Source organism: Trifolium pratense, linkage group LG6, assembly GCF_020283565.1.
Source record: "Trifolium pratense cultivar HEN17-A07 linkage group LG6, ARS_RC_1.1, whole genome shotgun sequence".
Classification (NCBI taxonomy): domain Eukaryota; kingdom Viridiplantae; phylum Streptophyta; class Magnoliopsida; order Fabales; family Fabaceae; genus Trifolium; species Trifolium pratense.
The window spans coordinates 29,491,950-29,614,636 of NC_060064.1; the positions used below are offsets into that span (position 1 = coordinate 29,491,950).

The 122,687-nt window shown below is 31.7% G+C and overlaps 14 protein-coding genes, 1 non-coding gene and 1 pseudogene across 20 annotated transcripts; 7 read left to right on the top strand and 9 right to left on the bottom strand.

Annotated features, from left to right (window-relative positions):
- Positions 1–904: 904 nt before the first annotated feature.
- On the bottom strand, positions 905–976 carry TRNAT-UGU. Its single transcript has one exon. It is a non-coding gene; the product is annotated as a tRNA-Thr (tRNA).
- Positions 977–1,362: 386 nt separating this feature from the next.
- Positions 1,363–5,240, bottom strand: LOC123891704 (protein SIEVE ELEMENT OCCLUSION B). The gene is made up of 7 exons (XM_045941609.1): positions 4,951–5,240; positions 4,260–4,364; positions 3,698–4,146; positions 3,418–3,524; positions 3,045–3,187; positions 2,464–2,955; positions 1,363–2,232 (listed from the first exon to the last, which is right to left on the bottom strand). The coding sequence occupies exons 1-7, from the start codon at positions 5,164–5,166 to the stop codon at positions 1,549–1,551; spliced, it is 2,196 nt and encodes a 731-aa protein (XP_045797565.1). The 5' UTR covers positions 5,167–5,240; the 3' UTR covers positions 1,363–1,548.
- Positions 5,241–11,778: 6,538 nt separating this feature from the next.
- LOC123889864 lies at positions 11,779–20,412 on the top strand. 3 transcript variants are annotated; one of them, XM_045939375.1, is made up of 8 exons: positions 11,779–12,057; positions 17,287–17,633; positions 18,008–18,208; positions 18,379–18,468; positions 18,592–18,650; positions 19,212–19,362; positions 19,785–19,862; positions 19,958–20,412. In XM_045939375.1, the coding sequence occupies exons 2-8, from the start codon at positions 17,316–17,318 to the stop codon at positions 19,961–19,963; spliced, it is 903 nt and encodes a 300-aa protein (XP_045795331.1). In that variant the 5' UTR covers positions 11,779–12,057; positions 17,287–17,315; the 3' UTR covers positions 19,964–20,412. The 3 variants fall into 3 exon arrangements, with proteins under 3 accessions (XP_045795331.1, XP_045795329.1, XP_045795330.1); XM_045939373.1 differs by having other exon boundaries at positions 19,785–20,412; XM_045939374.1 differs by lacking the exon at positions 11,779–12,057 and adding an exon at positions 15,006–16,284 and having other exon boundaries at positions 19,785–20,412.
- A 446-nt stretch (positions 20,413–20,858) lies between these two features.
- LOC123893039 lies at positions 20,859–22,717 on the bottom strand. Its single transcript, XM_045942960.1, has 2 exons — positions 22,118–22,717; positions 20,859–21,338 (listed from the first exon to the last, which is right to left on the bottom strand). The coding sequence occupies exons 1-2, from the start codon at positions 22,613–22,615 to the stop codon at positions 21,021–21,023; spliced, it is 816 nt and encodes a 271-aa protein (XP_045798916.1). The 5' UTR covers positions 22,616–22,717; the 3' UTR covers positions 20,859–21,020.
- Positions 22,718–27,188: 4,471 nt separating this feature from the next.
- On the bottom strand, positions 27,189–32,068 carry LOC123891557 (proteasome subunit beta type-7-B). The gene is made up of 9 exons (XM_045941433.1): positions 31,869–32,068; positions 30,446–30,616; positions 29,903–30,044; positions 29,671–29,767; positions 29,521–29,590; positions 29,318–29,422; positions 28,293–28,391; positions 28,115–28,202; positions 27,189–27,406 (listed from the first exon to the last, which is right to left on the bottom strand). Exons 2-9 carry the CDS (start codon positions 30,584–30,586, stop codon positions 27,333–27,335), a joined length of 816 nt encoding a protein of 271 aa, XP_045797389.1. The 5' UTR covers positions 30,587–30,616; positions 31,869–32,068; the 3' UTR covers positions 27,189–27,332.
- A 6,524-nt stretch (positions 32,069–38,592) lies between these two features.
- LOC123893165 (cytochrome P450 724B1) lies at positions 38,593–42,666 on the bottom strand. Its single transcript, XM_045943090.1, has 8 exons — positions 42,519–42,666; positions 40,913–41,240; positions 40,154–40,306; positions 39,831–40,055; positions 39,501–39,605; positions 39,365–39,388; positions 38,847–38,954; positions 38,593–38,718 (listed from the first exon to the last, which is right to left on the bottom strand). The coding sequence occupies exons 1-8, from the start codon at positions 42,611–42,613 to the stop codon at positions 38,593–38,595; spliced, it is 1,164 nt and encodes a 387-aa protein (XP_045799046.1). The 5' UTR covers positions 42,614–42,666.
- A 7,350-nt stretch (positions 42,667–50,016) lies between these two features.
- On the bottom strand, positions 50,017–50,876 carry LOC123891613. Its single transcript, XM_045941518.1, has one exon. It carries the CDS (start codon positions 50,643–50,645, stop codon positions 50,280–50,282), a length of 366 nt encoding a protein of 121 aa, XP_045797474.1. The 5' UTR covers positions 50,646–50,876; the 3' UTR covers positions 50,017–50,279.
- Positions 50,877–52,183: 1,307 nt separating this feature from the next.
- Positions 52,184–57,008, bottom strand: LOC123891614 (E3 ubiquitin-protein ligase RGLG2-like). The gene is made up of 10 exons (XM_045941519.1): positions 55,656–57,008; positions 55,471–55,555; positions 55,238–55,378; positions 55,029–55,142; positions 54,843–54,940; positions 54,670–54,749; positions 54,346–54,451; positions 53,958–54,239; positions 52,706–52,762; positions 52,184–52,434 (listed from the first exon to the last, which is right to left on the bottom strand). The coding sequence occupies exons 1-10, from the start codon at positions 55,941–55,943 to the stop codon at positions 52,354–52,356; spliced, it is 1,332 nt and encodes a 443-aa protein (XP_045797475.1). The 5' UTR covers positions 55,944–57,008; the 3' UTR covers positions 52,184–52,353.
- A 5,187-nt stretch (positions 57,009–62,195) lies between these two features.
- LOC123892758 (surfeit locus protein 2-like) lies at positions 62,196–65,818 on the top strand. Its single transcript, XM_045942618.1, has 5 exons — positions 62,196–62,547; positions 62,631–62,728; positions 64,118–64,444; positions 65,267–65,315; positions 65,447–65,818. Exons 1-5 carry the CDS (start codon positions 62,306–62,308, stop codon positions 65,532–65,534), a joined length of 804 nt encoding a protein of 267 aa, XP_045798574.1. The 5' UTR covers positions 62,196–62,305; the 3' UTR covers positions 65,535–65,818.
- A 1,847-nt stretch (positions 65,819–67,665) lies between these two features.
- LOC123893263 (probable 2-isopropylmalate synthase) lies at positions 67,666–71,373 on the top strand. The gene is made up of 10 exons (XM_045943194.1): positions 67,666–68,377; positions 68,856–69,069; positions 69,586–69,666; positions 69,780–69,872; positions 69,974–70,060; positions 70,129–70,229; positions 70,562–70,595; positions 70,676–70,750; positions 70,854–70,938; positions 71,034–71,373. Exons 1-9 carry the CDS (start codon positions 67,833–67,835, stop codon positions 70,929–70,931), a joined length of 1,308 nt encoding a protein of 435 aa, XP_045799150.1. The 5' UTR covers positions 67,666–67,832; the 3' UTR covers positions 70,932–70,938; positions 71,034–71,373.
- Positions 71,374–72,122: 749 nt separating this feature from the next.
- On the bottom strand, positions 72,123–76,117 carry LOC123892557 (cysteine-rich receptor-like protein kinase 42). Its single transcript, XM_045942368.1, has 6 exons — positions 75,170–76,117; positions 74,238–74,351; positions 73,793–74,143; positions 73,119–73,353; positions 72,903–73,047; positions 72,123–72,609 (listed from the first exon to the last, which is right to left on the bottom strand). Exons 1-6 carry the CDS (start codon positions 75,924–75,926, stop codon positions 72,250–72,252), a joined length of 1,962 nt encoding a protein of 653 aa, XP_045798324.1. The 5' UTR covers positions 75,927–76,117; the 3' UTR covers positions 72,123–72,249.
- Positions 76,118–87,240: 11,123 nt separating this feature from the next.
- Positions 87,241–90,809, top strand: LOC123892499 (GDSL esterase/lipase At5g14450-like). The gene is made up of 5 exons (XM_045942295.1): positions 87,241–87,607; positions 88,334–88,540; positions 88,655–88,827; positions 89,518–89,806; positions 90,535–90,809. Exons 1-5 carry the CDS (start codon positions 87,367–87,369, stop codon positions 90,783–90,785), a joined length of 1,161 nt encoding a protein of 386 aa, XP_045798251.1. The 5' UTR covers positions 87,241–87,366; the 3' UTR covers positions 90,786–90,809.
- Positions 90,810–92,712: 1,903 nt separating this feature from the next.
- Positions 92,713–97,388, top strand: LOC123892497 (GDSL esterase/lipase At5g14450-like). Of its 2 annotated transcripts, XM_045942293.1 has the most exons (6): positions 92,713–92,867; positions 92,898–93,091; positions 94,286–94,492; positions 94,587–94,759; positions 96,238–96,526; positions 96,844–97,388. In XM_045942293.1, exons 1-6 carry the CDS (start codon positions 92,818–92,820, stop codon positions 97,092–97,094), a joined length of 1,164 nt encoding a protein of 387 aa, XP_045798249.1. In that variant the 5' UTR covers positions 92,713–92,817; the 3' UTR covers positions 97,095–97,388. The 2 variants fall into 2 exon arrangements, with proteins under 2 accessions (XP_045798249.1, XP_045798248.1); XM_045942292.1 differs by having other exon boundaries at positions 92,713–93,091.
- A 1,196-nt stretch (positions 97,389–98,584) lies between these two features.
- On the top strand, positions 98,585–101,698 carry LOC123891191 (GDSL esterase/lipase At5g14450-like). Its single transcript, XM_045941034.1, has 5 exons — positions 98,585–98,978; positions 99,628–99,837; positions 99,955–100,127; positions 100,665–100,938; positions 101,112–101,698. Exons 1-5 carry the CDS (start codon positions 98,666–98,668, stop codon positions 101,357–101,359), a joined length of 1,218 nt encoding a protein of 405 aa, XP_045796990.1. The 5' UTR covers positions 98,585–98,665; the 3' UTR covers positions 101,360–101,698.
- A 1,303-nt stretch (positions 101,699–103,001) lies between these two features.
- LOC123892073 lies at positions 103,002–104,204 on the top strand (annotated as a pseudogene).
- A 1,164-nt stretch (positions 104,205–105,368) lies between these two features.
- On the bottom strand, positions 105,369–113,517 carry LOC123891625 (SAGA-associated factor 29 homolog A). Of its 3 annotated transcripts, none has more exons than XM_045941533.1 (9): positions 113,026–113,517; positions 111,596–111,689; positions 111,331–111,407; positions 109,405–109,514; positions 108,868–108,953; positions 107,549–107,602; positions 106,568–106,721; positions 106,375–106,388; positions 105,369–105,906 (listed from the first exon to the last, which is right to left on the bottom strand). In XM_045941533.1, the coding sequence occupies exons 1-9, from the start codon at positions 113,150–113,152 to the stop codon at positions 105,804–105,806; spliced, it is 819 nt and encodes a 272-aa protein (XP_045797489.1). In that variant the 5' UTR covers positions 113,153–113,517; the 3' UTR covers positions 105,369–105,803. The 3 variants fall into 3 exon arrangements, with proteins under 3 accessions (XP_045797489.1, XP_045797490.1, XP_045797488.1); XM_045941534.1 differs by having other exon boundaries at positions 109,405–109,511; positions 113,026–113,364; XM_045941532.1 differs by having other exon boundaries at positions 109,405–109,535; positions 113,026–113,363.
- Positions 113,518–122,687: the final 9,170 nt, after the last annotated feature.

A 122,687-nucleotide genomic window follows, 5' to 3' on the forward strand; every position in this document is an offset into this window, starting at 1 on the left:
TCCACACCTTCATTTGTAAAGGGATCTGGATCTGACTTATAAAATTCCCAGGGTTGTTGGGATTAAACCAAGTGTAATCACACCATTTAATCAATAATACAACCCCCTTTTGAGTTTTACCAGAACAATATCCATGAATTTCTTTAAAATAATTTGTAAAATATCCATTTCCTGAACCCCTTTTCCAGTACAATTATGTTCTAAATGAAGGGATCTGGATCTGACTTATAAAATTCCCAGGGTTGTTGGGATTAAACCAAGTGTAATCACACCATTTAATCAATAATACAACCCCCTTTTGAGTTTTACCAGAACAATATCCATGAATTTCTTTAAAATAATTTGTAAAATATCCATTTCCTGAACCCCTTTTCTAGTACAATTATGTTCTAAATGAAGGTTTTGGAACTCTTTGAAGTTTGAACTATGCAAGCCAAAAAGGAAGGAATCATCTTTACTGATTGAAGGGCAAAAAAGAAACAAAAAGAAGACTTAGCGGCCTATAAATAGTTCCACACCTTCATTTGTAAAGGGATCTGGATCTGACTTATAAAAGGAACCTTAGCTTGGAGAAGAAGACTTAGCGGCCTATAAATAGTTCCACACCTTCATTTGTAAAGGGATCTGGATCTGACTTATAAAATTCCCAGGGTTGTTGGGATTAAACCAAGTGTAATCACACCATTTAATCAATAATACAACCCCCTTTTGAGTTTTACCAGAACAATATCCATGAATTTCTTTAAAATAATTTGTAAAATATCCATTTCCTGAACCCCTTTTCCAGTACAATTATGTTCTAAATGAAGGTTTTGGAACTCTTTGAAGTTTGAACTATGCAAGCCAAAAAGGAAGGAATCATCTTTACTGATTGAAGGGCAAAAAAGAAACAAAAAGAATAATCTGCCCCCATGCAGGATCGAACTACAGACCTCCAGTTTACAAGACTGGCGCTCTACCACTGAGCTATAGGGGCAGATGTTGTTTGATTTCAATATACTTTATTTGTACTTTAACACTAAAGAATTTTGACAACATCTAAGAGAGTAAATTTTGGTTTTTATTTATTTATTTATCTAAATATTCAGTCTCACTAATTTAGACCTTGAAAATTTAGACATTTTTGTCTCACGCATCAATTAGGACATTTAATCACTCTCATCTATTTTCTTAAATATCATTGTAGCACTGACACTTCTGATCGAAGACGTGTCTGGTGTTTGACACGTGTCAGTATCTGACACCTATATAATACTGACACACGTGATTAAATGAATGAATCTTATTGATGTCAACGTGTCCGTATCAGTGTTGTGTCCGTGTGTCCGGTTTTCATTTCTGTTTTCGTGCTTCATAGTTCTTGTATTGTGAATCAAGTAACTTTATTGATCATCCAATGTACTACAGCTCATACAACAAGACCTTTGGACAAATTTATTACATGATCCATGATTAAAACAAACACACAAACATTAAAAACTTTGCAATAAACTGCATAGAACCATGAACAACAAAACCAAAATAATTAATAAAACAACAAATGATCAATTAGTTAGTAGTAGTACTAGGAGGAATAACACTGCTAACAAAAAAATCCTCATCAACATTATCATCATGGCAGCACTGAAAAGTAGTTAGCACATGCATATTCCGGCGACACTCGGGGCAAGTGAGTCTATCAGGTATCCTCCCCATTGAATGTGAGAACTCAAATCTACAACAAGGATTTGCAACTGAATGAAGTTTCCCATAATGTTCCTTAAAAGCTGTTTCAAACCCATCCTTTTCAGCATGTTCTTTCCACATAAGATCATACTCAGACAAAGTTTGTAAACCAGTTGCAGCATGTCCATTCACTACAATCTGTGACCCTCTTGCTAGAACAATCCATCCGCCTTGTTTATCATAGCTAAGAAGCTTCTTGATTTCTTGCATAACGATATCATTTTCATCGACTTGTTTCAGTTGGATTTTGGAGAATAGCATACTTTGGAGACGTGTCCAGAAGAACCATATCATGCTTTGTTCTGACCAGCTGTGAGTGTAGAGATTTTCGCGGATTATGGTGTCAGATACTCTTTGTACTTGATCTCGCTTGTTGCTTTTTCCTACGTATACCATCTCCAGCGGTGTCTTTGTCACCTGTGCTACTTTTCGGGCTTCTTTCACAAATCTCCTTATCCAATCGGGGTCATCTCCTCCGTATAAGAAAATGTATTTTCCTTCCTTAATCTGTGGAATCAAAATTTAAAATATTGATTAGTTTCAAAATAGTATATGTAATAGGGGAATTTATTGCCTGCAATCATAACGCAGTTGCATATCGTCTATGTTTCGAATTTGCATTTTGGACTATCTTGCAAAGTCTAAACAATCATTGACCAGACTTTATTTATCTCCTGACCGAACTTTGGATTACCAGGCCACTTAGGAAATGGATGGTTACGAGTATTAGAAGCTTACCCAATTCAATATTTCCGAGTCAATGCCATCCACAAGCAATTCAAGTCTCCAAGTCTCATCCTTCCAAAGAGTTTCTTCTTTATAACTTGTAAAAGGAAAAGCAGCACTTCCCCAAATCCACATCATGTGAATAGCATTAGGGCAAGCAACCCTCCCTAGAGGATCCAAAACCACAAGAATCGGCTTATTCTTGTATTTCCATTCACTCTGTATGAACCAAACCACTGCCTTGCTTATCAGTGAAGGATGATACACTGAATACCAAGGCATACTCTCTCTTAGATGCTCAAATTGGATTTGCTTTTGGTCTGTCCATTCAGAAGTTTGATCCACAATCGGGATCCAAACTAGTTCATATCGGTTTTCCTGTCTCGGTGCATGTGCCTTTGATTCGTTATAGATTTGTTCGAGTATTAGAAGCTCGTCGGTCGAGAACTCTAGGCCTGAAAATAGAAGTAGCACATTCTTCCTTCTCAGTGCCTCAAGACTAGCCTGTTTGTTTGCATTAATTAATCATATATTAGTATTAGTATCAACTAGTAATGCATCATTTAGGTATTATTAGTGTTAGAAAAGCAAACCCTTTTCTTCGTAACACCATCGTATAGAGGCAAAATGTCATCATGTGAATAAATTAAAGCCTTGATGATCTTCATGTTGTCAGTGTGTGGTGTCGAAAATAAATCGCGTAACATTCCATAAGCTTCAGCATCCATCTTTTTCTCTGCATTCATTGACCATCTTAAATTAGAACATTGCTTAGATGGATGAATCGACGAGCGATAAGCATGATTAGCTTTTAAATTAGATTATGTTGACAATCGCGCATGATTCAATTGCCATATATGAATCTCATCACTTCTCATGCATGAACTATATGTATGTGCGCCCGCTGCGCGCACGTGTGCAGATGTAAGTACAGTTCCAATTGAACATAAAATTTAAGTGGCCTACCAATGTGTTTGTGGCAGCTATCCAGTTGCTTTCTGAGATGTTCGACTATACTTCTGAGCTTGAAAGCCAATGTTGAAAGCTCCCAAGCATCATTCGAGGTGAAGATCCTGAAACCATATTGATCATCTGTCATATTAAACTATGCTATTTAGCAGCTAGGTATAATGAATGATACTTGTAACTTTGTTTATAAGACCATAACAAAATTTAAAATCCTTATCTTTAGTCTAAAGGTGTGTAACAAACATAAAAATATTGAGAAATGACCGGAAAAACATACTCGTAACCAAGTGTAGTGAGGCTTGTAATCTGAGCTGCACAAGCGACAATACTTCTAATACACCAGTAGGAAGCTATTGGTATATGATTATAAGCACTTGTGTAGGCTGATACATCTTGTGCAATGTATTGAGTTGGCAGATCATTGAACTCTATAACACACTTGGTGACCTCCAATATGACATTTACTAGTTCATTAAGCGTATCAAATCGTGGTTTTAGCGAGCTCGAATGCTCCATGATGCCAGGTAACTGCTTAAGAATTGCCATTGATTTTGCAAGTTGGTTTGTGTCGTGAATATGAGCAAGAAGCCAAAATTCACCATAGTTAAGAGCAAATGCAGCTAAGGCTAGGACTAACTTAACATCCCATTTGTAGATTGTAAGCATCTCAAATATTGAAACTGTTGTTGAGTGTGCATCTACACCAGAAAGAATCTTGTAGGATATCTGAAATTTCATGTTGCCTTTGTATAGTTAATTTGTTATATTGATGAAAAAACATAAATGCAGATGATGTTCTAGCAACAAAAATTTTAATCGTTTACGCAATTTTTTATCACCTCGCAAGAAATTCGATCAATCTTAACAGACAAAGCCTCCAGCATGTTTGTGTAGGCAGGAAGGTGATTTCTGTCTTCAACTTGTTCAACATGTGAAAGTTCACCCTGAAAGAAACTACAAGTTAATCACATGATATATGAAATGATATATGAAAATCACATACAAATATGGACATGCATTAAATAGAGAGTAAATCAACAATTTAGTCCTTAAAATTATACGGGTCAGTAAATTTAGTCTCTCAAATTTACGTAAATGATAAGGATCAGCCAAACCACAACTCTATACCACTTGTTGGGGAGTCCGAGGGAGTGTTAGGAGAAATAACTAGTCAATGCTTCAGGACCACAAGAAAGGGGGACGCCACATCTCTACCCAAAATCTTTAGCCATTAAGGGCCCGTTTGGATTGACTCATTTTGAGCTTATGCGAAACAGCTTATACCAATAAATAAGCTTTTATGTATTATTATAAGCTTGTCAAGATAGTTTATGGAGGAAAAAAATAGCTTATGAAGACAACTTAATTATGTATTAACATAAAAACATATTTATTTGCATAAGCTATTTTTTATAAGGCATTAGGTCCATAAGCGATGTGGGACTTAATCAGTCACACATGAAATCCAACAGATAGCAAACTATACTTAAAAATTAAAGTTACTATAATATTTAGCCATTAGAATCATACCATTGAAGCATGTTCAGAACTTCTGAGGGTGGAAAGTCTAAGAATATCTTCAACAATCTGAAGAAGTGGCTTAACATCATAATCAAGTCCCTCAGGATTATGATCTGATACTATTTTTTTCACCAAAATGCTATCATCAGATATTGCATTTGCTGGCATCATTTTTCCACCTTTCATTAGTTGTTGCATAGCACCTAACTTGCCAATACTAGTCATTTTGATTAACAAAAGGAAAAACAAAAAGAAAGTGAAGAATGTTAATGATGGTGAAGTTCTATTTTCAAATGGAATGTGATAGGTGTACATATAATAGCTAGAAAGGAATAAAGTTTAACTGAATCAACTTCCTTTCTTTCACCATAATTAAGTTCTTGGAATATTAAGTGGAAGAAAGTTACAAGCTTCTATTTTCTATATTTTAATTTCTTCACTTTAGTATGTACCAAATCTAATCAACAACTCTTGCAGGGACAAAACAATAAAGTTGCAATATAGATTATCAAATTATGCTGCAAGGCTTTTGGATTTTAAATTGTTCTGATCTCATGTCCACGACATTATTTTTCTAAAATATTGTCCGTTTTGAGTTTTGTAAGTCTTCATGATTTTGTCTTTAGTTAAAAGACACTTCTCAAGATAAGTGTAGGTATTTATAAACTATACTTAGGCCCAAGGTTTTAAATTGCGGTCCGCATCCGCAATTGCGGCCGCAGTATTGCTGATGCATTAGTCACCGCAATTGCGGTGTGAACCGCATCGTAACCGCATCACAACCGCATCGGAAGCGGCATCAGATGTTTTCGGCGATATTCGTTCAAATTTTCTCACCAAAAAATAAAATTTATGAACTTCAATCCTAATTTGTGTCAAATTAATGAAAAAACTTACTTTTAACAATCTCTCAACCGTGTATTTTTAAATACATTCAAATTATTGTTTATGGAATAAACAAAGACTATGCAATGATGTATAAATAATTTAGTTACATAGTAGTTTCATTTTATATAGCTTGTGAAATTTCAAAATGATTCACACCGCAACAACCACATTGCGCGTTGTAGCAACCGCAATGACCGCATTCGCAACAACCGCATCCGCGACCGCAATTTAAAACCTTGCTTAGGCCCTAGCCTCCGCTTTCGAGCAAATGTGAGATTTTTTGGTGTTAAAGGGTTTGTTAGTCCTTGTACATGACTAATGACCTCGACTACCATGTAGCGCCAATGTTCCAATTTCAAGTTTGCTGCACTGTTTTTTTTAAAGTATTGTCCGCTTTAGATATTCTGCGTAAACTCTCACGGTTTGTCCTTAATTAAAAGATGTCTCTGTGGTTACTAGAGTATGGGTGTTTAGCCTTGATTTACAAGCAATGTAAAACTTTTTTTTTTGTGACAAAATCTTGTCTACCTGCTTTCTTACATTTTTTTACAAGCTTCATTGTTCACAAAATGAGGGACAAGTGTAATATTCAATTCGCGGTAATATACAGGAATTGTGTTGAAGATTGTGTGATAATACTTTTTTTACTTGCAACTTCAGTTTAGAATATTTATGCCATAATCTAAAATAGAAAGGACAAAAAGATCACGCTTGCACTTTTAATAAAATATGAATATTAATCCCCATATTATGGATGTTTATGGGTTTATGGTGTTCCGTTTAATCTAGTGACTTAAATCAATTCAACCTGAACTTTAATCAAATTTAAATTTTTTTTAACAGCAAATATATTATTAATAATAATTAGATCTTCGCACAAGACGGACAGAAATCAGTAAGAGAAACTACAAAATAAAAGCGTAGTATATATTAATCGAATTTGAACTAACCCATTCAAACTTAAAATATAGTTTGGTAACAAGTTTTTTATTCTAATTAAACCAATAAAGTTAGAAACTCAATCTGTTTTAAAAAATATTAAAATATTAAATTTGCATTATATTTGAAGTGACATTTAATGTAAATTCAAGTGTTTAACTTTTAAATAGTAAAATATATTCTAAATTTTGAAATTTTCATAAAATAAAATATATCTTTATGGTAAATTCTACGAGTAATTTGAAAGTGGTCTAATACTTAAAAAATATTTAAAATTCTAGCGATGACATACATCATTGTTTGAAATAGTTAACGAGCATCTTCATTTTTACAAATGTGAGAGGTGTGTAATTCAAGCTTCTTGCAAGGGAGGAAATTGTAATTTACTCTAAAAATTTACTAGAGTTTGGATTTTAAAATTTTTAGAAACTAAATCATCCCAAAAATTGTTGTAGAATAGAATCTATACTTGTCTCAAGAAAAAAAATTATGACCAAAAAATATTTAAAGCTTGTTTAATCTTTTATTTTTATTTTTTTGGTAGAAAAGAGATACAACAAAAAAATATATACAATTAGTTAGTTTAGGGTTTTTTTTTTTTGTTTTTAGCCTTCTACCATTCATTCATTGTTACCTTGTGAACTCTACTCTTCCTTCAAACCTGTCAGAACGGCACTCAAATGTTGCCTGTCTTCCTCCCTGATGAACTTATCACTGAAGTTTTATCATTACTTCCGGTAAGATCTCTGATGCGACTTAAGTGCATATGTAAATCATGGAAAACCCTAATCTCCGACGATCCCACATTCGTCAACCTACACCTTAAGCAGTCTGCAAGAAACAAGCACGTGGCAATATTCTCAAACACAAACAATCATAAGTTAAGGGTAGTTTCACATGTCCCCATGCATCGTTTATTGGAGAATACATCCCTCACCATCGCCAACGACCCTTACTTCGACGAACATGGATACATCTGTCCCGTTGGTTCCTACAATGGATTGCTCTGCTTATTGACCTTTAATAATGCAGAGTACTGGTTTTAAGTAAAGAGACATATCTTCAATTGCTTCCCCCTCGGGGCTTTTATAAAGTGCCGGTTGTTCGGCCAAATCTTTTTGTGTTGATGGACTCCCTTTGCTTTTCTCATGATTTCAATGGAAAGGATTTAATTATATGGCAGATGAAACAATTTGGAGTTCAAGAGTCATGGATTCAATTCCTCAAAATTAGTTATCACACTCTTCGAATTGTTTATAATGTTCGTTTGCAATCAACCTTGTTCCCATTATATCTTTCTGGGAATGGCGATACATTGATATTGACGTCGAATGTAGGTGATCAAGCAATTCTCTATAATTTGAGAGATAATACGGTAGAAAAAACTCGAATTACCAATAAAGTAACGTTGTTTCTTTCCAAGGATTATGTTGAAAGCTTGGTTTCAACTTGTTTAAAGTAAGTTTCTTTTTGATGATTAACAATTTATGCCAACATTGTCTTGTTGATCTTCGGGGGGAACACAATAATAGTTTGCTAATTATGTTGTTTTTGCTGCATTTTGAAAAGTGGAGGAAAGTATTTGATAAGATGAATATGGTTACACCAACAGATTATGAATCAAGTTTTGCCATACAAATTTGAAGTTTGCCTTGGAGAAGTTTGCATACAGTTTTTTGTTTCTACTAAAGTTTTGGTGTTATATACTATTTATTCTATTATATTTTCATAAATTTTGTTGTGTTTTGAACTTTTGTTTTGAAAAATTTAAAAATGCTTAGTTATATCTAATTGTTCATGTCACTATCTAATGATATTTAGCCCTTGACGTACGAATGATCTTTAGCCCTTGACGTACGAATGATCTTTGAATGTGAATCTAGGCTGAAAACAGGCTTTGATTCAATTCAAAACAATCCTTGATTTGAATCATTCTCTTAAATAACAAAATGTTGGTTTTTATGCATTTGATTTGAATTTATTAATAAGATGAAGATTGATTATAATCTAGAGAGTTGGACACGTCTTTGATTTGAAACAAACTGAAAGAAAAACAGAATTTAGTGTAAAATGGATCAATTGATTCATGCAAAAGTCAAAGACATTTTATATGAATGTATTGTCCTGTATGTTTTTTCCCTTACGCAAATTCTTCTAAGTTGAAGTCTTTCAAACTTAGGTCTAGTTCATATCTTCCCTTTGTAGGTAGCCCTTCAAGTTGTGACACAATGTTTCTTGTCCAGTGTCCTCACAGTCTATGAAATTATCCAATAAGATGCTTGAAACGTCTCCTAAATTCTGAACCGTTTCAATCTTTAGGGCATAGCCTCTTCAAACTAGACTTTACAACTCAAAGAAGATTAGTGGTGTTTATATAATGAACTGATAATGACTTGATTTGCAAAACATATATAAACTAATTTGCTCTCCTTAATAAGGTTTAGTTGTAAAGTTTCTACTTCCTGGGTGTATTTTCAGTTATTATATGCAAAATTTTATAAGGAATTTGAAAATCAGCTAGATTTCAAAATATATATAGTTCAATAACGTATTTGAAAGATAAAGGACAAGCGCGTAAAATACTCACAAAAATTCAAATTCAAACAGCAAGTCAAGATTAGAGCGAACAATTTTTGACGGTTTTTAAATGACAGTTGTCCTACACAACTATACATGCCTTATATATATGCACCGGCGATCACTCCTCGTTAGTCGTAGGCATCACATTCCCGCTAGTTTCTGCCTAGTTCGTCCTCGAACCACATCGTACCTGGAGAGGTCTAATGTGATACCATTTGTAACATTCCAGTCTGCGTTAAGAATTGTTGATTGTCCTCACAAATCAACACGTGTTTTTTCAGTGTGCTTTGTACTAAAAAAGCACACTTTCTATGAACTTCCCAGAAAGTCACTCTTCTCTCATTGTCTATACATATGCCTTGTGCACCGGTTATCACTTTCGCCCTCGTTAGTCGTAGGCCTCACACACACGTCGTCACTACCCAAGCACGAGATAGGGATGCCAGTTTGATCTGTAAATGGGGATTTCCGTAGAGATTGCCCCATTCAGGGACCCGAAGACAGAGAATTTTTCACCAAATAAGGTTTAGGGGTGGGTTGGGATTTTATCCCTCACCCCGCAGAGTCTCTGTACCCGAACACTTTATTAAAATAGCATTCATATGTGTATATTTAAGTAAAGTACTTTATATGTCATATTTATTTATATTTTCACACAATTTGTGCATAAATTTATTTTTATGTGATATTTATTATTGTCACAAGTCACAAGACCCACAATAATATTGTCTTAATTTTTTATTTGTTTTAAGATTTAACTATTTTTGACAACTATAACCTTGATTAAAAATAATTAAAATTTAATAATTTTTTAATGTTGATGGATCCCCGCGGGAACTGTGGGAATCTACGGGGATGGAGATTGAGGTAGAATACTCTACAAAGTGGAGAATGGGAACATGGATGGAGATTATTTTAAATGGTGGAAAATTGTGTGGTAAAGTATTCTCCGCTCATTCCCCGCCCTGTTGACATTCATAGACGACATTGTTATGTTATATGACAAAACTTTCCTTGATAACGAATGTGTGTATAAGTACACACAAAAAAAAGTGTGTCTAATTACTTATTTGTTCTTATATCTATATTGAACACACATCATAAATTGCATGTGTCACCTTTGTATAGTCCAATATTATGTTTCTTGATCCCATAATATAATTAGTAACAAATAATATCTCACATTGATTTAGTTCGGTGTGGCCACACATCTTGCAGTCGTATTCTATCACGAGGACTACATATGAGGGGAAAAATTTCATCTAGGTCACTCTCGTCCCTCATTATGATTTGTGGATCGGAGTAGCCATTAACCAACTTTATAGTCATCCTCTTACGGGCAATAACGTTTGAACGACAACTGAACACTCAACTCCACATCTAGGGTCCATATAATGGCTTCATATTGAATAATGTTATACACCATTATCATTGAGAATATCTAATGACACTTACATAACAAATTATGTAGTATTCTCATGGTGGGTCAATAAAGTCTCTATATTTTACTATTCTCGTTTTAATAAATATGATCTAACCTCTCAAATCGTCAAAACAACTGTTGATATATTTTTTTTGATAGCTCTAAACTGTTGATTTTTATCGGTTATATAATAAGTTTTTGTTCGCTTTTTCCAATTTTCTAACCAGTTCAATTGCATAACGAATTATAAATAATGCTGAGATGACATTGCCATGTAGGATTATAAATAATAATTTATTTTTAAAATGGGATTATATTATATTTTAAAATGTTTTTCTTTTATTAAAATTATGAAAAACCCAGAAAATTAATGTGTTCATCATCATCTCCATACATTCTCATCATCTTCATATGTTCATCGTCATCCTTAACCCAAAATTAATTTCTTCTCAAATACATCTACAAATAGTATCAACAGAAGAAGAATTTTTCGTTTGGGACAAGAAATTGAAGAGGATGTCATCATTGGGTACATGAAATAGATATGAGTTTGTTTAACTCGTTTCTATCGTATGGATTTTATTAAATAGATATGGGTACATGAGAGATCTTATTCTATCATGAAAATGATGTCACCAATGATGGAATGAATTTGGAAGATCTGAGTACATGAAACATATCTGGGTAAAGAGAGAGTTGGATCTCTTATTAATATATCTGAATTACTTTTGAAGATGAACATTCTTACATTTTTATTTTTTTTTATTTTTAAAAATTAAGATTTTTATATAAAATATTTTTGCAAAAAAAAAAAAAATAGAAGAAAAAAAAGACATGATTGTACATGTTTTAAAGATAAATGACTTATATATTACAAATAAAAAATAAATAATCAAAGTGTTACAAATAAAAAAGATAAAGAACGATGTAATTTTAAAAAAAAAAAAAAATTGGACTTTTAGTTTAAGCCCAATTCATTTTTTTCTTTTAAATTGAGGTCAAACCTTTCTCTTTTACCAAAAATAAACAAACATCCATTTTAAGTGCAACAAAAACTTGAAACCCTAAGAGATAATACACAAAACTCACCTTCTCCCACAACCAAATTGCCCCCGCCGCCTCAACTCAACCGCCAAAGAAAGCGCAGAATCGATAGAAAGTTAACAAAGTCAAGGGGCGCGATTATGCGTTTCCGGTGCCATTTCCGGTAAGATCGCCGTTCTTGCCATAGGCAACACACACCAACGATCTATTTGGGTCGCAGCTGTTCAGATCTACACTTCCTGGTACGTACATGCAATATCTCTAGTTTTTTTCTTTTTCTCTTATTCATCTCCTTTTGATTTTATTTTGAATTTTTTTTAATGGATTTGGATCTCTTCTTTATGGAATTGGTGTGTGGAACGGTTTAGATTGTGTAATTTGAACGTTTGGGTTTCAACTACTTGTCGACCTTATTTGGGAGAAAGAATGATGGGAAAGGAGAGAGTGGTGAAGTGAAAATAATGGAGAAAGAGGAGACAAATTGAGAGAGAATTACGTGAGAGATTATTGAGAGAAAGAATGTTGGGAAAAGAGGAAGAAGTGAAGGAAGAAAAATGGTGAAAAAGGAGTGAGAGAATTAGACGTGAGAGAGTAATTAATTTTATGGAGAGTAGAGATTTTTAGGAGATACAATTGTATTAAGCAAACAAAGCAAAAGTCAACCAAAAAAATTTGGCCTTAAATATAAACAAAAGTTATCAAAGTCAAGTTTAATGCTATTATTCCAAAAGTACTCTTATAAATTGTTGAGTTCCGATGCAAATTTAAGGTCATTTTAGGAATTGTAATGCAAATTTAAGGCCATTTTAGGAATTGTAATGGAAATTTTACATGAAATCAAGACAAAAAAAAAAGTAACTTCTTAATTAGTGTGCAAATTCCTTACATCGCGCCACCAAATCTCTTTATTCATAAGAGATAGATACTAAAGTTTCTTTTACTAAATCTATCTCTCTTATCATGAAAGAGAAAATGAGATTGAAAAATAAGTGTTAGGCTTAAATGTATACTCTTGTCGGTCCTTAATATAAGAGAAACTTTATTTTTCAGATTCATTGAGAAATTAATGTATCTAGTCCATATTATAGATTAGATGCATTAAAGATCAACCTTGAAATTTTTCAAATGTAAAAGATCAAATTGAAACCTAAAATAATAGTAAGGGTTTAATGGACCAAATATACAATTAAGTTTAAATCTTTCTATGCTGGGTCCATATAATTAACCAACTAGGCATAATTAGGGAATTTCCATATGTTCATTGCTTAAGGTTGGGTTTAATTCATCTTTACAAAATCAACTTGTAAGGTGATGAATGACATTCTTTAAAAAATATAGTCATACTTTATCTTTAGTTAGTGCGGCGGGATTTGATTTTTTCAATACATCCCCTCACGCCCAGGTCTATTGGGCTTCGTGCATGGATATAAATGTTGGGTGACTCAAGATGATAACTCTTATATCATATTAGAATTGAAAATTGTAAAGTTATTGATTGATAATATACAACCATTAATATGTTTTATATATGCTACTCTAACCTAATGGGCCGAGTACAGATTACTAATAAAAGATTACTCATAATAATAGAATATTTTCTATTTATTTATAACACTCTCACTCAAGCTGGTGAATAAATATTAATCTCAAATTCTTTGACTAAGTGTTGCCTTAACATTTGTTGCTCATCTTCATCATCATCTCTTACAATAATGTCGTCCACATACAACAATAACAATGTGACTCCTTGTGACTCAGAGTGTTTGACAAATAGAGTATGGTCTCTTCGTCTTTGTTTGAAGGCTAAACTTGCCATAACTTCGGTGAATCTTCCAAACCAAGCTCGCAGTGATTGCTTTACTCATATAAAGCTTTTTTTTAACTTGCACACGCTGTTGGCGGCAATATCTACACGATATCCAGTGGGTACATCCATGTAGATCTCTTCTTCAAGTTCTCCATCAAGAAAGACATTTTTTACATCAAATTGCTCCAAGTACCAATTGTAATTAGTTGCTAAAGATAATATCACGTTGACAATATTCATTTTTGCAACTGGAGTAAATGTCTCTGAATAATCTATTCCATAAGTCTGAATGAACCCTTTAGCTACCAATCTTGCCTTGTACCTCTCAATAGATCCATCAGCCTTATGATGTTAATAGCATCGCTATAGCTGCATAGCGTAGCGGCAGACCCCTCCCTGCTATGCTACAGGTTCGCTTTCTGCTATTTAGAGAAGCAGAAATAGTGGCCGCTATTTGCTGCTGAATAGCGTTTTCGTAGCGGATCCATGGCGGAATCTGGCCGCTATTGCCTTTTGGGGGGAAAATTGATGAGAACCTTAAAGCTCTGTTTGGATTGATGAAATATAATGGAATGGAGCAGAGCGGAATAGAGTGGAATGAAATGGAGCGGAATGAAATAAATCTTTCATGCCATTGTTTGGATATTTTAAAAAGGAGAGGAACAAAATTGAAGGTAAGTGGTGGTATGGGATGAAATTCATTCCATCCTATTCCGTTCAATTCCATGATTATTTTTCAAATCCAAACAATGGAACATTATTCATTTCCATTCCATCTCATTCCATCTATCCAAATATAACCTAATTTTTGGCAATAAATCATAAAGTTAGGGGTATTTTAGGCTTTTTTGCACCCCTTTGGTGCCCTAAGTTCTCATATCCCTAAGTTCTCATATCACATGATTACTTTTCTTTGTCGGTCGTTTCTTCTTTCAATGTTTTTCAAATACTTCAATGCTCTTCTCCTCTTCTCCTTCAACGCTCGCTTTGAAAGTATGCTTTTACATAGTTTTTTTTGGATACAAAAGGGGGCCTAAGCCCGCTTTTACATAGTTTTAGAATTTGTCATTAATATTGTAAAAAAAAAAAAAAGAATTTGTCATTAATGGCTTGCCAGTTTGTTTACTTTTAGAACTTGCTTATGCTTTACTTTGATGGGATGTCATTTTGAGTACTTCTAGAACTTAATGGAATGTTATTTAGTCTTTTATTTAGAACCTATTTTGATGTTAAATGACAATATTTAGTATAATTATTAAGTATGAAAGTTTCTTTAATTTCGTGTATTTTCTATATTTTAGTATTTATGTAGTTGGAATTTATGTTTAATTTGTACATGGATTTTTGGTCTTCACAATAGCGGCCATCCCGCTACCCGTTATACCGCTATAGCATTTTTTGGGGTCGGCGCTACGCGATGCTATCTGAGATTAAAATGAATATGTATACTCATTTGCACCCTACGAGTTTCTTTCCATTTGGCAGAGAAACCAATTCCCAAGTATTGTTCTTATCAAGTGCTTGCATTTTCCAATCCATGGCATGTGAGGAAGGCTTTGAGTATGTGATAACTGTTCTTTGGATGTCAACGGGGCGGAGAATGAGCGGGGAGTACTTTACCATGAAATTCCCCACCATTTAAAAAGATCTCCATCCCCGTCCCCATTCCCGCTTCGAAGAGTATTCTACCTGTATCCCCACCCCACAATTACTGTGGGGATTCATCAACATTAAAAAATTATCAAATTCTTATTATTTTCAATTTGTAAAAAAAGTTTAATCTTAAAACAAATAAAAAAATAAGGCAATATTGTGAGTCTTGTTAGTTATGATAATAATAAATATCACAAAAAAATAAATTTATGCATATATTGTATGAAAATATAAATAAATGTGACATATAAAGTACTTAATAGAGTGTTTGGGGATGGAGTCTTCACGGGGCGGGGGATAAAATTTCATCACCATCCCCAAACCTCCTTCGGGGAAACTTTTTCCTCCATCCCCATCTTTGCGGGGGAAAATTCCCCATCTTCGGGTCCCCAAACAGGACAATCTCCATTCGGATCCCTATTTACATAACAAATTAACATCCCTAAAGTGTTGGTGCAGGTTCTAGTATCTTTCTTATGGGCAATTGGGAGAGGTGAATCTTTAGAGTGTATTGGTGTTATTTCTCTGGATTTTGGTTTTTATGTTTTATCAGGTTGGATTATGGTTCCCTTTGTAAGGTTGAGCTAGGTTTTGGTACTTGAGCACGAGAAAATTCAAAAATTTAATCACTAGAGTTTGAAGGGTCGAGGAAAGTTACCTCATGTAATGTTGAATCGGACTCATGGATATGAGTAGATTCAGGAATGGTCTTCTTTTTCCTTGTGTATACTGAATTCTTCCCACACCTTACATCAACACCAACACCAACATTTCCATCTTTTTTAGAATCAATTTCTTGTTGCTAGGACAAGGTGAATATGTGGAAAAGTGTGTGGGTATGGGTGTCATGTGGTCAGTGGCTCCAGAATCGAGTATCCAATATTGGTTATAAGGTTTATCTGAAGCATTAAATCCAAAAGAAAATTGAGACTTACCAAGAGAAAGTGGAAACAGAAACATACCTGAATATGCAAGAGAAGAAGTAACTGTTGTTGGTGTCTCCAATTCAGTAAGAAAATATTTCAACCTCTTTATTTCATCATGGTTGAGTGGGAACAAATCCTTGTTTGACATATTGACTAATGCCATGTGACTGTTAATAAGGAGAACACAAATAGCAATCCAACTCCAAATTCGTGTGTCTGTTTATTGAAACTGCAATGCAGTGGGAAAAAAATCTGAACAGTGATTTTGTTACTATTTGCTGAAATTGCAATGAAGGTAGTAGGAAATTTTATTGCAATGAAGGCAGAAGGAACAAATACGCATAAAGGCAGCTACGGTTTTTTATTGATAATATACAACCACTAATATGTTTTATATAGGCTAGTGGGCTGAGTGGGCTGAATACAGATTACTAATAAAAGATTACTCATAATAATAGAATATTTACTGTTTATTTGCAAAATGTTATGAAGACCCAACTCTCAATTATAAAATGGTATCGGAGCCTCTCCAAGGGCCACCCGCTATCGGTTCACCCACCATTTATATCCACGCACGCACCAAGCCCAATAGTGCTTGGCATGAGGGGGTGCGTTAAGAAGCCCCAACTCTAAATACCACAATTTTGAATATTAAGAATATTTGTCTTGTCTTGTGTTTCAAAAAAAAAAAAAGAATATTTGTCTTGGACAACTTTACAAACTTATTATGTAACTGGTAAAAACATAAAGTCCTTCCCAATTGCTTGTTCCATAGAATTAACTAACTAGGCAATAATTAGGGAATTTTCATATTTCTATTGCTTGAAAGTTATGTCCTTTTGCAAGTTTTCCATGTCCACCCAGACTTAAGGTGGGTGGCCGATGTTCAAAATGGAAAATATTTTTGCCAAAGTATGTTAATTTATGTGAATATTCCTTGTAACAATTGATTGGATTAACTTTTCTTTTCTCCATCCGTATTTAATTTAGTTTCCTCTTTGATGGGTTTTTGAATCCCTTTCATCAAGCATATATTATTTATGTCTTTGTTCATTTCCCTTTTATTGTGTCCTGTGTTTATGCAGTTAGTACTTGTTTTGCTTCAAAATTCGCCATGTCAAATTTCCCTAGGAGTTTGGTTGCTTCTGATAAATATGAAAGAGTTGGACCAGATTTCTTTGGCTATTATTCATCTGAAGTAGTAAATCTATTGTCACGAGATGAGGATGATTTGCCTGTCGCAACCCAATTATCCGAGCTACCACGAAATAAATGTGGCGTGAGAGGAAATAATTTTGTTAATCACAATTATAATTGTTCCGGGCCATTGTTTAGTAATGGTGTTGGAGCTGGGCTATCAGACATTGAGAAGGACAGATTAAAATCATTGCTCAGACAGAGTGCTGTTACTCTTTCATCAGAAGTTGATGAGGTATGTCATGCATCTTGATCCTGTTGGTTATTAAATGTTGAAATTGTCAGCATGGTAAGTGATAACTACATTTGACATTATGCAAATCATGTGATATTGATGAAGAAGCTTATAACACATGGCCACCTATGCCCCTCTCAGATTTAGATCCCTATGTCTTGAGCACAAAAAAAGTACATGCCATTGATGGAGGATTGAATTTATGCAATTATTGCATGTCAATGTTTGATTTCTAATAAATCAATTATAATGCCTTTTTCATTCAAGTTTATGTCTGTGCTTAGGTGCTTCAATCGGCACACGACATACTTTGCTGTCTTGAGGAGTTAATTTATGGAATTTAGACATGTTGCTGACTGTAAACACAAAATCAGGTGGTGGACCCTGTTTTCACAATGTACCATTTGAAATCCGGGCTAAGAAGTAAAACACAATCCTTGAATCTTGCTAATACGGAATCTGATGATGTACGGCAAGTTCCTTGTAAAAAGCAAAAGGTGTCTTCACCATCTCCTTCAGCTAGGCCAGGCCTTCTTGCAGAAACTAATGATGCCAATCCCCAAAGCAGTAGGAAGGTATACTTTTGATTTAATTTGATTTTATATCTCCTTTGTTTTGATAAAGTAAACACAAAATCATGTTGTGGTTGTGATTCTAATCTAAGTTACAAACAATGTGCATGAAAATGTGCCTAAAATGGCAACAAAATTATTTTAATTCTTCATCCCTTTTTCATAATTTTTAGGTGAGGGGCGATCTTCAGTTCCTATTGGAGAATGATAGTGTGGAGGTTGAAGAGATGGTGAAGAAATATTCTGATGAACTTGATGGAACAGTAATTTTCTTAAACTTCTCCATTCAAAGCTATGATTATCATATTTAATGCATTTCTTTGTTTTACTTGATATATATGAAATTATGTGTGTATCTCTAATTGGCGTTAATGTTTTTCTTGTAGCTAGGGTATATGGAACAACAACTTGAGATGCTTCTTGATGCAGTGATGTCGAAGTGCAGGTATGGTGTTATACTTTTAAGTGGATATAGGCTATTGACGATGTAATGAATTGTTTTCGTTAAAGATATAAGATGTACATTTATAGATAGGTCAATTTATATGGATCAGTATGAGTTGCACAAACTCAAGACCCTGATATAACTTAATGATTAAGATATAAGCTAGAATTAACTGTTTGTTTGAAGTTGAAATTACAAGGATTGTGCTCGCTGATCCAAGGTAAAGTTGCCATCTTCAGCATTTATCTTGGTTGAGATCTTGAAACTTGGAACTACAAGTAGTTTTGTTAGCATATCTGATAAATGATCCCCAACTGTGGCGGTGGGTTGACTGTAAGGTCTAAAGTCTAAACGTCGTAGCTCACCCGACACTAAATTCAGTGCTTTTGGTGGTTGTTGTGTTGGAGACCCAAACTTAAGCCTAAAAAGATTTTCTAGCCTATGTATGATGTTAATCTTTTTTCTCTTTCAAGCTTTTGTTGTCACAGGCAAAGTGTTTTATGTAATAACATGGGATCCTTATTTTGTTTAACATTCTGAGTTTTTGACGTCTATTTACAGGTCAATGACTCTTATTGAGAAACAGCAGCTACAGAGATTAATTCAGAAGCTACCTGCGGGAAATCTTAACCGCGTTGTGGAGATAATTTGTCGCAGTAGGCCAGTACAAGACCAAAGTTGTGACAAAATCTTGGTTGATTTGGAAAAAGAGGTAATACCTTAATTAGGGGCTGAACGTGATTAGTATTTTTATAATTGTTGACTAATTTGATTTGATAATCCATCCCATATTATTTTTTTCCGCAAAATTATCCTATTTGATGTCAGTTTACAATATCAACAAAACAAAAGTATAAATTTTTTTTTTACTACACCCTTAACCATTATAACATTATTAATATCTATTTGTCATATTATTGTAAATTTGTAATTAGTAGTACGATAGAATAAAAAATAATTTTGGAAAGTATACAATATTTTTTTATATAATCTATGGTACTAATTGTATTTCTTAAGTTGTATGTCAATACTTTAAACAACTTATAATATATGGTACTGATTGAGGCATGTCAATTTATTAGCATTATAAACTTCATTATTAACATTATAAGATATGATGCCGATTTTCTGCAGGACAATGCTACACTGTGGAGACTGTATTACTATGTTGAAGCTGTTGAGAAAGCTAAAAGTCTTTCTTGTTGTGAAGAGGCCTAGTTTCAATGGAAGTCATTAAACACCCTAGAACTCACCGATATTTTTCATATCTTCCTAACTGAAAGAGTTGCAGATTTTGTTGTGAAGAGGCCTAGTTTCAATGGAAGTCATTAAACACCCTGGAACTCACCGATATTTTGCATATCTTCCTAACTGAAAGAGTTGCAGTTGCAGATTCTAAAAGTGATGGCCTATATACAATTTGTGATAGCAGGGAGATGAATATCTACGCAATCAGGAGAATTATGCCCCCACGAAACTGTAAATTTTGTATGATCTTAGATTGTTTAGGAAAGTTGATGGTTGTTAGATGTACATTTTCTGTATGCTTTTTCTTCATTTCAAGTTTGAGACTTGCAAATGAAACATAGCTATTCAAAATTCTGAGCGTTAGAGTTACACTAATAGCTTATATGAAAATATAAAAAGATTGATGGATTGGTGAGGTTGCAGCAGGCAAAATGTTATCAAAGATTAAAAAAATAAGTTATTTTCTTTATTCTTAAAATCAAGTATGAAATATGAGTTTTGCTTTCTTTCTCTATAAGCAAATCTCAAGCTTAATTTAAGCACCTATTCACCTTGATATTTTGTGCTTACCTCTTTAATGTTCAGATGAATGGCCATGTCCATGGTGAAAGTCTGGTGCACAAGCTACGAATACTACTATAACGAATACGAATTTTATAAAATCCACCGTTGAATTGAATATTGTATAAATCATCTATAAATTTTTTAAAAAAAAATTGAAAATCATTTGATATGTTATTGAGACCCATTAAGATTAACGGTATTCAATAATCTATCAAATGATTTTCAATTTTTTTAAAATTTTATGGATGATCTATATGATATAAATTTTCGATACTAGGGTGGATTTTGTAAAATTCGTATTTGTTATCATAATATTGATGACTTGTGCACCATGAAAAACTTGTTGGCGTTAGACAAAGCCTCGAATGAATACTATACATTGGGGGAGAGGCAATGTTTGATGCCGCTTCACATGCAGCATATCAACCAAATATCCATTTCTATAACCACTTTGCTTAAGCTAGAATGTAATCTTAATTTAAATTCTTATGAACATAATTAGAAATTCTTATGAACATAATGAGTAAATACAACAATTTTTTGCAACAGGTTTCCGATTCAATCATCATGTATTGGTTTAAAATTCCTGTAAGCAATTACTGCATAAAAGGGATCTGATCCTGAAAACAATCCAAAGAGCTTCATGATCGAACCAAGTGGTGACTTGTCATCATTATTAGTTCCTGGAAGCTTTCTTACTACCTCTGCCTCTGTGAAACCTTCCACTGATTGGAAGTACTGAACCACAAGTTGAACTCTACTGTAAGCTGTTCCTTCCCTCCATGCACTTATAGCTTTCTCATAAAACATTCTGTTGCTAAAACTCACTATGAACACCCCTCCTGGTTTTAACAACCTAAACACCTCTGCAAACACCTGATAATTTTCACTTCATTAATATTAATCGATTATAAATTCTTGTCAAAGGTTCAAAGTACATTAATTAAGGCCACGACATCAAAGTTTTTTATGTCTCTGACTATACAACACAACTATGGTTGAGACCATTTGAGTATTTGACCATAAATCCCTGCAATCAGGGGCTGCCCTGAGCAAGGGCAACACGACCCTTCGCACAGGGCCTCAAAATTTTCGGTTTGTTAGATATTTCTAAAATATTTATTGTAAATGTTTAAGTATTAGTTAACTGTGAAAAGTAATGTAATCTAGCTAATAGCTTAGAGGTTATTTTTGGGAAATGATGTGTGTGATTGTTGCGGGTTCAAGTCCGACCATTGCATCGTCCGGGGCCCCTAAATGTGTTGGGACGGCCCTGCCTGCAATATAAAGAATCGCAATGCGACCTCAATTTTGATTAACTGTTTGAAATTTCTTAAATCGTTTTTGTAACGTACCAAAACCTAGAACAGGTGAAGTTGTGACTTTAGATTGACTATTGATAAGGTCATGAAATATATAAACACACTAAAAATTTAGTATTTAACAACTGATTTAGTGATCGAATTATTTCAGTCTCCACAATGACCGAATTTAATTGATCTCTAAATCAGTTGTTAAATGTGTCTGTGTGACCGATTTATGAAATGTCTCTATACCACTAGTTGCGAATGTTAGTGACCGATTTATTTACTAATTCGACATTCCCAGCCTCTAAATGGATCATCATATGACAAAAAAAATTTGGTATGTGTTACCTTTTCTGGTTGTTGGAGATACTGCACACTAACTGTACACAAAACAGCATCAAAAGAACAACTCTCAAATTCAAACTGTTGATCTTTATTAAGATCCTTAATCAAAAAATAATCCAACCTTGGATTCTTTGCAAGCTCTTGTGCATTCATCCCATGACCAACTACTCTTTTGTATTTAACATCACTTGGTAGATGGCTAATCCAAGAACTCATAAGATCAAAAATCTCATTGTCAGGTTTCAACCTTTCTCTATAAAGATTTGTTAGTGTTGAAATGAATCCATCATCAACATGTGTTACAAGACGTGGATATGAATAAAAATCATTATCTTGGTACATGTTTAGTTTTGTTCTACCTTCTTGTGTTAGAACAAAACGTTTAATTTTTCCTACTGAAGAAGATTGTTGATTGGTTTGGTTGTTTTCATTTAATGTGTTAAGTATTTTGGTTGGTGTTTTGAAATGAGGTTTATAGATTGGTTGTAGATTGGTTTGCATTGTTTGAGTTTGGAGTAAGCTATTTTGAATAATGAATTAACTTGAATCAATCAAAGATAAAAATCTAATTTGTATATCATGTGCATCAATTCTTGGAGATAAGCAATCAATGGCTGTGAGAGCATATAGAAGTTTACTAGTATTTTGTGGCTCAAATTAGAACAACTTGTGCCTTAATGTTTTGATAATTTCTCAATCTGCCTCTCTATAGTATTAGTATCTTATCAGTTATCATAAAGACACTTCTAATAGTGTGTTTAATCTAAAATATATTATGAGAAGTATAATTTTGAGAGCATATTTTAACATATTTGAACAATATGGAGGGTTGAATTGAAAAATGATATATGATTTGTTAACGAATGCAATGGTCGATCGATTCATAAATTGCGACTCTCCTCATTTTTACAGCTAAGACAATGACATGATTGTCGTCGATTCAACACGAGTTACATCTTTATTTATGTTGTTTTAATGAAATTGGTAACGGCCTATGATAAAACTTGTTTGGAGTCAAGATATTAGTCATTTATTCAACTACCTCATTACATTCTTTGTTATATATACTTCCTTCACAATATTTTACTATATATTATCTTCTTGTGCCAACCACAATCCAATGAGATTTGAAAAACTGCATTAAAATAAAGTGGAACGTAGTGCATATAATTTGCAAATGCATTTAGAACTTCATTATCAATATTATGACTTGTACATTTTTTTTTTTTTTTATGACTTGTACATTTATTCTTACATTTTTAGATAAAAAAATAACTTCCTATTCCTTTATTTTATGCTCCACTTTAGAAGTAATGAATAGGTGAATGGTTTGCAAATACAATATGTGTCAAAATATGACTATAATTATTTTGTCTGTATTTTGAGAGGTCACTTGGTTGATGATTTCACTCTTCAATCTCTACTCGGCATGAGACTTGACACCAAAAGAAATTAACTCTTTTGGGTGTCAAAACATACATTTTATAAGCATGTGAATCTAGTTCAGCAGAAATTTCTCCCGAACTCAATGATTGTGTTGAGTGCTGCAAATATCATTACAAATAATCAAAACAATATGATATGAATATAAATTATTATGTACAATAAAGAGAATCATAAATCGAACTAAATATATTACCTCCCATAAATCTCTTGCATCAACTATAGTTCCTGGTGCTAACCCTATGTCAGACCAAGATGCAGTTACTGTGGCATTTGATGAACTTCTATTCCATAAGATCACTGCTACTTTGTTATTATTAAGAGGACCCACACCTGTCACCATATATATAAATTTTTATTAAGAAGTCACGTGCAATAACTATGACCTGTGAAGCATGAATACTCCTAAAATGGTGATACGGCAAAAACGTATCGGCGGTTGAAAAATCTTTTAAAATATTTCAATTAATTCTCTCACTTAATGAAAATAGTGAAAACAGTGGACACATAAAGTAAATCTCCAAAACATAATGATAGTAATTCACTTCAAAAATAAGAATATCACCTCCAAATTATTGTTGCTTTTCACTTGAACTCCAAGTTTATCTGCATTACCACAAGAAGCCTATGAGTTTTAAAGAATTTTTATTTAAGAAAAAACTCAATGCACTAAGCTTTTAATAAATCCTCCATGTTGTTGGTAATATCATTTTGAGTAAAATAGCAAATGGAATATAATCTGTGTAAAATCAAGAATCATCGTAACTAATTCAACTTACCATTCACACATAAAGAAGAAGATTGGTCTTCCAGAGTTTAACAAGGCTTCACTCATTGGTGGGTATCTGTTTTCACAAAATGTATGGATACTGAATAATAAACATGTATACATCTATATATATACCTGTATCTCGGATTAAACTTTCATTGATATCACAACCAAAATGATTCCAACTATTCCATCTGATCATCAAAATATAAAAAATGATACATTTTTCCAAAGTGGATATTGAATAAAAGATAGATGAGAATGAGAAAATGTAAAGATCATTAAAGAGGTTAGCTTACCCCATGGGGGGTGTATGACCAAGTCCATTTTCTAAAATATAACTTTTAGGGGGGTGTATTGGATTAAGATTTCACAAGACAATTTTAGCAAAAAAATTTTTGAAGATTTTAAAAGACTTTGTGAGATTGTATTGATTTTATGAGATTTTAGAAGACTTTTTTGAATGACTTTTTCAATTAAGATTCTTAACACAAGAATTTGTGAGACTTTATGACACAGACTTTTGAGATTTTGAAGTACTTTATAGACTTTTAAGATTTAAATGAGTCAATAAATTCGATATAAATTCCTTCTAAAATAATAATGAATCAATCAATGAAAATTAATCATTCCTTAAAAAAATCAACAATCATTAATATAATAAAAAAAACAATGAATAAAATTCTACCCAAAAAAAAAATCAATGAATAAACAAAAAAACAATTAAAAAAAAAATGACGAACAAGGTTCTGTTGCTGTTGTTGAAACATGTTGTTGTTGTATATATTTTCAATGTCTATATCCTATAATGAATCGTGACACTCTATGTTGTTGAAACATGTTGTATATATTTTCAATGTCTATATCCTATAATGAATCGTGACACTCTATGGTAGCAGGACAACCATGAAGAGGAAACGTGATAGAGAGATAGGGAGAAAATATAAGCGATTATAAAAAACATGAGATAATCAGGAAACATGAAATAGAAACATGAGGAAAAGTGAAAGAAATAAAAAAAAAAATGAGAATCCATCAAAATCTCATGATATGAGGAAAGACTTTTTGTAGCTCAAAATTCACTAAAAAGTCCATTAAAATCCTATTTTTTAAACAATCCATCGAAATTATAATACTTTTGAATACCACAAGACTTTTTGTAAGTTGTAAAGAGTCTTGATTGAATACCACTAGACTTTTTTAAAGTCTTTTAAAATCCTAATTGAATACAATTAGACTTTTTTAAAGTCTTTTAAAATCCTAATTGAATACCACAGGATTTTGTCATCATAAAAAAGTCTTTTAAAATCCATTGAAATCCTAATTGAATACACCCCCCTTAATCTTCTTTTGTGGAGTGAACATATTGGTTTTGTTGTTCCCTAATAAACGAGCAGCAGTAGATGATGGAATATTACTTGCAATATTCAAAAGTAACACAAAGATGCAAAAGGCAAGTATTAGACTATTATTGTATTTGATTAGCAATTATTGTATTTGATTAGTCATGATTGTATAGAAAGATAGTATGAAAACTCTCTATGTATATAACCCAACACAAAGCAATGAAAAGGCAAGGCCAATATTAATAATAGTCTAATAGCAAGCACCACCATCTTAGCCATTGCTAATTAATTAATTATAATATGCACTTTCTATATATGAAGCTAAGGAGGATGGATGGATGGATGGTGAGTATTTCATAACCATAGTGCTATATATATATATATATATATATATACTTCATAATTGATCAAAGATTCATGCAATTTGATGATTGCTGACATGAGTGAGTTGGCTGAAATAGAACAAGTAGAAAAAGAAGGTTAAAATAGATGAGGTGGAAAATATATATTATAATTAAATAAATTGAGGCATCGCAATGGTAGTACCAAACTTTGCAAAATAAAATATTTGTCACGCTATAGAAGTATCTGCTAAAAATTGATTTACAAGTCCATATTTCCGTTATTTTGTTTTCTTTAGCTTTTAGAGCTTAAAACAATTTATTTAATTCTTTTTAAAAACAAATTGAAGGGGAAGGGTGATGTTTATAATTTTTAAAATATGCCTAAAAAAATATTCAAAAATTTGAAGGGTTAATTAAATGCATTTTCTCTTCTTCTTTTTTTGTTTGCAATGAGCTGAGGATCGAACTCAGACCTATAACGTACTATTCAAACCCCTCACCACTATACCAAACCTAGTGGTTTAAATATATTTTCTCTTTCTTAATAAAGTAAGGGTAAAAATGACTTAACTTATTAATTTTTATGATTTCTTAAAAATGACCTATATGCATCATTCTGTTGTTGTAAATTCACATTTCAAAACAATATGGGAGATTTCTTTTCTTGTAGTATGGCATGATTTTCCTTTCTAACTAACAATGATTCATCCAAAGATGCTATCAAATATGACCGTATAAAAATGTAGAAATGTATGTAACACTTTTTGTAATTTTTTCAATAAATATTAGATTTCTTGCGTTTTTTAATATAATACATCTGCTATTCTGAGACACTTGAATTCGCGATTTCTCACTTTTCAGCACTTAGTGTGTTTAAGTTTTGCCACTAAGCTCTTTGAATCCAAAAACATTAATGTAAAATCCACAATTTTCTTTCTGTTTTTTTCCTGATTCTAATAATTTTTCTCATCACATACAGTAAATATCATTGGTTTAGGAGAGACTATTGTAGATAAAAGTATAGGAGAGGATCAAATCAAATTACTACAACCCCAAATCAAACCCAAGCTGAGACAATTCAATGACCGGTCGGTTTTAATTAACTTGGTTTTATGTTATCTTAAGCATTCATAACCAAAACTAGAAATGAGATGACACAGAAAACTTCCAAATGATGAAACTTGTGGTTCATTACTTGCAATATTCCAAATAAATAAAAACCATTTTAGGTTCAATAAAAACAAGATTCTAAAAGTACAATTACAGTATCACAAACATTGCACTAATCAATCAAGTTTCAGAGTCGACCAGTTTTGTTACTCTTCCATAGCATCTCCTTCAATTACTTCAACCTTCTCCTTCAAAGGAATAATTTTTGTTGAAAGAACCTCTGTTACAGATATAAACATAAAATATTAGATATTATTATATCAACTATTTCAAAAGGAATGCACTCCATATGTTTAATCAGCAGCAAGAAAAAGGGGGCAGAATAGATAAAGATGCAGAAGAGCCAGACTATCAATTTATGATTAACTTCTCGAAGTCTCGGTAGAATTCTTTCTTTTTTTTTGTCTAGTAGCCTTGTGGATAGAATTTCACCTTTTAAGGTGAATAAGTGGGTGTACCGGGTTCGAACCCTGGTCCCTGCATATTACATGCAGTATCCCTACTAACTGAGCTATACTAACGGGGACCGGTAGAATTCTATTTTGTTTAAATAATGTCATGCATATATATATCATCTAAGCTAAACTATTTAAGTCTCATCAACATATGGTTAAGTTCAATTAGCCTCCTTGTGCTTCAAATTAATCCTCAAAAAACAAAATATAAGGAACATGGAATAGCCTCCTTGTACATCAGAAGGCATAAACTGGAATAGCAAAACTAGGATAGCATTGCAGTTTTCATAGCAGATTGATCAAAATCCGCTATGCTATAACGCAGCTATTTGGAAAAAACCAGGTACCACAAGGAACAGGTATAATGCCGCACATTATATTCCCGCTCAATTAGTTAGAGACTGTTATTAACAACTGTCTCTGTAACATGTGATGGCAGTCTCAAGTGTAATTAAGCAAAATACGCTACATACCAGTCTTTTTGGAGAAGGTAAAGCCTTTTGGATTGACAAAAGTACGAGGATTTGGCGTGAGGTGATTCCTTAGATATTCCTTATTACCCTGTGCAGCATTAATGAAGAATTAGTACATAACTTAGATGAATATGCATCCTCTCAAACAACTTGTAGGATTCGACATCAAGGAACTCACCTTGGTTATCACACAAACATCAACATTGCTTCCACTTCCCAAGTCATTAAATATACCAGCACAAATTGCCTCAACAACTAACTTGACTCCTTGTTCCCTCTGCACGAGATCAAAAATGTTTATAGCAAATTAAAATTTCTATTGAATTGCAAAGTTAAGACATGATTGAAGTTACAAACACCATCAGAGCATCAATTACAACAATATTAGTGTATTCCCTCCAGAATAGATTAAAAGCAAAACTAACTAATTACACAGATTAAGAATGTTGTTAGTTAAGTTCATTTAATTTTCTTGAATTCATATAAAAAAATGTAATACATTTTTTAAACTACCCTTAATGGTATTTATTGTAGCGGATTCTCACATTTCACTTGTCTTGAATTATCTGAAGCGAAATTTTGGAATAATGACATTAAATAGGTCTAGTTAAAATTTGCTTATATTTAAGTCCAACAAAGTAAATGTAAATAGCTAGACACTGAATGGAAATTACTTTCATTTCATCCTATTAAAAAGTAGTAGTTTAAGAAGTTTTAACTTTTAAGGGTGTCCCTTCCACATTTGTCTACAACAATAATAAAACTGTCAAGGAGAATATGGAAATCTCCACTAATTTTATCTTCTGTTTAGATTGGATTCGCTTTTGGTTTGGGATATGGTCTATAGTATTTTGTTTACGTTACTAGGAAATTTAGTTGTTTATGACCATAAAAATGGTTACTAAAGCATGGTAGAAAATACATTAGGGACGCGTGCCTTAATCAACACTATCAACTTCAATAGAAAGTTTAATGACCACTAATTTTGTATGTAATTGTGTGTATGGTTTTAGGTTTGGTTGTTGCAGTTATATTTAATTGGATATGAACACCCTAACCGGAAGTACAACGGAGGTTTTGAATTGGACGGTAGCTCTTTGTTGTTTTTTATCTGTGCAGCATACTGTGGGTGTTGTCTACTTATTTTAATTAAGAGCAAGACTGAAGCAGGCATGATATATTAGCCTTAACATATTTACTTACAGTCAAGTTTTCCTGGTACTTAGACTCAAAAACAGACATTGCAGCAAGTGAACCAGATCCCATCGTAGCAAATGGAAGGGTGTCAGTTGACCCATGTGGATAGATCTGCAAAACATGAACTCAAATGGTTATAAGATATCCAACTATATGCATACAAACAATAAACTTTAAATATTAAAGAAAAGATTAAACAGTGAACTAACAGTGTGTAAATGCGGTCCAGTGATGTCAACTCCACCGAGAACTAATGCAGCTGAGACATGACCTTGGTAACTGCACATATTTTAAATAGTCAGAATCAGTGGTCAATACAAGGAGCAAAATCACTCAAAACAGAAGTTCTGAAACTCTACTTGAAAAGATGTCTCTTAAGAAGAGTCAGTGCCGTTACAACTCTTGATTCACGGCCAGTATGGTAGCGATGTAGTTGCAGTTGTGAGCTAACCATATCTGTAATAAATAAGAATCTCAGTTTCAATGGTTTTACTATATTAACAAGATGAAACCTAAAGACTAACCGTATGCAAAATTTCATAAGGAATGAAATAAAAAAGTGCAACAAGATATATGCATTATTAAAGATACCTGTTACAGCCTCTGTATCAGCAGCAGTGCCTGCTCCACAACAATATATGTTGGGTGCCATATAATGAATTTTCTCACAATTTTTATCAGCGACAATGGGTCCTTCGGTTGCCCTGGTATCTGCTCCAAGAATGATACCATCCTGAGGAAAATTTACCAGTGCAAAACGTCAACATTAAAAAACTAGACAAAATAAACATTAATACAAGGTTACAATAAAGCATGTGAATGAGTGATAGTTCCATGGACATTCATGAAGAGCATAGTTGCCAAACAGCACATCTTTGTATTAATTGACCATTTCATAAGAAAGAAATCAGTAAATAGAGGAACTCAGTCCCAAATTTCTCCTTCATATATTTCAAAATCTATCCTTCATATATTTCAAAATAAAAATTTAACAAGTTGCTATATGGTAAGACATTTTTAGCATCAACAAGAAAATTTGTCAGAAAGAGAGACAGAGATGTCCTACTTCACAGATAGTAATCGAGTCTAAAAAAGGTTGTTGTGGAAGACTTTCAAGTTTCAACATATTCTCACCTTGAAAACTAAACCAACAATAGTGGTTCCAGTCTTCAAATAAGTAGGGGCTTTAAGACCCTTCTTTTCGAGCATATCATTTCTTCTACAGAGATCAAAACTGAATCCACCCTTAGGAGGAACATCCAACGACTTAGTCATACTAGAAATTTGAACGACCTTGGAAACGAACTGAGACCAAAAAGATAATAATTGTTAGTAAAATTCAACACATATATCTTCTTCAAAAAAAAATAATTCAACACATAAAAAAAGCAGCACCAAACAACAAAAAGAATTGAACTTATTTTCAAATGGCAAACTTCAAACTATTCTCAGATGCTTCACAATCATTGTGCAGTACATAAATTAGCATAAAATTGATTCAGCACAATTATAGTAAAACAGAATCACATATTAGTAACATTAAGCAATCATAAAGTCGAAAAAAATTTATTTATTTTTTTTAAAAAAACTTAATAAAAAACAAGTTAACCAACAAAAATAACACATGTCCCTATAACCACTTATCAGATTATCGAAACTCTTACATTACATGATAAAATATTGGCTTAATTGCATATTTGGTCCTTATGTTTATTTTAGGTTTCAATTTGGTCCCTTATGTTTAAAAAGTTTCAATTTGGTCCTTTTAGTCAAATTTTTGTTCAAAATCATCTAAGTGGCTAATGAATTTGCGTACACGGACCACTTAGGAAGGTACTATGTGAAAGTTTTAGAAGAAATTAACTCAAAATTTAACAAAAAGTTAGAAAAAATTAACTCAAAATTTAACGAAAAGGACCAACTTGAAACTTTGAAACTTTTTAAACATAAGGGACCAAATTGAAACCTAAAATAAACAACATAAAGGGACTAAATATGCAATTAAGCATAAAATATTCTTTCAAATCTTTTAACAACATCAAGCATCAGGCTTGTCAACATAACCACAATCTAATAGAAAAAAAAGTTATCTTAACAAACAAAAATACATCAATACATCAAAATTAAATTAAAAATTAAGTAAGCATATAAGATAATCAATCCTTTACAATCTGGCAAATCCAGAATCCACGATTCAGTCAAAACATAAACTAATATTAAGTCTTACTTAAGCACTTAGGGTTTAACAAATACATAAACGCTACATCAAATGTGGGAGTCTTAACATAAAAGCACTTAACAACACAATTCCATAGCAGATTCTGAATCAACTAACTAACTAAGTACCCACAGATCCTACATAAACAAATGTCAAAATCATGACTGAAATATTCAATCATCGATTAAACAATCTATCAATTAATCAATTAAAAAGAAGAAGAAGAAACGGTGGAAACGCGGATTCGGGAAAAAGTTAGGGTTTGGGATCTGAAAAATTCAGACGGTGGAAAAGCTGAAATCGGAGAGAGAGAGACAGAGAGAGAGAGAGAGGGCTCACCGGAGGAGGAAGATGGAGATTGAGCTCGGTCGGAGTGATGCTAATTGGAGATTGGAGTTAAAGGGTTTTCGTATTTCTCAAGACTAAACAACAGAAATCGATTTATATATATTTAAGGTATTTATGTTTTCGTATTTCTTTCTTATTTCTCAAGACTAAAGAACAGAAAAAAAAATTATATTTAGTCAAAAAAAAAAATCAATACTATATATTCCATCCACTCGCATTTATAAGCAAACTTAACTTCATTTTTTTTTTACATTAAAAAATAGATATATGTAGTCGATGATATAGATTACATACATTCTTGTATAAAAAAAATCAAAAAGTATAAATTATTTTATGTCATATGTTGACTTCAATTTTATTTTCAATTTTTTTTATTTTCTAAATAATAATTATTTTTTATTCAAAAAATAATAATTTAATTTTTCGTTCGAAAAAAAATTATTATTATTCAATTTGATATAATTTTTTATATATATTTTTTCAATCAAATATTCTTCTTATTTCTATTTAGTATCTATTTATCAAAACATATTCATCTTGTTTCCCGACTCTTCTTCAGATCTGTTGAGGTCTGCAGGTATCGGTGTTTTCGAATTTGCATATGCTGCGACATAGGTTTTGAGGATGGTTTTATTTCTATTTCAATCCTTCGTGATTGAACTCAGATTGTATGGCTCGAAAGAGTTTGGACGCTTGTTGTGGTTTTTGCAGGGGGCTGTTGGTACGTGAATCGATTTGTGTTGACAGTCGATTCACTCGCCGCTCTAAGGTGTGAAGGCTTACACAACACTTTGTTTTTGCTATCTGGTTTCGCGCCCGTACGCGGGTTCGCTGGGTGGTGCATGTGGTGTGTGCGCCTTTGCTTTAGTTTTACTTAAACCATTTTTGTTGTGTTTACATGATTTGTACGTCAGTTTGGGTTGATTATGTGGTTTGATTGAGTTTGGTTAATGTCCCCCCGATATTTTGTATTTCCTTTTGTTTTATTTTAATCTATATAGGGTGTTGTAGTGGTTTACCATTTGTACACCTTTTGCTTAAAAAAATAAAAAATTATCACAACACTTTTTTTCTTTGGTCTAGTGGTTCGAATTTCACATTTTAAGATGAATAAGTAAGAGTACAGTTCGAATCTCGATTCTGCATATTAAGTGCAATGTCCTACCAACTGAATTATGTTCACGAGACTACTATAACACTTTCTACTAAATATTTTACTTCATTTTCAGATTAATTTATAACTATTTTTTGGTATACTTATTAAACTATAATTTAATTTTATCATAATTTATTTCATTAAATTAAATTCGTTTTCCATTTTCTCAAATTCAATACTTTTGTAGTTTTCACTTTGATATTATTTATTTTCTACTTTTTCTATATATTTTATTCATTGCTTTTTAGGTTTCATGTAGCATAAATATATTAAATCCTTTTCTTTTTGGTTTTTTTGTTACTTCTTCATTTTTTAACGTCATATTTCAAAAAAAATAAAATAACGCAAGTATATTATTTATTTTTATGTAATCAAACAAGTTTAATGCATTTTATTAATTATCAAAAGTTCAATACATCAAGTTTTTTTTTTAAAAATACGATATCCGGACTTAGGACCGACTAATTTAATGGACCAATCTCACCACCCACTTGCGAAAATTGCTTTTTTCGCCCCCCATGTTCCTCTTAAACCCCCCAAAAATCCCAAAATAACCTTGAATTTGGGGGGTTTAGGAAGCTATGGATCTTAGGATCCGAAATATATTATGTTTGGTTCGTAGGATCCGAAACAAGCCAATTATAGATGGGAACACGTTTGGGGGGGGGGGGGGGGGGGTGAAAATTGTGCTTATACGTTGGTTTGGAGTCTACAATCCAAAACCAATTATGTTTGGATTCTGCGAACCGAAATGGTCACGAAAATCACAGGTTTGGATCCTGCGAACCGAAATGGTCAAGAAAATCACAGGTTTGGATCCTGCGAACCGAAATGGTCACTAAAATTACAGCTTTGGAGTGTACAGTCCAAAATCAAGTTTTCTGCAGAAATTTTTTACAGTTTTACAGGCCAACATTATGCATGTTCGGAATTTGCTCTTTTGCACTAAATTAAAAGTTAAAAATAACCATTGTCATTACATACGATAACTTCAAACATAATCAAATAAATCACAACTTCAAACTCTAAAACGTAAATTACAACTTCAAACTTAAAAACAATTCAAGCAAAATGAGTTCGTCTTCATTTGGCTTCATTATTATAGCCTCTTTTTTGCACCATTCGATCATCTCATCTCGGACCTTATACTTTTCACACTTAAAAAAAATAAGGGTAAATGATCATTTACCCCCCTGCAAAATAAGCAAATTTTCGTTTACCCCCCTACGCAGATTTTTTTTCTGTTTACCCCCCTGCAAAAAATAGATTCCCTCATTTTGCCCCCTAGGTGTACAGCAGGACATGTGACTGTGCAAATCTGCTGACGTGGCTTGTACACGTGGAAAAAATCATTTATATTTATTTTTTAAATTCCATGTCACATAATTTTTTTTTTTTTAAAAAAAATCCTACAAAAAAAAAAACGAATTTTTTTTTCCCAAAATTTAAAATAAAATTTCCTACAAATAATTTTTTTCCTACAAAATAAAAAAAAATAAAAGATTTCGTACAAAAATAACTTTTTTTGCATAAATAAAAAATTAAATTTTCTTATTTTGTCCCCAAAATAAAGAATTTAACGATTTATTTTCAAATATCTTTTAATTAAAAAAAATAGAATCTTTATTTTTGTCTGCGTAATTTAGTGCTGCAGATATAGTACAAGCTAAGGTTGCTGCACAATTTAATATCACATAAGAATTGAAGCATAATTTTGCTTAATTTTTTTTGCTGCATAATTTAATATCACATATAATTTTGGTAGAAGAGGAAAACACAAATAAAACTTCCTCTTCTATTTTTTTTTTTAATTCAAAGAGATTAACAAAAAAAATAAAGTTTTGTTTTTAAAAATTAAAGATTATGTTTTTTTTTAATTTAAAGAGATTTGAAAATAAATCTTTAAAATATTTAATTTGGAAATAAACTTTATTTCGGAGTAAATCTTTATTTTGGGAGTAAAATAAGAAAATTCGTTTTTTTATTTTGGGAGGAATTTTTTTTTTTTAAATTCGTTTGTAGGAAAACAAATATAATTTTTAAAATTTTGTAGGAAAAAAAATTATTTGTAGGAATTTTTTTTTAATTTTGGGAAAAGAAAATAAGAAAATTGGTTTTTTTATTTTGTAGGAAAAAATTTTTGTTTTTTATAAAAAAAAAATATCTGACGTGGAATTTTTTAAAAAAATATAAATGATTTTTTCCATGTGTACAAGCCACGTCAGCAGATTTGCACAGTCACATGTCCTGCTGTATAGCCAGGGGGCAAAATGAGAGAATTTATTTTTTGCAGGGGGGTAAACAGAAAAAAAATCTGCGTAGGGGGGTAAACGAAAATTTGCTTATTTTGCAGGGGGGTAAATGATCATTTACCCAAAAAATAATTGGCAGTGTTAACCAAAATATTTGCGGGTTCAACTACATTAGGTTGTGCAATGTCGGGTTCATCGATGTTCGGTTTCATTTCAAACGGAGGTTCGGCCATCACAAACCCTACCTATCACAATAAATTTCAAAAATTTTAAAAGCTGTCCAGTTTGGCATGTGGGATCCGAAATGAGTTCGGATTGTATGAGCCAAACGCGACTGCGATCATAAAACCATGAAAATTGAAAAAATGAACAGTTTAAAGTGCTTATTACCTCTTGTATGACTCCGATTGAGTATTGCGCCCCTCTTTGAGTGAATAAACGTTGCTTTCAAGTCTCTGATACGCCAAAAAAATCGCCCTAGCTCCAAAGCTCCCAATTGAGTGTCCAAGTGGTTATGAAAGTGCAACTTCTGAAATATAGGCTATATAGACTCTATTCGGATCCTACACACCGAATATGAGCGTTTCCAGTTGGTAGAATCCGAAATGATGCAAAATTTTAAAAATCAAAGCATTTCGGATTGTACAGTCCAAAATCAAGTTTTCCTGGGCAAATCATCAACAATGCACAAGTCAGGCATAGCCAGCCAATGGCTTGTTTAAACTGGTTTCGGATTGTATGGTCCATATCAAACAAGTTTCGGCTTCCATACTCCAAAACTGTTAAAAATAAGGATGTTCGGATTGTACAGTCCAAACCCAGGTTTTCCAGGGCAAAACATCACGTACAAGGCAGGCATAACCAGCCAATTGCTTGTTTAAACTAATTTCGGATTGTATGGACCATAACAAACAAATTTCGGATTCTAGAGTCCAAACGCATTTATAGGGTCAAAATGGTCACTTTGGGGGGCCTTGGAGGAAACAATGGGGGGGAAAAAAGCAATTTTCCCCACTTGCCCACTTGCGAGGGCCCATTTAAAGCAGTTTTTTGCTTTATATGGACTCACTCACCGAAATTGGCAACAGAGAGAGTTGAACATGAGACCTTGAGAGGAGCATACTCCAAGGACTCAAGCCAACACTAGTAGGCCAACCCGAGTGAGTTTTAATACATGAAGAAATTATCTCAAATCTTTGAAAACTAGTGTAAGAGTTGGCCTTCCTAGCTAAAGTTTGAGCAACTAATTAAATTCATTTGTCTCTTAATAGACTTAATTTCAAAGTTTACACGTGATAACATAACAAAAATAATATCATTAACGATTGAAAGAAACTCTGAATTGTCTCGCCGCTTTGTATACGGATTGCTTCAACCAGCACTTGAGAGTCGCTTTCGAATTGGACTCGTTCAAAACATTAATGCTTAGCTTCATTCATGGCTTGTAATAATGCACATGTTTCACCCTCCTCCGTTGCCACTGCTTGAATGCAACAGTAAACTCACCAGAGCTATTACTGAAACAAACACCCATTGTTGTCCTTCCGAGTCGACAAAACACGTTGCATCTACATTGCATTTTAACCATTTTATACGAGGCTTTTTTTTTCTTCCACCGATTGGTGCTTAAAAGCAAGACATAATGATCATCGGTACTACTCATCTTATGAGTAGCAAAACACTCATTCCAAGGTAGCGTTTCATAAGATGAGTAGTACTGATGATCATTACGAGTGTTCCATATAATCCAAAATAGCGTAGCAACTCTATCTACAGTAGCATAAACACTCTATCAGTCGCACTACGTTGCTGAAACGCTACATAAGTCATAAACCATGATAGATGATAATTCGGATACTTGCTAGCTAGACCGAGCAGAAACGCATGTGAAAAAGTGTGTACATCTTCTTCTACGTCCTCTTCACATAACATATACTGAATATTGTTGAGAATAATGCCTAAATATCTTTTTGCGGATTTTAGATTTAAATATATTTTAGATTTATATTTAAAATAAAATAATATTAGAATTTATGATTTAGATTTCTGAATATTTAAGATTTGTCTACAATTTATAGGATTAGTTTATTATTTAAAATATATGATTTCTTTTTATGTAGCTCTATATATAAAGTCATATAGTTATGAATAATATATTGGAAAGAAAATAAAAAATATGAGAGTATTTTTCATATAACAATACATTTTATTCTTCTTGTAAACACAAAAATATATCCATTAAATTCCACAATACAAAAAACACAAAAAATCATATCAAATATCACAATCCACATTACGTTCCCACAAGCGAAACCTCATTAGAAGACATCCCCTACGTAATAACCAAAGAAGATAACCTGCATTATGTGGAACATTTATTTTCCATATTTCTTTCAAACTCTCTATATATCTCTTTATCTCACATAAAAGTGTCTTACGGTTACTAAGAAGTTTAATCATTCATTTAGAAATGGTTGGTTAATTTTAAAGGATAAAATTAAAAAGAAAATAGATTATAACAAAAAAGGAATTTCACCTTTATATATTGTTATAGATTATAAAAATCAAATGACATTTTATTTCTTTATTGTCATGATACATTCGGTTAATAATTATGTACACTATATAATAAATGCCAAAAATTAATCAACAATGTTTAATTTTTAGCCACTAAGTTTAGTTTAGTAGTGAATGATTTGAGTAGTATGCATGAAATCCTAAGTTCGATTCTCATTGTCAATATTGTAAGAAAAATAAAATAAGGGTGTTTAATCTTGATCTAACGACCGAAGTTGTGCCGAATACATTACTTCATTGACTGCCAATGATCCAATTTCAAACAGTAGTAGTATCTATGGGTTCAAGATCCAATAACAGCCCTCCTGTGAATTCCACATAAGGGAAAGCAATTGGGTGGTCGTTTGCCTTCATTTTCCACCTGTTGCAAGATAATGATCAAGTAGTGTAAACTTGTAATAATAATATTTTGACTATATGATCAAATTATTTGGATTTGGATTTTTTTGCGTGCAATTGTGTAGTCATTGATTTTGACGATATGATCAAATTATTGATTTCTAACTGTCTGATGGTCCATAATAAATAAATATTATGATTTTGTAAAAATGTGAAGTTTCAGTCAAATAAATTTAAACTATTTGATCAAGATTGAACGGTCGAAAAATCTTAACTATACGACTGCATCCAGTCAACGACCAGTTAACTCATCCAATGAGTGACTAGCTGACTGACCGCACCGAATTCATATACATAACTAATAACTGATATTGTAATATGTTAGGTACTCCTACCTATAATTAAGGACAAGATGATGAAGGAAGAATGCTATCTCCACTTTAGCTAGATCAGCCCCAGGACAAAAACGTGGACCACCACCAAATGGTGCAACTTTCTGGCTTGTTGAATTGTCCTCCTAATACAGACAATAGAGACAAATATTATTGAATTTAATCAATCTGCATATTAATACTATTAATCAACAAAAAAATGCTACATGAAACTTTATGCTAGAGTTTGCATAATGCATGCATTGCAACATACATTCCATCGAAAGGGATTGAACTCCAAAGGATTTTCAAAACGGTTGGGATCCAAATGTGGTGCTGACAATACAGGAAAAACCTTCCACCCTGCTGGTATTACAATCCCTACAAAAATTTCAATAGTGTGAGAGAGTCTTACATAGATCCTTAATTAGTATTAAGAAGCAAAGTATTCAAAGATATATACCAGACACGACACTGATATTTATCTATTAATATTGGTATTGAAACGCAAAATATAAAAAATAAATGTTTTTTTGACACATACACGATGTATTTATACGTTTTCCGAGTTTTAAATTGTTTTTAAAATTTTCTCTTCTTAGATGCTTGTTTTCTTATTTGGGGATCAATGTCCGTACTAAGTAATATATGGTGTACGTCGAGATATAGTGTCAGGAATTGTGCGTACAAATAACACATAATATTAAAATAAAAAAAACTATAAATCTTCATGATACCTTTGAATTTGATATCTTGAACAGCTTTCCTATGAAGATATTTGACAACATTCCCACATCTCATAGCTTCATAAATAACCTAATGTCAATGTCAACGATATTATTGATACCACACGTGAGAAAGAACAAAATCATGAGGAAAGCAAAAATAATATTCCTACATGCTACTTAATTGGTTCATAGTTTCCTACATTTTGAGTGAACTCCATTTGTTTATAGTCTTCCCAATTCAATAGCTCTCCTTCCATTTTACTTTTCCTTATCACTTCATGCTCTTCCTGCAAGATATGTAAGAGTAGGTCAATTTAGTTTCTCAAATTTGCAAAATATCAATCGAGTCCCTTAAACTGAAAAAATTTCAATCAATTTAATTAATATTTTTTATGGCGTTAACCTTCTAATTTCTAGAAGAAGGAGTGCTGGTAAGTGGTAATTCAGAGTTCGGCTAGACTGATTCATGATATATATAGGTTGGTATTCCCAAAAACTAATTAATTACCTTACCTTTAATGTTCCAAAGCATTAGGGGCTCCATCAAGGAAATAGACAATCATAGAGAGAAGTTTTGAGGTTGTCTCATATCCTCCAAACAAAAGGTCCAAAACAATGCCAATCCTCTCTTCATCACATAAATTCTGTTTTGATAAAATCAAATTCAAGAGGTCTCCACCTTCCACCACATTATCAACTTTACTACGCCTCTCTATGATAATATCTTTGATAATAGATGAGAGTCTTATTCTAGCCTAATATATATTCAAACCAAAAATAGTTAAGTTTCATATTAGAATAAAAAAATACTTAATTAACAATTTTATACATAGGTATTACTATTAATTAGTACCTTCACAGCTTTGAAATATGTAGTCCCTGGAATATTTAATGGCAATGAAATGAAGCCCTTTATATAATTCTCAAAATTCTCCAAAATCTTTGAGGCTATGGGCTCATCAGGATTGATATTCAGAAGGTGCGTCAGCATAACATTGATGGAAAACTGATCATTTAGAACCAAAAAAAATAATTCAGTTAGTAAAGCATATATTATAATAATATTGGGTTCATCTACGTGTTGACCATACAATCCTATACCAACTTTGTAATATACTCTTAGATTGATCCATAATTTCATGAATATTTTAAAAAGATAAAATTTTACTTAAATTAGTCTTTCAGAAATATGTTATTGAGAATAAGTGGATAAACTTAAGAACCAAATTGATAACAAATGGTAAAATATAGCGACTTAAATTGATAGCAAGTGGTTAAATATAGAGACCAACTTGACAGTTTAATAGAGTCAGAGACCTATTTAATAGTGCATTACAGAATCAAAGATCAATTTCTAGAGGTCTACACTGGGTTTGAATTTCCCGTTGTTACAGCATGTCCTGCTGTAATAGATTGGGACTGTTCAATCAACAATCTATAGTTGAGATTATTTATACTTAATTTTATTATATCTAATTTAAATCGTCCTATATATAATTAACGGCTGAGATATACTACAACGGCAAACAGTGCGTAGATGATCCAAATCCGTCTATATTAGATGCATGTATACCCTATAAAAATATATATAGATAGTTTGAGTGTACCATACCCTCTTAGCTTCTTTATAGAATGCAACTTGTGTACAGTTTGAACCCCATGAGTTAATCCTTGAGAGAACAAGCATTTCAACAGAGTGAATGAAGTTGGATTCACATTTTGATGCACTAACAAAACTTATAACTGTGCTTCTTAGCTTCTTGTGATGTTCCCCTTTGTTTAGAAGCAGAGAGAATTTCCCTAAGATCTTGTGCATTACTTTAGGGTAATCAACAGGGAATAGTTTCCCTTCATTTTGAAGAATAAACATGTTGAGCTCAAAGTCACATGAAACTATGGTAGGATAGCCAAATAGATGCGACTTGAAAACTCTTCCATACCTGCATAACAATGATTGTTTACTCATTTATACATGCATGTATCTGTATATATATATATATCCACATTGTTTCACAATTAACAATGTGTGTTTTTTATTCTTACTTTTATACTTTGTACACAACTATAGAAACTAATTTTTTTTATCTTATGAAACTCAAATAAATGACAAATTTTTAATAAGTATTTTAACGTTACTGAATTTCAAAATTCAAAATTTCAAAATTTAATTAAAGTCTTCAAGTGAACTTAAAGACTTTAATTAAATTAGAAGAGATATATGTTATCTTATCTAAATATTCTTGTATCGTACATGTTGGTTTTGAGGTAATAAAAATTGTTTTTTATTCAAAGAATTAAGTTGTGTTAGAAAAGAAAAGTCATTATGTTGGCCCCAAGAAAAGAAAAATTGTTTTTTTTTTTGTTTCAAAGAATCTATTTATTTTGTAAAATAGATTTTAGTTGAAATGACTTGAATGTAAAGTTTTTTTTTTCTTGCGTGTTAAAACTCCAATTCATAGAGGAAGGACCTCTAGTAATACGGAGTTTAATCGTAAGGTACGTAAAGTCTGACTAAAAAGATTACCGAGAAATTAAACTCAGGTTCTCTCGAGCAATTTGTGCTTAATGAATCATTAAGCTACTTAAGCCTTACGACTTTGTTGAACGTAAAGTTATTTATTTTTTAATATGTTTATTTATACAAAAAATGAGATCAACAATAAATTTAAGTGTAAAAGTCACATTTCCAATCAAAAGTTAGAATGAGTTCTAGAGTAGAGACAAACTCAAAGACATAAAAATGTACAAAAGAATAATAACTATTTTTTTTTTTGGTTACAAAAAAGAATAATAACTATTAGGTATCTTAAATCAATTTTAAGATATCTATTGGAATTGTATTTTCTGTGAATGTGTTGTGTGTCTAATGAGACCACACTTAGTCTTTATTTATAATCAAATGGCATATACACAATAAGGTAATATAATCAATACAATAAATACTATGTACTCAAAAAAAAAAAAAAATACAAATCAATACTAATTGATTCTTAACAATATCAAAAGTGAAATCAAACTTATGCTATTTGAGATGCAATTTGAGACTTCAAGAGGCTCACATGACATCAATTCTCCCCAATATCAAAGAGACTATGGCAAATTCACAATTTGAATAATAAGACCTTGCATGGTTTTGAGGATGGTTACAATATTAGAGAAACAAAAATTACCATAAAATAATAGAAGAAGGTGAAGGTAGAAAATACTACAAATATTACCTAGAACAACGTTCTTGTAAGAAGCTTCCTAAAGAGTTTGATTCATGAGGCTTGAGGAAATTAAGAGTCTCTCCAAGGAATGGCCACCACCCCATACTTCCATGAGGCAATTTGTGTGAGGAACCTTTGTTTTCAAGATATTTAACAACATAAGCAATTGCAAAGATTGAGAAGAAAGTTAAAATGATGGACAAAAGATCAACCATTGTTGCAATATATTATAGATCTCTTTCAAAATATTTGAACTTATCATGTTCTAAGCAATATATAAAGATGTCCTAAACAATTTATTTAATTATGTTGTGTAGTCATAAAACCTAATAAAAAAAAAAACGTATTTAGTCATAATAATTCACAATATATTCTTTTTTCGTTACAAAATATTCTAGCATGGAGATATGCACTAATGTTCATGTCAGCATGTTTTTTCAATTTTTATTTGCCCTGTTTGTATCTCGTTACTCTTTTATTATATATTTATATAATTTGATGTTTTTCCGATTTGCTATTATGTATGTTTAACATGAGTTATCATCTTTACATAGGTTAAAGAAAATGTGAACATTCCGATACACATTAAAAAGAATTAAAAAAATTATTTGAATTAAAAAAAAAAACTTTTCAAATTCAACAATTCAAATAAAAAAGTCAAAATCCATCGAAGATATTCAAATAAATATAACTTCAAATAAAGTTCAAATACATCATTAAGAAAATCTTACAATTTTAGTTAATAATTCATATCAAATTCTTGACTTTGACTTACTTTTTATTAGTAATTTTTAAATTAGAAAATTTCATGATTTTTTTTTTAACGTGAATGAATCAAAGGAACATGATTTTGTGTGTGCATAGTGATAGTGAGATCAGGGACGGATTCAGAAACTTATTGCACGGGGGGCCAGAAATAAGAACAATTATTTTGAGCCTTAAACATATTTTTTGTTAGTCATTTTGATTTTTAAATTTATCTTTTCTTTGTTAGTTTGGTTCTCAAATATGTTTTATGTTAGTCAGTTTGTCCAAAAATTACTAATAATAGACATATTTGAGAATATTTTGTAATTTCAATACACTTTATTTTTTTATTTATTTTTTTTAAAAAAAAAGAGGAGTAGCAAAGGGCTACTACCTCAAAATATATACATAAAAGATGAGGAAAGAGTTACAAAAAAAAAGGAGGGGGACTAGGCCAAAAACCTCCCTAACCATGTACAACCCTAAAAAAGGGTTTACCAAGTCTATCACAATTAAAACTTTCCTTAATTTGATGAGGAAGCTCACACCATACAGTAAGCCTGTTTAAAGATAAGCCCAAATTTGCTAAACCATCAGCACACTGATTCCCCTCCCTAAAATTATGAGAAACAATGATATTCATGCGCCTAGAAGCTACCATGCAATTGTACCAACGACTTCTTAAAGGCCACGACACCATATTAGGAGACTTGTAGGACATTACCACAAGCATAGAATCTGTCTCAATCCATAAGTTATTCCATCCTTTATTTAACAATTAATATTTCATATATTTAAAGACTGATATATTTTATGTTAGTCATTTATTTTTACCATAGTATAATTCATAATACTAAACTAAAATGTTATAGATAGATAATTGAGACATAATAATATATATATTATATACATATATGAGGGGGAGAAAATATAAAGGAAAAAAATATAAACTGATAAAGAGAAGTAAACATTGGAAATGGATGACAAAAAGCAAAGTAGAAATTGAGGGGAAAAAAAAAACACATTCGGTATAACACCTCCAAAGATAAATGAGATAAAATGTTTTTTTTTTTTTGACAAAGTGAGATAAAATGTTAGGAGAGGAAATAAAAGAAAAGAGGAGACGATCAATTTGAGATAAAACACAGTATTAGAATTTTTTATCACTCATTTTTTTCTTCTTGTGATTGACATCAATGAAGTACGGATATGATAAGAATATCGGATATGATACATATTCAATAACAATGATATGTCAATTATTAAAAAATATAGGATATAATACATTTAAAATACTTATATTAAAATTAAAATTGTATATATTACTTCTTTTTTTTTACTCAAAATTAGATATTACTTAAAATAAAATGAAAATTGCAAACCATTGTCTCTGTATCCTCTTATCCTCTATATAGAGCAAGTCTTCCATGATCACGTAACCATATAAACATACTGACATGATTTTTTTGATTATTTATGAAATAATTAAAAGAATAAAATGGTTGGTTGAAGCTCAAGATTGATTGGCAGTATCCTAGAATTCGCGGAAACAAACATGTAGGTTAGTTAAGCAAGAAAATCCTATTGGGAAAAAGTAAATTTTGTGAGTGTGCATGATTATATAAAAATAATTCCCTCTATATATGCACTCTTCGTAGATGAAATTAAATTTGCGTCACAATCTTGAAAATTCATGATAATATTATGGGTTTGTCTAACATACGCAATATTGCACATGTTAACAGGCACCAATGGATTAACACACCAATCCAAATAAGAATAGATACATTGTCCATCTGCCCGACCGATAAACCAAAACCAACAAATAAACTTAATTTGATCTATCAACTGAGTATAGTCCGGTAAGGCGCCTCTAAACAAAATATTGTTACGAAACTTCCAAATGCACCAAGTTGTAGTGATTCAAATCAAGTGTTTCACCTTTGCTCCCTTCTTAGATTTAACAATGCCACAAAAGAAATTGAAATGCTTCCATCCCTCTTCATAATGAATATAAGTACACCCCAACCAGTTATAAATTTTCCTCCAAACAAATTGCATAAAGTTACAATTGTAGAAAAGATGTTTGCAATCCTCAATTTTGTTGAAAGAAAAAACACAAGGAAGATCATGAACATTAGATAAAATACCTTTAGATGCAAGAGCTGCTATTGTAGGTAATTTCTCAAGAAGTAAACGCCAGCCGAAAACACCCACTTTTGAAGGAATGTCATTTTCCCACAACAATTGCAAAGCTGTTAACACATTTGGATTTAAATTCATCATCCCCCTACTCAAATGCAGCAAAGTATAGGTAGAATATTGACAGAAAACGCTCCATTACGATCCGTAATCAATCTCCAGCTATCGGCCCCGTCCACCTTCAGCATTACCTCGAATAGCAACTGTTGCCGGTGCATCAAATCATCTGCTTCAGCTGCAATTAAATCACTATACCAGCACCAATTGCACACCCTGTCATGGCTGTTCCCTACTAGTCTCTTTGCAATCACAACATTTTTAACAAGTTCTTTTGCAAACAGATTAGGAAGCAATTCTTCCTTCCCGAAAGATTCTAGCAATAGTGAGTTATCTTCGTCAGTCAAAACATTAAAGTCAATCCCCGATAGAAAAGGCTTGTTTAGCCACTTCTCTGAAAAGTTCTTCTCAAAGTTGTTTAACTCTGAAACTAATTCATTAAGCTAAAGTTATTCAGTTGCATAGTCTATTGTTAAAATCACTTGGTAAAATCTTCAGCTGCTGCAGCAGAATCACTTAGTAATCGCCATTTTAGTGATCCTATTCCTATATTTTCTGTTTCTTTTCTTCTTTTTTATGTGTTGTAGCCTTGTATTAACTTGCTATGTATTCTAAATTACAAGTGCACACAGTTGATATAGTAGCTTTAGTTTTAAGTCCCTATTTCCATAAAACCAAGACTAATTGCTTGTGAAACACTGAAGGCTATTACTGTGCTGCTACTTAAGGTATCAGTTTAGCTACCGAAGGAACCAATTTACAAATTGATATCATTTCTTCATTCTGCTGGTGTGTGGCAGTGTTGCAGAGAGCTAAAAAGCAGAGTTTCAATTTTGTTTGTTTGCTTGCTGCTTAGCGGCATCCTTCCTCTTATTGCATTTCAAATGCTGAAAATGGAAATCAGCTAGCAAGTTGACTTCGCAGAGCTAGCATACCATTTCATCATGCGCCTGGCCTAACGTAGAGGAATGGACTTCAAAATGCTATTGTGTTGTGAATGCTGAAGAGGATCCAAAGGTTATATTGAAGAAGAGGAAAAACAGTGAATGATGGGCGTCGGTTGTTTTTTGATAGATTAAATCATCGGTTAGCACAAATGAATTGTCCGCCATCAATGTCCACCTTGTTGAGGTAATATGTCATGAAATGGTCATGGATTACAGCCCTAATGTTTTCGCTTAAAAGGGTTCCGTAGAGATATTCTTGGTCTGGTATTTCGTTCATGTTCTAACGGGTCGTTCCTTTCACCATCAAGATACCACTTAACTTAGTACTGAAGTAATTGTGTATTTGTAGATACATTGTGTTGCAATCTTTGAGTTGTTGTCAGAAGCGCTTGGACTAAACTCTTGTTACCGAAATGAAATGGACAATACTATCCACAACACCCTGAACCAGAATTAACTATGGGAATTGCTAAACACACTGATTGTGGCTTCATGACAATGCTTCAAGATCAGATAGGCGGTCTTCAAGTTCTTCGCGATAACCAATGGGTTAATGTTCCTCCGGTGCATGGAGCTCTTGCTGTAAATATTGGGGATATCGTACAGGTAACTGTTATAGTCAATGTAGTCAGGTTCGAGATCCTACGTAGGATCGGTAGGCTGGTTGAGAATCGTAAGATCGGGATCGTAGCTCGATTCGTAAGATCCTACTAAGGGTAAAATTGTAACTTCACATATATACATATACACATAAACACACAAAAAATATAATACATAAACAAAAGAAACATAATTAATTAATATTTCATAGAGATCATTCCAAATGTTCATAAGTTCATAACAGAGGGTTGGAAGAAGCATCAGCAGGGTTAAAAAAAAAACAAAATGAAAACCGAGGGGTTTCATGTAGGACAGAGGTTTGAGTGAAAGAGATGGTTGAAAGTGAGAGAGGAGTGAACCAAAGTGAGAAAGGAGTGAGAACAAACATGCACTAACCGCCGGCGAGGTTCACAACGACGCCGTCTAGAGCTCAGGTAAAGAAAAACCTCTAGGATCGTAAGAACCTATGACCTGGTGTGAGAACCTGACTACAGACAGATCAAAAAAGGAACTTACATGGGTTCTAAGCTCGTTTGGCCTTCACGAGCTCGTAGGATCGTAAGAACCTAAGACCCGGTGCGAGAACCTGACTACATTGATTATAGTTTATGTTTTCTGTTGTAAATATAATCTCATATTTTATATTTTTTAGTATAGAAGATCGTATTCGGCTCGTTAACTAGATTTGTTAGGTCTTTTTGAGATAAAAATAACATAGTCCATGTCAACATATCTTCTGTCCAACATTTTTCTTTCTACTTCCATCAGAGCCTTTTGGTGTATCTATATCACTCTTAAGATGTTATTTCAAAGATCATTAAGGACATAATCCAATGGAAACAGAACTTAAAAGATTATGAACTTCTATTAACACAATTGTATGATTACCATTAGAATAGCAAGCTTCTTTACAATTTTTACTATATTTGAATGCACATCAAAGTGAAAAAGTACTTGAATGGAAACAAGAATTTGGTCGCAAGATTTGGTCACACTCGCATAAAATACACATATTATTTAAATTATTATGCAAAAGGCCTTGATGAGAATTCTTACTTTCTCCCTTTAAAGTTGTGAGGCAATGTAAGGCGTTTGACAGATGCTACATTAAATAAATTGCACTACTGATGAACATGGCTTATTTATTACTATAACAACTAAGATTCATAAAGAAATATAAATATAACAGAATACTACACTTAAAAAATTTCCAAATTACGTTTGTAGTTACTCTAAATTGTTTTAATAAGTTTTGATCTCTAAAATATTCTTCGTCATGATTTTTTATCCCTACTTTTAAAAATCAATTCATGTGTTTCTTTGAAATTTTGAATTATTTTTTTGCAGTCATGTTTAATACATTATAGAAATCTTTATTGCAGTCTCCATGAGCTTAGTTCAATTGGTAGAGACATATCGCATATATTATGCACAGGAGCTGGGGTTTCGAACCCCGAACACTCTGTTTATTCACCTTTAAAGTGAAATTTCTAGCCACTAAACTACTAGACAAAATAAAACTTTATTGCAAAAGTTTAGGATTTTTTTTACAAGGGATAAGAGATTTGAACCCCTTAAGTAAGGGTGATGAGTATGATCATTGACTTTTATTAATGGAGAAAATTGACCGGAAGGAAAGAATTTATATGCCCTATAATCACCATTAAATAACAATCATCCTACAAATATGACATAGTTAGGTTCATGCTTTTATCAAATCAAATCAAAATAATTAAAAAAGTTAGGTTTGCCTAAAAATTTAAAAGGTTTAGGTTCAATGAGAATCAGAATCACATGATGTATATAAGACCAAATACTCCCTTCGACCTTAATTACAAGTAAATATTCTCTTTCTAATTAAGTCAATTGAATAACTAATGTATCTAATCTATAATATAGACCAGATACATCATTTATTCAAAGAATATTTGCTTATAATTAAGGTCAGAGGAAGTATAAATCTTTTGGATATGCTCGCAAAATATTACTCCCTTCGTACCACAATATATATCACTTTGGAGAAAAATTTTGTACCACAATATATGTCGCTTTATATTAATACTATTTTTCCTATTATACCTTTAACTATTTATTACTCTTTCTTCTTTCAATTCTTCAATTTATTTTTTCTATACCATAAATGAAGGACAATTTTGTAAATCAACTTATAATCTCTCTTTTCCATACAACATTAATTATCTTTCTTAATATGTGTAAAAGTGTCAAAGCGACATATATTGTGATACAGATGGAGTAGTTCTAACTTTTACTTTTTAATTATTTTAAAAAATAAGTTTACCTTTTTATTTTTTGTTAGTGTATACTAGTGTAAGATTTGTGACCATAGTTTTACGATCTCTGTAATATTTATAGAGATCACAAGGCTACTTTATATTGGCGTTGAAATGCAAATGGATTGGTTAATTTGCCTAGTCATTTACAATTTCAGGTTATTTGGTATACTTACATGGTGCATGAAAAACTCAATATATCATGGATCCCTTATTATTTTAAAGAAAATGATAACAAATTTTTACAACACTTTATTAAGGATTAGTACTAGTTCTCCCTCCGGTCCTTTTTATAAGAAACACTTTGGAATTTTTATTTGGTCCTTTTTATAAGAAACACTTTGACACAATTCCATTTGTACCCTTATTAAATACAATCAAATAATTCATTATAATGCTAGTGCATTAATTAGAGAGACCTATTTTCCATGCTAGTCAAAGGTTAGTTTTGGAATATAACATAAAATGTTAGAATCATTAATGAGAAAATTTACCTTTCTTGGTCTGTGTGATTTTGTCAAAGTGTTTCTTATAATAAGGACCGGAGGGAGTATTATATTGGAAATTGTGTAACCAATTTCTATACAATTATTATTAATTTCAAGAAAAATAAGAAATCATATTATGACCTTTTCCTTATGCAATTACTAGAACAAGTGAAAATAGCTCTATCAAAATAGATTATGATGAAGAGTACTAAGAATACTCTCTTTACAAGGCTAGTTAGAACGACTTTACCTTTACTTGTGCTTCATGTTTTTAGCTTAAAAAAAAAAACCTTAAAAAGTAATTTTGCTACACCAAACAGAACATTTTGCACAATTGGTAACCTTTTGCTTTAGCTAAACAAGGCTTTATAATAATACAAGGAGACAAGAAAACCAAAATATTTCTTCATAAATTGCATACCAAAAATAAACAAGACATTAAGCAATTTTGGGAATAGTAATCTCCTTTCCAAGATAATTAAATGATGAAGGATTAACTTGCATGAACAAATAATTTCCAGCAAAAAGATCACCAAAATGAACTTGTCCATCTTTGAACCTTTTCACCACTTTAGCACAAGAAATTCTCATTGAAGACACCACTTTTGATTTCTTCCTCCAAAGTCTTCTCAAGCTTGGAATTTTCAACCTAAACCTTCTCCTCATAGGGATTCTTCTAAACCTTAACAAATTCTTTGGCCTTTGAATCACTCTCTCAACTTCATCATGATCATAACCAACTTCATGTCTTAGCTTTTGGTAACCAAATTTGTTAAAAGATGCCATTTGAATGGAAGAAGACATGGTTGAAGTTTATGAAAAAAAATTAAGAAACAAAACAAAAGATGAGAAAATTAAGAAAATTTGCTCCTATTGATGAGTTTATGTATATGACATGTTGGTAAGACAAGAAAAGATGGGAAAGTTTGATAGATTAGAAATGAGAGGTGAGTATGAAGAAGTTGTTGAGTGTATTAAATGCAAGATGAAGAGTTTGTTGAATAATAAGTGTAATATAGTAACATTTTTCTTAAAGTATTAAATTTTCTTCAATTTTCAATACTCTTATGTACCTATCTAGTTAGGAAGTTTCACTATGTCTTAATGAGCAAGTCATATTTTTAGTTTTTTTTGCAATTATTACTTTATATTGACTTATCAATGATGAGGCACGAAACTTATTTGTGGGACTAGAAATACTACATTATCGGTTGGTTATTCATGTCATGACAATACATACACACCCTTTGTCAAAAAAAGATAACATCTACATAAAAAGTTGATTTTACTAAAATACCTTTCTATTGCTAAAATACATTTAATAATTAGTTTTTTGGTAGAGCATTTATTAATTAGTTATTAGGTAGAATGTCCGTTTATTGGTCTCGTAAACTTAATTCAGTTAGTAGAGATATTGTATTATATATATGTAGGAGTTAAAATTCTAACTCGGAATTTTCACTTATTTACATTAAACAGTAAATTTTTAGCCACTAAACTAATTACCACAAAAATATCTATCAGTAAGATTAAGATGAGTTAAAGATGCTGAAAAAATTCAAATATAGTAAATTTAATCTAATATTTATATTAAAAAGTGAAAAATAACTTGGATTGATAAAAATATATCTTACAAAACTTAATTACTGATGGAATATTACTTGATGCAAAATTGCTATGGAGTTAAGACACATCTACTCTAGCTTACTGGCTGGTAGAATGTTAAATTTACAAAAATGCTATGGAGTTATTTTAATGAGAAATTCTCCATAATTAAGTACAAAATTTTGTGGATGATAAAATTCTCTAGTGAATAATCAACGTATTGAGCTTAAGTCGTGGTTAATGAGCTCCAATAAAGAATGGATTGTTCGGAAAAAACTCGAATTTGATTTCTAGATGGAACGATTCTTGATCAAACTTTATTTACGTCAAAAAATTCTCTAGTGACTTGAAAATTTATAGTGTATATATATAGACGGTCTTATTAAATTCTTACATAAATCTAAAATAATTTAGTATATTATTGAGTTATATCAAGATTAACAACATTCGATAAAACTCATAAGAAGTTAATACTCACGTATCTCAAATCTCAATAATATATCAATTGGTTTTATTTTTACAATTTAATCAACAAAGGAAAACAAATTTAGCTTTAAACTACCATAGTTGGTGGTCTAGTCCACTATTGTGTTTGGGTCTTGTATGATTTTACTTTGATTGTATCTCTTTGACTCTCTCGTATTTTTATAGTCTACCTTGGTACGTCTTGTGCTGGGGAGGCTGTTTGTGTTAATATATATCATTTTGGCTTTTTAAAAAAAAAACAAAGGAAAACAAATAGTAATATATGATTCATTAAATGGATGCATGGATACATGTACAATGAATGGTTAATTCCAGATTTTCTATCTTTCAAACACACATTTGATCAAGAGATCCAATATTCAAAGAACTGACTGTCACAACAACAACAACAGCAAAAATCCATACTAGTTGAAGATCATGCTTAGTAAAGCTTAATTCTGGTGTTAATGAAGCTCCTACATATAGCGCAAGACTTAAGTTCTTTTCCACATTCACAACAAGTCTGCCAAGAAGAAAATAAAAAACAAAAATATCAAATGAACATACCTTACTTGATGTCTTTTGAACTATGAAGCACGAAAATACGCGTGGATATACCGGACACGACACAAACACGTCTACACCAATTTGAGAAAATGAAATAATTTCATGCAATCATATATTCATATGTGTTGGTGTTGTGTCGGTGTTCGACACCAGAACACGCCTAATCCGAGGAATGTCCATGCTTCATAGCTTTTGAGCAATAGGAGAAGAAGAAAAGTTGTATTTACCTGATGACCACATCCAAAGGCCATGTCTTTTGAATTGCTCAGACAAATGGGACAAAGCTGCATAAGGTTAATTTAATTAGCTAGCTTTACATTACAACCACATTTGGAAACATAAATCCAGAACAATACAATAAATGGAGTAATTAGACAAATGAATTGAACAATAAAAGAGGGGGTAGGGGGTACCAAACAATGAAATTAAGCAACATTACAGTTTAGATTCTTGCCAACCATTATTTTAGGATGTTATTGAGACGTATAATATAAAATGAAGTAATGAAAAGAGACCAAAATTAAGAAATAGAGATCCTCCTCATTTCTCACCAGAAATAAAGACCTTAATTACTATGATTTATTGGCTGCTTCTATTATGCACAAGTTCATCAAGTGGTGCACGGTGCACCACTTATCAATAACCCGATAACGAATACGAATTTTACAAAATTCCCTGTTAGATAGAAATTTTATATCGTATAGATCATCCATATAAATTTTTAAAAAATTGAAAATCATTTTATGTGTTATTGAGACCTATCAAAATTAACGGTATTTAATAAAATTCAGAAACCGTTAATTTTGATGAGTCTCAATAACATATCAAATGATTTTCAATTTTTTTAAAAGTTTATATAGATGATCTATACGATATAAACTTTCTATCCAACGGTAGATTTTATAAAATTCGTATTCGTTATAGAGTTATTGACAACTGGTGCACCGTGCACCACTTGTCTTACTCTTTCACCTTAGCCCAAGCCTGATTTATTTTGGGTGTCTGGTAAAAATCTAATTATGTCACAAGTTCTAAAAATGTGAGCCTTGATACATCATAAACTATAGATTTTCATTGTTTTGTAGATTTTTTTTATCCAAGAGTAACAACTAAGGGTGTGTTTGGCAAGACACTTAAACTAGCTTATAGTTTATAGCTTATAAGCTCATATGACTAAACGAGACCTGTTTGGTAACTGTCATTTCATCACGAGTTTATAGCTTATTTTACTGACTTATAGCTTCTTTTTCAGATGCTATAAGCTAATAAGCCATCAACTATCTGCTACTTTTACCAAACAGAGCCTAACACTCCAAATTAATACATTATATTTTACCACTCATATAAAGCATTCTTGGTTCCTCTAACAGAATATTAATCAGGCAAGCGAGATGCCTTGACCTCTCTCGAGTATACCAAGCTAACGAAAAAAAGCCAAATTATGGAAACAAAATAGTTTATTGTTAGAGAATCCTGTACTTGATTATCATAAGTCGAGCTTGGGGCAGACGGAGCTGTTCCGTTGCCGTGCTGAGGAGGAAAACTTGGCTCAAACCTAGCAGCATGAGAAGGCTTTGAAGTTTCAGTAGATGGAGGTGGCAGGGGAACTCTTCGACGACCATTGAACGTATATCCCAAAAGACTAAGCTCTATTGCTGCCTTATACTGAGAAGGAATTTCCATCAATGCTGCAAGTGCAAATGCTACTTCTTTTTGTGAAGGAGGGATATTCTTTGACGTGATCTCCGTGAAATTCACAAACTAAAGAGTACAAACAGAAACACGCAATGATTCAATGGATCAATTTCGACTAGTAAAATCATTTTAACAAGTATCAAAGAAAGTTTGCATGCCCTTCATCGCACACCTGAAAATTATCAAAGGCCCGAGCTGGAATATTATCATCAAATTGTTTCATTGTGTCCCATGGTCCGTCTCCAACGCCAACCAATATGATTGAAAGAGGAAACTTACTGTGGCAAAAAAGGCATATAAGTTATATTGATATTTCAAATGATGTTAAAACTTGAAACTTAGTTCAGTGTGACCACACGCCTCAGGTTTTGTGTATTATTAAATGATGTTAATCGTCGAGTTATGTCAAGTGTCAACAACCAAATTCCCGCCATCCACAAGAACAAATATAATGTTTTGGAAAAAAGTTCAATAAAAAACTACATTAGAGAATTACCTGGCCCTAACAATGGCATCCACAGTCTCCTGTTCCTGTGGACTTAGTTTTCCATATTCAGTGTCAACGCTTCTTGTAACCTGAATCAACCGTTATCGCATGAGTATACTGTTTGAACTTGATGGAAAATCATTATAGAAATTACCAACTCTACTGGAAATAGAATCGAATACCTGACCATCTGCTATTATCACCAAAACATGGTATTGGCCACGACTCTGCTCAACAATTGTCATGGCCATTTCAATTATTGGCGCAAATGAAGTAGGACCTGAAAATAATAAGCACCGATATTGTATTATCAATGAAAGGAATAAGTATAACATTGTTAAGAACAAGACATTTAGGTAAAAGGTAACCTGCAAGTCGAAGATGAGGAACAACTTCCCTATACCGACTCAGCACGTCTTCAAAACCATTGCAAAAACTTCCATCAGGATAGAAACTGAAGACATCTCGATCATGCGTTGATGCTGCCATGAATGATATCATATCACAGTAACTCTTATTAGAAAGAATAAATTCTATAATGTTAAATCCTATGAAGTTTATGAGATATCTAACGTACCATCTCCGAATCCAAAACAAGGTATCAAGTTATCGTCATCGAATTCTGCCATGGTTTTCCCAATAATTGATATCGCTTGTTCATAGGGATTTAGGTCACTCCCAATATGATGCAAGCTTTGTCTGTGAAATGAATTCTTTCCTAAAACCAAAACCAAGTTCAATATGTTTCAATTGTAACACACTGCATAAATTTTTCACTTAAGCCAGAAAAGTTAAGTAGTAAATAATAACCTGTCCACTCATTGCTCTTTGTAAAATCAACACCAACAATAAGATTCGATGACTCGAGGCCTGCACGCGCAAGAGCCTCAGTAACCTGTAATAAAATATAAGTATGATAAAGGATAGACATTTACTTCAGAGTTAAAATAATAACAAAACATCAAATATAACACTAACACATTAGAAAGTATTACCTCATCTATGGAATTGTAATTATCAGCAATTCTCGAGTATTTTCTCCGTAGCTTGGTACTATTGTCGTCAAGGGCCACTCTACGACTCTCAAAAGATTCATCAGCATCATAATAAGTTGGAGGAGGCAGGTTATAATACAACTGCGACGAAGAATATGTAGATTGTGGATCATATTCATAGGCATAACTCCCCTCTCCATAACTTGATTGTGAATGTGGATCAACATATGTTGTCCAAGAATTTGAACTCTGTCTCCAAGTTTCTTCCTTAGAACTTCGTCCCCCCATATCAACTCACTCCTTTCTTAGAACAACCCAAACCAAGCCAAATCAATCTTATCTTTGTTTAAATACCGAATCAAGAAAAACAAATAACATGAAAAGTTGCAAACAGACACCAATTCCTAAAGCTATAAAAAGGACACTTTCAAAACAAGTTCTCAATCTTTTCCACGCAATTAAAAGTAATTTTTCAACACACCAACACGACTTGTCAATACAAAATCTAGCAACATAAGTAAAACAACATTGTCAAGTTATAGCTAATCATGGCTTAAACTTGAAGCAACCTATAAAGCACTAACACAAACATCAGACACCATATTGACACCAACACGTAGACACTGGTTATCGATCATTTAAGAAAATAGACGTGATTTAATATAAGTGTGGGTGTCGTATTAATATCAGACACTGACACATGTCACCCTCCAACACACTCAATCTGAAATGTCAATGCCAAGCTTCTTTTCAAGAAAAGACAACACAAAACAAAGGTTAGTTCAACTTAGAAAAAGGAAAATAAATACTTAAAATATACTAGTAAAATGTATTAAGATAAGATTCTGAGTTGATAATTATTGATATGATTGCATAAAGTAACCAAACATGCAACAGAATCAATCAACAAAAGCAAAGAAAACGAAACTTTATTGTGTATACGCTAATGTTCAATAATTGAAGATTCGAATAATACTAAGCTTTTTGAAAATTGAAAAGGTGCAGCAGCACTTATCAGGGAGACAAAGCAAAAGCAGAGGCTCTTTATTTTTGCTTCCTATTTTAAGGGATGATGATAGATTGAGGATGGATGAAGAGGACTAAGCAAGGACGTGGAAGTTTCGTGTACTCTCTCTTGCTGTGTAACTTAGAATTTGAAACGGCTATGGTTCGTGCATGATTCTCACGGTTACTTTCTCGTCTTTCTTTCGCCGGACTTTCTCCTCCATCCCCACGAAAATTCTCATTTCCAAGATCAAATTGACATTTCTAACGATTGTCCATCGGCCCAAGGCCAAGGCGCATAGCTACAGTAAACTATACACTCTCATAAATATAAGTGTCTGACTTTATAAATTAATATTTGACAAAAGACTATGCTTTATTAAGTTATCAAACTAATCCTTATATTTTTTTGTCGATTAGTCTCTTATATTTAACGGAGGAAAATTCTATCGTGCATCGCCTGATTTAGACCGTTTTGGTGCAGTCTTAATCTGACAAATGAGGATGAAATATTGACTAACTTTAAATTATATGGTACAAATCACTTATATGGTGCGTACCATGTATATTTATATCAAATAATATTTCAACAAAATCCCTATTTTATTTTAATTGTGATTGTAAAAAAAAAATTTATTCTTTGAAGTTTCATGGCTTTCAATGTTACTATCTCTAGTACTTTGGTTTGTCTTTGAATCCAGATTTTTCTTGATTTCTTCCTCCTTAGTCTCACTGAAAGTCTCGTCTTCACCGACACTATTTTCTGTCTCTAATTTGCTATCATCTAAGCTCTTGTTAGATTTACTTTCATCTAAAGTTTTTGCCGATCCTCTAAGTTGATTATCATCAATTTGACCATTCGGTGTTTCGGCTTCTACAGATTCTGAATGGCTCTCGCTAATTGAAACTTTTCTACGATATAAAAAAGAAGAAAAATAATATGGAATTAAGCTTAAATTTGTCCTGGGTTAAACTGATACAGATATTGAGATGGTTTTTCAATTTGGGTTTAGAGTTTTCAATTTGGTCAAATATTGATGCTAGAAAGAAAATGGATGTCAAGGCTTATCACATATATTATTTAGCGATTTAAGCATGATTTTTTTAAAATTGAAATATTGATGTTTTTTTAGGGATGATTTTTTTTAATTGAAATAAAATTTGTTTTTTGTTTGTAATTTGTAAATGAATATTTACACTTGATGGGGAACTCATATGCAATAAATAAAAGTTTGTTAAAAAAAAATTCACCATAGACTTGCGCTGATGTGAGAATTAAAATGAATTCTATTGGTTAAAAAAAAAGGACCGCACCAAAACAGTTCAATCCAAAAAGGGAATGTACCATAGAATCTCCTTTTAATCACTTATTACGGTATTAATTAAGATTTTATATTTCACATCTTAGAGCATCTCCAATGAGAGTATCTAAGAGAGTTTCATAGACTAATGATACAATACCATAATTTTTTTATCATTGGAGCTCATGGCGTGACACAGAGGGTATCAAAATTGATGATACTGGTACCTTAAATAAGGTACCGTATCATCAATTTAATATTATTATTTTTATTTTTGGTATATAAATCTAATTTAATAGCTTCTATATATGTCAAAATATTACCGTTTGTCATTAATGTATGATACTCAAAAAGTGGTATCACCGTTGGACTCAAAAAAATATTTAACTATTATAATTTTTTTTTATACAAAAATAAAAATATTTTTTAATTATTTAGAAAAGAGTTAAATAATAATTAAGACAAAAGAAAAAAGGTGAGCACTCCGGTACACATATTATGTGGCCATGTACCGGTACACCGTTGAGGTGTATCATTTTAATTAGTCCACATGTAATAATAATTTAACATGTCATTTCAAGACTTATTTAATACAAGTTTTTTAAATTACTCTTATAATTTAGAAAAATCTCAAAATAACACCCAAAATTATTGTATTTTTTTTTTTTGACAAAAGGAATTATTGTAATTTAAAAATCTTAAAGAAACTTATTTCACTAATTTCAAAAGAAGGTCAAAATATTTATTTGTCGTCTCTCTCTTCTCTGCTTTATGTTCTTCAAATTTGTCTCATTCCGATGGCGGCACCGCCTTCTCCACGGCGTAGTTCTTATGCCATCATCTTCCGCCGCCGAAATAGTACTTTTTAGGGTTTGTCTTGTCTCTCTTCTCTGCTTTTTAATATTCTATTTTTAGGGTTTCAACATTTAGGAAAATTGATCTTCTTCTCTCTTCTTAGTTTCACTTGGAAGAGTGTGTAGTCCCCTCAAAGGTGTGTGCGCTGGCTTAGCCGCTGTTTTTGAACAGAATTCCTACAAAGGACAATTTATGTCGGCGAAGAACGCCGAAGATGCATTATGTCCAATTTTGAAGCAAACATGGAGATTCCTTTAAAAAAAAAATGGCTCAGAAACCTTTCTTTTTATGATATGAACCTTCTTCATCCTCCATTCGGTGTTGATTTCATGTGTTGCCTTAATTGCCGTATGGAAGCGGTTTTTTTTTTTTTTTGGTGAAGGAAGGTTTTAATCATGAAGAAGGATCGGTTGACTCCAAGAATAAGTTACTCCAAATCATAATCCTAATTAATTGTAAATTATCCTCATGTGGGGGAGAAGTTCCTAATTTTATCTCTGTGCCGTCACTGAGAAAGAATAAAAGGGTTTGTTCCTTGATACAAGATGACATAGAATACATCAATAATTTTGTTTCAACTTTTAATCAAAAAGAAAATTTTCAAACTTTCTTTTAGTTGCATTTTTGTTTCGTGGAATTGAGATCGCAAGTATCACATAAAAGGAATTCAAGAACCCCCATCAAACTGCTTAGTTTTTCTTGTTTTTTTTTGCTGAATAAAAATTGTACTCTCATAATGGTTAGTTTCAATTTAATATTTGCGAAAAAAAATTGTTGATATTATTTTATTTTTTTGTAGAGAGTTGATATTATTTATATTACACTTTAAAATTATATTGCAACAAATAAAGAAGGCACCGAACAAAAAATATGGAAGGTATGTGTAGCAGATTCTTATGGAGTTATGGTAGCAGTGCTTAACCGGTTAACCCCTATTTTCATCTGGTTGACGACAAGAGAGAGAGAGAGAGAGAAGGAAAGAATAATTATCTAAGGTGAAAGAAAATAGTGACTATGTGAGGTAACTTTATAATTAATTAGAGTCATTAGATTAAAATGATATGAAAAGCTAGGATTTGGAGTAACTATTTAGAGTTACTTTTGGAGTCAATTAATCCCTCCTCTTTAATCATAGTTGAATGGAAGAAAATACACCAAACTTTGTTGTGTGAATTTTGTGGAGTGATACATGATTATATATAGAAGGGTATTATTTTTTAAGAAAATTGAAAGTTGTTAATTTTTGTTTAGAAAGTTAGTATTTCTGAAGAAAATCAAAGTTGAGAGATCTTGTTGAATTTTGTTTACCGTGCCTGTGCGCGACGGCGGAATGGGGTTAGGTATGTTGTTTTAGGGTCTGTTTAGTTCGAAGTAGATGGAGGGGAGGTGAGGGGGTAATCTTGACAAAAAAATATTTCTTTTTATTAAATCATTTTTAAAAATAAAAAAAAACGTTTTTTATTCTTGAAAAAATTAATTAATTTTTTTAAAAAATATCCCCTCACAATTTAAAATATTCCCTTTACCAATTTAAATCGTTTTTTTAACCAATCAAATCTCTCTAATAATCGAGATTTGAGACTTTTTGTTTTTGTTTTTAAATTATTTTTTTCAAGAATAAAAAACGTTTTTTTTTAAAATGATTTAATAAAAAGAAAACTTTTTTGGTCAAAATTACTCCCTCCTCTCTCATCCATCTACTTCGAACCAAACAGGTTTACGCTCTTTCTGCTTTCTTTTTATTTTAACAAAATAAAAAAAAAAGATTAATATAAAACAATAACCAACAGATTTATTTAACAAAATTACCATTTGTCTTGGTGGTCTAACGCCTCGATGACACACACATGATTCGATATCACTTAATTGGAATGACATATAGGATTCAAATTTTTGGCAATATAACAGCTCGATGTCAACTAGTTTGATCAAATTATCTCAAAAAACCTAATTATCAATAATAGATTATTAAGTCACTACCAATTCTATTGATAAGAACCAAAGAAATAAATTGACCAAATTGAAATGAAAAACGCTTAAAAATTTAAATGTTGACAATCTAATAGTTCAACATAGTTAGATTAACTATGACTCAAGAAACCTAGTTCATATGAAATGATTGTTAAGTCTCAACTAATAATGTTGATAGTGACTAAATAAATCAAAATTTCTAAATCAAACCATTCAACTTGAAACATAGTTCATATGTAAACTAAACCCAATAACACCTGAATGAGCCACTCACCCAAGAAACAGAAGGCCCAGAAAGACCAGACCAAAGCATTTGTCTGGTGCGTCAATGGTACATCCTTACCTTAATCTTAAGTGAATGACGGCAAAAAATGTATCCACATGGGATATAAATTCCCTGAAAGGAGGAGCCATTAGCTCCATAGCATGAGACGAGAGTATTACGCCTCTCCCAAGGCCTATATATATCCCTCATTCTTTTCTAAAAAAATCATCACATTCTACTTACTTTCATTAATGAATTCAAATTTTCTCAACCAAGTCGTTCATATCACCTAATTGGACTAACAATAACCTATTAATTTAAATTTCGACAATCAAGCATGTCTAGAATAGAACAATATAAAAATTCATTTACAAAACTTTTGTATTTTTTTGAACTCATTGTTTTTCGACAAACTTTTTATAATGTTTAATACGTATTTGTAAAATAATCATAAATACATATCAACTCATGACTAAAATTGCATGCAAGAAAATTTATTAGGATGAAAACACGACTTTTTTATGAAGACAAAAAATTAATTTAGTAATTTTGTATAGACTTAAAACTTATATAACCTTACAAAATGTTACGAATCACTGAAAATTAACAGTGTTAAAAAAATACACACACATATTAAAAATTAGTATAAGTTTTTTTTTGTACAAAAATAATTATTTTAATCAACCAATTTTTATTTTATTTTATATGCATTAATGATTAACCGGTAAATTAATATTAAACTTTATAAACCAATAATATTAATAAAAAAATTGAAAAAAACATAAGGATACACATTCAAATCCTATAAAAAAAAGGATACACGTTCAAAAAATTGAAGGATACACGTTGAAAAAAAAAACTTAATATGATTTAATATATTTAAATTTTAAATCTTGTTAAAAAAAAAGTGAAAATATAGGTTGAAAGATTTGATACATGCTTTGATTTATTATGGAACATGATTGATTTTTTTATTTATGTGAAGGATATATTTGCAAATATTAAAAAGTAGTGTTTAAAATAGAAAACTTAATAAAGAAATAAAATATACATTAAATGCTTGCCATTTGTTAACCATCTCAGCAGTGTACCGGTACACGTCCACATAATATGTGTACCGAAGAATTCACCAAGAAAAAAAGTATATTATGAAACGACACCGTGAAAGCAACGAGTAATATTACTTCTACTGCTGTTAGGTTAGGTCTTTCTCGTTTTCACTATCGTCGCAACTTAGAGTTCACAGTTCAGCTATGGCGACGACGACGGAAGAGAATGTGAAGAAGAAGAAAGAAGGAAGCAATCTATTAGGTTCACCAACATTCAAAGAAATCGAAAACGGTAGATTCAAATGCGTAGAGACGGGTCACGAAGTTCTCTCCAAAGATATACCTTTTTATTCTAACAGTAAAAAGTGTCGTTTGGGTCTCATCGATTTCGCTTTGTCTAATAATAAATCACCTCTTAATATGTTCAATCAAGATCCTCTTTCTCGGTAATTTATTCATTCATTCCTCTTTCATTGTTTATGTTTATGTTTTGTACTTTTTTGTTGAGTTTGTTGTTTCTGTTTTGCAGTTCGAAATTGATATGTAAGTTGACTGGTGATAAGGTTAATAAGTCTGAGGAACATATTTGGAAGCATATGACTGGCAAAAGATTTCTCAATAAATTAGGTTAGTTATCATGCTTTTTTATTCATTCAATTTTTGGTTAGTTACTCTGTTTTAGTACTTGAAAGAAATTGTAGGGATTCGCCGGTTTGTTTGTTAGGCCGAAATAGCAAATTAGTATATTAAGAATTTAACAGACAATATGCTTTTGATAATATTAGTTTCACCTAAGGAATTAGGGTTCTATGTGTTAGATAAACGGGATCTTGAGCTAAGAAATTAGGGTTCTATGTTAGATAAATGGGACAATCATGCTTTTTTTTATCTATTTTGTTGAATTATTGTGATTATTAGAGTTTAATTGTTATGGCTAGACCCTATATTATCAGATAGGAACATAGAGAGGATTCGAACAATTCTTGATCTTTTTTGTTATTATTAATTTTCATTAATCAATCAATCTGAAAATCCTCTCCACTTTACTGTTTTAATCATCCTGAGTATACTACAATTGTTAAGTCGAAATTGGAACAGTCCCTGTGGATATGAACTTAGAAATTATTACTTGACGACGATTTAGTAGTACACTTGCTTAGAAAGCCATCAAGTCTTTGGATAAACAACTTAGTTAAGCTTTTATGTTCATATAAGTTCTGTGTCAGCTATTTCTTCAACAAATGGATAAAATAAAGTCAAGTTGTTTTCGTATAAGCTGTTTGTATAAGCTGTTTGTATAAGCTATATCTTGGAGAGTTTGTGAAAATAAGCTGAAAACAACGTATAGATATGTCATAAGTTGTTTCCACAAGTTCTCACAAACAGTCTTACAAGTATTTATGTAAGTAAACAAACTCAAATAAGCCACAATCTATAATTGAAGATTGTCTTTCAATTGTTCGTTTTGATGCAAAATAGAGATTGATGGAAGTTTACAACAAATTTATAGACGGAAGCTTCATTTGAGCATGTCTACTAAGAAATAAGCATTTAGGATCTTGTTAGATGATAGAGACTAAATTGATTAACAACCTTTGATTTCATAAAACCATTTGCCATTTTGTGAATTTAGAAGACTAAATTGCTAACATTTTTTGGTTTGGAATAATGTGGGTGCTTAAATGATATGACAAGGCTCGGTTTTCCTATTAGTATTGGTTGATGGACCCGGATTCTCTGCCAGCCATCAGGGTAAACACATGGTGACAGAGTTAAGGGTTCTTGACTGTTGGATGTTAGACAAGTCATATTTGATAGGTCATATTTTCACCTATCAAATAGTTGTTTTTAAATTACATATTGAAATATGAGCCATCCGATCTTCATCTAACAGTAGAGATCCACGACTGCAACTGAATGACTGCATAAAATCGAAATCATTTGTTGATTATATAATGAGTGAGTGCGTAGTTTGTAGAGCTTCATCAGCTTATGTATTTTAGCTTCCACGAACAGAGCAACAGGAAGAAGGAATTGAAAATGGTGAGAGCTTGCAAGAGCAGCCAAGTGCAGATTGTGGAACTAAAGCTGAAATGAAGAAGAAGAACAAGCAGCCGAACAAGAAAAAGAAGAAGTCAAAGAAGAAGAAGGATAAGAGAGTTGAAGATATTATTTCTGAAGTTAGGGAGCCTTCTAACGAGGAAACTGACACAGAAGAGGAAGACTTCTGGATGCCTCCTGAGGGAGAACGCTGGGACAACGATGATGGAGGAGATCGATGGTGTTCAGGTTCAGAGTCAGATTCAGATTCGGAACAGGAAGCTGAAGAAGGTGATGTAATTGGTATGTATACTCTCAAGTCTCAACACATTTTCTCTCAACTCCAATGAGATTTAATATTAAGATAACTTGTACATTCAATACTATAGCTTAGTCTATTATAAGATGCTACTCACACTGATAAATAATTACTAGAGTTTATAAAGAAGACACGAGGTAAATAAATCAATACTTAACATCTAAATCTTGATCAAACACTTAGACAGCTAGATGCCTAGATGCTACCACTTTGCTTGTTTTCGATTAACAAATTTTAATTTTGCTGTCCCAATGGAAAATTATAGTACAACCATGTTAAGTTGGTCTAGCTTAATAGACACATGTTCATATTTATTTTAGGCTAAATGCATTCAAAGGTCCTTTAAATTTCACGTTTGTAACAATTAGGTCCTTTAAGTTTTTTAGGTAACAAATAGGTTTTTAAGTTTCTAACTTGTTGCACCGTTACCATTCCAATTAATCTCCTCTAACATATGTGCCTTTTTCTTCAAAATATCCACCATGGTGGAAGTCAAAGTTAACGGCCACAGACAGTGCAACAAGGTAACTGGACCGGTAATGGTGCAACAAGTTTTTGTAACGGAGGATTACTGAAATGGTAACAGTACAACAAGTTAGAAACTTAAGGACCTATTTGTTACGTAAAAAACGTAAAGGACCTAACTGTTACAGATGAGAACTTGACTTTGATGCATTTAGCCTTTATTTTATTACTTGTTCCTTCCTTATTGCAATTGAGAATTAGATTAGTTAATGATATATCATATGGTTCCTATTGTACTTGCATGAGAAAAATTAACAGAGTAGATGACACTTTTCTTGTAGATGGTGATGCTGCCCAGGATTGCAAGGAGTCAGAAGAGTTATCCACAAGGTATTATTTTACTTCAGCATAAAGTACATGAAATGAAATAGTTTCCAAACATTAGAACAAATCAGAAGTGATACTCAATTTTCATATTTCTAAACCTATATGCTGAGTTTCTTTTTCCTTTTGCTCTGCAGAACAAAAAGAATGTCCATAGAAATTGGACCTAGCAGCTTTGCTTCTAGAAAGAAGAAAAGTAAGAAGAACGACGATGACGAGACTTGATATATGTTAGTAACTTAAATTTAGGTGAAGAGAAACTAGTGCAAGACAGAACTTTTGTAGCAAATGGGTGAATTAAATTAAGTCTGATGAGGATATTTTCATTATGATACAAAGTGGATTCGAGTACAAAATGCTTTTTTCCAAATGAACTGTAAGTTTTGTTTCCAATTAAGCACTACAATTGTTGTAATATTCCCTTATATCAGTTATATGTGGGTAGCAAATTTTGTGGAGAATACTGAATAAACTTATATGGATGAGTTAATTGTTTTATTTGGTAAAAATTTCTGTTGTGATTGGTTCATACATTCATTGATTAGAGCACTGCAACAATGCCAAATGAAAGAACACCTCAATGCAGGTTTATCTATGTTATCACCAATTGGTGGTTATTGTCATGGACTCAGTCCTGGCCCAACATTTATTAAGGTCTCTAAAGCGAACTCTAAGAAAGTCATTAGCAAAAAAATTATAGGCTTTTTTAATATTAATAATAGTTGGGTCGGCCCGAAGCCTAATAGGATAGCCCGAGCCACCCCGACTTTCATATGGGCTGAATGGGCTAGGGCCAAAATGCTCAATTGTATTTGGGCTGCCTTTTGAGGCTCAACCGATCCAAAATTGTGGGCTAACAGGCTAGCCCATTTTCTACAACGCTACTTGTAATACCCCGATACATTAGGTTTAAAATTTGTTGTACTTTTAAAATTGTGTTTTTTGCTTTTAATTTTTAAGATCCGGAATCTCTTCATAGCTACACACCTTTCAAACATACTTTTCTTATCTTACTCCAAGAGCGAAAATAACATCATATCATCGGTTATACTATCATGAAGTAGTTAGAGTAGTACTTGCTAAAGCTAAATGTTTGTTTTCTCCTGCTAAAATCAGTCTAATAGGAGGGGAAAAAACATGCATTTTATTGGAAAACCCCATTTCAGATTCTAGAAATCGAACTAGTAAAATCCAATTCGGATTCTATAACTCGAACCATGTAAACACCCTGTGAAATGACCATTGTTTCAGTTCGGATTCTATAATACTTCATGCCACATTAGCCAATTTTGATTACCAATAGCCATTTTGCTCCGACCCATCCTTCTAACAAACAGTCACTTTTTTCTTGACAAAACAAACATTTGCATCCTCTATCTGTCTGCTTATTTAATCACATGTGGTAGTCACCAAGGGACAAAATTAAAGACAATGCTAATCAGTGGATTTGGGACATTGTTTAAAGAACTAAGTTATCTCTTTGGAGTCTTCATGTTGCTTTCTTGGCTGTCTTCATGAACAATTCTTTCAGAATGTGTCTAGGTTATCTCCTTGGAGTCTTCATGTTGCTTTCTACAAATTGGGAATAGGGGCATGTGGCTTTGGGGTATTTCCTAGGAATGGCCAAAGTTTTGTTTTTAACCAAAACTATATGTGAGCCAAAACTATTTCCATTTCATGAGTATCAAGCATATTTTATCTTACTTGTTTTGACAGGTTCCTAAGATACGTTTTGTTTTGTTGTATGGCTATATTTAGTTGCCTTTTAACCAGATATTATCAAATAAATAATTAATTATTGAAAAAATAAATAAAAAATAGATAAATTTACCAAATTCAAATGTCTCATTCTTCGTTTAAAAATCTTATCTCTACCACATTTTGAAAAGTTTCTAGTTTAATTTTTATTCATTAAAAATGAGTTTCTTTCTAAATTTAGATTTTTTTTTTTCAAAAGTTATTGTTTGACGTAACTTCTTCTTTTTAAGTAAAATAAAATAGTAAAAAATACGTACGAAAAAACATATAAACATCCTTCATTGCGGATTTGGTTCTCCACACTTCAAGTATGTATTAACCTTTAATCAACCTCAAGAGAGAAGGATGCAATTGGCAGATCTTAATGAAGAGATTTTATTTTATTTTTTTATAATTTAGAAATTTATAATGTCAGTTGAATAAAATAAGGATAATGCTAACTAGTGTCTCCAGAGCAATAGTCAAGGGACCAATAGAGTAAATTTTACATTGAAAATAACATTTTTTATATTCTAATTATATTGATTATATAAGTTCCTAGATGATTATACTATTTTTTATTTCCTTAACTAGTTAGCATTTTCCGTAAAATAATAATATATCAAATTATGAAGAATAATTGAACTAGCAAGTAGAAAATGCTTGATTCATTTAATATAAATAAGTGGAGATAAAACTTTGAGGGTATGCTTCAGCCTTCAAAGATATAAAAGTTCAAAACTTCTCACATTCATTGAGTATCCAAAAATCTAACACATAACTACCATGGAAGATTGCCCTTTTATTTCAAATTCTAAATCCTCAAATGGCACAAATGGTAACCTTTTATACATTCCGAACCAAATTCCAATACCAAACTACGTTCGCATATTGGACACCACTCTTCGCGATGGTGAACAATCTCCTGGTGCTGCGATGTCTTGTAAGCAGAAACTTGACATTGCACGCCTATTATTAAGACTACATGTGGACGTCATTGAAGCAGGGTTCCCTTCTGCTTCTAATGACGACTTCATGGCGGTTAAAATGATAGCTCAAGATGTTGGAAACGATGTTGATAATGACGGATATGTTCCTGTAATAGGCGGTATGTGTAGGTGCAATGAGAAGGACATTGCTATTACATGGGAGGCTGTAAAGCATGCAAAAAGACCAAGGATTTGTACTTTTCTAGCTACTAGTCCCATTCACATGGAGTATAAGCTAAGAAAGACGAAAGATCAGGTGCTCCAGATTGCTCGCGATACAGTGAAGTTTGCACGGAGTTTAGGTTGTTGTGATATTCAGTTTGGTGCCGAAGATGCTGTCAGGTAACGCAACATAATTTTGTTATTGTGTTGTTTTTTTTGAAAAATGCAAATTCACATAAATTCCACAAAATCAATATATTTCATTACCTATTTTTGGAATAAAACAATTACTAAAGGCCAATAATTAAAATAAATTAAATATTTTGTGATTTCAACATCCCAAAAGGCCAAAAATGAGTAGAATGGACATGTCGATACCATAAATAAATAATGGATAACAATCTAAAAAAAATTGATCAAATTGAAAGATTTTGCATTTTTTGTAAAATAATGTATCACATTCTCTATAGTTTGTTTTCTCAAGGAATTTGTTTTTGTATGACATTTTTTGACAAACTTAATAAACTAAACACTAACAGAGTAAAATTTCATTTAACAATTTGAAACATGATTTGCTCTAAATATATATGTTCCAAGTTGAAAACAAACATTTATACATTTGGGTATGTTACAAAAGTTTATTTATTGATATGAGCAGATCAGACAAGGAATTCCTTTATCAAATTTTTGGAGAAGTTATCAAAGCTGGTGCAACAACTGTGGTCATACCTGACACTGTTGGCATAGCAATGCCATTTGAATTTGGAAATCTAATTGCTGATATTAAAAGGAATACCCCTGGAATTCAAAATGTGATTATTGCAACTCATTGTCATAATGACCTTGGACTTGCTACTGCTAACACCATTGAGGTAATTACCATATAGTAATGATAAAGAGTGTATTTGATCCGCTAAAAAATTATAGATTGAATAGGACAATTTCAGTTGTATTGTGTTTAATGAAACTAGACAACTTGGGGGCGAATGAACTGCACAAAAACTGAAATTTTTATCTCTCACTAAATCACGTGACAACTTTTTGTTATTTGCACAAGTTGACTAAAATCCTAGAATAACTTTTGTCCACCAAACATTATACAAGACAAAATTTGTTCAATATCTTAAATATTTGTACCGTGTTGTTCTATCATGTATTGTTCTGTCATGTACTTATTTTTCGCAAATTAAACATACCCTAACTCATTTTACTCTTTTCTAAAGAGTTTATCCCTAAAACTCACACACACTAAGTAATGCAAAGTGAAGAACAACAGATTTGAATCTGTGCTATAACATATCAAATGTCTCTAGAACCTTACTTGTAGGACATATAACCATAACCATAGTATATAATACAAATTTTATCTATACATTCTCTTGTTTCAGGGTGCACGTGCAGGTGCTAGACAATTAGAAGTAACAATTAATGGGATTGGTGAAAGGGCAGGTAATGCATCATTAGAAGAGGTGAGATTAATTATCTTCTACTTTTTTTTAAGCAGAGGTTAATTATGGTTTTTTATTTTAATTAAACTATTTCATTTAGTAATTTATTCTCTCATTTTCTTTGTACATTGAAGGTTGTAATGGCCCTGACATGCAGGGGTAATGATATATTAGGTGGTCTACATACAGGAATTAACACAAGACAAATAATAAGGACAAGCAAAATGGTTACATATTTTAAACTCTTGTTATTCTTTTTTAATATCCCCTCATTGATCAATTTTTCCTTTTTTTTTTTTAGTTCAAATTTCATAATTTTTGTGAATAGGTTGAAGAGTACTCTGGTATGCATTTACAGCCTCACAAGGCTCTTGTTGGTACTAATGCTTTTCTTCATGAAAGTGGCATTCATCAGGTTGGTCATATCAATATATACTTTCCTTTGGTGTGGTTAATTCTCTAACTCAATTTTATGCTTAATAGGATGGCATGTTAAAACATAAAAGCACATATGAAATAATATCTCCTGAAGATATTGGTCTTGAAAGATCCATTGAGGCTGGTATTGTACTTGGGAAGCTTAGGTAAGTCATAAGGATTTAAAACCTTTGAAGCACAGATAGAGACACCGAACACGACACAACTACTGACGTGTCAACACTGATAATAATTTAAGAAAATAACATAATTTAATGTAATCATAAGTGTCAGTGTTGTGTAGGGTGTCGGACACTAACGCGTGTCTGATACAGAAACACACCTAATCCAAGAAGTGTTTGTGCTTCATATAGTTTAAAACAGATAATTGATTAACTATTTATTCAATTCAAATTTCCATTTGATGACTTCTAAACATATAACCTTAGAGCACATTTTTGCAAGACCCTAAACTATTTTACACCAATTGTTGTTACAGTGGACGCCAAGCATTGAGAAAGAGACTTGAAGAGGTAATCATCATGTCACTAAATTATTAGCAATAAAGGATATTAATTGTTTTTGTTAACTTTGTTATTATGTGTTATTTCAGCATGGTTATATACTAAAGGATGATGAACTTGAGACTCTATTCTGGAAATTCAAAGCTTTGGCTGGGACAAAAAAGGTTGGTTTTCTTCCTGTTTTTGCATCTAAAATTGTGAATAAATATAATATAAAAACAGATACAAGAATCAATGATTTATGGTCTATGTTTTATGTTTATATAGAGAGTAACCAATGCAGACCTCAAGGTATTGATGTCAAATGAAGCATACCAAGCTGAACTTGTCTATAAAGCTGCATGATTTATAGGTAAATTGAAATATTCTTAGATTGAAGCTACCAATTCATCAATGTTTGATGCAATGGCCAAAAATATCAATTCATCACTATATATCTAAATGCAGGTTACTCGTCGTACTTTGAATCCTTCAAGATAGAAGACGAACCCAACTAGGTTGGCAACTAAGAACCAAACAACTTGATCTGGATTGTTGTATATGCATTTGGTGTGCTATGTCATGTTTTATATGTATTTGCATTTAGTGTGCTATAGATCTGGATTACACGTAGTTACTGCTCCTGACCATCCGATCTGCAAACAACGTCCGATATCGTTTATAGTTAATTTTATTAGTGTGCAATCTGAACTGTCTGATTTCAAATCAATTATCAAGATATAAAACTGTGTGGAACTGCGTGTTGTTTTTAAGACAGCATGTTCGTCCCGTCATGTGTTATATTGCATTTATTGTGCTATATGTCATGTTCACCATGTGAGTTAACTTTTGAATTAAATTGAACACAAATTTAAATTGATTTGTCTACCTACAAATGTTAAATTCATCAAAAGCCCAAAAAGGGACATCTCTTTTGGCCTCTAGCAAGTGACATTTTAGGTGAAGCTATCACTTCTTAGAAGAACTAATCTAATTCACTAAATTTGCAAGCTCACAAAGCCAACTCTACTAAACATGACATAGTTAGTAGATGCTTCATGGCTTTGTTGGTGCACCTTGTAACGGAAAATATAGAAAGCGTGCTAAATGAATAATCACATTTAATGAAGGTGTAAAAGAAGTGATAGCTTTTCATATATTCAAATTCTAAAACTCGAACGTAGTTTTTCAATAAAGTTTAACGGGAGGCTGAAAGTAGGGTGAGAGAAGAGAAGTGGAATATCATTTTATCAGTGTTCGACCCCTAGCTAGGTCTCATAACCTCGTTCGAACTGACGAACTCTATTACTCTAGCGGAGTTTTTTGAAAATTCGCAGGGAAATGATTCACTTTTTGGTTTATACCAATTCTTTTGGTAATGATTCACTTTGGCATATCAATTTTTCTTGAAATTGTGCAGCCCTAAATTGTGCAGCCCTAAAACTCTATTTTTAACCAATTTTTCTATGTTTCTAACTTATTTTCGTTCTTATACATTGTGCTTCTGAATTGTATAAGGAAATTCAATCTAATACTATTCTGGTTGTAAAACTGTTCTTTGAAAATCCATATTGCTAACAAAAATTTGACTCGGTAAGTCTTACATCATCTAATCTTTCAATGTTTGTCACTATAAGCACATAACATGACCTTACAAACCCATAATTACATTTGAAAATCAATTTTAGACAGTTGGTTCTTCGCTTATCGATGGCTCGTTCGAGGACTCTGAGTAACTGTGTGAAACTCCAATCCTTCTTAAAGCATTGGATACAAAGCTGTTTGTACTACAAGACCTAATGGAGCTATCTGAGTCTAGCGTTGCAGTGTTCAGAAATGGTGGTTGATTTGGTGTAGGAACATCTAATTCTGAATTTCTTAACATTTGCACAACTTCGTCCATTGATGGCCTAAGAGCAGCAGAAGCTTGTGTGCAAAGCAAACCAATGTTAACCACTCTTGATGCCTCAGCTTCAGGAAAATCATCTCCTAAGCTTGAATCAACACTCTCAACCAATGTGTTTGATCTGTAAAGTTTCCAAACCTGGTTCCACAACGAAAAATTTATACTTCATTGATACTGTAAAACCACATATAAAATGAACAATTTTGTTTTCTGGAGTTTCTTGCAGAGGAAGTAACAAGCGTAAGACATTGAATCTATAAGGTATATTCGGAATATTTTAAGGACTAATAGGGTATAAAGTTTAGTGGCAAAAATTGACATATTTTCAATTTTCTAAGGCAAAAAAGAAAATTATCCAAAAATTATTCACTAAGCCTATTAAAAGTTTTTTTTTTTTTGACTAAAGCCTATTAAAAGTTTTAAGGTCTTACAGTTTGTAGAAGTGATCCAGAATCCTCTCTGATGACATTATTTCTTCTGCCAGTTACAATCTCTAGGACAAGTACTCCAAAACTATAGACATCAGCTTTATCTGTAAGTTGTCCTCGAATTAGGTACTCTGGAGCCATGTAACCACTGCGAGAAAAGAAAAAGCGTGTTAATAGGATTTCGAATACTAGTACACTGTAATCTTAGGACTGACTTACAGTGTTCCAGCAATTCCAGTACTCAAATGTGTTTTATCCGCAGCAAAACAACGCGCAAGGCCAAAATCTGCAATCTTAGGAGAAAGATTATCATCTAAAAGAACATTGCTGCTTTTGATATCTCTATGGATGATTCGTTTTTTTGTTCCTTGATGAAGATATGCAAGCCCTTCTGCTGTTCCACGAATAATGTTAAACCGCTGCTTCCAATTTAGAATTTGAGTTCTGCTATTTTCTAAAAAGGAAAAACAAGAAAGATTTATTTGTCAGAATCAATTAAAATTTGATATATCTACACATATTTATTGACCAGTCGGTATCTAACTACCTATTTTCCGGCCAAAATTGATAGTTAATACTCGAGTGTCTTTGCTAAGCTAGTTTGGATTAGCATGTTTGAGATTATCTACTGACATAAACGCACGTGACACTGTTTGTGAGAGCTTATAAGAAAAACCTACGACATGTCTATAAGTTGTTTTAAGCTTATTTCATAACTTCTAGGATAGCTTAAAACAACTTATAGAAACACAATGTGTGTCATAGAAATCATTTATACAGAAATACTTATACAAAAGCTCGTAATTAAATTGTTAACCTAAATAAAGCCAAGTTATGAAATAGTGAAATTAAGTTTATAATGTGCTAAGATAAAGAGAAGTTAGAGAAGTTACCAAATAGAAATTGATCTAAACTCTTGTTGGGAAAGTACTCATATACAAGTAAACTCTCAGGTCCTTCAATGCTACAACCCAATAATTTGACAAGATTATTGTGTTCAATTCCACTAATCAAATTTACTTCATTGAAGAACTCATCCACCCATTGCCTATTATTGAACACCAATCTCTTTACTGCAACGACGTTTCCGTTAGGGAGAATACCTTTGAAAACTGAACCTGATCCTCCTTGACCTATTTGCCGAGAAGAATTGAAATAATCCGTAGCTTTCTCGAGGATTTCATATTTGTAATTCAAACTAGATTTTGTTATGGATGATGAAATTTGATCCAGGTTATTTTTTTCTGTGTGATGCATGAGAAAAAGAAAGTTAAGATACAAACAATTCACAATGTGCAAAAACATAAATTTATTTCACTTTTGGATTGAAATATTTACCTTTTTTTAGATTTGACAATTTTTTGAACACTGCAAAAGAGGCAGAGAGAGCAAGCATGATGATTGCAGCTGTTGCTAACACTACTGCTATTACAGCTCCTTTGCTTAAAGATTCTGAAATAAGGAAACACAAGAAATGTCATCAACAATTGCAAGAGATAAATATTGTATGAATGAGCTAAGATCACAAAATCTAATTAGGCCAAAGTTCAGCAGCTTAGGAAAATTGAAAAGTATGAAAGAATCTTGTTTTTCAATGGGGAACATCACATGAAAATTCAAAGGCAAGTTTCAAATTTCGATTACAATTGTCATTTTTTGGTTCTAGCTAGACTCTCACACTATAAGTGTAGAGAAGTGGGGAATCCGGGGTTAAAGCTCCAGCCCCTTTAATAACGTCCTTAGTAGCTACCATCCAGACTACTCTTCAGTGGTAGTTGTAGTTAAATCGCGATCTATGAAGTACAGGGGCAAACACGAACACCGGATATGACACGGACACTGAAACGTCGACACCGATAATAATTTGGAAAAATGACATAATTCAGTGTAATTACAAGTGACGGTGTTGTGTTGCCGTGTTGGTGTCTAACACTGATGCGTGTCCGACACCAGGACACGACTAATCTGATGAGTATTTGTGCTTCATATAGACCGCGATCCTAGATATTAATTGCACATAATTGAGCCACTAAGGTCATTAAAACATTTTAATTCATATTAAAGATTTTTTTACACGGTCAATCAATTCGTTGTAATCGTCAGATCATTAAAAACTTCGACTTTAATCATAATTATTTCTATAAAACTTTTTACACTGACGGTAGAGTAGTATATCAAAATAAAACTCTTATAACAACGACTTAATTGAAATTGCAGACAATAATTTAAAAGTAACAAAGTTTGCAATCAAGGAAAACACAATTGCTCACCATTCCCACCATCTTTTACAACTTCATTGAAAAAGTTGTGTGTTGAATATCTTAAATAACAACCAGCATTCAAGGCTCTACCTTCCTTATTTGGCAAACAACCTCTTACTTTTTCCACAGCATCCTTCAAACAATCTCTACAACCATGAATCCCAAGAGTGTTCCAACACTGCGCTAAGGCGTAAACACCCTCGACTTCTTTCGTAGCAAATCCACCACCACCATCAACCGCATCCCCGGCCACAACATCAATCACTTTTTCAATATTCTTTTCTATCTGCACCTCCAACCTCTCAGAGGTCGAGGTGCAGGTAACACTGTCCCTCAAAGGGTCAGTTTCCTCCAAGTAGAAACTATAATTATCATATCGAAGGAAGCAACCATCGAGATATATTCGAGCAGAGATCGAAGGGAGACAACGAGGGAGCTTAGTCCGGCTTGCGGCATAACAAAGAAGACAATCAGTATGAGAGAGATCTTTAAAACATTGTGCAAAGCCATAAATTGGAACAGATCCTGAAATATTGACAAAGTGAGTTCCCCAATTATGGTTTGTTACAAGCTGTGATAGATTCTCCATTTCTTGTATGAAACTTGGGATATAGTTTGATTTTGGTGGTGCTTTTTGTTTACCACAGTAGAGACCAGCTTGTGAGATTCTTGGGTCTGAATATGAGTTAGAAAGTAAACATGACATGATTACAAGTATTTGAGACAAGAGAATAACATGTGATGGAGTGTTCTTTTTGGAACTCATGTCTGTTCTGTTTTTTCCAACCTTGTGGGAATCAGTTATTAGTTTTATGTCAGATTTTAGTGTTGATTCAATTTCTGTTCTTGTGTTTTGGTTTTCTTACTAAGATATAGCTACGAAATTTCCACTATCGCTAACGATGATTAATTTTTATTTGGCAACCTGTGGGCACATAAGAATGATTGTTTCCTTCCAATTGTATTATAAAAATCGAACTATATATGCAGGAATCCAGGTTCGAACTCGGGACACTCCATTTATTTTGCTTTCAAGTGAATTTTCAAGCCACTAAGCTATTTGACAAAAAAAAAATTGAACTTCTGACCACCTATTTAGATGACTCAGAACTTTGCTACCAATTCATTGTTGGTCTTTTTTTCATCAAAAGAAAAATCATTGTTGGTCTTTTGTGTTTTTTTTTTATTGTCGTGTTTTGCATTTTTGTTGATTAGCTGACTAGGATGTATCCAAGAATTGAAAAAACTTATTGATTACTTAGCTAGTTACAACTCCATTAAGAATTAGTGTTTGTTATTTTACAAATCCATTAAGAATTAGTTAATAAGTCTTTTTCTGACTTTTTCACGTATTAATACATATTAATACAATCTAATCTCCCGGGTTCGATTCCTGGGTGGAACAATTTTTTAGCCAAATTTTACGTACCTCGCGACCGAACTCTGAATTATTAGAGCTCCTTTCTCCTAGGAACCAGTAACCAAAACAAACAATCTAATCAACTCACGACAAGTAAACATTATAAGTGATATTTTAGAAGCAAATTTACAAAAGTAATGTGATTTAATTATATGTATGTGTAAACCAAAAAAAATAAATTATATGTATGTGTAAAAAAATTACTCGGTGCATGATAATTAATCTTTAAACGAATGAATTTAATTTAGATATACTAATAATGTAAAACTGTTTTATCATAATCATTATTGATGCCAAAATAATCAAAATCTTGTTGGTGGCATTGATTATGCACTTAATATATTGGTAGCGAAATTTATAGCCGGTTTGAAAAAATGCACATTAATGTGTCGGTGTACTACCACTGCTTATTCGTTCTAGAAGAGAGCTTACTTTGTTTTTTGTTCACACAAGAAGACTAGACAGCTTACATGAAAAAATTTGTTGTTATTAATAAATTTTTAATAAATTTTGTTGTTATTATTGAAAAAATATTTATCTTATTTCTATAAAATTAATTTTTCCATTTTGTTTATGTTTTTTTTTCACAGACATTCGATTAATTCATTTTATTCATAACTAATACTCCCTCCGGTCCTTATTATAAGGAACACTTTGAAAAAATCACACAGACCAATAAAGCACATTTAACATAGTTATTTTCATTTAATACTCTTATAAATTTTAATTTATTCCATGTATACCCTTATTTAATTACTCTTTATTCAACTAACTTACTTATTTTTAAATTCTCTCTCATAATAAATAAGGGCATAAGTGAAATTGAACATTTAAAACATTTGAAAATTGGTCAAAGTTTCTTATAAAAATGACCAAATTTTTTGCGCTAAGTGTTCCTTATAAAAAGGACCGGAGGGAGTAATATAAGATGACATGTGATCTTAAATTTGAAAACTAACATATAATATTGACACTGATTAAAATTTATCTTAAAATTTACTATTTTTTATTGTTAATAATTTTTTTTCAAATATATATATATATATATATAGAAAATAATTACACGTGAACAAAAGATATGCAAGCAATAAGCTGCATCGTTAAACTTTTTTATATAACAAAACCTAATCTTTGAAAACCTACATTCATAAACCTAGGAGACACAACATTACTATGTATAACATTTTGAACTATTTTCAAAAGGTTTACAGTCTCTGGTACTAGAAAGTCAAAAGTGTCGAATGCAAACGATATTAAAACGCGTTGATCGTCAGAGCACGCTTTCTCATGTTTGGCCATCTTGCTTGAAGTAACATTGAGGGTTGTCCGTCCCACAGTAAAATCTCTGACCCTCAATCCCACAAGTGGGGAAAGTCCAGTCAGATCTACATCCATACATCAAAACATCCGTCGAACGAAGTGTCGATCTCCCTTCTTGTGGGTCAGTCAAAAAATTCACGGGTGCTTATTTCTTCACAGAAATTCTAGCACGCCTAAAAATTTAAAAAAAGGGTTAAATATGTTTTTGATCCCTATAGTTTCACAAAATTTTCGTTTTAGTTCTGAAGTTTGTTTTCACACTTTTTAGTACCTGAAGTTTCATCGGTCAATGATTTTAGTCTCTGTCGTCCATATGAGTTTAACTGAGAATAACGGGGCAACGACGTGGCACTACCACGTGTATTTTTTTTGGCTTGCCACATCAACAATCAGTTTTTTTTAAAAAAAAAATTCCAATTTTTTTTAAATTTCTTTTTCAGATTTTTTTTTGGCATCTCCAATCCCAATTAAAAGGAAAAAAAACCCTAATTATTTGCAATTTCTTGTCTAATTAGTTGGTTTTGTTATAACAAAAAAAAAATTAATTAGAGAAGAAATTGCAAATAATTAGGATTTTTTTCCTTTTAATTGGTATTGGGGTGCCAAAAAAATTTGAAAAAAAAAACTGATTGGTGACGTGGCAAGCCAAAAAAAATACATGTGGCAGTGCCACCATCCTCCGTTAAACCCATATGGACGACAGGGACTAAAATCATTGACTAATGAAATTCCAGGCACTGAAAAGTGTGAAAATAAACTTCAAGGACTAAAACGAAAATTCTGTGAAACTATAGAGACCAAAAACATATTTAACCCTATAAAAAATGGCATCTCTTTCGCACAACCTTTAGAAAAAAAGTCTCTACGATATGTTTGATTTTTCTTTATCCATATTATTATGATATATATTATATTTTTATTCTCCAAACAAAATATATAATTGTAGATAGATAGATTGGATTTGCATTATTTAAATTAATTATGGAAAACACAACAAACTACATCTTCGATGTGCTATTTGCATCCATTAATTCGACACTGTTCCAAGGAATACATGAACTGAACGACCCCGTTTCTTTAAGATACTTACATCCACCAGCTTTATTTATTCTCCAATTGCAAATTCTACAGTTATCTCGTTTAAAACTGTAAATGTCAAGATAATGAAGAAGGGGACTTTCTTTCCATGTAAAGCTACAAAAGAATAATGTTCCCCACGGAAATCTTGGCTTGAATGAAAACATGTAACTTTGTTCATGCATAAGTGTGTGAAATCCAAGATCGTCATCTTTAGATTTACAATGAAGAGTCATATTTATAGGGGTTGGATCTGGTGCTGCACCATTAATAATTGTAACTCTTACTTTACCATAAGAAATGGCATTAGTGTCCTTGCTCTCAAATGCAAGTATTACAATTAATAATATTGAGAATTTTAGGGTAATTGGATTTAGATGTGACATATCTATAGATTCACAATAACATGCATATTACGGTATTAATTTATACTTCTTTCGTAATACTATATAAGTAAAAATTACATTTTTAGATTCATTGTATAATAAATATGTATTTGATCTATATTATAGGTCAAATACATTAATTATACAATGAATCTCAAAAAATGATTTTTGTTTATCTAGTGTTACGGATAGAGTATAATTTTAAATATTAGCTTAACTCCTTTCAAATATAAAAAGTTGACATTTTTTCTACATTCTTTAATGAATTATGTCAACTATTTTTAATCGTGTCATATATTGATGAACATTTTAGGATATAATACTTAAAGAAAAATTAAAGTGTAGTCAAAAAAACAAAAGACATTAGTCAAAAAAATTAATTAAGTCAAAAAATAATTTTAAATAATACCAAAATTAATACTTCTTCCGTTTCAAATTACTTGACGTTTTAGAAAAAAAACAAGAAATTAAGAAAGTGTATTTTGCACCTTATTTTCCTATTACACCTTATTTTAATTCACCAATATTTTTTTTTCACACACTTTCTCTTTCCAATAAATTTAATATATCATGTACTTCCTGTCAAAAAAAAAATATCATGTACCAAAAAAAAAATTAATATGATATGTACCAAAAAAAAACTTTAGTTTTTCAAATATATATTAAATCTTTTACGGTTTCAACAACTACTCCTAAATATTTGGAATTTACATAAGGGTAAAATAGACAAAATATAACCTTAAACTATCAAAACGACAAGTAATTTGAAAAAAATAAAATTTTCTAAAACGTCAAGTAATTTGAAATAGAGGTAGTTATTATTTTTTGAATAAGTCAAATCAATATATTAAAAACAGGATAAACACAAGATGTGCCTAATAAAAAAATTTATAATTAAATCTAAAAAAACCAAAACACACATCAAAACAGTAAGCCACTAAGTTTGGTTCAGATTTGTTGGAAATAAAATTGAGAGCGTTTACTCATTGTGACATGCAATCCTTCCCCGTCATCTTCCTCATTTATGTCCGCGCTCTAACTCAAAATATGCATAAAATAGTTTTTAACATCAAATTTCCAATCATCATGGATTTGGACATTGAAAAAATTTCAAAACAAAACACAACTGGAAATTTAATATGAGGACAATAACCGCCAACAATTTCAAAGTTATAATAATATAGGGATGATATTTTCTCACAAATTAACAAATCGATGTTTCAAAACACCAGCTTGTACCAGTAATATTGTCATGTTTTTATTATCTTCAATTTCATCATCAAATGTATAAATTCTAATTAAAAAGAGTGTATGTAATCAAAAAGAAATTGTGAAGCATAGTGAAATTGTTTTAGGGCTCTTATATCTCTTGGCATGAGAAATTGAAACAAGATTCAAGGTGTTAAAATGTGGACCAAAATCCATTTCATTCGAATCACAAAACTCTCTATTTACTTACTGATTTTCTAATGAACAAAGTCTGGTTGTGTTTATGTGTTTTTTTTTTGTTTTAATCTCGGTTGAAAATTCATGAATGTAAAAAAAGGTTTTGATCCAGTGTGGTAATGTCTAATTGTATAATATACATTTGACTAATCTAACGGTTAAGTTAAATGATATACCGGTGAGGGACTTGATAGAACCCTCATCCTAGAAGCCACCAATATACACTAGTGTTCGCTTAATAAAAAAATTTAAATCAATATTTAAATTTAAAATAAATTATTAAAATAAAACTTAAATTTCGAAATAAATTACATAATTAAAAGCATCTAATTAATATTTAAAAATAACTTTGAAATTTAAAATAATATTTAATTATTAAGATAAATTAATTTTGAAGCATTAGGGTGCAAACACATCATACGGTGACTATGATAAAAAAAAGATAAAGTAAATTTAACAAATAAATTTAATAAAAATAGATCATTTTGAAATTTAAAATAGTACTATTTAATTATCAAGATATTCTTTGTAACAAGAAAAAAGATAAAGTAACAAATAAGATTTAACAAAAAAAATAAATTAATATTTAAAAGGTTATAAATTTTAAGAATAATATTTAAAATTACTTTATTTTCTTCTGCAATGAATACAATTTTTTTCTTACCACCACAACAATGAGTATATGTTGTTGGAAAAATATGACATAGAATTATCTCATATAAAGAAATGTTAGTATATTTAAATAATATAGACAACAAAATAAAATTGAGAACAAGAAGAGCTTATCGAATTTGACCGTGGGCTTAAGAGTATTTCGTCACCATGGGTAAGTTATCCGGTGCAGGTGATCTCGTAGCTAATACTCTCCATGATACAAGTCACTTCTTGCTAGCACCGCACATGAATTAGCAAGGTCTCAATGAACTACTTTTGGATACTCAAGAGAACTTAGTTTATATTACTCATCATATCTGTTTTAATGTTTATAAGTATATTATATTATTATTGTATATAAGATTATTCGATTTTCCTTCGCTATAGAGGAAGAAGTAGTTAAGTTATATAGTCGAGAGTCCAACGCACCACCCCCTAGTTTTGTGCTATTTTTGTTATTTTTTCCTTTTAATTAGGCATTTGAATACGCAAGTGGACGGTGAGATTGATTTCCTTGAATTAATCAGTCATAAGGTCGGATACCAAATTTTTTAAAAAAAAATTAGGCACTTGAATAGAATTGAAGCACATTTAATAAATGTTTAACGGTAACAATATGAACAAGTCAAGAAAGTAAACAAATCATTAATATAATAATTAACTTTAAAATAAATTAAAAGATAAAATATTCAACGGCTGTATCAATCTAAGTTGAAAAAAAAAATTAAACATTTATAAAAGCTTTTATTTATATTAATGCTAATGAACTTGAATCCGAGATTTATGAAATTAATGACTTGTCATTTTTTTATTGGAATAAATTGAGTATGATTTACGCTTAACTGTAGAGACTAATTCTTCAAATCTTATAAGAAAGATTCAAATAGATGATAAAATCGCTATAAAAATTTTAACATGACTGCATACTCAAGCCAAGAATCAAACCCAATATCTTAATTAAACTAGAAAATATCTATGCAATCTCACTTAAGTATTCTTGAGTCATGACTTGTCATTTTACTATCAAAAGATATTATACTTGACATTATATATTTATTTTTCATCACCAAAATCCAGTCTACCACCAAAAGATATTATACTTTTTTTTTCTTTTTTACCAAAGAAGATATTATACTCTTAGCTTCACTATATTCACGGTTTATATGATGATGCACATTATAAATCGTGCAGCGTGCACGTATAATGAATAGTAACTTCTAATAAAGTATTTGCCACACCAACCCAACAAGAATAGCATGATGATTATTGATTGAGAAGGATATATACAATACCCCTATACGTATGTATACGCACACGAGGAGATAAGATAACTATATAAAACACTACTTTTTTGACGCATGAGATATTGGACTTGTATTATTGTATATATGTCAAGATTTCATCATTTAGAATTGAAAGTTTACTCGATCTGAACTTAGTTCAGTTGGTAGAGATATCACACTATATATGCATGAATCGGAATTCGAACTTCGAATATTTAACTTATTCATCTTTAATATGAAATTTCTAATCATTAAACTACTTAAGAAAAAAAAAAGTTTAAGCATCTGTTAATAGATTTTTACTATTGGAGTTTTATGATTTATATTAACTCATTGAATTCAATAGTACCGAATAAATAGATGTGCTAAGAATTCTATATTGAATATAAGATGGTTTGAACTTGATCATTTAGCAATAAGGATTGAAATTGTTAGGTTAAATATTATGACCGAAGTTTGAATTCCAATCATATATTTTACGTGTGTTGAATTTTTAATGACATGTCATTTCGTCTATCTATTGAAAATAAAGAATTAATTTTATAAAATTTAATTAGGTCGGATGCTCCCAAAATGGGAACTTATATGCTTAGGTTTTTAGTTGTTGTTGGATGAGGTTGCTGTTGGGATCCATTAAAAGCAAACACTACCTATGGCTACAAGTCATTGAAGAAGTGTTAAAAAATCCTCATACATGCTTACGTCAAAATTGAGTCATGTATTTTTTTTTTTTTTGACTTATTGAGTCATGTATGTTTTCTTCCAAGAAACAAACTATTTGATCATTGTAAAAAATCTGCATTTGCACAATTATTTTTATTTTAATTTTGAACAAATTTCACATTTTTAAGTAATTTGATTTCATAAAGATTAGGTCTTTTTGTTAACTTTATCTTTTTTATGCCGAAGCTCCATCCATTACCATTAACCTTGTTTGAATAGACTTTGAGCTGATGTCGAGTCATCAAGACCATCACAATTTTGGCTAAAATATGTTATTGTGGGACCCTTTTTATGTGATTTTAATTTAATTAGTGTTCAAACATAATGATGTAGAATTATTGGTAAAATTCAATTGAGAAAATTGAACTATAACGAATTTCTTCTCTTTAATTATCTTGGTTTGAGCTTAAACACTTCCTAAACCAATTACCATCATGCCCTTTATCTTGTTAGACTTTACCTAATATGCCCTTCACTCATCCACTAATTTGCTAATAAGCTTAAGGTTCAATTACTAAATTAATTTGACCAGTGGCGGAACTAGGGGTGCCCACTCCCGAAAAAATGAGAAATTACTTTAATATCCTTATTGTATTTATAATATTTAACCTATACATATTTGTTTTCGTACATATATTATCATAAGTAGTGCGTAGCTTGGTGGTTCTGAAGAGGGAATGTCACGTCATAAATCCATGATGGTATTGAGTTCAAACAACTCATAAGTAGAAAATGACTCCTTCAAACAACTTGTTGTTATGAACTTAGTTACTTAGAATGAACTTGTTGTTTTTCTGGGTTCATTGTTTGCATTGCACTAAAAATTTATTCTCCTCTTTTCATAGTTCATGTTCTAAATTAATGTCCAAATAAACTCATTCTTAAACATGACACAATAAATAATTGATGTTAGATGTTGAAATTAAACTTGGCTAAATTCAAATTTCAAAGTGCCACAATTCTGTTTCATGTTCATGTTGAAGTTTTCTTAAATTAAAATGTTAATTTTAAAACATTGGTGATGTCTCTCCAATGGTTAATTGAAAGTTGAATTTTCATCATGGTACTTCAAAGATGTATTAGGACTAAAAATAATGTTTTGTTGGTAACTTACAAATTAAACGAGTAAATGGGATAATAGAGTGCATTGTTTTGCTTTGTTAGAAGAACGAAAGTCAAACATTTAGAAACTCTAAGGAACGTACGTTTGAGGAGGAGGTCAGATGTGGCGGTGGTGGACTGGTGTGGTGGTGATGAGGTAGAGAGACAACAAAAAGAGAGAGAAAGATTATGTATATGGTGCTTTGTACCAAAAAAAGAAAAAGATTATGTATATGGTGTTGATGGTGCATCATAACATCCTTGGAACCTCACAATCTGACGGTAAATAACACTCTCCCACCGTGGGAGACCTATCAAGCTCACCGTTGGAAATTGCCTTAAAAACAATGATCAGAAATTGGTGTTGCTGCTGCCATTGGCGCATGGGGCGCCAATTCGGGCGCATGAGGCTCAAATATGCATATATATGCTGCCGTGTTCATTTTGCAGGGGCAAGAAGGAGCGGATGACAGAGAAAATGAGGGTTTTGAAAAGGGGTTTTTCACCAACATCAAGGCTAAGGATAAGAGGGTTTCTCTTGGATATTTCCTAGGGTTGGGAACTCATTCTTTCATCTTGTAAACACTTATTGATTGAATCTCTTAGTCATGGGGAGAGATTTGGGAAAATGGTAGAAATAGGGAAAATTTATTTCTTGCAACTCTTTTGTATTGAATCTCATTGTAATCAACAGAAAATTTGATAGTGGAACGGAAAGCTCTCTCTCCCCCAGAATAGGTTGGTTTTAACCGAACTGGGTAAATAATTTATTCGTATTCTTTTCGCTTTTTCTTGTTTTAGCTTTTGTGTGATTATTGCTCATTCATTTTGTTTTGGTTACTTCAATTCATTTGTCCCACACACTAAAGATAGTTGGTTCTACTATTAGTTATTAGTGTGGTTTTCATTCGAATTCACAATAGTCGCCCATGTTAGAATGAGCCTGATAATTAATCAATTAGTAGACAACATTGAGTTGTTACACTATCTCTATTCAGCTCTATAATCATATCTTTATCTTATCCTAACCATCTAATAGGTTCTAAATAAAGAACTAATTTTATATCATATCATATAAATAACTTAACAAATAATATAAAGAGAATGAATGAAATGCTATAAGCATTTTTTTCTATATATATATATATATATAAAGAGAGAAGAGATAAAAAAAATGAAATTAATTATTATATACTGATCATATAAATAATATTTTTTTTTTCACATACAATCAATCAAATAATACTATAATACCATTTTTATAAGTTAATTTCTAAAAGGCTTAATTAATACAATGGTCCCTTAAAGACATTTTAGGGTTCATAATGGTCCCTTAAAAAAAAAGGTCTGGATTGATCCCTTAAAGACATATTCGTTAGTCATTTTGGTCCCTTAGTTAGTTTTTGACAAAAAATGTTAAATGATACACAAAAACAATGTTCATCTTCTTCCTCCTCTCTTCTTCATTTTCTTCCTCCATTATTCGTCATGTTTTTCATAAACATCATAAAAAATATACTCAAGTCTTCAATCAACATTCAAACAAACCCAAAAATCCATCTTCTTCCTCAATTTTCATCATCATCTTCTTCCTCAATTTGTCTCTTCAATTCCGTTTTTTGTCTCTTTGACCTAACCACCACAACCACTCATACCCCCATCACCAACATCAATAATAACAGCAAAGTTGAGTTTGATGAGATTGAATTTGGAAAGTAAAGATGAAATCCAAGGTTGGGTTTGTTGGGAATGGAGGAAGAAGATGAAGAAATGACGAAGGAATGGAGCAAGAAGATGAAGAAATTGAAACAAAAATTTGTTGGTGATAGTGCACTCTTAGATCTGGTGGACATACAAAATCTAATGGTTGTTTTTCTTTCAAAAGGATCAAATGGTTAAGATTAAAAAATATATTGTGGTATATGGTGGACCGCCTTCAATGTTGGTCCACCTAATATATTTGTGGTTGATAAATTAACGGAAGGGACCAATGTGACAAACAGAGATGTCTTTAAGAGACCAATTCAGACTTTTTTTTCTTCAAGGGACCATTGTGAAACCTAAAATGTCTTTAAGGGGCCAATAAACTAATTAAGCCTTTCTAAAATATCTCCACAAATACCTATGTACGGTAGATAAATCTTTCCAACTAATAACATATTGGAACCCACTTGGGTTTGGTCTAGTGGTGTTGGTTTGAGTCCTTGGAGTATGCTTCTCTCAAAGTCTCAAGTTCGATTTCCTCTGGTGCCAATTTTGGTGGGCTAAGTCCATACAGAGCAAAAAAACTCTGGTTTTAAATGAGTCCCCCGCAAGTGGGCGGTGAGATTGATCCCCTTTGATTAATCGGTCATAGAGTCGGATACCAAATTTTTTAAAAAAAAAAAAAAAAAAAAACTAATAACATATTGGAATCTCATTAGCTGATTAATCAATTTCCTGAGAATAGACAACCGGACGTGAGGATCAGCGGATCACATGAAACCTTAATTAATATTATGAGACATAATAAAAAATTGTATACATTTTTATTTTTGAGGTAAAATATTGTATACATGGCAATTGAGTCAATGACACTTATAGTGGATTTCACTATCTTCATTATTTATATATCAACTTGCAAGGTTTTTTGTCAAAATATAGGTTATATGTATATATATCAATTACTTGCAACACACGTGACTTTAAGCCGTTTGGGACACAAATAAGCATAAGCTCCAAAATCACAACTATATAAAGAGAACCCTTCTGCTTTATAGTATTCCACAGATTTGATTATTTTCTGCAGTGAAAATAATGAGTTCCCTCAAATATTTTACTGCTATTGTTTTGTTAATTTCATGGTTTCTGAGTATTCAAGCAGAGAAATCCTCAAAATCATGTGAATTTCAAACTATCTTTAATTTTGGTGACTCAAATTCTGATACTGGTTCTATGTCAGCAGCATTTTACCCTGCTATTTTGCCTTTTGGTGAAACCTTCTTCCATGAGGCTGTTGGCAGAGCTTCTGATGGTCGTCTCATCATAGATTTCATCGGTATACGATTCTATTCCCTCAACATCTTTATTTGTTTTCTACGTATGTTGCGAAATATTCATCCACTTTTACCGATGATTAATTTATGCTAGGAAATATAGTTGGTCATTTTTAGCAGGGTCTCTTCTTCCAACTATATTTTTTTTTTTCATCCATAAAACTTGAATCCGAAATCTTTTTTAATGGATCTTGTCCAATTCCACTCGTATCATCTTCTCTACATTCATGAATAACCAACGCGATACAATACATACATAACTTTTGATCAAGTCCATTAGGAAAAATAAGATAAATACCAAAAAAATATAAATTATTCTTTAATGTTTAATTTTGTTACTAAATATGTGTCAATGACAGAATTAGAGATGAATTTAATTATTTTGTTATTTGTAGTTTAGTGATTAATACAATTTATTTTAATTATTTCAATTGAAGTTATCCCCGTGGTCACATGTAATTCTTGACATTGATAAAAATCGAAGATATATGCAATTGATGTTATCGCAATTGCAAGCGATATAATAATATGAATAATGCAAAATACTATCTAAAGCTGCATATTTACATGAAATCATCAATCTCAACTCGCTTTTATTAAAATCAAAAGTCACAATTAATTGCAGCCCATAAAATATTCTAACCTGAAAACTTTAAGACTGTGCATAAATAAATTAATCAGAATCATTCTTCATAATAATGATTGTGAATATTTTTTTGTTAATGTAGCCAAGCACCTTGGATTGCCATTTTTGAGTGCATATATAAACTCAATTGGAACAACCTATAGGCATGGTGCAAACTTTGCTGCAGGGTCATCAACCATCATGAGACAAAACAAGACCATCTTTGAGGGCGGAACACCATTCACAGTTGACATCCAAATAGTACAGTTTAGTAATTTTAAATCGCGCACCGGGAAGTTCTTCACGCAAGGTTTAAACTCGAGAGAACTGCAGAATATATAAAGCTTAATTGCAGCTTCAATTTTAATAAAGTAAAATGTAGTTTTATGAATAATAAATATATGGTTTTGAATTGCAATTGTAGAAAATGGAAGTTCCTACAGAAAACACTTTCCAAAACCAGAGGACTTTGCCAAAGCTATCTACACATTTGATATTGGTCAAAATGATATTGCTGATGTTATTAGTAAGGTGGGAAAGGAAGATTCCCATGTATTGATCTCAAACATTGTGGAATATTTTTCAACACAAATTCAAGTAAGTGTTTATATTTTGATGCATATAGTTTTGTTATTAATCTCTCAAGATATGGAAAAAACAATTTGTCCTGTTTTTTTTTTTCTTCTTCAAGTATTTATAAATGGTGTGTAGCCATCACTTTATAAATCAATTTTGTTAGCTTTAATTTAGGCACATTCTAAATTTTAATATGATATCAGAGTATATTTAAGATATATTAGATCATGTACTATCGAATCTCCCGATATCAAGTCACTAAGGTGACACTACAACTTACTAGTCCAAAAAGTGAAATGGTGCATAGTCGCACATTAGATGAGATATTATTTAAAAATAATAAGTGGTGCGTAGTCCTCACCTTACAAACGAGATATCTCATTCAATAGCTCCATGTGCTACCATATCTTAGTTGTTGGTTAAATCACTAAAACTGCTTAGATGATTTCAAGAATTTTTTACACCAAAATTTTAAACCTTCTACTAATTTATTATAGATAGATAGATCGAACAACATATACATATAAGTATAACCTAATTTTTAATATATCTAGATCCTCTCCGGCCATCTCTCTCGTATTTTTTTTATCCTGTTTAGATCTTAGTCTTTCATCTATCAAGTAATAGACTGAGATGAATGATTGAGATTGCACAGCGTACCATTCTGCCACGGGAGTATTTATATAAGAATCACCATATTGTAATTTGCAGAGTCTACATTTTTATGGAGCAAGGACATTTTGGATACACAACACAGGACCTATTGGTTGTCTTCCAGTGGCAATGCCCATTCACAATGCACAAAACAACCAAACTCAAGTGGCTGGTTATGTTGATCAAAATGGATGTGTCAATTACCAAAATGATTTGGCCAAGGAGTTCAATAAAAAGCTTAAAGATAAAGTAGTCAAATTAAGGGAACAGTTCCTTGATACTTCTTTTATATATGTGGACATGTTCTCTGCAAAGTATGAACTAATTAGTAATGCTAATAAATCAGGTATGATCCTATTTGTCCCCATCGATCTCAACAAAATTTACTTAATTAATTATTTATCATGTTTCCCACTCCATCCGTCCCTTTTTATAAGAATCTTTCCAAAAATCAAGGGTATTGATAGATCTAGTCTCCTAAGGGATCAGAAACTACATTGTATTGAAAAGGAGTGGTTGCTCACAACCTTCTAACCAACACATCGAGGAATGAAATTGCAGCAATTGCTAGGTGTAACAGCCCAGGCCCCACCACCTTAGGTGGTCCCGACACTATCACCTCACGATCTTCTCCACCCCCTCTCTAGTGGAGTTTTTGCCTTTCGTGGGAATCGAACCACGTACCCTGGGGTTCAAGTACGTGAGGTGGCAGTGCCGGGACCACCTAAGGTGGTGGGGCCTGGACTGTTACACTAGGGATATCATATTTTATATACCGGGGCCGAGGTTCGAACCCCGAACACCTCACTTATTCACTTTAAGGTGAAAATTTTAACCGTTAAACTACGTGACCAACAGATTCTAGAATCATGGATTGCAAAATAAAGTCTTCCATCCATTTTGGGCTTATGGATTTGTCTCTTGCCAAGCCCCTTAGTCATTTCCTCTTCATAGACCGGGCTTGAATCATATATTAAAAAAAGTTGTTGGAATAATAATTTTGTTTGATTTGTGTGAGATTAATACTAATTTGTCCTTATATTTGATGTATTCAATGTTGCTTTTTCATTGCAGGATTTGTTGACCCTTCTAAAATATGTTGTGGATATCATGAAGATGGTTACCATGTGTATTGTGGAAATAAAAAAACGATTAATGGTAAAGAAATTGTTCCTGGTTCTTGTGACGATCCATCGAAATACATTAGTTGGGATGGAGTGCACTACACTGAGGCAGCAAATCATTGGATTGCCAATAGAATAGTTGATGGTTCATTTTCAGATCCACCACTTCCCATTTCACAATCATGTCAAATAACTCATTAGCATTATATATATATATATATATATATATATATATATATATATATATATATATATATATATATATATATATATATATATATATATATATATATATATTTTACTTCCTACAATGTTCTAAATCTATTAGCAATGAAAGGGTGTTTTAATATTACCTCTATTTTTTTTTTATAGAATTTATTTTTAATCTCAAATTTATTTACCACTTTTAGTACTTAAAGAAATAATTTTTATTAGTAGGTTCTCTCTGCCGAAAATAATTTTATGTGGTAAAAGTAAGAATAAGTCCATAAGTCTTAGCACCAATAAACTATTAAAATTGTTAAACCGACCGAGAATCGAACTTGGTCCTCCCCTCATTTCCATTTTTGTCAACGCCAAAGTTGAACACATCCACTATAGATATCTATTATCGGACTCTTATTATTTATATTAATGCATCAAATTTAATAATATTGGATATAAAAGGACGTGTTAAGAATTCTATATTAAATATAAGTAAAAAGTATCAGTTATAATTTAGAGCATCTCCAATAAAAGTATTTAAGAGAGTTTCATAAACTAATGATACGGTTCCTTAACTTTTTTATTATTGGAGTTTCATGACGTGGCACAGAGGGTATCAAAATTGATGATATCGGTATCTTAAATAAGGTACCGTATCATCAATTTAATGTTATTATTATTTTTATTTTTTGTATATAAATTCAATTTAATATCTTTCATATATGTCAAAACATTGCCGTTTGTCATTAATGTATGATACTCAAGCTTAAGAAATGATATCATCATTAGAGTTAAATATATATAAGTCGCATAAATACTATATGGTATTATAGAAACCACCTATTAATAATGTATGATATCTAAAATGGTATCAGCATCGGAATGCTCTTAAAATTCCAAGAGTATATGCAAAGCAGCTCCCAAAATAGAAACTTATCTGCTTAGGTGGCAAGAAAGGCCTGCTGTACGGGCTTTTTAGTTGTTGTTCGATAAGGTTGCTGTTGGGATCCGTTACTTACAAGTCATTGAAGAATTGTGAAAAAATCCTCATACATAATTACGTCAAAATTGACTCATGTATGTATCAAAATTGAGAAAATAAAATTTAGCTATACGAATTAGGGGTGATCGTATCATATTCGAACCAATCAAAAAGTAAAATTGCAAGTCAAATTGAAAATCGCAAAAACACTTAAAGTTTATATGGCACTCTTTTCTTTCTCTTATACTCTTGTTTTAGAGTGTTGTGATGGGTACATTAGATATTTACTTTGAATAGTGTGAGTGAGTTGGGCTTGTAGATTGGTAGAAGGTAGTCTGTGTATTGTAACAATTTTCACATAGTATTATTATCTGATTGTCATTAGACAATGATCGTTGGTTTTTTCTCCTATTGGAATTTTCACGACATATTATTGTGTTCTTATTACGTTATTTTATTTTCTCTATGTTTGTTTTTTCCAATAAGTAGTATCAGATGTCCTGGTTCGAATGTGGGAACTAACACTTGAGGGGAGGTTATTGGGTTTCAAGTATTAATGGTTAAGTTTCAATTCGACTATAAATGAGAAGAATGTTAAATATATAAGAGAGTTGATTTATATATACTTAATGCCTTAAAGTTTTGGATGCAAATATGGGTCTCCTTATCTTATGTGGTCCTAAAGCATTGACAAGTTGTTTCTCCCGAACTTTCTGGATAATAAGCTTGCCCTTCATTCATTCTTTAATTTACTAATAAGCTTAAGGTTCAATTACAAAATTAAGTTGATTAAGTAAGTAACATGATAATGAGATATATATTCTTGCATTCCAACTAATATTATATTGGAACCTCATTGATTAATTTATTTCTTGAGAATAGACAACCGTACACGAGGATCACATGAAACCTTAAGTAATATATGAGACATAAAATATTGTTTAATTAAGTCAATGACATCTATAGTGGATTTCACTATCTTCATTATTTATAAGAGAACCCTCCTGCTGTATAGTATCCACAGCGTTGATTTTTTGTGCAGTGACAATGAAGAAGTCCCTCACATATTTTACTGCTATTGTTTTGTTACTTTCATGGTTTCTGTTTGGTTCAAAAAAACTTTCATGGTTTCTGAAAATCCAAGCAGAGAAATCCTCAGAACCATGTGAATTTCAAACTATCTTTAATTTTGGTGACTCAAATTCAGATACTGGTTCTATGTCAGCAGCATTTTACCCTGCTAGTTTGCCATATGGTGAAACCTTCTTCCATGAGGGGGCTGGCAGATCTTCTGATGGTCGTCTCATCATAGATTTCATTGGTAATTAACGGTAACATTTTTATTTATTTATTTTAATTCTATGTATTTTTGTTGCACTAAATCTTTCCTGCTTTATGGTAACTTAGTTCATAGCTATCAGAGATCTAGATTCAATTTCACTCGAATTAATTTAATGTTGGTAGTCTTAGTTTTGTAATTAACCTACACAAACATCTTCTCTAAACACATGAATAACCAACGGCCAACGGAATATAATACATACATATGTTGTCCCAATTGCAAGCGATAATTAATATCATCGTGAGAGGACGGGAACCACTTTATATCAGAACTAATCCCAAATCAGATTAGGCGGTCCAATAGAGTAGGATACTGGTGGTGGAAAAACAAGTAAAATACTATCTAAAGGTGCATATTTACACGAAATCATCAATCTCGTCCATTTATTTAAGATCGGGCACCTCACATTACCTACTATCATAAATTATTGTTACATGATTTTTTTGTTGAATTTGTTAAATATGCTTGAATCTCATCCCAAAAGCTAGCTCATAGGGTGAGGCTGTCCTTACATATTTATACACTCTACATCCTGGGAACCTAAACAATGTGGGACTTCCAACACAACAATCAATATATTCAACACACACCCTCACGCCTAGCGTGGTCCTGGGTCAAATGCTCACATTGCAGTCCTTAATCCGACTCTAATACCATGTTAAACATGTTTGGATCTCAATACCAAAAGCTTGCTCAAAGGATTAGTTTGCCCTCACATTTATACAATTCACATCTCAGAACCTAAGCAATGTGTGACTTCAAACACAACCCAACACAACAACAACCAACATATTCAATACCCACCCTCAAGCCTAGCGTGGTCCTGGGTCAAATGCCCACATTGCAGTCTTTAACCCGGCTTTGATACCATGTTAAATATGTAATTTCAGATTGTTTGAATGTGTTGTTGTGTTGTTGGAGATTGTTTGAAGTCCCACATTGTTTAGGTTTCCGGGTTGTTGAGTGTATAAATATGTGAGGGTAACCTCACCCTATGAGCTGGCTTTTGGGGATGAGATCCAAACATATTTAACAGAATTGAAATCGGATAGCCAAATCAATTACTTCGGCACATAGTTGCAGAATGTATAATTGGAAACCTTAAAACTAGGCATAAATTTATTCAGAATCATACTTCATAATGATGATTGTGAATATTTTTTATAAATGTAGCGGAGCACCTTGGATTGCCAATGTTGAGTGCATATATAAACTCAATTGGAACAACCTATAGGCATGGTGTAAACTTTGCTGCAGGGTCATCAACCATCATGAGACAAAACAAGAGCTACTTTGATGGTGGATCACCGTTCACTCTTGAAATTCAAATAGGACAGTTTATTCAGTTCAAATCGCGCACCGGGAAGTTCTTCATGAAAGGTTTAAAGCTTAATTGCTGCTTCAATTTTATGAAAGTTAAATGTAGTTTTATGAACAATAAATATATATATATGGTTTTGATTTGCAATTGCAGAAAATGAAAGTTCCTTTGGAAAACACTTTCCAAAACCAGAGGACTTTTCCAAAGCTATCTACACATTTGATATTGGTCAAAATGATATGACTGATGTTATTAGTAAGATGGGAAAGGAAGATTCCCATGTATTGATCTCAAACATTGTGGAATTATTTTCAAAACAAGTTCAAGTAAGTGATAACATGTTATTAAGAGTTGTGTTTATATTTTGATTCATATTTTTAGTTTAATTTTGTTACTAATATCTCAAGATATGCAAAACACAATTTGTCCGTTTTTTTTTATTATAAATGGTGCGTAGCCTCACTTTATAAACCAATTTTGTTAGGTATTAGAATCCATCTTAGATATATTAGACCACTTGTTATTGGATCTGCCGCTATCAAGTCACTTAGGAAGTTAAGTGATACTCCACCTCCCTAGTTCAAAAAGTGAAGTGGTTTGTTATGAGTCGCACAGTAGATTAAATGAGATATTATTTAAACATAAAAGTGGTGCATAGTTCTTACCTTACAAATCAGATATCTCATTCAATAGCTCCATGGCTACCATATGTTAGTCGTAAGTTTTTTTTAACAAGCAAAAATGAAATATATTATTATATTATTATCAACAGGAAGCCCTAACTAGTATAAGGCTCCGTTTGGCCCGGCTTTTTTATGGTCTAAAAGCTACTTCTTAAACAAGGTGAAAAGTAAGAGCTTTAGAAAAAAAGTTAAAGTTGTTTGGCAATTCTTATTTTTTTAAAATATTAAAGCTATTTTTAAATTAAAAGTTGTTTGGTAAAATATTTTTATAATTTTCAATTTAGTGTGGTAGCATGATAAATAAATAAATAAAATGTTTAACATACAAAAATTAAATCCTTTGTGGAACTCTATATATTCAAAAACGTTACTTGTGTATATACCATGAATACAAAGGATTGTAAGAACATTATGAGGGGAATTAAAAAAATAAGACAAATGCTTCTTCAGCGGGATTCGATGAGGTGACCTTCCGAGTAAGGAGTTCTAAAGTAGTAAAGTTCCTTTCAACAACTTTTCCTCAAAGCTCCTTTCATTCAATTTTATTCATTCCAAAAAAAGTTCTTTAATTTAATAAGTGCTTAATTTATATTATGTTTGGCCTGACTTCTCCTTAAAATTATAAATAAGTAGAAAAAAAGCCGGGTCAAACGGTACCTAAGGTGTGCTAGAAAAAGCCACAAAAGTTTACAATCAACGAATACATAATAAACTAGAAAGCTTAATCAATGCCCAAACATACAAAACGGCTCGTCCACCACATATGGGTATTAGTCATAATTTAAATCATTAAAATAGCTTAGATGATTTAAACAATTTCTGACACCAAAATTTTAAACCTATCTCATTTTGTTACTAATTTATTATAGATAGATAGATCTAACAACATATAATTATATAGCTTAATTTCTGGTGAATCTAGATCCTCTTTAGTCATCTCTTTTATATTTTTCATCCTGCTTAAATCTCAGTCGTTTATCCACCAATCGTTTATCATTGACCGAATGTAATAAACTGAGATGAATGGTTGAGATTGCACAACCTACTGCTACGGATCCAAATCTATTTCTAACAAATATATATTAATATTAATATAATAACAACCATATAGTAATTTGCAGAGCCTATATTTTTTTGGAGCAAAGACATTCTGGATACACAACACAGGACCCATTGGTTGTCTTCCATTGGCAAGGCCCATTCACAATGCAGAAAACAACCAAACTAAAGTGGCTGGTTATCTTGATCAAAATGGTTGTGTCAATTTGACAAATGATTTGGCTAAGGAGTTCAATAAAAAGCTTAAAGATGAAGTAGTCAAATTAAGGGCACAGTTCCATAATGCTTCTTTAATATATGTGGACATGTTCTCTGCAAAGTATGAGCTATTTAGTAATGCTAATAAATCAGGTATGACCCTCTTTGTCACCATCGATCTCAACAAAATTTAATTAATTAATTTTTTTTTTGTTACAAATTAATTAATTGTTTATCATGTTTACTCTATGGTTGCAAAATCTTGCTAGTTCATGTGATTTCACAAAAGAATTAATTATGGAAATAGTTAAACCATAAATAAATTGGTTGGTAAAGAATTTGGACCATTTAAATGAAATGAATTCTTTAGTATACATCTTATTTAAATATAAATTGGCCTATTTCCGTGATATTAATTATATAATTATAAAATTAACTCCTCACTTATTAATTTTTGAATTATTTTGCAGGATTTGTTGACCCTTCTAAAATATGTTGTGGATATCATGAAGATGGTTACCATGTGTTTTGTGGGAGTAAACAAACGATTAACGGTACAGAAATTGTTACCAGTTCTTGTGAAGATCCTTCCAAATACATTAGTTGGGATGGAGTGCACTACACTGAGGCAGCAAATCAATGGATTGCCGATAGAATAGTTGATGGTTCATTTTCAGATCCACCACTTCCCATTTCACAATCATGTCAAATAACTCATTAGCATTATTTACTTCCTACATAATCTAAATCTATTAAGCAATCAAACTCAAATCGTTAGTTGGTTCAGTGGTGATTAGCGCTGAACTTAGTAGGGAGGAACATGGTTTGATCCCCGAAACTACAATCTGAAGGAAGCTGAAACCACTTAATACCAGAACTGATACCCGAAACAGATTAAACCGGTGGTGAAAGCCAAAATGTACTTTAATCTTACATATATTTTTTTAGTTTTTATTGCACTTTTGGTCTTCTATTTTACAAGATCCATAATTGTAGTCCCTTTATTTTAAAATCACACATTTTTGCCCCATATTTTTATTTGTTTTGTACTTTTTATCCCCATGCAATTTTGTCTTTTTACCATGTTAATCAAACAAGCACTAAAATGTGACACGAATCACAAAATCTTTGCCACAAAACACAATCATATGCCAAAAAATCTGGATAAAATATCTATTCTATGATCAATGTTAGAAATATGGATTTCCGGGGAAATAATGTATTATAAGTATTTCTAAAAAAACTTTTAAGCAGTAACATATAATTTCAAAGAAAGCTATCAAGTCTTTTTAAAACGTTGTTTAAGGAGTACATAAATCTTTAACTCAATTATCAATGTTGATATGGTTATGTTGGGAGAAAGGATCCTCTCAATTTTTCTCAATTATACATCATGGTCATTGATCAACTTTTTATTATTGTTTTATAATTAAAATATTTCTTATTTGAAGGACCGCTATGTTTTTGTTTTTAAAAAGTTGCATGTTAAGAATAGAAATTCTATATTTAATAATTCAATAAATTTAATATTGAAACGAAAGAAATTATAAGTTATTCAGAAATTTAGAAATGTTCTTACTTTAATTGTTGGACAAAGTCAAACTCTATTCTTACTGGTGGTCGAAAACAACAAACATTCAACTCATTTCAAATTATCATAGTTGGTGGTCGAGTCTGTTTACATGTTTGGGCATCAACTAACTCTGTTATTCATGTTATTTCTTCGATTGATATTTTTATAAACTTTTTTTAGTTAATATATATATATATATATATATATATATATATATATATATATATATATATATATATATATATATATATATATATATATATATATATATATTTGTCTATTAAAAAAATATTGAAAATGTTAAAATACAAAAATTTAAAATTTAATTTTTATATTTATTTCTTTAACATTTGACTTTAAAAATAATTTATGTCACATGTTAACCTTTTTAAGGAAAAAAAAAAGGTATGTTAAATGTGCAATGTTATTGTGAAAGCTCTTTGGTTTCTAACTCCAATAGTGTAGGCAACTCACTATTTATTGTGAGATAAAAGTATGAGTGTACTTTAGTTACTAAACTATTAAAAAATTGGTTTCAACTTAAGTGTTGGGTTCGATTTCTATTTTGAGCAAGTAATAATGTTAAAACTTTTCAGGAGAGTTTGTCATACTTTTGAGTTTTGGACTCCACAAAACTTGAGAGATTAGTCTTTTCAATTGTGTATGGTACATGTTCAGCGTAGGCGGAAAAAAAAAAAAAAACAACTTTTGCCTATAAAATGGATCTCTATCTATATAACTTTTGTGACATAATGTTATTAGCAAGAAAGATAGTAACCGACACTGCTCAGAAAATGTGGTTAAGTGTACCATTTGTTGTGTTCTTCTTTCTATCTTGTGTGAAGTGTGTTGAACTCAAAGACTCATCACCCTCTTGTTCTTTTCCTGCAATCTACAATTTTGGTGACTCTAACTCAGATACTGGTGGCATATCAGCTGCATTTCAGCCAATTCCTGCACCATATGGTGTCGGATTCTTCCATAAGCCTTTTGGAAGAGACAGTGATGGTCGTGTCATTCTTGATTTCATAGGTAATTATCTTACTCTGCTTCTTTCCTTTCAACTTTATCTTCACTTGTTCTTTTTTCTTTTTGCAACTGAAAAGTATCTTTGTATTTTTCTTGGTTTGTATGTCAGTAAGCTGATTTTACTTTAAATAAAATGACATCAACTCTGTCTTTTGAGAAGTTGAAATTTTTAAGTCTCTTATTAGCTATAAAGCACGGACACTCTTCGGATTAGGTGTGTCTCGGTGTCAGAGGTGTCTAACACGACACCTACGCGTATAATTACGTTGAATTATATCATTTTCTTAAATTATTATCGGTGTCGACGTTATTAAGAAATTCCACATCGGATGTGAGATTACTTTTTACCTTACAGGCCGGTTTTGTAGAGTTGAGTTAGGCCCAACTCCAAATTGCCACGGTCTGTTTCCATGCTTCATAGCTTTATCAGGCCTATTTGGATTGGTTTATTTTAGCTTTATCTATTAACACAAGTACATAACTACTTGGGAGAATGCTTGAGCAAACTCATAGAAATAACTTATGACTATGACCATAAGGCATAAGCTATTTTAAGCTTATTTTAATAAGCCCTCTAAGATAGCTTATGAAAATAGCTTAACGGTTATATGAAATAGTTCACTTAATTAAGCTGTTTATCCAAATTATGCAGCGGAGAAACTAAAGTTGCCATATTTAAGTGCTTATCTGAATTCACTTGGAACCAATTATAGACATGGAGCAAATTTTGCAACTGGTGGATCCACCATTAGGAAGCAGAATGAGACAATATTTCAATATGGAATAAGTCCATTCTCTCTTGATATTCAAATTGTGCAGTTCAACCAGTTCAAAGCAAGAACCAAGATACTTTACCAAGAAGGTGAATGAATGACTTGAAAAACATTGTGATAAATCAATTCAACAAACTTATTTATTTTTATCTCATTATGGTTCAATTTATTTTATGTCTTTGGTTTTTGTTTGTTGAAAAATTTAGCCAACAATTCATATGAGAGAAGCAAGCTTCCTGTGCCTGAGGAATTCTCGAAGGCACTCTATACATTTGATATCGGTCAAAATGATCTCTCTGTTGGGTTTAGAAAGATGAACTTTGACCAAATTCGTGAATCGATGCCGGATATAGTTAACCAGTTAGCCTCTGCAGTCAAAGTAAGTAGCACTTGCTGTCTCTATTAATGTTGCAAATTGCAATACATGACTTCTTAATGAACTTGTAATTAATTGCATGTTTTGAACCCTGAAAAGATTGTGAATATCATGTTCATTGTTGAATAATTGGAACAAAGGTTTCTAATCTCGGTCTTAATACCATAATGGTGTTGTAGAAGTGATAAATGTTTGGATCTCTTAACCATGTGGTGAGGGTTCGATCCCTGACCGGTGTGTAGGAAAAATATATGTTAGGCGAAGTCAGCCCCTTAAATGAATTTCAGTTACCTCAAATGATTAGTCTCCATCATTGCCCGAGGGGATACCTTACCAAACAAATAAATCACAGTCGTAGTTGTATTATAATATCTGACATTGTGGAAAATTATAGTCAAATATATTTTATACGCTCGATTGTGATCTCATCAACACACTGTGGTTGAGGAAATATCAAAAACCTTGATGTCGCACTCGCAGGCCATTCTTTAAAACCTTATTGGAATGGTTTTAATATCTGACCAATGAACTACGTTGCAGAATATATATGATCAAGGAGGAAGGTCATTTTGGATACACAACACAGGGCCCGTTGGATGCATGCCAGTGAACCTATTTTACAAGCACGATGTACCAGCTGGCTATCTTGACCAGGCTGGATGTGTCAAGGATCAAAATGTGATAGCTGTAGAATTCAACAAGCAGCTTAAGGACAGAGTTGTCAAGCTGAGAACAGAAGTTCCAGAAGCTGCAATTACTTATGTCGATGTTTATGCTGCAAAATATGGACTAATCAGCAATACCAAGAGTGAAGGTAACTTGTTCATTATTGACATGACTCAGTTAAACTACTAGGTGCTTATATATAAAAAATAACAGTTATAAATCGTAGTTGTGTCGTGATTGTTGATATTTCCGAAAAAACTGTAACTACTCATTTTTGGTAGACTTATCTAACATGCACATGATTTTCATTTTTATATCCAGGATTTGTGGATCCAATGAAGATCTGTTGTGGATATCATGTGAATGATACACATATATGGTGTGGGAATTTAGGAACTGCAAATGGGAAAGATGTGTATGGTACTGCATGTGAAAAACCATCGACGTATGTGAGCTGGGATGGTGTTCATTATGCCGAAGCTGCTAATCATTGGGTTGCTGATCGTATACTCAACGGCACTTTCACTGATCCGCCAACACCAATTTCCCAAGCATGTTATAGACATTAAAAGCATAAGTTGGATTAAAACCGTTTCACCTTGGAGTCCAGTGCAAGTGGTCGTCAATCGATGCACTTAGTGTGAGTGTTTTGATTTCTACTGATAAAAATAATAAATATTAGAGCCATTTCTGTTTGCAAATTCCTAAGGAGAATAAGTAACAGTGATGCATATGAGAATTATTACTGTAGTAAATGAAAACCATGTACTTGGAACTTCCTTGAATGTTCTCATACAAAACATTCATTGGAAATTCTCCTTCTATTTGATGTGTTCAAATGTATGGTTGAGGCAAACAATTTGAAAATTGATCTTGCCTTGAAATTGAATATTTGAAAGCATTATCCACTTAATCGCATAGATTTGTTACTACATTTATTAACCTAAAAAAAGTTATGCAATTTCATTAATAATCAAAACCTTCCACCATAACAGATTACTGATTTTAGTTCATATTAATAATTGTGCCACACTGAAGTCATATTAACATTTTAGTTCATACCACTAAACTGTAGTGGACAGATAGGATCCCCTTGTCCAAGACCACGAGAGCTATTGAATGAGTTGGTTTTCTTACCATTCCAGTTCAAGCTCATAGAAGAGGAGGAAATACAATGAGCAATGATGAAACACAAATGGTGTGGAATCTTGAGTACTTGTAGTGTTTTCATGATGAAGGGCCACTCAAGCCTGTCATGTGCCTTTTCCAGATCGAATTTGAGAACCATATAACCTGTTTTACCATGCATGTGAAGTCAAGGAGTGAATAGTTTCTTGGAGGACAAGAATGTTATCCACAATGGATCTTCCAGGGATAAAACTACTTTCATTTTGAGATATAACATAAGGCATGATATTCCGGAGTCTCTGAGTGATTATCTTACTAATCACTTTATATAAAGCAATTGGCCTAAACTGAGAAACTGAGGGGGCATTCCCATTTACTTTTAAATGAATACAATACCGAGAAGATGCGATCACAGTTATAGGAGGAGGGCAAGAAGATTTACATAGACACCAAATTCCATCAGAGAAACATGTAGCTTCTACTTATCACAATTATCCACACCAATTTTCTTGATAACTTTCTCAGCTCTAATTCCACTGATACAATGTTTCAAGAATGGCAATAAAATCAATAGGTATTTCACATCTTTAGATGTAAAATTACATTTAAGGGTAGAAGATTTAAAATACTATTAAAATTGATGAGGACAAATTAGGTACTTTAGTAGTAATTGTTTTAATTTTAATATATTGTTAGTAGATTGATGAGGACAAAATTAGGTTTTTTTTTAGTAGTAGTTCCTTGTAGATTTCTTTCAACTAATTTTTTTTTTTTAATCTTTAGAGTTAGAAGATTTGAAATATTATTAAAACTTGATGGGGAACAAATTAGGTTTTTTTTTTTTTTTTAATCTTTAGAGGTAAAAATATGTTTAATGGTAGAAGATTTGAAATATTATTAAAACTTGATGGGAACAAATTAGGTTTTTTTTAGCAGTAATTCCTTTTAATATATTGCATTTGTAGACAAAATCTTCTTTTGTTATATAAGTAATTTGCGGTTACCTTGCTTTGTTCACAAATCCATCGGCAGCAAATAAACTAATAACTATCAAACAGTTGCTAATTTCTTCCACAGAAACAAGAATGTGTGCAACAGCAGAACCAGATTTTTATCTACCTGATGAGTGTTGGCAATCTACCTTCCAATTCCTTATCGACGACGGCTGTGACTACGAGCAGCGCCTCGACTACTTGAAATCTCTCTCTGTCGTATCCAAACAGTTTCTCACTATCACCAACAGTCTCTTATTCTCACTCAAACTCAAAGAGTTGTATAATTCAGAATTCCCTCTCCTTCCTTGCCTCTTAAATAGATTCTCCAACCTCAACTCTCTTGACCTCCAATACTACCAACAAGTTAACCTCAATGAGCTTCTATGCCAAATCTCTACTTTCCCATTAAAGAATCTCAAATCACTCCATTTCTACTGTTACTTAAGCGACTTTCCCGCGGATGGTTTGCTAGTTTTCTCCAAAAATATTACAACTTTGACCTCACTCACATGTTCCCACATTCGACATCTCAGTAGCACTTATCTCTTCCTCATTGCCGACTGTTTCCCTTTGCTCGAAGAACTCAACCTTACTTCCCCAAAATACTTCGACTTTATAAATAATCAAAGTTTACTAGATGGAGTAGAGGCTCTTTCTTCTACACTTTTCAAACTTCGAAAGGTTAATCTCTCTGGTCATTACTACATCAACAATCAATCACTTCTCCACTTGTTCAAGAACTGTAAGCTTCTCGAAGAGGCCATCATACTTGGCTGTGATCTAATAACCAGCGCTGGTCTTGCTTTTGCTCTTCGTGAGAGACCAACTTTGAAGTCTTTATCATTCACCTGTTTGTTTGAACCAGGTTGTGCAACATTGTTTGCTGTAAGCCCTCAATTAAAGTCTCTCAGGATTGACTGTGATTCATGGTTAAGTGATGAAGGTATCAAACTATTTGCTTCCATTTTCCCCAAACTGGAGGTGTTGGACTTGTCGGATACAGGCGTTGACGATGAAACACTCTGTGTCATCTCAAAGAGTTGTCCCGGGCTTTTGCAACTATATCTTGAAAATTGTTATGTCACGGAGAAAGGAGTAAAGCATGTGGTAGAAAACTGCACACAACTGAGAGAGATCAGTTTAATGGCTTGTAAAAGGAGTGTATGCTGATTATGTCTCAATGATATTATCAAGGCCATCATTGAGAAAGATAATTGTTCCAAATCATTATCCTTTCAGCGACAGTGAAAGGGAATCCTTCTCGCGTCAAAGATGCCTTGTTTACTATTGAGAGCATTCTCAAATTGCTCTGCTGAAGTTTAAACTCTTAAATGTAAGATTTTTGTTTCTTTAGATTTACTTGAGTGATAAATTACCTTTTTTTAAGTTGGTTAGAATTGGAAAGATAACAATTTAGTTGTCAAACATGATTTCTATTTTGATTTAACTTGCAAGCTGTGAATATGCTGCTGATTTAAGTTGGTGTAGTCATGTTCATGTTATGGACTTGTCAAAATATAGTTTCTTAGACTCATTTTGAGGTGTTTCATAATTTGTTTTGTGAACTGAATTGAAATTTTCACTTCTTTGACATATGAGGGCAGGATTCAAAATCCTTTGGAAGACATTTGAACTGAATTGGGAGTCATGCTACATTAGGGAAAGTTTGCAGATGTGGATGTCAAAGAATTTGGCTAAATCATTGTTTATTGGCATCTAATGTTTTTTGTAGTTTGATATGGGTATTAGATTTGAAACCTTTTTCTGTTGGGTTCTATTTATTTGTCTGTAAAACCTTTCTCAGTTAGGTGTTTTTTATTTTAATTTATGTACTTCAAACTGTCAGCACTCGTTCTGCTCTCCTTCAATGGTGGACATTTTTGCATAACCACATGCAACATCCCATAGTTATTAGTTGTGATACCATAACAATTCTGCAGACCACCCAACAATTACCACTAGAGGACAAGTAATCGGACATAGAACAGGTTGAATTAATTTATGTCGCGTCGGAATGCAACTCTGCATATCCACCATAACTTAAAACCTGATTTTGCCTTCAAATCCTAATCATGATAAGCTAATGTTGGTTCTATAGTTCTTTATGAATGTTATGCTTCGAGAAACCCTCTTCGTCATCAAGTTAGTTGTGTGGAAACTTATACATGAGCAAGACCTCCATGGTCACGCGTAACCATATAGTCACACTCACGTAATTTTTTATTATTTATGAAATAATTAAAAGAATAAAATAAAAATTTTGAGTATGTGCAATCAAGCTCTTGAAACTACTCATCATTTATTATTGGGATGTCTTTGGATCTCACCAATGCTTCACAGCTTAAAGATATTATTACATCTGCTTTTACTAATATTGGTATATACTATATACTATCATCAAACTAAATTTACATTTCAATTACAACAATCAGATTAATAAGAAATTTAGACCAACTTTCAAAATGTTAAGGCTGATTAACTTTCATAATTGAGATCTGAGACAAGACTACAACATTATTGGTTCTCAGGAACCAACCCTTGGATATTCCCAACATTAAATTAAACTACAATGTCATTCATACGGGCATAAAATTATACCTATGAAGCACGAACATAGACACAGACACCAGACACGACATAGAGACTGACACATCGATACCGATAAAAATTTGAAAAAATGACATAATTCAATGTAAACATAAGTGTCGGTGTTGTGTCAAATACCGATGTGTGTCCGACAACGGGATATGCCTACTCCAAAGAGTGCCCGTGCTTATAGATATTGCAATGTCCTTCTTAATAACTTAAAACACACATGGACATATTACACAAGTAATAAAAATACAAGCTAGTTTTTACTCTATACACAGCTAAAAACTACTTGTGTACTTTACTGACGATGTCCTTCTGGTAGAGGAACCACTTTGTGGAAGGGCACAGTCCTTTGAGGTAGCGACCCGTCTTCTTCGTCATCATCAAACTCCAACACATAACTGTTCCAATAACAGAGTAAATAATCATAGAATCATAATATAGTTTATCCATTTTGTTGTCATATTTTTAAGAGAATTTGAAAAAAAAAATATTGGAAGAGGAAAATTATTATTGATTAAAATGACATTAATGGTCATTTCACAACCATCCCCGAGGGGATTCGAACTCCTTCCTTTGAAAATAATTCCAACTAAGAAGTTTATATGAACCTACTAATGACATCCTACTTAAATTGACTTGACGTTTCTGTCAACAACATAACTCAAGGGAGAGGCTAGCTCGTTTTTCCTTCCATAAATTTATAGAAATCCAGTATATCATCTTAAAGCATCAATCAATTAATTCTTAATCACTGAAGAATAAACAAAAACATTTTCACAGTCAACACTTTTCCACTTGATGTTACGCAAGGAATGATATTTATAACAAAAAATAAGTCCCATAAAGTCTTGAGAAATTATACTTACTCATCTGTCTTCCTCTGCACAATGGTGATATGATGGAGACCAGCACAGAACATGCACAATAAAGAATAGGTTAGTATCATGTTGGAGTCTCAAATTATATATAGCATAAATTAAAAATAGATTACAAATTCATGGAAGCAAGGAAATATCAAGAAGTGATCACACCCTATGAAGGAAAAGAGAGAATTATTACCCTGCGATGGCCATGAACAACTGTTGCTTTATAGAGTGCAGTAGTTCCTGGATAAACTGCCAAAACATGTTTTCCAGGAGGGAAATCTTGGGCACTTGAAGGATCATTACTCTTGGGGAAAGGAATGATATTTCCCATGGGAAGCTTGTATTGTCTAAATGCAGCAGAAAGAACCATTAAAATAAGCACAAGCCAATCAAATGCAGTAACAATATTTCACAAATTCCCAACTAATGAATTGAGGGCTTCATTAAAAATAAAATCCTAGTAGGATGGATGAGAAAAAAGAACGTTTCAAAGTGCAATTTGTGATTGAAAAGTATCACTTATGTTTAAGGGAAAATTTTGTTGCACAACTATAAGATCAACAATGTTGTAGGAAATTGGAATCTAGCTAGTATAGAATCAATTAGAAACTAGAAAGTAATCTCTATATTGTAGAAATGAAAATATCTAAACGGGAGGAAATGCAAGGCATGATAAGGTTAAAAATGAAAGTATTAGGGTCTGTTTGATTCGCAAATGAATAAGTACCGGACATAACAGTACATGACAAACCTTTCTCGGCAACGTTTTTCATGTATGATGTTTGTTGGACATTGGACAACACAAACAAAATAAGGTGAAATTTACTACAATTGAGAAGATGGTAGATCTCGGCTTTGATGGTTTTGGTATGCAAGGAGAAGACGTGTAGATGCACCAATAAGTAAGGTAAATCAAATGGAGGATAATAATGTAATCAAACTATAGACCAAACATTAAAAAATTTGAATTTATATGGCCGGTCTTTAAACATGATTTACAATAAGACATTAAGTGTTGTTTGATTCATGTAACTGACTCCAAACTACTGATAAATATCTTCAGTTGTTCAGGAAAAAACAATATCCATGCAAAATTAAAGCAGAAATTGAAGCAATGCAAGCTGATAACATGTTGTAAATAATTTAGCAAAAGAAATTTCCAAAACAGATTTACCTTTGACCACTGCTATCTTCATCATCACCAGGTTCCTCATCAAGTACTTCAAATCTGTAAAATCATTTCACAAATGAATTCATAGAATAACGAAAAGGACAATCACAGAAGATTCATGTCCAAACAGGTACTATTTTTCATCAATAATTATGGATCTACATAAGCAACGGCAACTGATACAATGAACAAATTTTAGACCCCCATACAGCTTAAAGTTTGTCAAATAACAAACTCCTTTAGTTAGTCACCAATGCATACTGGATCTTGAGGAGGGGTTTATGATTTTTCTTGTTAGAATCAAGAATAGACTATGGCTAATTCAATTTCAAAAGCCAGCTCAAATAGTTTTAAGTTGTGATCCGCAATCGCAATTGTGGGCTGTAATATATCAGTGTTAAAGTTCTCCACAACAACATCACAACCGCAATTGCAGCTGCATCGGTCACATTTTACCGCAAAATAAAGGTTTGCAGTATAACCATAACCGCAATTTAAAAGGGCTGAGGGTTGACCGAGTCTTTAGAAATATTACTTTTGCCATAAATGGTATTGGAGCCCAAGAATTTATCACATACTTTATCATTTGTCTTTATAAAGAGTACTTTTGCCACATGGTATCAGAGATTGCCAGGATTTTTATCAAGAGTCATCACTTAATATCTTAAGCTTTTGAGATAGTTGGTTCATGATATGGTATGGATCCTCTGCAACCAAGTTATCAAAATTTCAACTCTTGACACCCCCATCTTTACTTTTAAAATTTGAATTTCATTAAAATGGATCTATGCATTGTTCACCCTTCAAGCCTGTAGGGGTTCATACATGGGAAGCGTGTTAGAGAATAAGGCTTGGTCAATCTTGATCTCTTGATCTAACTTGGTACGGAGTTACGCATAGTCCAAATTCAAGATGGTATCAGAGCCCCCAATTCGGCAGACTCTGCTGTGTTAAAACTCTTGTCGCCTTCATTGCACACACCATGGAGTACAGAGTGCAACCCTAGAGCTAGTTATTAGAGTTGAACTAGGCCTTGCCAAATTCTAAGATTGGTATGTCATCCACACCATATAAACATTTGCTAGAACATGATTCACAATACAATACTTTGTTATACCTAATCCCTTCAAGACATCAATTGGTATGAGTTACACTGACCTTTCCTAATATGTTAGCACTAGTTAAACCCAAAACAGCTCGTTTGGGAACTTACACTCCCACCCATACTTTTTTGTTGATCTTACACCTCTAATCTCTATACCATTCATTGTATAAGATATTACACAGTACTCTATTACATTATGTATAGAATGTATACTTACTCCTTTAATTCCTTATCAAAATGAATCACTTTTACAACAAACCATTCGTCCTTATCTGCATTACGTGGTGTGACCCTAGCTGCTACCTGAAAAGTGAGAAGCCAAAACATATTAACCTACTGCAATTGAACTTCGTACACTTTACCTATAAATATTAGAAAGGGAGTTTCCTGAGAAATGTGATGTTAATAACAGAGAAAGAAAATACTTTCAGAAGTGAACCATCTTTGTTGATTTTATGATTTATGCAGAACCTTTTGAATACAGAAACATTTTAAATCTCACTTTTGTTAACACACTTGCACTAACTACCTAACATCTTAGTTAACAAACTACAACAGAATATCTAATAGCCGAAAGCTTAAATAAACGTAACAGAAACAGTTTAAGACATACAAGCTTAACAGAAACAATGTACTACACACACGTACAATATACTCTAACAGAGAAAAATGAACTTTATCAATAAAAAAAAGACAACAGATCGTTGAATGTTTACAGATTTGTATTTGATCAAATTTCAAGGGAAATACATACCTGTTCACCCTTAAGACTGGCACAAGCTTCAAGTTGATTTCGCATACTAGGAGTTAACCTTGAAATGTCTGACTCGGTCTTCACTCGTTTCCTTTTCTGCTCATTGCCTTCTGTGACAGAAGAACTGTTAGCTGGACACAAGGTATACGTTAATACAATACATTCATAAGTAAACTTTAACAAAAACATGACAGCATACAGCTCAATAAATTTATTAGCCTCAACAAATATGAAGAGAGAGTAAAAAAGTAAATATAAAGAACATTGTTAGAATTGAATGATTGGCAATTCAAATTGCACAATTTGATAATATTCGACAAGCTAGCATTTTGTGTTGCGTGGATGAATCTCTCTAAATCAAGTGATACTTTCATTAACCAATATGATTCTGTATTGTGGTAACATGTAAAAATATCTCAATATATTGATCGTATTTTAGTGGAATTTTTTGTAACATCCCTTCATCTCAATATCAACATGATTTTTTTTTCTTGTATACTCTTTCTCTCAATACATAGCCAACGCAGTACTATATTGGACAATCTATTGTGACAATTATGATAACTCGTTTTACAATATATTGATTGTATCTTAGTGTACCCCAAGAGGATTTTATATTATTTCTTAGAATTGGTTGAACCATGAGTGGCAGTTTGGCACTTAATCTTCAATAACACATCCTTCGTATCAACATCAATATCTGTAATTTCAAATGTGTATCACCGATACAAATTGCATGATTCAGTGATCTATTAAATTGTACTTGATTTAATTTCACTAACTCTCATCAAAATAAATTAGAAGTCAAATAAGTTTAAATTATTAATTGGAAAGGAACTAAAGGAATGTTATTGAATGCATCATATTAGATTATTCTATTGCTATGATTATTTTAAATAGAGGTTTAACATGGTCCCTCACTCACTCTATAGCTCACAGACACTATATGTGACAATCATAGTTTTGTATGCATTATTCTAAAAATCGGTTTCCTTCGGTCACTTTATGAGGCTCCGAAGGAAAAAAAAGGAAATAAGGACGTTTCTTAAGAATATTGCACTATTTGGGCAATATATTATATATCAAATGTAATCGCTGAGAATCCCACGTCAACTAGGGGAATGGCCTAGGCAGAGCTTATATGACTAGGGCAGCCAACACCTTATGATGGAATCAAAATCTATCCTAGATCTGTTATTACGATAAGAACTTTGTTGTTATACTGGCATTTGTCCATGCTCCAGATATCCAATCATGGGTGTGATAAAGTGCGTTCACTGTCGAAATCCGTATTACTCCACCCGCAATAGTCCACGCTTCAATTGTTCAGTCCTGAGTGTGAGAGGATGTCTTGAGAGTCTCACGTCGACTAAAGACATGGCCTAGATAGACAGTGCTTAAAACGCTAGGCAGTCTTCACGTTACGAGCTAATTTTATGGGAATGAGTTAGGCTTTAAGTCTGAATTCTAAGGGAAATTATCGTCCAATGTTCACAAACAATATGGGGTGCACTTAGGATGACCCGCCATTTAGTAGGAAAACACAACAAATTGGGACTTAGGAGTTATTTACTTGCTCAATTGTGATGGGTTCTTTTATTTAATAGATAGTGCAATTGGTCAGAAACACATTTCCATTTTCTTCCTCATTTTATTTTCTTCCTACTTTCCTTCTCTGGAAATGAAGAAACACTAATGCTTCGGCTACTTGTTTTGGTTCTATGAACTTGTTAAATTATGCCATACCTAGTATTTTAGGGTAATATAATAAAATAGAAGTAAGAATGAAATATCAAGAGACTGACATGCTAAAAGATTTGGAACTGTTTAAAGTATTTATTTATTATATGGACGGAGTCTATTTGTATACGCATAAGTAGATACTAAGCAATAATATTTCATGTGAAAGAAAGATTTGAGACAAACCTAATCTTCTTCGTGGTTGTCCTTGCGGTCCAGGAGGAAACAGGGCATCAAGTTGGCTTATCAACATAGTGGAAAGACTGGCAACCAAAAACAGCATGAAGAGTTATATGTATGCTTTAAATAAATGCCTAGCTTAGACAGTTCTTATCTTACAAGCCGGTTTTGTGGATCTCGGCCAAAATTGGAAGAGTTAATAAGTGTATCTTAGTGATTTTAAAAAAATGTGAAACAAATTAAATGATTCAGAGCTACAGAATAGACGTACTTTGCTTCAGTGTCTGAAAGTTCTTTTGCTTGAGTATACAACATTTTCAGCTTTGCTAATGAGTTATCTCCAGGCTTCTCAACCACTTCAGGAGCTACATTGAAATGAGAAGAATTAAACAATAATTACAAAGACATAAATACATTAATATATAAGAATAACTGAATTTTGATCTTGTTTTGAGAATATCGAGAGTCTTTAGGTTTGTCAAAGGACCATTCAAATCCAAGGCTCCCATGATAGACTAACTCGGATCTTTAACATTCAAAGTTCATATGCCAAAACTTGAAAGCTATAGCAAGTAATATTTAAATTTTAACTAATAATAATAACATTCAGTGATGATCTTCTTAAATTCGCTAAATCGTAGAAAGCATTGTCAGATTCATGATTTCAATAAGTTTTCAAAAAATCTGTTATCGAAGAAGTAGACGAAATAAACATTTGGTTTCCATTACAAGTTGGGTATTTGATGAATTACCCTTTCAAGGAAACAAACACTAAATACAAGAGATTTGATCAACAAAAGCACCAACAAGGCTACGATTTTATTCATAAACATCGCCTTTCAACAACAATATGCTTTCCTTTTCTATATATCTCATCATTATTTCAACAGATTGCATAATTCTGTTACATTTGACTTATATTCTGTTAACTAACAACCTTCCTCAACTGCAAATGAAAATAAAATGATAAAGCATGTTTTCGTCATTTTACCAAACAACGAAAATAAAATTTCCACACATAACGAAAACAAGGAATATTCATAATGCCAAACTCTAATCTTGACTAAAGCTATCAACTTATAAAATCCAGTCCACACCCACAATTGTGGCTGTCATCAAACATTTTTTAAGTTTCCACAACCAAAATGAGGCCGCGATTAGCCATATTTGACCACAATTCAATGATTGCAACACAGCTACAATTGAAAACCTTGTTCACAAACTCATGAGTATAACACATTAACATTTTTTTTTTTTGAAACGGCTAAAACTTTAATATTTTAAATCATTAGTTAAGCACATCTCTGGGGAAACAACAAAACAACAACTCATTAACCAAGTAATAAGTGATTGACCAGCTCCTTTTGAGTTCGATTTCTGGTGAGAACAATTTCCGAACTCTAGATTGAGGATTAATACCAAAAAAATAAAATTTATTTTTATGTATGAGAAATTAATCACCAGAAATTTAGGGCGATACAAATTATTTCCTAAAATAAAATTAAAAATCAGCAAACATAATGAAGAGAGAATAATAAAAAAAAAATTAAACTTAGTCAATAAAAATAATAAATAAATAATCTAATTTTACAAGTTCATTAACACAATTACAAAAATTAAACATTATAAGCAGCAAAAAAATGAGAAAATAAATCATAATTATAATATAATAATAATAATAAGAGAGAGAAAGTAAGTAACTGGTTTGAAGCTTCTTATGAAGCTTGTTGATCTCAGATAGAATATCTTCCTGATCTTTCCTTAACCGATCGAGTTCCTTCGAGTTCTCCAAAATTGAAACAATGTCCGGCGATGAACTCGACGACATCGTTTTCAATTTTTCAATTCTTCTTGTTGCTTCCGACGATCGATAATTGTGAAATCGGAAACTAATATGGAACTGATATTTCCAAATTTAATTTTTTCCAAAAATAAAAAATAAATAAAATTTAGGCGTAATTCACAATTTGTTGTTTCGTGGATTATTTTAAATTTGGAATTAGAACAAGAACTCGGCATGAATTAATAGCTTTGAGTTTCAAAAAAAAAAAAAAAACAAATGTAGTGAAGCGACGTCGTTTTATATTCAAAATGAAAAACTTTATCTTTTCTAGTGGTTTATAGGGTGAGGGATTGCTTAAGTCTCTCGCGAATGTACCATTTTATTAAATAGTTAGATTATTAATGTACATTATCTTAATGGTCGATTAGTCATTATTAAGTAGGATAAACTTTTTTCGTGTCTTTTTTGCCATATCTCACTTTGGATGATGCACAATAACAAATCTTCTTAGTTTCGTAAAAAAAAAAACGTGTTGCACCGACAAATCCAACTTCTATTTGAGATTGTATGGAGCAGTTATTTTAGAAAAATTATCATTGCCAACATGTCACATGTATCATAACACAGTTCTTGTATTATTGACAATTTGTCTCGTTTATAATACTTCTTTTAAGACTTGTATCAACGACAATTTATCTTGGTTAGGATGGATAGTCCAATTATTAGACTTGTAAACTTAGGGGGGTGTATTGGATTAGGATTTTGACGGACAATTTTAACAAAAAAAATCTTGAAGATTTTAAAAGATTTTATAGGATTGTATAGACTTTTAAGACTTTTTAAAATACTTTTTTACAATCAGGATTTTTCAATTTGGATTTTAAAAGACTTTAATGGATTTTATAATACAGATTTTTAAGATTTCAACTGACTTTCTGAATTTTTAATATTGAAAAAAACTTTCCATTCTTGGTGAAAAAGAAAAAGAAGTGAATGAAAAAAAAATTAACGTGAAAAAAAAAACAAGTACATCCCTTCCTTTGATTTGGAGATACAGGGAAAAAAAATTATGAATGGATCATAGATTCATAATATATAAGAAAGAAAGAAAGAAAGAAAGAAAGAAAGAAAGAAAGAAAGAAAAACAACAATAAATTGAAAAAATTAAAATCGATCATAGATTCATAATGTATAAGAAAGAAAGAAAACAACAATGAATTGAAAAAATTAAAATCGATGGGCAATAATATATATAAACAATATTGAGTACACTTGTATGCATGTCCATTGTCATTCAAAAGAAATCACCATGAAGAAATTTGAAAGAGATTGAACGGGAGTTGATGGTGAAAAGAAAATCAGAATATTGATAATGTTCTATTCTGTAGATAGAAAAAAAAAAGTCTTGAAATATTATAAAAAGTCTCATGGGTTTTTTTGAGATTGTTGGAGGAGTGTTTTGTGTGTATTTTCAACTAAAAAGTCCATCAAAATCCATTGCAAAGAAGAATCCATCAAAATCCATAGACTTTTGAATACCAATAGACATTTTAAAAGTGGTAAGAAATCTCAATTGAATACCAACAGATTTTGTTGCCTTGAAAAAAAAATCTTAATTGTCTTAATTGAATACCACAAGATTTATTTAACTTTTCTAAAAGTCTTGATTGAATACCACAAGATTTTTTTATCATAAAAAAGTCTTTTAAAATCCTATGAAATCCTAATCCAATACACCCCCCTTAATCTCAACGGATGTTTTCCCCCTAAAAATAGTATGCTATTATACTAAATACTAAAAAAAAAATGATTTTTTGCCCCAATATTAAAATTAATGACAAAATATCTCTTTTGAGACTAAAATTCACTTTTTTATTTACCCAAAAAATCATATTTTTATAGCAAAACACATGAGTTAGCACCAAAATTATAATAAATATAAAAATATAGGGCCCAAAATGTTCGACTTAAGAAAAAAATTGCCCATAAATGAGAGGAATACCAAACAAACACTGTATCAAGACAGGAATACCAAAATATGTCGCACGAGATAACAAACAAAACAACGACGCCACACTTAAACGGCAAAATCACAATATCCTAGCTAGCTCCACAATGTTTTAATCTTCTTCTTTTTTTGGTACATAAAGGTGGCAGAGCCCCGCAATGTTTTAATCTTTAATATGTTAAATGTTATGTATATATGATGAAATGTCATTGGTCATACAATAGGTCTAGTTTTTTTCTTCTCTGTAACCTTTATTATTCATTCATCAAGTTATTTTGGTTTTTTTTTTATCCATAATGTGATTTTGCCGGTCTAGGTGGGGTGTCATTGTTTTGTTCGTTGTCTCGTGCGGCATATTTTGGTATTCCTGTTTTGATATGGTGTTTGTTTGGTTTTTCCGTTTTGATGTGGTGTTTGTCTCGATCGGTTGGTAGAGCCATAATACTTTATATGCAGGAGCGGTGTTCGAATTCCGAACATTTCACTTATTCACTTTAAGAATGAAATTTTAGTCACTAAACTACATGATAAAAAAAATCTAATTAGCATTTCTCATATAATATAAGTTTTCTCCGTCAAATAAAATTGCTTTCATATAACAATAAATTTTTTAAATATAGGTCCAAATAAAAGTTATTGTATTTATAATTTTATAAAAAGAAATTATCTTTTTGACTAAAAAAATAAAAAAGAGGTTATCTTTTTGACTAAAAAAGTTATGCAGTAATTGATGAATTTGACTATTTTTTATAATTCTTTTTAATTTTTTCTTTAAGTTAAGTAGTCTAGTGGCTAAAAAAAGATTATGTAATTAATGAGTTTGACAAAAAAAGTTATGTAATTAATTTTTTGTAGAATATATATACTTTAGTTATTGTATTTTCTTTTTGTCGTCGAAGAATCTGTGGGATATATAAGGTGAATTCTCTCATTTCAATCAAATTTTCTCCATATATATTAGTCAAGAGTCGAACCTCTAACCACATGTTTAAGAGACCAAGACCTTTACCTGCACTTGAACAAATTCATGATTGGTGTTATTGTATTTAATATAGGTCCAAAAAAAAGTTATTGTATTTATAATTTTATAAAATGACTTTATCTTTTGGTGAACACTCCGGTACACATATTATGTGGACGTGTACCGGTACATCGTTAACGTGTATACTTTTAATTAGTCCACGTGTAATGATAATTTAACATGTAATTTCAAGATTTATTTAAATATAAGTTTTCTAAATTACTCTTTTAATTTACAAAATTTTCAAAATGACACCACGTGAATTATTGTAATTTTAAAATCTTAAAACATGTTTCAGTAATTTCTTCAAAAGCTCTATTCTATGTGAAACAATTCTTTTCTCTCTCGTGTGTCTCTTTTCTGTTCTTCAATTTTGGCCTCACTCCGGCGGTGGCATCTCTTTCCATGGAAGAACAACCGCCGAAATAATGTTTTTAGGGTTTTCTTGTTTCTCTTCTATGTTCTTTAATCTTCTATTTTTTCAATCTTTGGGGAAATTAGTCTTCTTCTCTTTTCTCTGTTTTCTGTATTTTGTTGTGTGAATTTGTGGGAGTGATATCATGATTATATATATAGAAGGATATTATTTTTGTAAAAAATCAATGAAAGATATTGTTAATTTTTATTAGAAAATTAATGTTGAAGGATTTTGTTCACTGTGCGGTGGAACCGGAAGGGGTCAGGGATGCTGGATTTAAGCTCTTTCTATTTATTTTTTTATTTTAACAATATAAAACACAAGATTAATATAAAATAATAAGCAACATATTTATACTCTAAAATAATCATTTGTCTTTGTGGTATGGTGTATGCTGTGTCAATCTGTGGTCTTGGGTTCAAATCCCTCAATGGACCAATTCTTACTTTATTTTTTATTTTGTTTTTCTTTTCTTTTTTATTTGATTTAAGTTGTTACTTATACCTAAAAAAACTTGTTACTTAAGAATCCCTATGGACCAAATCATATTTTGCTTTAATTTTTTAGCTTATAAAAAAATATTTTATACAAATAAATTAAATTTTATATTAATTTATAAGTTTTACCTAGCGAATGTTATATTTTCATAAATTATTTTTTCACAAATAGTTATTCTCAACTAAATTTAACAGCCGTGATTTGTCAAAAAAAATTAATTCCACCACCAAATATCAACTAAGACAATAATTTACTGACCTAGTGACTAAGAAAATCAAATTTTCTCTCAAACAATTTAATACCGCCTAACTGGAATGACACACACAAGATTCAAACTTTTTGCAGTATAACAGCTCAATATGTCAAAAAAAAATCAACTAGTTTGATCAATTATTTCAAAAAACCTAATTACCAAGAACATACTATTAAGTCTCTACCAATTCTATTGATAAGAACCAAGGAAATAAATTGACCAAATCGGAATAGGAAAACACTTAAGAAATTAAATGTCGACAATCTTATAGTTCAATATTAACTAGTTAGATTAACTATGACTCTAGAAACCTAGTTCATGTGAAATGACCGTTAAGTCTCAAATAATTTTCTCAATTGTGACTAAGGAAATCAAATCATTTCAGTAAATTTGTTCATCAACTTGACCTAATTGGAATAATAAACACTTAAGATGTTGAATTTCAACAATCTAACGATTCAATCTCATATATTGTTGGACTAATTATTACTCAAAAAACCTAGTTATCACGAGATGATTGTTTTTTTGAACAAGTTACGAAAGGAATGTTAAGTCACAGTCAACTAGACTGAAAGAGACTAAGGAGATCCAATATTGTCAATCTGATTGTTCAATTTTACTAAATTGGAATGAGAAACACTTAAGAATTCAAATTTCGACAATCAAACCTCAACTAGTTAGATTTCGACAATCAAGTATGTTTAGAATATAACAATATTAAAAAGTTCATTTGCAAAACTTTTGTATTTTTCAAAATGAGATGAATTAAATATGAATTTTCTAAATCAAAATATATTAAGATAAAAGTAATGAATATTTTAACCAAAAAATTAAATTTTGAGTTCCTTATTTTTGGACAAACTTTTAATAATGCTTAATACATATTTGCAAAATAATCATAAATACACATCAACTTAAATAACATGACTAAAATTGCATACATGAAAACTTAGTAGGGATGAAAACATGACATTATTTTATGAAGATAAAAAATTAAATTTAGTAATTTTGCACAAAAACCTTATTTAACCTTAAAAAATATTGTGAATCACTAAAAATTAACAATATTACAATAAAATATATAAACATATTAAAAATTATAAGTTTTTTTTTTTGCAAAAAAATAAATGTATTTTAAAAATTATATGTATTAATGGTTAAAAATAAATCGATATTAAACTTTATAAACTAATAATATTAATAAAAAATTGAAGGATACACATTTTAATAGTTTATGCATTAAAATATTTGAAGGATACATATGGATACAAATTTTTATGAAACGGTAAAAAAAATTGAAGGATACACATTTTAATAATTTATGAATTAAAATATTTAAATCTAGTTAGCAAAAAAAAGTGAAAATATAGGTTGAAAGATTTGATGCATGTTTTGATTTATTGTATACAAAAATTGATGATTATATAAGGATATATTTGCAAATATTAAAAAGTAACATTTAAAATAGAAAACTTAATAAAGAAACAAAATCTGCATTAAATGCTCGCCATTTGTTAACCACATCAGCGGTGTATCGGTACACGTCCACATAATATGTGTACCGAAGAATTCACCTTATCTTTTTGACTAAAAAAATAACTTATTGTAATTTGACTATTTAATTTTTTCTTTAACTCAAGTTGTTTAGTGATTAGAAATTCATATTTTCAATGAATAAAAAGAGAATTTCATATCCGTCTCGGCTTTTACATATATAATATAATATGATGTTCTTATCAACTAATTTAGGCTCACGAAAATGACTATTTAATTTAATCCGAACAAATAATCTTGGTCAAAAAAAAAAAGTTGGAACAAATAATCTGACGAAGTGTATGCAAGACCTAGGTGCTATGCCATTGCATATAAATACTCTGAAAATTCAGTTCGTGTTGCCAAGTCTTCTATAATTTAGGTCTCATCGGAATTTAGTTGCTTCCTCCCACACTATAATCAAACAACAATTTGATGACATAAACAACTTCATCATTATCATCAAATCAAAGTGAGACAAATATTAACCTAGCTCATTCATATCTTTTTCTCTGTCTGTCTCAATTTCCTATTCAGCCATATCTTCCCGTGACAATACCAAAATCCATATCTAGGTATGTTTTAATTATTATGCTTGTGTTTAATTTCTAATTCGTTCAATGAAAAATACATTGCTTGTTATTTTTTTTTGCTTATCAAAAAAAAAAATGTGTATGTGTTTTTCTCTTTTAAATCAAAGCCAGTTATTTGATGTTATATCATGTTTTACATTTCATGTAATTCTAACAAATCATCAATCTAATCCTATGAAGCATGGATACTTGATTTTTTTTTTTATTAGATTGACACTAGCATTTAAAAAAATGATATAATTTAGTATAATTATAAGTGTTAGTAGACATTGATGCATATCGGATACCGAAGCACGCATAATTTGAGAAGTGTTCGTGTTTCTCAGATCTAATTAAAAAAATTCCCCATTTTAATTTGTTCATGCACTAGTGTTCATCCCTCTCCATTATTTTCATCTGGTGAAATATGAACTTGCGTTTGTCACCTCCTGAAGCACCATATTTTCAAGCTTCTTGTACAATTTTGGCTTTGCTCCAAAGTGTTTTTTACGTCTGTCATAGGTTTTTTTTTTCTTCTTTTGGTAAGGAGACATATCCGTTTGGACTTAACTTATTTTTTAGCTTATAAAAATAGTTTAATGCAAACAAATAAATTTTTATGTTAATCCATAAGTTTTCATTAACAAAAGTTGTATTTTTATAAGTTGTTTTCTCATAAACTACTTTGAAAAGTTCATAGTAATATATAAAAACTTATTTATTTGAATAAGTTGTTTCAAATAAGCTCAAAAAACAAGTCATTCCAAACGGACCCATAGGCTTATTTGTTTTGACTTTAAAAAATTGATTTTTTTTATATTTTAAGAATTATTGTTTTTTATGATTTTATTAAGGGTGCATTTGTTTAAACTTTACAAAAATGAATTTGTTTTGAAAAAATCAAGAGATTCTTTAAAAAAAAAAAGCTAATTTACGTTTGGTTACTATCATAAAAATTATTGTTAAAACAATGTGAAACTCCTACACATAGGTTCCTTAGTTTTTTTTAAAAAAATCTAGGAAAGCTATTAGGATTAGTTTTTAATTTTGGGATTAAAAATATTTTTTTACAAAATTATTTTCTAAAAAATCTATAACAAACACTATTAAAATGATAAAATAGATTTTCATAAGGAAAAAACTTTAAAAAATCTAAAATAAACGACCCTAAAAATAGTAAAAATTATTGTAAATTCATCTTTTATAAATTAAACAATGGTGATAATTTTTTTTAAATAGATATTTATATGATTTTTTTTAAAATGGCTTCTTATTTTAGAGATCTTTTGGAACTTTATCTTCCGAAAAAAAAAATTAAAACAAAATTTAAGATAAGTTATCTAGTGATAGTCGTTTTAAGCCTCTTACTCGAGCTATGTTATAGTTCATATACCTTCGTATTTGTATATCATTGTTTGAACATGCAATGAGTTGAAGTTGATATTTTACTCCGAACAAAACAAACATTATATACTAGGCGAAGTCTATTATGCAAGAGTTGAACAAGTCTTGCACCATGCAAGACTACGTTTTATCCGTTAGATGCATCAAGTCTATCACAATATCCTGCGGCCTCAACACCACATCATCTCCTGTACCTTTTTCCACTCTCACTCTCTCATCCAATTAATTGCACCTCTCTCATGTTTTCTCTATCTCTGTGTCTTATCCACTTTACCTACAACACAACGACCTCATCATCATCAACATGCATCCAGATTCCAGGTCAAGAACTTCCATGGTAGGAGAAAAATCATCACTTTTAAACCTTTTTCCCTAGATCCAGTAGTGTGTAACAGTACTTTCATCATATCAAAATCAAAAAATAGTACAAAATTCCTTCCACAAATTTCATCAATTCATCAAATAACCCCTCAAGATCTTGACATAGTGCTTGCAGTTGTGTAAATTAACAAAATTAATTATATAATTTTAAGAATGATTTGTTTTATGTATCAATCAAGACCATTTACTGTTTTTCCATGTGTGTTGCTCCATATATAAATTGATTTATTTATTTCAATATTAGTCGTAATTTGGGTGATGTCTTTTCAATTTGTTTGTGAAAATGTAATTTTCCAAAGCCATAAACAAACTATATGATGATCAACAAGGAATATCAAGATTCAATCTTTTTAAAAAAAAAATAAAGAATAGCAAGCTTCACGGTTATTTTCAAGTGACAGAGGAGAGAGAACGAAAATTTTAATTATTTATCAAATCTAATTAATAAAAAATTGAATAAAAAACTAATTAATACTAATACTACAGTACATGCATAATTTTGTAAGTTACTTTGATCCAACGGACAGAACAAGTCTTGCACGGTGCAAGACTTTGGTGACTTTTTCACATTAGCCAAAGCCTATATACTAATACGGGATAAATAAAAATGTCACACAAAACCACGAACAAAACAAACACCACACTACGACAAGACGACCAAACAAAGTCAAGATGACGAACAAAACAACGACATCGCATCCTTTAATTATGCAACAGATCCCATATATTTTGCTTAACTCCCATTAATACCTTTTCCAATTCTTCCTAAGCATCCAAGGTTGTTGTACTTTTGTAACGGCTTTTTGTGCCTTGATTACTGCTGGACATACCTTTGGATCTTGTCCTTGCGTTACAATCAGAACAAATAATAATCTTGGTAAAAAAAAAAAGTTGGTCAAAATAAAAAAGTTGGGATCAAATAATGTGACAAATATACACCTGAACCAGATTAGACGGTTCAATAGACCGGATACTGCCGGTAAAAAAATGACAAATGTATGCAAGACATAGGTGGTAGTTGATGGTGGCCCAATAGATGCTATGCCATTGCATATAAATACTCAGAAAATTCATTAAGTTGCTAAGGCTTCCTATAATTTCGGCCTCATCAGGAGTCAATTTGATGACATAACAACAACTTTCATGATCAACATCATTATCATCAAATCAAAGTGAGAGACAATTCCAAATTCCATCCTTGGTATGTTTTACTTTATGATTATTATTATTATTATTATAAAAGAGTAATTATATATAGTACTACGAATTTCACTCACGAAAATCAATGAATGTATTTGGTTCAAAATATAAGCAAAAAATGAGTCAAACAAACTTGGTGTATTTGGTTCAAAATTTGGGCCATATACATTCACTTTTATTGACTAACTTTTGCTTATATTTTGGGACGGAAGAGTACATTTTGTCCAATTTCACTCTCTCAATTTCACTCACAAAAACTAACGAATATACTTCTTCATCTGACGCATTTCAG

What these genes read in the sequence shown, in the direction of transcription:
- LOC123891704 (XM_045941609.1), bottom strand. Translation starts at nt 5,166, where the DNA reads ATGACTAGTATTGGCAAGTTAGGTGCTATGCAACAACTAATGAAAGGT. An exon ending in CTCACTACACTTGGTTACGA is followed by an intron (nt 3,525 to 3,697) that starts GTATGTTTTTCC and finishes ATATGGTTTCAG; the next exon opens with GATCTTCACCTCGAATGATG. An exon ending in ATGGTGTTACGAAGAAAAGG is followed by an intron (nt 2,956 to 3,044) that starts GTTTGCTTTTCT and finishes GCAAACAAACAG; the next exon opens with GCTAGTCTTGAGGCACTGAG.
- LOC123889864 (XM_045939373.1), top strand. Translation starts at nt 17,316, where the DNA reads ATGTCAAATTTCCCTAGGAGTTTGGTTGCTTCTGATAAATATGAAAGA. An exon ending in ATCCCCAAAGCAGTAGGAAG is followed by an intron (nt 18,209 to 18,378) that starts GTATACTTTTGA and finishes CATAATTTTTAG; the next exon opens with GTGAGGGGCGATCTTCAGTT. An exon ending in CTGATGAACTTGATGGAACA is followed by an intron (nt 18,469 to 18,591) that starts GTAATTTTCTTA and finishes TTTTTCTTGTAG; the next exon opens with CTAGGGTATATGGAACAACA.
- LOC123893039 (XM_045942960.1), bottom strand. Translation starts at nt 22,615, where the DNA reads ATGCAAACCAATCTACAACCAATCTATAAACCTCATTTCAAAACACCA. An exon ending in ATCTCCAACAACCAGAAAAG is followed by an intron (nt 21,339 to 22,117) that starts GTAACACATACC and finishes GAAAATTATCAG; the next exon opens with GTGTTTGCAGAGGTGTTTAG.
- LOC123891557 (XM_045941433.1), bottom strand. Translation starts at nt 30,586, where the DNA reads ATGACTAAGTCGTTGGATGTTCCTCCTAAGGGTGGATTCAGTTTTGAT. An exon ending in TTGTTGGTTTAGTTTTCAAG is followed by an intron (nt 30,045 to 30,445) that starts GTGAGAATATGT and finishes AATTTTCCTCAG; the next exon opens with GATGGTATCATTCTTGGAGC. An exon ending in CTTAAGAGACATCTTTTCAA is followed by an intron (nt 29,591 to 29,670) that starts GTAGAGTTTCAG and finishes AAATATGTGCAG; the next exon opens with TTACCAAGGTCATGTCTCAG.
- LOC123893165 (XM_045943090.1), bottom strand. Translation starts at nt 42,613, where the DNA reads ATGGGGTGGTGGCCATTCCTTGGAGAGACTCTTAATTTCCTCAAGCCT. An exon ending in TCTATAAAGAAGCTAAGAGG is followed by an intron (nt 40,307 to 40,912) that starts GTATGGTACACT and finishes CTAAATGATCAG; the next exon opens with TTTTCCATCAATGTTATGCT. An exon ending in CATATTTCAAAGCTGTGAAG is followed by an intron (nt 40,056 to 40,153) that starts GTACTAATTAAT and finishes AATATATATTAG; the next exon opens with GCTAGAATAAGACTCTCATC.
- LOC123891613 (XM_045941518.1), bottom strand. Translation starts at nt 50,645, where the DNA reads ATGTCTTCTTCCATTCAAATGGCATCTTTTAACAAATTTGGTTACCAA.
- LOC123891614 (XM_045941519.1), bottom strand. Translation starts at nt 55,943, where the DNA reads ATGGGGGGACGAAGTTCTAAGGAAGAAACTTGGAGACAGAGTTCAAAT. An exon ending in TGATAATAGCAGATGGTCAG is followed by an intron (nt 54,750 to 54,842) that starts GTATTCGATTCT and finishes CGGTTGATTCAG; the next exon opens with GTTACAAGAAGCGTTGACAC. An exon ending in GATGCCATTGTTAGGGCCAG is followed by an intron (nt 54,452 to 54,669) that starts GTAATTCTCTAA and finishes TTTTTGCCACAG; the next exon opens with TAAGTTTCCTCTTTCAATCA.
- LOC123892758 (XM_045942618.1), top strand. Translation starts at nt 62,306, where the DNA reads ATGGCGACGACGACGGAAGAGAATGTGAAGAAGAAGAAAGAAGGAAGC. An exon ending in AATCAAGATCCTCTTTCTCG is followed by an intron (nt 62,548 to 62,630) that starts GTAATTTATTCA and finishes TCTGTTTTGCAG; the next exon opens with TTCGAAATTGATATGTAAGT. An exon ending in TGAAGAAGGTGATGTAATTG is followed by an intron (nt 64,445 to 65,266) that starts GTATGTATACTC and finishes CTTTTCTTGTAG; the next exon opens with ATGGTGATGCTGCCCAGGAT.
- LOC123893263 (XM_045943194.1), top strand. Translation starts at nt 67,833, where the DNA reads ATGGAAGATTGCCCTTTTATTTCAAATTCTAAATCCTCAAATGGCACA. An exon ending in GTAATGCATCATTAGAAGAG is followed by an intron (nt 69,667 to 69,779) that starts GTGAGATTAATT and finishes TGTACATTGAAG; the next exon opens with GTTGTAATGGCCCTGACATG. An exon ending in ATTGTACTTGGGAAGCTTAG is followed by an intron (nt 70,230 to 70,561) that starts GTAAGTCATAAG and finishes TTGTTGTTACAG; the next exon opens with TGGACGCCAAGCATTGAGAA.
- LOC123892557 (XM_045942368.1), bottom strand. Translation starts at nt 75,926, where the DNA reads ATGAGTTCCAAAAAGAACACTCCATCACATGTTATTCTCTTGTCTCAA. An exon ending in ACTGGAATTGCTGGAACACT is followed by an intron (nt 73,048 to 73,118) that starts GTAAGTCAGTCC and finishes CTTTTCTCGCAG; the next exon opens with TGGTTACATGGCTCCAGAGT. An exon ending in CTGGATCACTTCTACAAACT is followed by an intron (nt 72,610 to 72,902) that starts GTAAGACCTTAA and finishes TTGTGGAACCAG; the next exon opens with GTTTGGAAACTTTACAGATC.
- LOC123892499 (XM_045942295.1), top strand. Translation starts at nt 87,367, where the DNA reads ATGAGTTCCCTCAAATATTTTACTGCTATTGTTTTGTTAATTTCATGG. An exon ending in CGGGAAGTTCTTCACGCAAG is followed by an intron (nt 88,541 to 88,654) that starts GTTTAAACTCGA and finishes TTGCAATTGTAG; the next exon opens with AAAATGGAAGTTCCTACAGA. An exon ending in TAGTAATGCTAATAAATCAG is followed by an intron (nt 89,807 to 90,534) that starts GTATGATCCTAT and finishes TTTTCATTGCAG; the next exon opens with GATTTGTTGACCCTTCTAAA.
- LOC123892497 (XM_045942292.1), top strand. Translation starts at nt 92,818, where the DNA reads ATGAAGAAGTCCCTCACATATTTTACTGCTATTGTTTTGTTACTTTCA. An exon ending in TCTCATCATAGATTTCATTG is followed by an intron (nt 93,092 to 94,285) that starts GTAATTAACGGT and finishes TTATAAATGTAG; the next exon opens with CGGAGCACCTTGGATTGCCA. An exon ending in TATTTTCAAAACAAGTTCAA is followed by an intron (nt 94,760 to 96,237) that starts GTAAGTGATAAC and finishes AGTAATTTGCAG; the next exon opens with AGCCTATATTTTTTTGGAGC.
- LOC123891191 (XM_045941034.1), top strand. Translation starts at nt 98,666, where the DNA reads ATGGATCTCTATCTATATAACTTTTGTGACATAATGTTATTAGCAAGA. An exon ending in TGTCATTCTTGATTTCATAG is followed by an intron (nt 98,979 to 99,627) that starts GTAATTATCTTA and finishes CAAATTATGCAG; the next exon opens with CGGAGAAACTAAAGTTGCCA. An exon ending in AGTTAGCCTCTGCAGTCAAA is followed by an intron (nt 100,128 to 100,664) that starts GTAAGTAGCACT and finishes ACTACGTTGCAG; the next exon opens with AATATATATGATCAAGGAGG.
- LOC123891625 (XM_045941532.1), bottom strand. Translation starts at nt 113,152, where the DNA reads ATGTCGTCGAGTTCATCGCCGGACATTGTTTCAATTTTGGAGAACTCG. An exon ending in CTTTCAGACACTGAAGCAAA is followed by an intron (nt 111,408 to 111,595) that starts GTACGTCTATTC and finishes TTTGGTTGCCAG; the next exon opens with TCTTTCCACTATGTTGATAA. An exon ending in ACAACCACGAAGAAGATTAG is followed by an intron (nt 109,536 to 111,330) that starts GTTTGTCTCAAA and finishes CCTTGTGTCCAG; the next exon opens with CTAACAGTTCTTCTGTCACA.